This window comes from Neolamprologus brichardi, chromosome 12 (assembly GCF_056152115.1).
Source record: "Neolamprologus brichardi isolate AB-2024 chromosome 12, ASM5615211v1, whole genome shotgun sequence".
NCBI classification, from domain to species: domain Eukaryota; kingdom Metazoa; phylum Chordata; class Actinopteri; order Cichliformes; family Cichlidae; genus Neolamprologus; species Neolamprologus brichardi.
In genome coordinates this window covers 32,365,372-32,509,550 of record NC_142115.1, presented here as the reverse complement: position 1 = coordinate 32,509,550, position 144,179 = coordinate 32,365,372, and the positions used below count along the sequence as shown (strand labels likewise).

At 39.3% G+C, this 144,179-nt stretch overlaps 6 protein-coding genes, 1 long non-coding RNA gene and 2 pseudogenes across 18 annotated transcripts in view; all 9 read left to right on the top strand.

Moving 5' to 3' along the window:
* The window catches only part of LOC148100318 (uncharacterized), a 1,963-nt gene extending 1,161 nt beyond the window's left edge, over positions 1-802 (top strand). Inside the window, exons 2-3 of the long non-coding RNA XR_015719819.1 lie at positions 352-458; positions 576-802. This is a non-coding gene — a long non-coding RNA (uncharacterized LOC148100318). The remainder of the gene's footprint in view (positions 1-351; positions 459-575) is intronic.
* A 1,760-nt stretch (positions 803-2,562) lies between these two features.
* Positions 2,563-4,578, top strand: LOC148100317 (E3 ubiquitin-protein ligase TRIM35-like). The gene has a single exon (XM_087848776.1). The coding sequence runs from the start codon at positions 2,563-2,565 to the stop codon at positions 3,982-3,984; it is 1,422 nt and encodes a 473-aa protein (XP_087704902.1). The 3' UTR covers positions 3,985-4,578.
* An 8,120-nt stretch (positions 4,579-12,698) lies between these two features.
* On the top strand, positions 12,699-15,027 carry LOC118453420 (nuclear factor 7, brain-like; annotated as a pseudogene).
* Positions 15,028-28,744: 13,717 nt separating this feature from the next.
* Positions 28,745-30,575, top strand: LOC102793053 (nuclear factor 7, brain-like). Its single transcript, XM_035916635.2, has one exon. The coding sequence runs from the start codon at positions 28,878-28,880 to the stop codon at positions 30,294-30,296; it is 1,419 nt and encodes a 472-aa protein (XP_035772528.2). The 5' UTR covers positions 28,745-28,877; the 3' UTR covers positions 30,297-30,575.
* Positions 30,576-32,955: 2,380 nt separating this feature from the next.
* Positions 32,956-35,030, top strand: LOC148100316 (zinc-binding protein A33-like; annotated as a pseudogene).
* A 720-nt stretch (positions 35,031-35,750) lies between these two features.
* Positions 35,751-43,599, top strand: LOC102794882 (uncharacterized). The gene is made up of 10 exons (XM_087849638.1): positions 35,751-35,795; positions 36,399-37,098; positions 37,784-37,851; positions 38,101-38,181; positions 38,686-38,775; positions 38,884-38,973; positions 39,242-41,111; positions 41,434-41,517; positions 42,615-42,887; positions 43,382-43,599. The coding sequence occupies exons 2-10, from the start codon at positions 36,462-36,464 to the stop codon at positions 43,597-43,599; spliced, it is 3,411 nt and encodes a 1,136-aa protein (XP_087705764.1). The 5' UTR covers positions 35,751-35,795; positions 36,399-36,461.
* Positions 43,600-43,858: 259 nt separating this feature from the next.
* LOC148100315 (uncharacterized) lies at positions 43,859-45,935 on the top strand. Its single transcript, XM_087848775.1, has 3 exons — positions 43,859-44,190; positions 44,346-44,498; positions 45,267-45,935. The coding sequence occupies exons 1-3, from the start codon at positions 43,875-43,877 to the stop codon at positions 45,563-45,565; spliced, it is 768 nt and encodes a 255-aa protein (XP_087704901.1). The 5' UTR covers positions 43,859-43,874; the 3' UTR covers positions 45,566-45,935.
* A 586-nt stretch (positions 45,936-46,521) lies between these two features.
* si:dkey-13n15.2 (protein transport protein Sec24C) lies at positions 46,522-60,700 on the top strand. 2 transcript variants are annotated; one of them, XM_087849402.1, is made up of 21 exons: positions 46,522-46,743; positions 47,057-47,740; positions 47,834-47,892; positions 48,174-48,227; positions 48,523-48,634; positions 48,777-48,904; positions 49,038-49,173; positions 50,395-50,504; positions 50,613-50,725; positions 50,806-50,994; positions 52,472-52,568; positions 52,687-52,785; positions 52,911-53,078; positions 53,601-53,697; positions 53,777-53,925; positions 54,103-54,241; positions 55,671-55,792; positions 55,913-56,092; positions 57,334-57,531; positions 59,589-59,678; positions 60,187-60,700. In XM_087849402.1, the coding sequence occupies exons 2-21, from the start codon at positions 47,104-47,106 to the stop codon at positions 60,325-60,327; spliced, it is 3,018 nt and encodes a 1,005-aa protein (XP_087705528.1). In that variant the 5' UTR covers positions 46,522-46,743; positions 47,057-47,103; the 3' UTR covers positions 60,328-60,700. The 2 variants fall into 2 exon arrangements, with proteins under 2 accessions (XP_087705528.1, XP_087705527.1); XM_087849401.1 differs by having other exon boundaries at positions 57,334-57,586.
* A 4,735-nt stretch (positions 60,701-65,435) lies between these two features.
* Positions 65,436-142,478, top strand: camk2b1 (calcium/calmodulin-dependent protein kinase (CaM kinase) II beta 1). 11 transcript variants are annotated; one of them, XM_087849400.1, is made up of 25 exons: positions 65,436-65,721; positions 72,560-72,654; positions 82,018-82,077; positions 82,566-82,620; positions 83,054-83,119; positions 97,646-97,718; positions 100,787-100,889; positions 101,298-101,381; positions 101,550-101,644; positions 102,781-102,903; positions 103,111-103,194; positions 105,557-105,599; positions 108,976-109,071; positions 115,833-115,867; positions 118,060-118,092; positions 121,798-121,866; positions 127,046-127,090; positions 129,214-129,262; positions 132,814-132,903; positions 133,546-133,689; positions 134,707-134,895; positions 135,485-135,560; positions 135,650-135,744; positions 136,032-136,265; positions 137,570-142,478. In XM_087849400.1, the coding sequence occupies exons 1-24, from the start codon at positions 65,660-65,662 to the stop codon at positions 136,262-136,264; spliced, it is 2,097 nt and encodes a 698-aa protein (XP_087705526.1). In that variant the 5' UTR covers positions 65,436-65,659; the 3' UTR covers position 136,265; positions 137,570-142,478. The 11 variants fall into 11 exon arrangements, with proteins under 11 accessions (XP_087705526.1, XP_087705516.1, XP_087705518.1 ...); XM_087849390.1 differs by lacking the exons at positions 97,646-97,718; positions 108,976-109,071; positions 118,060-118,092 and adding an exon at positions 91,116-91,188 and having other exon boundaries at positions 115,830-115,867; XM_087849392.1 differs by lacking the exons at positions 97,646-97,718; positions 108,976-109,071; positions 118,060-118,092; positions 121,798-121,866 and adding an exon at positions 91,116-91,188 and having other exon boundaries at positions 115,830-115,867.
* Positions 142,479-144,179: the final 1,701 nt, after the last annotated feature.

Below are 144,179 nucleotides of genomic sequence, written 5' to 3'. Positions count from 1 at the left end.
GTTATTAATAATTAACTAGAAGACCATTACAGCAGGTGAGGGACTGTAAAGTACAAGCTTTAAAGATGTGACATTTGTTGAGTGTAAAAACTTTTCTGAACTGTAATGTCTTCAGAGACATTCAGAGATCCTGTGTCCTTGAGCCCGAACTACTTACAGGATGTCGTCAGTTTACAGTATTATATTTGTCACTTTAATGAAATCTGATCACATGAAATGTACTTGATTTGTATACATTTGGTTTATAACAAGGATATTTTTCTTAATGATTTATTCTATTTTTGTATAAATAAACGTTTGATTTGATATGTTTCAGTTGCATTTTAATCAAATGTATGACCTTTGTTTTAGGGGAGGAGATGAGAGCAGGGATGCTGTGATACTTGAACTTCTGAAACACCACAGCTTCATCTTCTTTGTGTCATTTTTATGTTCTGTTAGCATTAAAAACTCAAAAGGTAAACATTTTTTACATTTTGGCTTTTATGTTTTTCTATTAAGCACAAACTGCAAAACTGTCTGAATGACACTAACAGCGTCCTCTGGTGGACACAAATAACATATTCATCTTTCAGTTTAACAGGTGACTGTTATCCATGAGAATGAAAGTAAATTTTGACACTTCTGAACTGAGCTGAGACGCCATTACAGGGAGTCAGATCTCTGCTGAAAAACACACATTTGGAGGATTTTAACCAGAAAGTTCAAGAGACGCGAATTTGGTGAGTTAAAAATACTTGAAGATCAAATGGCAGAGAGAGCTCTTCTTGAAAATTTCCTGAGCTGCCATGTGTGTTCAGAGACGTTCAGAGATCCTGTGCCTCTGAACTCTAAAGTGATTCTTTATTTTAACTGTGTATGTGATGGGCGGCTTTTTATATTCTTGTTTCTTTTAAAAACATAGTTTCTGAATATTTGATCAGGTCAAAATCTCAATGATTTCTTTGCTTTTCGAAGTTTTTGAGTGTGAACAGTAAATTGTGACACTTATTAACTGACTAAAAGCAAGAGGGGGCGACCTCCAGGCTTCGAGGACCGGTGTCCTGCAGGTTTTAGATATCACCATTGATCAACACACCTGAATCAAATGATTACTTCATTACCAGGCCTCGGTATAACTTCAAAACATGCTGAGGAGGTAACTCCAAAATCAGCTGTGTTGGATCAAGGACACATCTAAAACCTGCAAGACAGGAACAGGACCAACATCCAGTTACTGAGCTGCTAGTTTTAAGTCCTGCTGTAGGTTGGATGTATGGACTTGTGATTTTTTTTTTCCTGCAGAATCTGACTCATGACATGTGACAGTAAATTCTTCTGTGTTGTCAGTTTCAAGTATTTGTGTTGCATTTTCATTCAGTAGAAAGTCCTGACCCTCTACTTGATAACCTACAGAAGATGAACGTTTCACAAACATGACTACAAAGGCACAGTCACACACAAACACTGAAACAAATAATAATTTAGTAATAATATCTTTGTTGTTTAATTGTCTTCATCATCCATCACTGACAATTCAAATACAGCAGAAACACACAACGGTCATTAATGTCATGACATATTAAGTTATATCAACAAGTTTATATCAATTTATTTTTTCATCAGTATTACTAGTTTCTCATTGTTGACTGTCATGTTTTTATTTTTTTATTTATTGGTATTTCTCACACTGGTCAGCTCATCACATTTCAGTTGATGACAGACTTGAAAGTTGGAGTCTAAAGGTCTAAAGTTTTATTCAGGTTTGAGGCCACAGCCCATGTAGTAAAAGCAGATATTGTGTTTGGTTATTATTAATTAACTAGAAGACCATTACAGCAGGTGAGCTCTCTAAAAGAACTTTGCTTTCTTGAGAGACTGTAAGGTACAAGCTGCAAAGACGTTACATTTGTTGAGTGTAGAAACTTTCCTGAACTGTAACGTGTTCACAGACATTCAGGGATCCTGTGTCCTTGAGCTCGAACTACTTACAGGATGTCGTCAGTTTACAGTATTACAATTGTCACTTTAATGAACTCTGATCACATGAAATGTACTTGATTTGTATACATTTGGTTTATAACAAGGATATTCTCCTTAATGATTTATTCTATTTTTGTATAAATAAACGTTTGATTTGATATGTTTCAGTTGCATTTTAATCAAATGTATGATCTTTGTTTTAGGGGAGGAGATGAGAGCAGGGATGCTGTGATACTTGAACTTCTGAAACACCACAGCTTCATCTTCTTTGTGTCATTTTTATGTTCTGTTAGCATTAAAAACTCAAAAGGTAAACATTTTTTACATTTTGGCTTTTATGTTTTTCTATGAAGCACAAACTGCAAAACTGTCTGAATGACACCAACAGCGTCCTCTGGTGGACACAAATAACATATTCATCTTTCAGTTTAACAGGTGACTGTTATCCATGAGAATGAAAGTAAATTTTGACACTTCTGAACTGAGCTGAGACGCCATTACAGGGAGTCAGATCTCTGCTGAAAAACACACGTTTGGAGGATTTTAATCAGAAAATTGAAGAGACACTAATTTGGTGAGTTAATAATACTTGAAGATCAAATGGCTGAGAAACTTAGACATTTTGAAAATTTCCTGAGCTGCCATGTGTGTTCAGAGACGTTCAGAGATCCTGTGTCTCTGAGCTGCAGCCACAGCTTCTGTTCAAGCTGCCTGCAGAAATTCTGGGAACAAACTAAAAACAAAAACTGTCCCATTTGTAAAAGAAAATCTTCAAAGAAATATCGTGATATAAACTTTGCTCTGAAAGAACTTGCTGATTCCTTTGCTGGGAGAAAGAAATCTGGATCATCTGAGACAGAAAAAGGAAAGAAGAAATTAACAGTGGTGTGCAGTAAACATGAGGAAGTGCCTAAACTTTTCTGTGTGGACGAGCAGAAAGCTGTGTGTCCTGTGTGTGACTTTTCTCTCCACCAGAGTCACAAAGTGGTTCCTGTAGAAGAAGCAGTCAGTGACCTGAAGAAGCAGCTGAAATCTGACTTAAAGTCTCTGCAGGACAAGAGGAACAAATACAAACAAGTGGAGGAAACATACAATGAAGTGATTCAACACTCCAAGAAGCAGCTGTTGTCCACAGAGAGGCAGATCAGAGCAGAGTTCAAGAAGCTCCAGCAGTTCTTGAAAGAGGAAGAGGAGTCCAGACTGGCAGCTCTGAGGGAGGAAGAGGAGCAGAAGGGGAGGACTATCAGCAGAGAGATGAAGATGATTGAGGAGCAGATCTCCTCTCTGTCAGACAGCATCTCTGCTGTTGAAGAAGAGCTGCAGAAACACAGCGTGCCATTCCTCAGCAGTTATAAAGACACTCAGAGCAGAGCCAGAGCCCAGAGCTCAGTGTCAGATCCACAGCTGGTCTCAGGAGCACTGATAGATGTGGCCAAACACCTGGGCAACCTGTCCTTCAGAGTGTGGGAGAAGATGAAGGAGAAGGTCCACTTCAGTCCTGTGATTCTGGACCCAAACACTGCAAGTGGGTGGGCTTATCTCGCTGATGATCTGACCAGTGTGAGGATTGGAGACACAAAGCAGCAGCTTCCTGATAATCCAGAGAGAAACACAAAGTATGCCAATGTTTTTGGCTCTGAGTGCTTCAGCTCAGGAAAGCACAGCTGGGAGGTGGAGGTGGGAGACCATCCACGCTGGAATGTGGGTTTAGTTAAAGAGTCAGTTGACAGGAAGGGAGAGTGTTTTGTTTCACCAAAATATGGAATCTGGTGTTTAAAGCGTAAAAATGGAAAATACACTAATGGTGCTGGTCAGACTGTGACAGTGAAGAAGAGTCTCCAGAGTATCAGAGTCCAGCTGGACTATGACAGGGGGGAGGTGTCCTTCTATGACCCTGAAGACATGACTCACATCTGCACTCACAGAGACACTTTCACTGAGAAACTCTTCCCATATTTTCATGTTGGAAATGTTGGAGATGCCAAAACCTCTGATATCAAAATCTGTCAGACTGAGATTTGATTGTAAAGTGATTCTTTATTTTAACTGTTTTTCAGTACAGCAGCAGGGTTCATTTTAGGGAAATTATTAATCACACTGTCTAACTTCATTATCAGGTTTGATTTCATTTTGTTGTTCTAGTGGAACTATTAGCAATTCAATGAATCCAAAGCAACTTTTTCATGTGAAAATCTTGTGACCCACTCAAGTTTCTGTGAGAAACTTTTACAATTTTTTTCTTGTTTCTTTTAAATTAATATTTTCAGACTATTTCTCATGTTGTTCATGTAAATATTTTTGATAGTTTTAAAATCTGAATGATGATTTCTTTGCTTTTCAAAGTTGTTGCGTGTGAACAGCAAACTGTGACACTTCTTAAAAGAAGGATTAATGATTAAACATCAGCAAGAGTCAACTTTACAACTACAAGATTTAAATTTCCTGATTATCAGCATCTTGTTTTCAGTTAAATAACATTTGAAAGTAACACGTCTTCTTTAAAGTTTTCCAAATTCAAAGAAATGACTTCTAAGTTCTGACGCTGTCTCATCAGTGTAACTACACTTGATTGATTTCATTAAAATGTTATTTCTTGTGTTGTTTTTAACCTTAATCAGAAGCTGACATCTCTCACAGTTTGAAAGATTTCTGGATCTTCTCATGTTTTATAATTATAGGTTTTAATTTGATTGTCAAACTTCACTCTCAGTCTCAGTGTTTCAATGAATCACCTACCTTTGATTTGTACTTCAATCTTATTCTTTAACTGCTCTCTTTGATTATTGAGATCACAAAATGTTTCTGTGAAGTGAAATAAATAAATTCAGTGATTCTGTTGTTGTTGTGTTTGACAGTAAATCAGCTTTTCAGACACAGTCATTAGTTCAGATTCATTTAACATGGAAACTCACTTTGATTGTTGTGTTTACATTTAACTGACTCCTTAGAATAAAAGATTATTTGCTTCTATTAGTTTGTAAATATTCTTGTTGTGCTGAAGCTGTTTTATTGAAACAATCAGCAGATTTTATCAAATCAAGAATTTATTTTAAGCAGCTACTTTTTAAATCTTTTTTTCAGACCAACATTCACATTTAACCCCAGACAGAAATCAAATGTGATCATTGATAAACTTTACATTCTCACAGCTAATCTGTATGTTTACAAACTCAGAAAATAGTTTGTATGAACAAAGCTGCAGAGATTTCAGATGAAGGTGCAGCTTTATAATAGTGATGTTTTATTTGTATATTATATTTACAGACAAGATGGAGACAAAGTTCATATTTTCTTCTCTAGTAAAAATGTTTACACTGTAAACATTTACACTAATCCTATTTTTAAATGTAAATCATTAAATGTTAGAAATGACTTCACTTAACAGATAAACAGAACACTAAGACTGAGCCAAGTTCATCTGTAAATATTTTAAATAAACAAATAAAATGTCTAATCACACTTTCACCTCAGGTCAGTGTCAGTCTGATCAGCTCAAATCCAGAATCCTGCTGCGATAAAGCAAATTGTCTCTTTAGGATCAAATCAAACTGCTGCTGCTGATGTGGTCGCTGTAGTGTCTGTAAGTTTGAGTCTTGTGTGTCATCTGCAACACCACACATTCAGAGGGGGAGAGAGGGCAGTACAGGCCTCGACCAACACCCACAAAGCTCTCCTGCAGGGAAAGAATCTGGCCAAAACTCTTCTGGTTAAAATGTCTCTGCTCTCTGGTGTCACTGTAGTGCAGAGGCTTCAGAACTAGAATCCTCTGGTTTAAAGATTTCTTCAACATTAAATAATCCAGTGACATTTGTCTGTATTTCCACCGCTGCACAGCAAACAATAACTGTTAACAATGAATTCAGCAAACTTTATTTTTCAAATTGTAACAAATACAGTTTAAAACAGCATTTCTGTCGCTGCCACAGTTTAACTCACATTAGGACCCCGTCCTCGTTTGGGCTCCGCCTCCAAACTGTTAAAAGTCAATTTACTCGTGTGAGCAGGATTTCTCTCCGAGAGCAGGGAGCTGTCCGCCAGAGCGTGAAACTGTCACAGCGCGTGTAAAGGAGACACTGCTCTGGTCTGTGATCTCTGGTCTCCCACTCAGAGACACAGGTTCCTGAGTGTCTAGCGTTCCTACAGCTATGGGAGGCGCTGAGAACACTCTTCATGTGAGAGAAAATCTCCTCACGGAAATATGTAGAGCCAAATACTGTCAATAGTGCAATGTTCTTAAGACTTGTCAGGTAGTCGAGCTTTTCAGTTCAATCAGCCAGTTAAAGAGAGACACATCCAGCTGCTCATTAAAGCTTTCTGACGTGATCAGAAAAGAAAACATTGGTCCATACACCCGAAAGTCCTGAACATGCATAGTGATTTCTGTCTTGAGTCTTCGGATGTATCCGTGTATTTCCGTGGTGCTGATGCTGCGCTGAGTGGGCAGCACCTGAAGCATGAAGCGCCTCTGTCAGTGCGCCCCAGGGTGGCTGTGGCTACAGTGTAAACATTTTATTTCCACTTTCTCACATTTTTAAATGTAAATCATTAAATGTTAGGAATGACTTAACAGGTAAAAAAGAGCATTAAGACTGAGCCGAGTTCATCTCCAGCAGCACCAGCAGTGATTTTATTCTTTGATAAAAAACATAAAAAGATTTCTTTATTTTCTATGCATGTTGATGTTGTTGTTAAAGTCATGCTGGGAAAGTGTTTCCTGTGGCAGTTGCTGAAAAACAAAAATGTTGTAAAACTGGTTTAGTATCTGTCAGTTGAAATCCTCCTCAGCAGACTAAAACTACTCAGATTTCTCCTTCTTTCTGTCATTTTTATACTTTATTTAAGTAAAAGCAAATCCTGAGAGCTCAACATAGAATTTTCTTCTTTCATTTTCTTTCTGTATGGAAACAAAACTGCCAAGATCTTCTAAGATTGTATTACGACAACACCATCGCCTGGTTGACTTGTTTTTAACAGTCATGAATGAAAACATTTCCACACTGTCAAACAGGCTTTAAATTCCACTGCAAGGTGTGAAATCTCCTGCTGAAAAATACGACTACGAAGAACAGACAATTAAACAAGAATTTGTTGAGTAAGAAGGAAGATCAAATGGCTTATCAGCTTCCTGATAATCCAGAGAGAAACACAAAGTATTACGCTGTTTTTGGCTCAGAGGGCTTCAGCTCAGGGAAACACAGCTGGGAGGTGGAGGTGGGAGACCATCCTGTCTGGCTTGTTGGTTTAGTTAAAGAGTCAGTTGACAGGAAGGGAGAGTGTTTTATTTCACCAAAATATGGAATCTGGTGTTTAGTGTACCGCAGTGGAAAATACACTAATGGTGATGGTCAGACTGACAGTGAAGAAGAGTCTCCAGAGGATCAGAGTCCAGCTGGACTATGACAGGGGGGAGGTGTCCTTCTATGACCCTGAAGACATGACTCACATCTACACTCACAGAGACACTTTCACTGAGAAACTCTTCCCATATTTTTATATTGGAAAGGCAAGAAGTGCCAAAACATCTGAGATCAAAATCTGTCAGACTGAGATTTGATTGTAAAGTGATGTCAGTCTTTAAACAGTGTGTGTGGTATTCTTTTTCTTTAGTCTAAAGGAATAAGATTTCAGCACACGTGATATGTTGGGACAACAGCAGAGTTGATTTGTTGTAAAGGGTCAGAGGAATTAATCAAACTGTCTGAATTCATTATGTGTTTGTTTTGTTTGTTTCTAACATCAGCAGGTTAAAAATGCTTAAACAGATAAAATTCTAACATGTTTACCTCAGCAGTCAGAAATCACTATAACTACATTAGACTGATGGGATTAAAATCATTCTTTCTTTCTTGTGTTATTCTTAACTTTAATCAGCAGTAGACGTATCTTACATTTTTAAAGATTTCTGAAAGTTTTGTAGTCGGGCTTTAATTTTGATTTTTACACCTTACACTGAGAGTCTCAGTGAATCATAAAGGATTCTGCTTCTTGTTTTATTCCAGTGTAATTCTTTAACTGGTTTCTTTGATTATTGAGAATCACAAAATGTCTCTTTGAAGTGAAATAAATCAAATTTGGTGATTCTGTTGTTGTCTGATTGATTTCATTAAAAATGTTATTTCTTGTGTTGTTTTTAACCTTAATCAGAAGCTGACATCTCTCACAGTTTGAAAGATTTCTGGATCTTCTCATGTTTCATAATTAGGTTTTAATTTGATTTTCAAACTTCACTCTCAGTCTCAGTGTTTCAATGAATCACCTACCTTTGATTTGTACTTCAATCTTATTCTTTAACTGCTCTCTTTGATTATTGAGATCACAAAATGTTTCTGTGAAGTGAAATAAATGAATTCAGTGATTCTGTTGTTGTTGTGTTTGACAGTAAATCAGCTTTTCAGACACATTCAGTCATTAGTTCAGATTTATTTAACATGGAAACTCACTTTCATTGTTGTGTTTACATTTAACTGACTCCTTAGAATAAAAGATTATTTGCTTTCCCTTTTCACCTAAATGGCCTCCTCGACTCCCCACTCAAACCTGCATGGATGCTGTAAACAGACCAAACTTCAGTCAGGAGAACAACTGAGATAATCCATCCACAATACGAGGTTAGTCATTAACATACTGCTGCATGGCATGAGCTTTAAAATGAACAGTGGTAATAAAAACCGAGAGAGGCCGACAGTGGTCACTGCCTTTTTTAAGGGCATGTTAAAAACACAACAGCCTTAATAAATGCAGAGTAGTTTGGACCTGGAAGAAGGGTTCATAAGTCATCACATAAAGACCGGTTACCCCGCCTGCTGTGAATGTTTTAATGCAGTACAGTTGTTATTATTATCACTTGTCACATCCTGTTTATGGCAATTAAAATAAATAACATTCATGTAAGAAATAAAATTGTCTTGTGTAAACTGTATATGGCGTTAAATAGGCGTATACTACTGTACTTTAATGTCGGTCATAAAGGTGGTACTTTAAGAGCCAAACCCCCGGCCCCCCCACTGACATGACCGCTGCAGCACTGGGCAAACCTCCACTGAATGCTAAACATGTGAAAATAGATTTAAGACTAACAGGCACTGCTGAATCTTTAATTTATTTATTTTTTTGCTGTATTTTACTTGCATCTATTTCAAAGTGAGTGCAAACACCAAAAATATTTTTTAATATCCTGGAATATGCAGAAAATAGGTTTAAATGTTAAACAAATTTCTTCCAGTCAGAGAATGATGCATATGATTTCATTTTTGCTTGATGCAATGTGTATAAAGTTAAAAGATTAAAGTAAATAAAACAAATTTTAAAAAGATGTCTCTCTGTGTAAGCCCTGCCACAGAAGGGCAATCTGCCCAAGATGTTTCCCACCACTTGTCCTATGAGAGCTGGGATAGGCACCAGAGGATCACATCGCCTCTCTGTCAGACAACCACATCTGCTATTGAGGAAGAGCTGCAGAAACACAATGTGGCCTGTACGCATAAGGACAGAGAAGGGTTTTATATTAAGTTGTCTAGTCACTCTTCAACAGCATGTAAAATAACATCATATTCCCAAGAAGAAAACATTCTGCCAACGTCTTTCAGTGTTATATGATTTTTTTTTAATCTGAGTTATACAAGTACATATTCAGCATGTGATCATCCACAAGATGGAGACATAGTTGGTATTTTTTCAACAGTATTATAACACAATTTATTTTCACTCTGTGACACTTTTTAATATGTTATATGATTTGCTTCAGTGACCTAGGTTGACAAGAAAAATAAACAAAGGTCTAACCTCTGAAGTTACTGCAGATACATTCATTAAAACCTCTTTTCTTCCTTCTATTATCATGTACCGTGTCTGACTACGGCAGCGTGGTGGCAAGGAGCAAGAAGGTCCTGAGTTCAAATCCACCAACTGGCTTTCTGTTTGTGTGGGTTCTCTCCAAGTACTCCCACGGTTAACTGAGGATTTTAAATTGCCCGTGGGTGTGAATGTGGGTGTAAACGGTTGTCTGTCTCCCTGTGTTGGCCCTGCGGCAGACTGGTAGCATGTCTCTCTATGACAGCTGGGATAGGCTCCAGTACCTCTGCAAACATGATTAGAGAACAGATGGATATGTCTAAATAGGTAATATGTTGAGAGAAAACAAAGATCTAAATGTAGTTTGTATTAAAGAAAAAAGATTATTAATCTTGTAAAACATGTATCTGTTTCAAAATTTAGTATCATCTTGATTAAAACATAACTGCTCTATGTAGCATTTTACACTTTCTCTTTTGATTCAGTCTTGATTTGGATTTGATAAAAAACATAAAAAGATTTCTTTATTTTCTATGCACGTTGGTGTTGTTGTTAAAGTCATGCTGGGAAAGTGTTTCCTGTGGCAGTTGCTGAAAAACAAAAATGTTGTAAAACTGGTTTAGTATCTGTCAGTTGAAATCCTCCTCAGCAGACTAAAACTACTCAGATTTCTCCTTCTTTCTGTCATTTTTATACTTTATTTAAGTAAAAGCAAATCCTGAGAGTTCAACATATAATTTTCTTCTTTCATTTTCTTTCTGTATGGAAACAAAACTGCCAAGATCTTCTAAGATTGTATTACGACAACACCATCGCCTGGTTGACTTGTTTTTAACAGTCATGAATGAAAACATTTCCACACTGTCAAACAGACTTTAAATTCCACTGCAAGGTGTGAGATCTCCTGCTGAAAAATACAACTACGAAGAACAGACCTGTTGTTGGTTGGATTCTGAAAATAACTGTTAATATTTTTACACATTTTTTTTACATGCTATGTTAAAATTCACAAAAAAAGATTGTTACTACTGCAATAACATATTCCTTTGTTTCATTTTTAACACATACTTTCTAAGAGTGTACTAGCATCAGCCTAGTGAAAAGACTAATCGAGTACACATTCCTGTAATGCAGTGATCTCTCCAGAATAAAACAAAAACATGTTTTTGAATGTTTTTTATTAATCCTAAATTAGTGCAGTGTTTCATAAATTCATTTATATGAAGAATATGAAATTATTATCATTGGCCTAACACAGTTATATGTGACTCTGTGCATTTACTGTGCAACCTAACATTGATACTGTGGTTTCTTACACATATTAGTCAGTGCATTGTACCGTTATCTCGGCACTCATCTGTTTACACTGACTCTGTTAGTAACAGTAATGTCTTCAGTGCACTGCTGTTTCTTTAAATGAATGATCAAAATATTTGTTGAATGAGTTTTGTGAGCAGACACCTGCTAGACTTCACATCACTAGAGAGAATCTGTAAGTGAAATCTACTGAACGAAACTTGGAGGAGAACCCATTTCTCTTTAATAAACTTCTGTCCAGCTGAATCTTGTTTCACGTGTTCTCCAAACCCTCTGCCTTTTCTTTCAACACATTTTCAGTTCCTTTAACTTCTCGTGTGTTAAGCTCTTCAAAGCATTGCAGTTGTTTCCTATAAATATGTTTGTCTTTAATTTCCTAGCAGTTACTGCACAGGTGTATTTATCTTAAAAACAGTAATTGTATATTAATATTTTTAACAGGGAGTGGTGTCATGTCATGTCTTGTCATGGATTCATTTAATGCATTTATAAGAGGTCTACAGTGTTCTTTTTCATTTAAAAAAGTGGATGTGATTGACAGCTTCAAGGCAGTAGTACCTTAAACATCACTTTGACCAGCAACTGATTTGTGACATTTCTGTGTTGTCACAGTTTAATGTCATATCAACAAGTTTAAATCAGTTTGTTTATTTTCATTTATTATTAGCGTTTCCTGTTTCTTGTTGTCCACTGTTATTCTTGTATTTATTTTCTATTTATTATTTTGGTGACATCTTTAACACTGCTCAGTTCATCACATTTCAGTTCAAGGCAAACTTGAAAGTTGGAGTCTAAAAGTTTAACAGCTTATGCAGGTTTGAGGCCACAGCCCAGGAAGTAAAAGCAGACAGTAGTGTGTTTGGTGTTTATTGATTAACTAGAACACCATGACAACAGGTGAATTCTCTAAAACAACTTTGCTTTCTTGAAGGACTGTAAGGTACAAGCTGTAAAGATGTTACATTTGATGAGTGTAGAAACTTGCCTAAACTGTAACGTGTTCAGAGACATTCAGAGATCCTGTGATCTTGAACTCTGACTACTTACAGGATGTCAGTTTACAATAATAGAGAAATCTTTAATGGAATCTGGTCAAAGGAAATAAACTTCACTGGTATACATTTAGTTTATAAAAAGCATATTTTAATGATGTATTATTTGAAACAATGAACTTTTGATTTCATGTATTTCAGCTGCATTTTACTCAAAATTATTGCTTCATGTTCATGAGGGTCAAGAATTTTTCTTCTTTTTTTTGAGTGTGAGAGCAGGGCTCTGGTAGGTTGACAATATAAACCTTGTGATTAATCTAAGTTTATGTCCTTTTGAACTATAGTTCAAACTGCAGGTAAAAATTCTGAGAACACGTTGACTTGTGCTACATGAACTTCTAAAACACCACAGCTTCATCTTCTTTGTGTCATTTTTATGTTCTGTTTAGCTTTTCTTTTGTTTTTAATTAAGAGGTTAAGACATTAGACATAAGACATTGTGTCGTTTTAAAGAGCACAAACTGGAAACTGTTTAAATGACACAGACAGCGCCCTCTGGCGGAAACGGAAATTCAAAATGAAAATGAAAGTAAATTCCGACACTTTTGAACTGAACTGAGACGCCATTACAGGGAGTCAGATCTCTGCTGCAAAACACACATTTGGAGGATTTCAATCAGAAAGTTCGAGAGACACTAATTTGGTGAGTTAAAAATACTTAAAGCTCAAATGGCTGAGAAACTTAGACATTTTGAAAATTTCCTGAGCTGCTATGTGTGTTCAAAGACTTTCAGAGATCCTGTGTCTCTGAGCTGCAGCCACAGCTTCTGTTCAAGCTGCCTGCAGAAATTCTGGGAAAAAAAATAAAAACAAAAACTGTCCCATTTGTAAAAGAAAATCTTCAAAGGAATATCCATTTGTGAACTTTACACTGAAAGAACTTGCTGATTCATTTGCTGGGAGACAGAAATCTGGATCATCTGAGAAAGAAAAAGGAAAGAAGAAATTAACAGTGGTGTGCAGTAAACATGAGGAAGAGGCTAAACTGTTTTGTGTGGACGAGCAGAGAGCTGTGTGTCCTGTGTGTAAGTTTTCTCTCCACCAGAGTCACAAAGTGGTTCCTGTAGAAGAAGCAGTCAGTGACCTGAAGGAGCAGCTGAAATCTGACTTAAAGTCTCTGCAGGACAAGAGGAACAAATACAAACAAGTGGAGGAAACATACAATGAAATGAGGGAACACATGAAGAAGCAGCTGTTGTCCACAGAGAGGCAGATCAGAGCAGAGTTCAACAAGCTCCAGCAGTTCCTGAAAGAGGAAGAGGAGTCCAGACTGGCAGCTCTGAGGGAGGAAGAGGAGCAGAAGGGGAGGACTATCAGCAGAGAGATGAAGATGATTGAGGAGCAGATCTCCTCTCTGTCAGACAGCATCTCTGCTGTTGAGGAAGAGCTGCAGAAACACAGCGTGCCATTCCTCAGCAGTTATAAAGACACTCAGAGCAGAGCCAGAGCCCAGAGCTCAGTGTCAGATCCACAGCTGGTCTCAGGAGCACTGATAGATGTGGCCAAACACCTGGGCAACCTGTCCTTCAGAGTGTGGGAGAAGATGAAGGAGAAGGTCCACTTCAGTCCTGTCATTCTGGACCCAAACACTGCAAGCCCCATTCTCTATCTGTCTGATGATCTGACCAGTGTGAGACGTGAAGACACAAAACAGCAGCTTCCTGATAATCCAGAGAGAAACACTAAGTATGCTAATGTTTTTGGCTTTGAGGGTTTCAGCTCAGGGAAACACAGCTGGGAGGTGGAGGTGGGAGACCATCCTGTCTGGACTGTGGGTTTAGTTAAAGAGTCAGTTGACAGGAAGGGAGAGTGTTTTGCTTCACCAAAATATGGAATCTGGTGTTTATGGCATTGTAGTGGAAAATACACTAATGGTGTTGGTCGGACTGTGACAGTGAAGAAGAGTCTCCAGAGGATCAGAGTCCAGCTGGACTATGACAGGGGGGAGGTGTCCTTCTATGACCCTGAAGACATGACTCTGATCTACACTCACAGAGACACTTTCACTGAGAAACTCTTCCCATTATTCAGTGTTAATAAGGCAAGAGACGCCAAAACCTCTGATATCAAAATCTGTCAGACTGAGATTTGATTGTAGAGTGATTCTTTATTTTAACTGTTTTTCAGTACAGCAGCAGGGTTCATTTTAGGGAAATTATTAATCACACTGTCTAACTTCATTATCAGGTTTTATTTCATTTTGTTGTTCTAGTTGAACTATTAGCAATTCAATGAAACCAAAGCAACTTTTTCATGTGAAAGTCTTGTGACCCACTCGAGTTTCTGTGAGAAACTTTTACATTTTTTTCTAGTTTCTTTTAAATTAATATTTTCAGAATATTTCTCATGTTGTTCATGTAAATATTTTTGATAGTTTTAAAATCTGAATGATGATTTCTTTGCTTTTCAAAGTTGTTGAGTGTGAACAGCAAACTGTGACACTTCTTAAAAGAAGGATTAATGATTAAACATCAGCAACAGTCAACTTTACAACTACAAGATTTAAATTTCCTGATTATCAGCATCTTGTTTTCAGTTAAATAACATTTGAAAGTAACACGTCTTCTTTAAAGTTTTCCAAATTCAAAGAAATGACTTTAAGTTTTGACGCTGTCTCATCAGTGTAACTACACTTGATTGATTTCATTAAAAATGTTATTTCTTGTGTTGTTTTTAACCTTAATCAGAAGCTGACATCTCTCACAGTTTGAAAGATTTCTGGATCTTCTCATGTTTCATAATTAGGTTTTAATTTGATTTTCAAACTTCACTCTCAGTCTCAGTGTTTCAATGAATCACCTACCTTTGATTTGTACTTCAATCTTATTCTTTAACTGCTCTCTTTGATTATTGAGATCACAAAATGTTTCTGTGAAGTGAAATAAATAAATTCAGTGATTCTGTTGTTGTTGTGTTTGACAGTAAATCAGCTTTTCAGACACAGTCATTAGTTCAGATTCATTTAACATGAAAACTCACTTTGATTGTTGTGTTTACATTTAACTGACTCCTTAGAATAAAAGATTATTTGCTTCTATTAGTTTGTAAATATTCTTGTTGTGCTGAAGCTGTTTTATTCAAACAATCAGCAGATTTTATAAAATCAAGAATTTGTTTTAAGCAGCTACATTTTAAATCTTTTTTTCAGACCAACATTCACATTTAACCCCAGACAGAAATCAAATGTGATCATTGATAAACTTTACATTCTCACAGCTAATCTGTATGTTTACAAACTCAGAAAATAGTTTGTATGAACAAAGCTGCAGAGATTTCAGATGAAGGTGCAGCTTTATAATAGTGATGTTTTATTTGTATATTATATTCACGCACAAGATGGAGACAAAGTTCATATTTTCTTCTCTAGAAAAAATGTTTACACTGTAAACATTTACACTTATCCTATTTTTAAATGTAAATCATTCAATTTTAGAAATGACTTCACTTAAAAGATAAACACTAAGACTGAGCCAAGTTCATTTGTAAACATTTTAAATAAACAAATCAAATGTCTAATCACACTTTCACCTCAGGTCAGTGTCAGTCTGATCAGCTCAAATCCAGAATCCTGCTGCGATAAAGCAAATTGTCTCTTTAGGATCAAATCAAACTGCTGCTGCTGATGTGGTCGCTGTAGTGTCTGTAAGTGTGAGTCTTGTGTGTCATCTGGGGGAGAGAGGGCAGTACAGGCCTCGACCAACACCCACAAAGCTCTCCTGCAGGGAAAGAATCTGGCCAAAACTCCACTGGTTAAAATGTCTCTGCTCTCTGGTGTCACTGTAGTGCAGAGGCTTCAGAACTAGAATCCTCTGGTTTAAAGATTTCTTCAACATTAAATAATCCAGTGACAGTTGTCTGTATTTCCACCGCTGCACGCAAACAATAACTGTTAACAATGAATTCAGCAAACTTTATTTTTCAAATTGTAAACAAATACAGTTTAAAACAGCATTTCTGTCGCTGCCACAGTGTAACTCACATTAGGACCCCGTCCTCGTTTGGGCTCCGCCTCCAAACTGTTAAAAGTCAATTTACTCGAGTGAGCAGGATTTCTATCCGAGCGCAGGGAGCTGTCCGCCAGAGGGTGAAACTGTCACAGTGCGTGTAAAGGAGACACTGCTCTACAAAAAGGTCATAAAAACACACAAAAGTGGCATCAACGCATAACCTAGTGTTTTAACAATTGTCGCTCTGTTGCATCTGTCCAGCCTCCACCCACAAACACTGTTCTGTAACTGATTCGATTCCAATTCAATTCAGTTTTGACTCAGTCAGAAATATAATTATGATCATTTATCAGTATATCCATATTTTTATGTATGTGTATAAGAACAAAGTTGACACGTATGACACTTTATCAGAGGTGTGTAAGCATCACAGCAGATGCCTTTGTGTCAAAGTACACAAGGATAAAACATAGAAAAAAATATAAAGGAGCTTTCCTGACCTGGCTTCTTATAACAGATAACCGCCTTAAAAATATTCTGCAGTAGATCAAAAACAGAAGAAAACCATGAATCAACATATGAACATTACCGGATGCTGCTGAAGTGAAGCAGAGCAAAGTCACAGAGGTTTTATTAGAGACACAGCTAAGTGCAGAAATGAGGCTTTTTTGTCAGGGGTCATTTTTGAAAAACAAAAGCACTGAACACAAATGTAGAGTATAGTGTAATAAACAACAAATAATGCAAAAATAGAGATTTTTGATGATAAACCCGTCTTGAAGCACAGAGAGAGAGAGAGAGACCATCTTCTTTATATTGTTTATTGGCAGTTGGCAAACAGCAAAATTGTGCAGTACCACCACAAACTGTAGAGAGAAAGCTGTGCAGAAAGTGTGATTTTTATCCTGGTGGGGGCAAAACAGCTAAAGTAAGAAGGAAATTCATGACAGTTTTTTAAATGCGAAATGTAGTTTTGATCTTCTTTTGCTGCTGGTTCAGTGATTTTTGGTCAGAGAGTGACGAAACCTGCAGCTGCAGAATCTGTGAGGTGTCGGCTTTCAGCTCCTGACAGCATGTCCACGAACGTGACATCGGATGAAAGAGTCACACTTTGTGTTTAAATCCGTTCACCTGCTGTTATTTCCTGTTTTAGCTGTTTGCTGTGTTGAAATAGTTTTGTGAGCTTTAAGCTGAGATTCTGGCGTGCCGGGCAAATTACATTTCTTTTAAAAATCAATTCAGGATTTAATGAATCGATGTTGTTTTATTCAAACTAAACTGATTTGTGTCAAGAAATACAGTTGTTTTTTTATTAAACCCACCTTAAGATCACACACAGAAACAGAGAGAGAGTCAGAAGCAGGTCCAACTGGCTGGGCAGCTGTCCTTTTGTAATGATCCCTGGCAAGTGATTGACCTCCTGTGCACAGATCAGCCAATAGACACATACCAGTTAACTTTAAATGGGCCAATAGATACAGGCTTTACACTTGAAAGACAAGAGAAACAGAGGAATAACAGTGCCACTTGTCGTGGCATGTAACAATTATACCTCAGACTGCATGTTTGAGGTATAATTTTAATCTCCAAAAAATGTATGAATTTAATACAAATATGTGGGGATAGAAACAAAGCATCAATCCTACCATGGTAGACTTGATCCCATAGCAATACCAGAGTCGGTATCGATACTATCAATACTTGGATCGATCTGCCCACCTCTACTAATTGCATTGTTCTTCAATAAGTAAGATACCAAACACTTCACATTCTTGGTCTCATTTTTTTGCTATATTAAGATAAAGTAAAACATGAGAAGTCAAAATGTTTTTCTTCTTTTCCTTTTTTATTTTTGTTTTGAGGGCAACTACTCACAAAAAGAATATGCGTATCTGAACGACAGCCTAGCAGCACCATCTGGTGAAGACAAATAACATATTGTAGATATCAAGTGGAGGTGGAAAAAAGGCCGGAGAGAACCCACACAAACATGACAAGTCCACACAGAAAGGCCCAGCCCAGGTGGTGGAGATGAACTTGGGGCCTTCTTGCTGTGAGGCAACACTGCTTTTGGACACCTGCTTTTTAGGTGGTCAGACACACTCTGTATTGAAACACTGAGGAGTCTGAGGCTATCATGTGGGTAAACTGTTGGTTTCTGGCTCACTATTTTTGTCATGTATCTCGTTTTATTGTCTTTTAACAAGAGAGTGGAGAGCAGGAGGCAGAAGCTTCAGAGAGGAGGAGACTGCAGCTGAAATTGTGGGAATCATCACTATAACTTCATAGTTTGTGAATGAGCTCTCCACAACCACTTTCAATCCTGCCTTATGTAAAAGTTCTGGTTTGCTCAATGTATAAAGTGATGTTATTCATTTAGACACAGGTCACTGTTACATTAAGGTTCTTCATGAGTTCATTCACACATTCTCATAAACCCGATTAAGAAATGAGCAACATCACGCATTTCTATTTGCAGAATTTGTCAGTACATGAAGTGGTGCATGATGCTTCTGATTTGATTTTGTTAGCCTTCAATTCAATTCAATTCAATTCAATTCAATTTTATTTATATAGCGCCAAATCACAACAAAAGTCACCTCAAGGCGCTTTATATTGTACAGTAGATACAGAGAAAAACCCAACAATCATATGACCCCCTATGAGCAAGCACTTTGGTGACAGTGGGAAGGAAAAACTCCCTTTTAACAGGAAGAAACCTCCAGCGGGACCAAGCTCAGGGAGGGGCGGGGCCATCTGCTGCGACCGGTTGGGGTGAGAGTAGGAAAACAGGATAAAGACATGCTGTGGAAGAGAGACAGAGATTAATAACAGATATGATTCAATGCAGAGAGGTCTATTAACGCATAGTGAGTGAGAAAGGAAAAACTCAATGCATCATGGGAATCCCCCGGCAGCCTACGTCTATTGCAGCATAACTAAGGGAGGATTCAGGGTCACCTGGTCCAGCCCTAACTATATGCTTTATCAAAAAGGAAAGTTTTATGCCTAATCTTAAAAGTAGAGATAGTGTCTGTCTCCCAAATCCAAACTGGAAGCTGGTTCCACAGAAGAGGGGCCTGAAAACTGAAGGCTCTGCCTCCCATTCTACTTTTAAATACTCTAGGAACAACAAGTAGGCCTGCAGTGTGAGAGCAAAGTGCTCTAATAGGGTGATATGGTACTACAAGGTCATTAAGATAAGATGGGGCCTGATTATTTAAGACCTTGTATGTGAGGAGCAGGATTTTGAATTCAATTCTGGATTTAACAGGAACCCAATGAAGGGAAGCCAAAACAGGAGAAATATGCTCTCTCTTTCTAGTCCCTGTCAGTACTCTTGCTGCAGCATTTTGGATTAACTGAAGGCTTTTCAGGGAGTTTTTAGGACATCCTGATAATAATGAATTACAGTAGTCCAGCTTGGAAGTAATAAAGGCATGAACTAGTTTTTCAGCGTCACTAAGAGACAGGATATTTCTAACTTTAGAGATGTTGCGCAAATGGAAGAACGCAGTCTTACATATTTGTTTAACCCTTTAAGACCTACCATAGAACCAAGTCCGCCAGAGCTTATATCATATTTTTACATGCTGTGGAGCCATTTTTGGGAGCATTTCAAATTGCTATACAACAATACAACCATTACAGCCCAGATTTTAATAATATGTCTGCATTAAGTCCATAGTAACTACACTAATTGCAAAAAAGTGCAATAAACTACAAAAGATTTGAAAATCGTTTTTGTTTTTTTTACATATATTTCTACTTGGAGAAATTTAAGAGGCTTATCCCTCAAAACTGTAAATACAAAAAAGTTGCACAAAATAGTTTCCCACCACAGGAAATTTATTTTGAGTGTCTTCATAGTTTTATTTTTGAGATACAACAATTTTTATACACTGCAGGAAAAACGAAAAACAATCCTGTGATGCAAATTTGCAAAAAAACAGCATATGCATCAAAATAAACTATTTCCAGCAGTGCAATATGAGTCCTAAGCATCCCAGAAACGACACAGAAAGTCATAAAGTCAAACATGACTTATAAAAACACCAGTATAGGCTTTCGAGGCCTACAAGTAAAAAACTACATTTTCCGCGAAAATGATGTCACTTCCGGTTTCGGGCAGGAAATGGCGGACACGCGATCGTTCGCGCTGGCGTCTGTTTCAATGTAGGAAGTGTTACAAACAGCTGATCGGATCGGCAAAGCGTGTTTCTGGAATATTATGTTTTTGTTGCTGCAAGTGCTTTTTATGCAGTTTTTGCAAAGCTATATGTGGAAGGAAACTGTGACCGAGGACAAGCTGATGGCACAAGATGTAAGTACAACTCCTCCGGTTTCATATGCAAAAAAAATTATTGCGCTAGCTTACGTGGTTGCAGAGCTACCGGGATTTAAAAATAGTTACGCAAAACAGAGCGTGCTCGCTCCGACCGGCTTTAAAGGGTTAATATGTGCATTGAAGGACATGTCCTGGTCAAAAATGACTCCAAGGTTCCTCACAGCATTACTGGACGCCAAGGTAATGCCATCCAGAGTAAGAATCTGGTTAGATACCATATTGCTAAGATTTTCAGGGCCGAGTAAAATAACCTCAGTTTTATCTGAATTAAGAAGCAGAAAGTTAGAGGTCATCCAGATCTTTATGTCTTTAAGACATTCCTGCAGTTTAACTAATTGGTGTGTGTTATCTGGCTTCATGGACAGATAGAGCTGGGTGTCATCTGCATAGCAGTGAAAATGTATGCTATGTCTTCTAATGATGCTGCCTAAGGGAAGCATGTATAATGTAAACAGAATTGGTCCTAGCACTGAACCCTATGGAACACCATAATTAACCTTAGTGGGTGAAGAGGACTCTCCATTTACATGCACAAATTGGAGTCTATTAGATAGATATGATACAAACCACTGCTGCGCAGTACCTGTAATACCTACAGCATGTTCTAATCGCTCTAATAGGATATTATGGTCGACAGTATCGAATGCTGCACTAAGGTCAAGAAGGACAAGCACAGAGATGAGTCCACTGTCAGAGGCCATAAGAAGATCATTTGTAACCTTCACTAAAGTTGTTTCTGTGCTGTGATGAACTCTGAAACCTGACTGAAACTCTTCAAATAAGCCTCTGCAGATGATCTGTTAGCTGTTTGACAACTACTCTTTCAAGGATTTTTGATATAAAAGGAAGGTTGGAGATTGACCTATAATTAGCTAAGACTGCTGGGTCTAGAGATGGCTTTTTGAGTAAAGGTTTAACTACAGCCAGCTTGAAGGCCTGTGGTACATAGCCAATTATTAGAGATAGGTTGATCATATTTAATATTGAAGCATTAATTAATGGCAGGACTTCTTTGAGCAGTTTTGTAGAAAATGGGGTCTAAAACATACTTTGATGGTTTAGACAGTAATCAACACAGTAATCATACGCTCATTTTTTTTGGCACAGGGAGTGATGCAATTGCCTTGATGAGAGAATTCATCATTGCTGTTTGAATCCTGTTTGAGTCAACAACCTGACTGGATTCCTCCATCCTAGTGACTGCTGGTGTGGTGAACTGCTGTAGATAATGGACCCAGACCATCCTCTGCACCTCTTACTGGACCTGCAGATAAACACTTCCTTCAACAACAGTTTCAGCTTCACTGACACGAGGATACAGAAAATCTACACCTCACACTCACACCCTGTACCCAGTTAAGATGTAAGCTCCTTATTGTGTCATATTAACTGTTGGTCCAGTGAGCTCATCACTTCTTTGTATTTTCTGTTCCATTGGCTGCTGGACTCATTGTGTCATGGAAATTTCTCTATTTTATGTATTTCTATTCCATTTTCATTCAGTAGAAAGTCCTGACCCTTCACTTGGGAACCTACTGAAGATGAACATTTTACAAACATGACCAACAAAGGCACAGTGGCACACAAACAAATAATTTTTGAATAATATATTTGTTGTTTAACTGTCTTCATCAAATGCAGCAGAAACCCACAACTATCATTGATGTTCTGTCATGTCATATTAACACTTCCTTCAACAACATTTTCAGCATCACTGGCACAAAAAAAAAATACCGAAAATCTATACCTCACACCACAATCCTTGTACTCAGTTTAGATGCAAGCGCCTTATTGTGTCATATTAGATTTTGATTGATTGAGCTTTTCAAATTTTTTGTATTTTCTGTTTCATTGGCTACTGTAACACAGTAATTTGTTGTCTATTCGTGGATTCATTTAATGCATTTATGAGAGTTCTTCACTATTTTTCTCTTTTTAAGTCTTTTTCATAAAAAGGGGACTCTGACTGGCAACTTCAAAAGCAGTAGTACTTTAAACATCATACCTTATTAAAGGTTGTCAGATGACAGTAAAATATATTTAGATATGATATCAACCAGTATTGAAGTCTGATGATTTCAATTTCTTATTATATGGAAAAGAAAGTATGGGCTTGTGATTATTTTTATAATCACCAGAATCTGATTTATGACATGTGACAGTAAATGTTTCTATGTTGTCAGTTTCAAGTGTTTCTATTCCATTTTCATTCAGTAGAAAGTCCTGACCCTCTACTTGGGAACCTACAGAAGATGAACATTTCACAAACATGACTACAAAGGCACAGTCACACACTAACACTGGAACAAATAATAATTTAGTAATAATATCTTTGTTATTTAATTGTATTGATCGTCCATCACTGAACATTCAAATGCAGCAGAAACACACAACTACAATTAATTTTCTATCATGTCATATTAAGTTATATCAACATGTTTATATCAATTTATTTTTCATTAGTATTCCTAGTTTGTCATTGTCCACTGTCATGTTTTTATTTATTTTATTTTATTTTAATGTATTTCTTGGTAATAGATAGACTTGTGGTACTTGAACATCTGAAACACCATAGCTTCATCTTTGTTGTGTCATTGATATATTCTGTTTAGCATTAAAAAGCTGAAGAGTTGAACTTTTTTTTTTTTTACATTTTGGCTTTTGTTTTTGTATGACACACAAACTGGAACACCATCTGAATGACACCAACAGCGTCCTCTGGTGGACACAAATAATACGTTCGTCTTTCAGTTTATCACGTGACTGTGATCCAAATTAAATTCTGACACTGCTAAACTGAGCTGAGACGCCATTACATGTCATATTAAGTTATATCAACGAGTTTATATCAGTTTGGTTGTTTGTTTGTTTGTTTGTTTAATTATTAGAATTTCTGGTTTCTCTGTGTCTACTGTGATTCTTTTATTTATTTATTGGTATTTCTCACACTGGTCAGTTCATCACATTTCAGTTCATGACAAACTTGTAACTTGGAAGTCTAGAGATCTAAAATCTTATGCAGGTTTGAGGCCACAGCCCAGGTAGTAAAAGCAGATATTGTGTTTGGTGATTATTAATTAAGTAGAACACTATTACAACAGGTGAGCTCTCTAAAAGAACTTTGCTTTCTTGAAGGACTGTAACGTACAAGCTGCAAAGACGTGACATTTGTTGAGTGTAGAAACTTTCCTGAACTGTAATGTGTTCACAGACATTCAGGGATCCTGTGTCCTTGAGCTCGAACTACTTACAGTAATACAGTCATCTTTGATTGAATCTGGTCAAAGGAAATTAACTTCACTTTATTTAGTTTATAACAAGCATATTTTAATTATGTATTATTTGAAAAAATAAACTTTTGATTTTATGTATTTCAGCTTTCAAATTGTGATGAATCCAAATTTATGTCTTTGGCTGCAACAACAACTTTAGTTCAAACTGAAGATAAAAGCTCTGAGAACATGCTGACTTGTCCTACTTGAACTTCTGAAACACCACAGCTTCACCTTCTTTGTGTAATTTTTATGTTCTGTTTAGCTTTTGTTTTTTTAAATGGAGAGGTCATGATTTTCTACATTTTCGCTTTTGTGTCGTTTTAAGGAGCACAAACTGAAAACTATCTGAATGACACAGACAGCGCCCTCTGGCGGACACAAATGTTATGTGCGTCTTAAGAGCGCTGCTGCTTCTTTAAGTGAATGATCAAAATACTTGTTAAATGTATTTTGTAACGTGTTCAGATACATTCAGAGATCCTGTGTCCCTGAACTCAAACTACTTACAGGACGTACTCAGTTTACAGTAATACTAATGGAATCTGGTCAGATAAAATTTACTTTCTGCTTTTTACTTTTTTACTAGGGGGCATGTGTTTAACACATCGCAATGGAAAATACACTAATGTTGTTGGTCAGACTGTGACAGTGAAGAAGAGTCTCCAGAAGATCAGAGTCCAGCTGGACTATGACTGGGGGGAGGTGTCCTTCTATGACTCTGAAGACATGACTCACATCTACACTCACAGAGACACTTTCACTGAGAAACTCTTCCCATATTTCAGTTTTGTAAATGCAGGAGACGCTAAAACCTCTGATATCAAAATCTGTGAGATTGAGATTTGACTGCGAGTCTTTGTTTTCACTGGGTTTTTTTTTGTTTTGTTTCTATGTTTGCTTTTTAAGTCCAGCAGCAGCTTAATTTTAGTGAAATTATTAATCAAATTGTTTAACTTCATTATCAGGTTTTATTTTATTTGTTGAATTAATGAAACTATTAGCAATTCATTGAAAACCAAAGAAACTTTTTCAAGTGAAAATCTTGTGAGCCACTCGAGTTTCTGTAAAAAAAAAACACTTTTGCTTTTTATATTCTTGTTTCTTTTAAATTAATATTTTCAGACTATTTCTGATGTTGTTTATGTAAATATTTTTGATAATTTTAAAATCTGAATGATGATTTCTTTGCTTTTCAAAGTTGTTGAGTGTGAACAGTAAACTGTGACACTTCTTAAAAGAAGGATTAATGATTAAACTTGTGTCACATCAGCAAGAGTCAACTTTACAACTACAAGATCTTAATTTTCCTGATTGTCAGCATCTTGTTGTCAGTAAAATAACATTTTATAGTAACACATCTACTTTAAAGTGTTCCAAATTCAAAGAAATGACTTCTAAGTTCTGAAACTGTCTCATCAGCAGGTTAAAAATGTTTAAACAGATAAAATTACAATATGTTTACTTCAGCAGCATCTTCATTTCAGCCATTTCAGTTGATTATTGAAAATCACAAAATGTCTTTGTGAAGTGAAATAAATCAAATTCAGTGATTCTGTTGTTGTTGTGTTTGACTGAAAATCAGCTTTTCAGACACATTTAGTCATTGGTTTCGTTTTATTTAACATGGAAACTCACTTTCATTGTTCTTTTTATATTTAACTGACTCCTTAGAATAAAAGATTATTTGCTTCTGTTGGTTTGTAAATATTCTTGTTGTGCTGAAGCTGTTTTCTTGAAATAATCATAATCAGATTTGATAAAATCCAGAATTTATTTTAAGCAACTACTTATTCTTATTTTCAGACAAACATTCACATTTAACCTCAACTCTCTTAAACTGCATATCAGAGAAGACTTGTGCAGTTTGTTTTGATGGAGTCACTGATTCTCACTTTGGTCTGATCCTCAGTGTGAAACATTACCAGGCAGAAATCAAATGTAATCATGGATAAAGTTTACATTCTCACACCTCATCTGCATCTTTATAAACTCTAACTTATGTTGTTTAACAGTAAATTTAATATTCACACTGACAGAGCAGAGCTGGAAATAGTTTGTATGAAAACGTATTGATGCATCCTGATGGTCTTTCCCTTTTTACGTAAAGTGGTGCTGGTTTCAGTCATTATGCAAATGTACTGTTTATAAGATTGGGGAAACCTGCAGTCAGCTGAGACTGAACATGTCACTTGGGTGAGTGACAAAATGTTTCTCCCACTGAAAACGCTTCGTCCAGATGAACAGAATCAATTCTTGGAGCTGCAGAGATGTCAGATGAAGGTCCAACTTTATAATATTGGTGTTTTTTTGTATATTCTATTTACTCCCAAGTTGGAGACAAAATTCATATTATCAAAGGTTTTTTAAACATTTTATTTCCAGTTTCTCAAAATTTTAAAGTTAAATAATTAAATGCTTTCACTTAACAGGTAAAACAGAACATTAAGACTGAACCAAGTTCATCTGTAAATATTTTAAATAGACAAATAAAACATCTTTTTCTTGTATTTCCATAAACTCTGGGTCTAAATAAATAATTTGTCAGGAGTTATTAAGAAATGTTGAGTTACTATAATTGTCAGAGAAAAATGATGAGTGATTAATTCAAACCAATAAAACTTAATTTATTCTTTTTGCCAATTTAATCTTTTTTTAAACCTGCTGCCAAAACTTGATATTAAGTCAGACTGAGATTTCATTATAAGGTGAACATTTTCTCATGAGGGAAAGTTGCAGTTGCAAAGCTTTATTGTAAAACTTTTGCTTTTTAAATTTTCTTATTATTGGCAAACATATTGTCTATGGCTGATTAATATTTTACTCATCAGCACCAGCAGTGAAGTTTTTTGTTTTATTGTTGTAGTTATTTTTCCTGAAAATCAGCTCTCAGACATTTAACCCAGCATTTAGTGTTATTTAATTCAAGCACATTGATCACAGAAATTATAATATTGGTGCTTTATTCATATATTATATTTACTCATAAGATGGAGACAAAGGTTCATATTTTTTTTATGGAAAAATGTTTTTTAAACATTTTATTTCCAGTTTCTCACATTTTTAAATGTAAATCACAAATGTTAGAAATAACTTCACTTAACAGGTAAAACAGAACATTAAGACAGAGTAAGACTGAGTTCATCTATAGTTCAATGCGAGTTTAAACACATTTATCACAGAAATTTCTACCTTTATTGTTGTTTTTAAATTAAATTGATTTCTTAGAATAAAAGAACATTTGATTCTTGGGTTTTCTTCAATACTCTCGTTGTGCTGAAACTGTTTTCTTGAATCAGTTGTTGCACTGATGTCACTGTAAAACAGATTTATAAGATAATGGACCTGTTCTGGGTTCACAGGAGTGATGGAGCAAAGCACAGTGAAGAAACCTTGAAATAAAAGCTGCCATCTTTAATAAAACAGGAACACATAAACACAATCAGTCGATGTTAAGTAGGTCACACTTATCCTTCCTTTTGTTCCAAATCCCACACCTCGGTTGTTGATTTAAACTTTAGTTTTTGATTTAAGAATCAGAAACCTTCAGTTTCAGAATTTACTTCTTTAAGAGACTTTAAAAGAATTAAAGAGCAGTCTGTTCTGTGCAGGTGTGTGTGTGTGTGTGTGTGTGTGTGTGGTATGTTGGTTTTTGTTGCCACACCAGGCCTGGAGAGTCTCCCGCCTTTGAGCCAGCCACACCTGGGATTAAAAACTCACCTGCTGCCGATCTGCCTATGAATGAGCCCTACTTAAGAGAGCAGTGGAGCGGCAGTTGGCGTGGGATTGTTATACTAGGAACACAGTTAGTTGGCCAGCTCATATGATCGTTGTTTCTGTTTTCTCCTGTGAACTGGTTTAAGTGTTTTTGTCAGCTGGTGGATAAGACTGTACTCACTGTGATATCTCTCGTTTCTAGGTCAAATGCAGAAACATGTGGAGGGAGCAGTACACTGTGTACAAAGGCACCAAGGAGGACAAAACTTCACCACATATCAAGGAGAGGAATCACAGCCTGGAAAATGGGAACACACTGTGGACTGTTGGCACTGTTTCATAGCTTTTTGTAAATAAACACACTTTCTCCATTCAGAATGTTCCACATCTGGGTCCTCAACCAACCCTGACAGTGACAGTGAAGAAGAGTCTCCAGAGGATCAGAGTCCAGCTGGACTATGACAGGGGGGAGGTGTCCTTCTATGACCCTGAAGACATGACTCACATCTGCACTCACAGAGACACTTTCACTGAGAAGCTCTTCCCATATTTCAGTATTGGAGAGGCAGGAGATGCAAAACATCTGATATCAAAATCTGATGAATTTTAAAGTGATTGTTTATTTTAACTGTATGTGATGGGCGGCTTTTTATATTCTTGTTTCTTTTAAAAACATAGTTTCTGAATATTTCTCGTGTTTCTCATGTAAATATTTGATCAGGTCAAAATCTGACTGATTTCTTTGCTTTTTTGGGGGTTTTTTTGAGTGTGAACAGTAAACTGTGACACTTATTAACTGACTAAAAGCAAGGGGGGGGGGGGGGATCTGATCAAATGAAATGTACTTGACTTGTATACATTTGGTTTATAACAAGCATATTTCCCTTAATGATTTATTCTATTTTTGTATAAATAAGCATTTGGTTTGATATGTTTCAGTTGCATTTTAATCAAACCTATTATGTCTTTTTAGGGGAGGGGATGAGAGCAGGGATCTGGCAGGTTGTCAATCTCAATGTTGAATCCAAATTTATGACCTTGGCTTCAACCACAACTTCTGTTCAAGCTGCAAACAAAAGTTCTGAAAACAAGCTGACTTGTGATACTTGAGCTTCTGAAACACCACAGCTTCATTTTCTTTGTGTCATTTTTATGTTCTGTTAGCATAAAAAACTCAAAAGGTAAACATTTTTTACATTTTGGCTTTTATGTTTTTCTATGAAGCACAAACTGCAAAACTGTCTGAATGACACTAACAGCGTCCTCTGGTGGACACAAATAACATATTCGTCTTTCAGTTTAACACGTGACCGTGATTCATGAAAGTGAAAGTAAATTTCGACACTTTTGAACTGAGCTGAGACGCCATTACAGGGAGTCAGATCTCTGCTGCAAAACACACGTTTGGAGGATTTTAATCAGAAAGTTGAAGAGACACTAATTTGGTGAGTTAAAAATACTTAAAGATCAAATGGCTGAGAGACCTCTTCTTGAAAATTTCCTGAGCTGCCATGTGTGTTCAGAGACTTTCAGAGATCCTGTGTCTCTGAGCTGCAACCACAGCTTCTGTTCAAGCTGCCTGCAGAAATTCTGGGAACAAACTACAAACAAAAACTGTCCCATTTGTAAAAGAAAATCTTCAAAGGATCATCCTGATATAAACTTTACACTGAAAGAACTTGCTGACACTTTTGCTCAAAGACAGGAAGACAAATCATCAGAGACAGTAAAAAAGAAGAGGAAACGAGATGTATTTTGTAATGATCATCAGAAAAAGCCAAAATTGTTCTGTGTGGACGAGCAGAGAGCTGTGTGTCCTGTGTGTGAGTTTTCTCTCCACCAGAGTCACAAAGTGGTTCCTGTAGAAGAAGCAGTCAGTGACCTGAAGGAGCAGCTGAAATCTGACTTAAAGCCTCTGCAGGACAAGAGGAACAAATACAAACAAGTGGAGGAAACATACAATGAAATGATTCAACACTCCAAGAAGCAGCTGTTGTCCACAGAGAGGCAGATCAGAGCAGAGTTCAACAAGCTCCAGCAGTTCCTGAAAGAGGAAGAGGAGTCCAGACTGGCAGCTCTGAGGGAGGAAGAGGAGCAGAAGGGGAGGACTATCAGCAGAGAGATGAAGATGATTGAGGAGCAGATCTCCTCTCTGTCAGACAGCATCTCTGCTGTTGAAGAAGAGCTGCAGAAACAGAGCGTGCCATTCCTCAGAAGTTATAAAGACACTCAGAGCAGAGCCAGAGCCCAGAGCTCAGTGTCAGATCCACAGCTGGTCTCAGGAGCACTGATAGATGTGGCCAAACACCTGGGCAACCTGTCCTTCAGAGTGTGGGAGAAGATGAAGGAGAAGGTCCACTTCAGTCCTGTCATTCTGGACCCAAACACTGCAAGTGACTGTCTCTATCTGTCTGATGATCTGACCAGTGTGAGGAATGGAGACACATGGCAGCAGCTTCCTGATAATCCAGAGAGAAACAGTAAATATTCCACTGTTTTTGGCTCTGAGGGTTTCAGCTCAGGGAAACACAGCTGGGAGGTGGAGGTGGGAGACCATCCTGACTGGGCTATGGGTTTAGTTAAAGAGTCAGTTGACAGAAAGGGAAAGTGTTTTGCTTCACCACAAGATGGAATCTGGTGTTTATGGCATAAAAGTGGAAAATACATTAATGTTGTTGGTCAGACTGTGACAGTGAAGAAGAGTCTCCAGAGGATCAGAGTCCAGCTGGACTATGACAGGGGGGAGGTGTCCTTCTATGACCCTGAAGACATGACTCACATCTGCACTCACAGAGACACTTTCACTGAGAAACTCTTCCCATTTTTCAGTATTGTAAATGCAAAAGACGCCAAAACCTCTGATATCAAAATTTGTGAGATTGAGATTTGATTGTAAAGTGATTCTTTATTTTAACTGTTTTTTCAGCACAGCAGCAGGGTTCATTTTAGGGAAATTATTAATCACACTGTCAGCCATCTCTGCTAGTTTGATCTTCTGATGTTTTATAATAAGGCTTTAATTTTATTTTTTACACTTCACTCTGAGTTTCAGTGTTTCAGTGAATCAAAAGTTATTATAACTCTCGTTTCTATTTTATTTTTAGCTGACATGTTAGAATATTGATCACAAAACTGTTCAGCAAGTTGCCTCTGTAACGTGAAACAAAAATCATTTCAACCAGAAAGAGTGAGTGAATTCCCAGTATGCCAATAGAATCAAAACATTTCAGAGAATAAAACTATGAATCACTAAGTAAAACAATATATCAGTACAGAAACAATAAAACATTACAATATCTAAAACAACTAATAATAAGTCCAACATTTTGTTGGTCACTTCAAACTACATGAGGAACCCAGCACAGTCAAAGGAAATGGCTACAGGTAGTTTTCACCTATTTATCCACTTGTGCTCTACTTGGTTATTCTTCTGTCTGGAGTGGCTTTGCTACAATCTGGCCCATGACTTCCCAGGCACTATGAAACACTGGGAGGGAGTATGACTTGATTTATGCAGGGGACAGTGGATCTGAAGTGGTGATTTTCTGTTTTCCTTTAATAACATTGCCCACCCTGCTAGGCCTTTCCCGGCATGTTGTGAGGTGATTCCAAAATTCCAAAAATTAAAAAAAAAATAAAAAAATAAAAATCTGAAACTGAGATTTCTCTTTAATGTTCAAAAAAATTGTTAATAGTGCTTAATAATGATCTCATCCTGCCAATGGACAGCACAACCTTCATGCACACTACTTATAATTTCACCAAACACTGACTCCTGATGTACTGCAATAAAACCTGATCATGTGGACGCAACTGTGAACAGTTTTGTTCCTGCAAAAACCACAAGATGGAGACAAAGTTGATATTTTCTCAACAGAATCAGAATTGTTTTTATTGGCCAAGCATATGCTCAAACACATACAAGGAATTTGTTTCCCGTAGAAATGGTGTCTCTCAAGCACAGTAATGTAAATCACAACAATATGTAAATAACACAATACACAAAGGTGTGTAAACCAACCATATAACACCAATCTAAATCTTATATACAGAAAATATACAGGATTGCAGAAATGAAATGAATACCACAGAATGTACATAAGGTGCAGTTGCAGTCTAGCAGTGTGAAGCAATGTGAGACTTAGGAGGGAGATGGTGAGGGGAAAGAATATGTTCCTGTGTCAGGTGGTCCTGGTCTGCAGGCTTCTATACCGTCTACCAGAGGGCAGCAGGTCAAAAAGTCTGTGTCCAGGGTGTGAGGGGTCTGTGATGATTTTCCCTGCGTGTTTCCTGGTTCTTGAGAGGTGCAGGTCCTGGGTGGAGGGCAGGGGGCGCCGATGATCTTTTCTGCTGCCCGTACAGTCCGCTGCAGTCTGCACCTCTCCTGTTTAGTGGCTGCACCATACCAGACTGTGATGGAAGAGCACAGGACAGACTCAATGACTGCAGTGTAGAACTGGATCAGCAGCTCATGTGGAAGACTGTACTTCCCCACTTGTCTCAGCAAGTACATCCTTTGCTGGGTCTTTTTAAGATGTTGGTCTCCCACTTCACCTCCTGGGAGATGGTGGTACCCAGGAACTTAAAAAACAGTATTATAACACAATTTATTTTCACTCTGTGACACTTTTTAATATGTAATATGATTTGCTTCAGTAACCTTACTTCACAAGTAAGACAAAAAAATCAAGACTGATTTCTGAAAATATTGCAGATACATTCATTAAAACCTTGTACTGTGTCTGAATATGGTAGCGTGGTGGCAAGAAGCAAGAAAGTCCTGAGTTCGAATCCACAAACTGGCTTTCTGTTTGCCTGGGTTTCCACCAACTACTCCCACAGTTAACTGATGATTTCAAATTGCCCGTGGGTGTGAATGTGGATGAAAACAGTCATTTATCTCCTTGTGTTGGCCCTGGGGCAGACTAGACTGTCTTGATATGACAGCTGGGATAGGCATTTTGTAACAATGTGTCTGTTTATGACTTTTGTATCATCTTGATTAAAACATGACTGCTCTTTTTTTTTTTTTTTAGCATTTTACACTTTTTCTTTTGGTTCGGTCTTGATCTGGATTTGATAAAAAAATGTGAAAAGATTTCTTTATTTTCTATGCATGTTGATGTTGTTGTTAAAGTCATGCTGGGAAAGTGTTTCCTGTGGCAGTTGCTGAAAAACAAAAATGTTGTAAAACTGGTTTAGTATCTGTCAGTTGAAATCCTCCTCAGCAGACTAAAACAACTCAGATTTCTCCTTCTTTCTGTCATTTTTATACTTTATTTAAGTAAAAGCAAATCCTGAGAGCTCAACATATAATTTTCTTCTTTCATTTTCTTTCTGTATGGAAACAAAACTGCCAAGATCTTCTAAGATTGTATTACGACAACACCATCGCCTGGTTGACTTGTTTTTAACAGTCATGAATGAAAACATTTCCACACTGTCAAACAGACTTTAAATTCCACTGCAAGGTGTGAGATCTCCTGCTGAAAAATACAACTACGAAAAATAGACAATTCAACAAGAATTTGGTGAAGAGGGAAGATCAAATGGATGAAAAAGTTCTTGAAAATTACCTGAGCTGCCATGTGTGTTCAGAGAATTTTAGAGATCCTGTGTCTCTGAGCTGCAACCACAGCTCCTGTTGAAGCTGCCTGCAGAAATTCTGGGAACAAACTAAAAACAAAAACTGTCCCATTTGTAAAAGAAAATCTTCAAAAGATGTTCTATTTGTCAACTTTGCAGTGAAACAACTTGCTGACTCCTTTGCAGGGAGACAGAAATCTGAATCATATCTGACAGAAAAAGAAAAAGACATGGTGGTGGTTTGCAACATACATCAAAAAGGACCAAAACTGTTCTGTGTGGACGAGCAGAGAGCTGTGTGTCCTGTGTGTGAGTTTTCTCACCACCAGAGTCTGTCACGGTTCTGGGTCAGTTTCGACCCAGTATTTTGAGTTTTGGATTGTTAGTTTATTTTTGGATAATTGTCATGGTTTTGGGCACTATGAGGTTTATTATTATTATTATTATTATTATTATTATTAGAATTCTGTTTCTGTTTATTCATGTTAAGGATTTGTTCTCGGTTGTATCTCACGTTTAGTTTAGTTCAGGTTCCATGTGTCATTCTCCGTCTGTCTCTCAGTGTCAGGTCTGCGTCTTCCTGTAGTGTTCTCATTTCCTGTTTTATTGTGAAGGTTTGAGTCTCATGTGAGTGTGTTCAGTTTTCCCTCTGTCTCGTCTTGTTGATTATTCCCAGCTGTGTCCACCACCTGTGTGTAATTCCCGTGTTTCTCTGTGTGTATTTAAGTCGTGTCCTCTGTCATTGTAGTTGCTGGTCCGTCTGCGTTCCCACCATGTTTCATCTGTGTGTTCCCTGCTGTCAATCCGTTTCTGCTCGCTCTCGTTCATGTTCAGGTTCGTGTTCTGTATTCAGTTTGTTCCCAGTATAGTTTAGTCTTTGTTCGGTTCGCCTTTTGTCCATTTTTAGTTTGTGTTTAATAAACCACCATCACACCTTTACAAGTGCCTGCATTTGGATCCTCCTTTATTTTCCACACGGCTCATCTCACTCGCCGTGACAGAGTCACAAAATGGTTCCTGTAGAAGAAGCAGTCAGTGACCTGAAGGAGCAGCTGAAATCTGACTTAAAGTCTCTGCAGGACAAGAGGAACAAATAAAAAAAGGTGGAGGAAACATACAATGAAATGATTCAACACTCCAAGAAGCAGCTGTTGTCCACAGAGAGGCAGATCAGAGCAGAGTTCAACAAGCTCCAGCAGTTCCTGGAAGAGGAAGAGGAGTCCAGACTGGCAGCTCTGAGGGAGGAAGAGGAGCAGAAGGGGAGGACTATCAGCAGAGAGATGAAGATGATTGAGGAGCAGATCTCCTCTCTGTCAGACAGCATCTCTGCTGTTGAAGAAGAGCTGCAGAAACACAGCGTGCCATTCTTCAGAAGTTATAAAGACACTCAGAGCAGAGCCCAGAGCTCAGTGTCAGATCCACAGCTGGTCTCAGGAGCACTGATAGATGTGGCCAAACACCTGGGCAACCTGTCCTTCAGAGTGTGGGAGAAGATGAAGGAGAAGGTCCACTTCAGTCCTGTCATTCTGGACCCAAATACTGCACACCCAGTTCTCTGTCTGTCTGACGATCTGACCAGTGTGAGACACAAAGCAGCAGCTTCCCAACAATCCAGAGAAAAACACTCAGTATTTTAATGTTTTTGGCTCTGAGGTTTTCAGCTCAGGGAAACATGGCTGGGATGTGGAGGTGGGCGACCATCCTTGCTGGAATATTGGTTTGACTAAAGAGTCATCTAACTGGAAGGGAGAGCATTCTGCTTCACCTGAATTTGGAGCCTGGTGTTTGCTATATGGCAGTGGAAAATGCTGTAATGGTTTTGGTTAAGCTATGACAGTGAAGAAGTGTCTCCAAAGAATAAGAATCCAGCTTGACTATGACACAGGATGATGATGTTGATTGCATGGCTCACATATACACCTACAATGACACTTTCACTGAGAAACACTTTCCATATTTGCATATTGGAGAGCCTGGTAGCATAAAAGTCTGTCAGACTGATATTTCCCCCATAGTGAGAAAGATTTTTGTAGTATAGTCAGTGTATCATGCGTCTGTGTACTGTATGCACTCATGACAAGTGTACTTAACTGTATGTTTATACACTACATGGACTGCATTAAACACATTTTAAGATGATTTGTGACTTTTTTTATATTGAAAATAGTCCGTGACTGATTATATTTTCTTTCATCCCACAAAAGAAATGATTTGTTGCTTTGATTGCTTTTACCTGAAATACTTGAGAAATTAGATATATTTTTGTTTTTAAAAAAAATATGTTAATGACAATGATAATAACTGTAAACAAAAGGAATTTTTCTGTTTTTGAAATGTACTGAATGTATTTTGATGAGATTTATCACCAGTAGGGGGCTGTATATGGGGAAATTGTCAGCCAACAAACTGATCTTAGGTTGATAAGTTGGAACAGCACATATCAGATGCTGTCATGGCTGCATGATGAGAAAGAACCAGTCTGGGTATCTCTTGCTTCTCTTCCAACAGATTTAACGCCACTTACGGCTGATGAGTGTGACATCGTAAGGAAGGATGCAGTAACATTAATTTAAAAAATGACCTTTGTTTGCTCATTATTGAGCTTTTACAGCGTGGCAGAAATTATTTTTAAATAAATACAATTTTTTCCACCTTTGGCTCATTAAATTTTTTTTAAGTGAAAGTCCAATTTATTTTATAATTGTAGAACTGTATCTTATTTTGGAAAAAATAGACGGAAGTTTTACTTTCTCAGTGACGCTGTGATGTAAACAACGACCATTACTTCCGGTTATGGCCGCAGGTATGGTTTTTCCTGATTTCTAAAGCGGTTTGCGGGAAAATAAATTGATTTTTGCACACTCTGTTTATTTCATATCACTAATTTTAGAACTAGTATCAGTTTTACGGATATTTTTATGGTTTTTGATGCTGAGCGCGCTAACAGCTAACAGCTAGTTAAAAAAACTGACTTGATAGCACATTGTTAAGCTAGTTACGTTTTTCTCGTTTCGACCGTATTTGCAGCAGTTTAAACGCAACTGTCCATTTCTCGCTGCAAACATCAATGCCCAGTAAGTATTAATTTTTTTTAAATATCCTGCAGAGACTGATATGTTATTTGGTGCGGTGCAGCTTCAAGGGTCGGTGACTCACTCAGCTAAAACACATTTTGGTGTCAAGCTGACCTTTTTTTCGTAAAGGGAAAGGCTGATTTCAGTTACTACATTTTCCCTTCTCGCATGTTCTTACGTGTGCGTTTTCTAAATGTTTTGGTATTGATTCATTATATTATGATTTTTCTGTTGTCTTCTGCCCATTTTCAGCTTTGAAAACCTGAATTAAAATTTCAAAACACACCACAGAAAAGTAATGAAATTCTGGTATTATGTTCTATTTCTGTTAGGACCTCTACTCAAGGAAGTAAAGGAGACTTTCAAGCAGTGAACTTTGATGGTAATGGAGAGTGATGGATAACCCGACAGCAAATAAGAGCCACATTCCCTGTCCGTCTTGGATGGCCCAGAATGGCTGGTCAGCAGCTTCATCTCAGAACCCACTCGTCAACCTTCTCCCCACCTCCTATGAGCACATGCATGCACCCAATCAGAGTTGTACTAACAACTTGAACACTGTATCTTCCAGAAACAACCCTCACGCTGACATGTATAAAACCTCTCATATTGGCAGCATTCCATCATCCAGCTCGCTGTTTGCCACAGATATCCCAAATCTCTCTCAAGGTATTTCTTTTAGTCAGCAAAGCTCTAACCTTTCATCGATCATGGTATCAGCGAACCAAGGAAAAAATGTTACCCCACCAGCTCTTCGACAGTCAAACCAAGGACTTCAGCTTTGTGGGCCCCAGGATTTATCTGTTCTCTCATCCCACAATGCCTTCAAGACATTTCAAAATCCAGTATCCAGTCAGGGTTTGTCAAGTGGGATTCAAGGTCTACCCTCCCGCCTGCCGTCATGCAGACAACATCAAGCAGCTTTTGAAGGAGAAAATGTGGAGTCCGCTCAGGGTGCAGGAAACACTCAAAGCTACACCTCATCCACCTCTCAGGAGCAGCGTGAGTGGTTACCTTCATCACATTGCAGAGGTAAGCTGTAGCTGTATTACAATGTATTTTTTCATATCATATTAATGTAGGTATGCATGCAAGGTTGGATTTAAACTCGGTCCAAAGCAGTGTTTAGTATTTTAGTTGGTGCATTAGTTAAGTGGCTTACATAAATGCAAATAGTTGATTAAGTGTTAGGGTTTTGAGGGGTGTTGAATCATATTCTAGCTATCACAGGACAAAAGAACAACACTGTATGACAAAGCTAACAAATTAAATTCTTGAATATCTGATATTTAAGGAAAGCATGAAATTCAGAGATTAGGATTAAAATTTAAAGAGTTCAGTTTTGACTAAATCCTCAATTAATTTTTAGGTTTCATATATATATATATATATATATATATATATATATATATATATATATATATATATATATATCGCAGTTGGCTCTAATAGATCCACCTGTTTTTTTGGGGGTTTTTTTGTTTTTTGGAAGTGTAGATATTTTTTAAAGTCTTTTAGCTCTTCCTCACACAGTCTTTAAAAATGTAGCCAAAATGTAGATTATGTTACGTTAGACTGATCTAATTTGTCTGTTGTGGATTGTTATACTTAAAAAAATGTCAACTAAAAAGTTGACCTTGTTTCGCCTGTCTAAACAAGTGTTTGCAGAACTGTTTAACACTTTGTGTGTTTGTTTTTAACTTTACTGTCTTCTCAGCTGGACCTGTGAATGACCCCGTCCCAAAAGCAGCTGTTCAAAGCAAAAACGCAAATAGATCTACTACGGTGAGGAAAATAACAGCAAATGCAGATGAAACTTCTGCTGTTTGATGGATGATTTGAAGATATTTGCATTTTTCCACACCTTTTTGCTTTTATAGCGGTTTATATTTTAAATCACTTTTAACTGTAGCACTGCAGTATGAATCTTGCCTTTTAACCGACATCATGTTAAAGAGCCTTGGAGATTTTAGATGATTACTACTATAACTATAATATTTTGTCCTGTAAAGGTTTTATTATGTCTGCTTTCAGGCCAGCAGTGAAAAGCGGCGTTCAGATGTTTTACAGCAGCGTGCTGAGCTGCTTAAACAACTGGCAGAGATGGATAAACTTGTAAGTGTGTTAGGGCATTTTTTTAAATAAAAAGGTAATTGATGCTTTTAAATCGTTCTCAACAAACATAGTTGAAAGCCTGATAGCGCATCTCTGGTCAAAATTGTGCGCAGTACAACAACGAAAACAGAACTGTGAAGTGGTGGACACACCGATTAATTTGTTAACTAAGTAGTCGTAAACAGATGGGAACACGTTTTCTCCATGTATAATAAGTAGAATTACGAGAGTCTGTTATTGCTATTTGTGTTAACATACATCAATTTTGTCTCATATGTTGCAATATGAACTTAAGTTAGTTCCCCCTGCCCATAATGTCGACGTCTCCCAGACTGAAAGACGTGGTGTTTAATTTTCTTTCTTGCTAGAAAGTGTAATGATGAAGTTGATGTTTTCTCAAAGTCAAAATGTTTGCTGGGTTGTTATCTAGTATTAATACTTTAAAATACTTAAAGAAAATTCTACACCGTTGCTCCCTGCTTACTTCACTTTCCTCCTGTTAAGCTGAAAGCACTGCCATCAGATAACAGCAGCGATGGGCAGTTGTCAGATGATGAGCCACCTCAGTGTGAACAGATTGCTGCAAATTCAAAGGTAACTGCACAATAAATTATGCCTGCACATTCTTTGGGCTTTTCATATGCTGTGGGATTGTCAAGGTTGTTATCACATCATATCACCTTTTAATTATTTCTATTACAGTCGCGTAATTCAGCAAATGGTTCTTCGCCTTCATACTATGACGAAGAAAATGATGCTTGTGATACGCCAGAGTCACCTGCAGAATCGCTGGTATTTACTTGCATTTTTTACTTTGTTTGTGATATTAAATTTTGCATGCTGATTATAGTATGTTGGATTTTATCATTGTATTACATTATGAATTGTAAATTATCATTAATAATAAAAAGTGACCCTAACCCCATGTTTTGGGGAAACCGGAAAGGACTTTTTTGAAGGGAAAAATGTTAGAGATTTTTAATTTGTTTATCTATGTTTTTGTTGTTGTTTTTGTTTAATCTTAAGTCAAGAAAAAAAAGATTTCTTTTATTTCTTTCAGAAAAAGGAAGTTGTTTCAGACATGTCAGGGGAGGACGATGATCAGGATTACTCACCAGGGAGTGATGAAGAGTTCAAAGAAGGTTCTTCAGAATCCAGTCATAGCGATCCAGACTCCCCCGTGAGTGAAGAACCGCACCAAGAAGAGCAGAACTCAATATCAGAAAATTCTTCTGGAAATGATAAAGGAGTCACTCCTGTAAAGAGGAAACCTATGATTAGTCAGGCAGAAGCGTCACAAACGCCAGTGTTGCCAGCTGTAAAACGACCAAATTCAAAAGCTCGATTTTATGACAAGAAGAATTACTGCTTGTTTTGCTCCAAGCCGGTGTTAAAACTGTCACGGCATTTTGAGTCAATTCACAGTGACAAACCAGAGGTTGCAGCTGCATTCCAGTATCCCAAACAGTCCAAAGAAAGACAAAATATATGGAAAAAATTAACAAATGAAGGAAACTTTGCACATAATAAAAATGTTTTGAAAACAGGAGAGGGAACTCTTGTCGTACGACAAAGACCGAAAGTGCTTGGACAGGCCCGTGACTTTCTTCCTTGTCTTCACTGTCATGGTCTTTTTGTGAAGAGAAACCTATTCAAACACATGAGGACGTGCCCAGCAAAAAGCAAGATTGAAAAGGATTCAGGTATTGGGAAAAAGCGCATTGCATCAATGTGTGTGCTAGCAACTGTGGACTGTGAAGACCGTGGCATAAGTGATGTCGCTAGGAGCATTCTGAATGAAATGATATACGATGATGTGACGCGAGCTGTCATGGATGACAGGATTCTCTTGCAGTTTGGGGAATACATGTACAATCATTATGGCCGTGATGCAAAAAAGCACCCATATATAAGACAAAACCTTCGTCAGATAGCAAGACTTGTGCTTGAGGCTCAAAAAACGACCCCAATGAAGAAGCTGGAGGACTTCTTTCACCCTTCAAACTTCCAGCGTGTGGTGTCTGCAGTGAACGTCCTGGCAGGCTATGATTCAGAAACCAAAATTTACGCCGCTCCTTCCGTTGCAATCAAGCTTGGTCACAGCCTGCAGAAGACCTGCAGTATTGTTAAGGATAACGCGGTAAAGTCCGGTGATACAAAACAAGCAGAGGCTGCTAAAAACTTCCTCTCTGTGTACCAAAAGAAGTGGACTAAGCTTGTTTCTTCGGCCGCATTAAAAAGTCTCAGAGAAATTAAATCAAAACGAGCAAAGCAGATACCACTTGTTCAAGATACGAAGCGCTTGCATTTCCACTTGGAGAAGGTTCATACTACAGCTGAGAAGAATCTACGAGACAGTCTTTCTACAGAAAACTTTGTCGCTCTGGCCAGAGTCATGCTTGCCCGGATAATCCTCTTCAACAAGAGAAAGCCTCGAGAGGTTGCAACGATTCAGCTGACGGAATTCATGTCACGAACAAAGTCAGATCCGACTGATGACTTGGACCCGTCTGTCACAGAGTTGGAAAAAACCATGTGCAGGTTCTTCACCAGAGTTGACGTACGTGGGGACTGCGGGAGAAAAGTCCCTGTTTTACTGAAGCCCTCATTTGAGTCGGCTCTGGAGCTTCTAGTGGATTCTCGTGAGGCATGTGGGATCACCAGTAAGAATCCCTTCGTCTTTGCCCGACCAAATGCTCTGTCTAACTACAGGGGGACAGATTGCCTTCAAGGATTTATCAAAGAATGTGGAGCTCAAAACTCTGAAGGTCTGACATCAAAAAATGTCCGCAAGCATTTTGCAAAAATGCTACAACTGATGAACCTGGATGAAAATGAAGCCAACCAAATTTTTGGGCCGAATAACAAAATCCAGATCCTGCGGCAGTGCAATGACTCCACACTGGATGATATTGAAATGGATTCTGAAGGTAATAAGGCTTATAAAAAGTAGGCCTACACTACATTAGACTAATTGGCACTGGTTCCTGACTCCCATCACTAGCTAGAAAGAAAGCTAGAAGAAAAAAGTAAGAAAGTTGGATATTTTTAACTGGTTAAAAACAACGTACGCCATGAGCTACTCAGTTGTGATTGTTTGCAGAAGGCAACATGCTGAGTGAATTTATAAAGCTGGAGTCACTCAGTTAAGTTAAAAAAACAAGTGTGTGTAAATCCTGCAATTTATTTGAAGAAATGTGTGTATACGTGCGGGGATTTCTGAGAGAAAACATCTTTTTGTCTTTAATCCAGCTGACTCGTGGGATCAAAGTGAAGGCAGACCAGCATCTCTTAATCAACAAAAACATGGGGGTAAAAGCAACAAATCTATCAGAGGTAATCATGGTGAACTTTAACAGACTTTCTCACGTTTCTTTTTCATTTTCAGTCAAAAAAAAAAACAGGACAGAAAAAAAAAAAAAATGGCAGTTAAGTCATTAAAAAAATAGCAAGTCATGAAACAGTAAAAGAAGCAAAACATTTGTTAAGCTGTTGTGTTCAGAATGTTCCAAAAGAGGTGCGCTCGTTGGCTTTTTTGCTGTTGATAAACCTGAACCTAAAAAAACATTCTCACTGTCATCATCTGTCAGATGAGTCTGTCCTCGATTATGCTCTCTGCATCCGTGAGTGCGCTTGGGTCCAAGTGACTTAATATTCATGATAAGTTAAAAGTGTCTGTGCAGACGTCCGTGTGCTTTGTGTTTTGTGACTGTGTAGACTCGTCCACAGGGAATTTTCATTATAGTGCAACAGTAACTTGACACAGAAAAAATCCAGATTACAACAAGCGAAAGTGAAAATGCACAAAACACAGTTTATGTTTGGATGTTTTAAATTTTCAGTGGAAAACATGTTCTCAGGCTCTAAATGTTAATTCGAATCATTTTACTACTGTATTTAAATGTGCAAACATATTTCAACACATGGCTGAAATATGTTGGAGGTCACGAGAAAGATTTTAACGTGAAATGCATCCAGAAAAAGATTGTCTTACAGGGAATTGCAAACCTTTCTGAAACCTTACACCGTAACCTGATGTCCGCCTCCCTTGAAATGTAACTGTAGTCTGGGTCAGTGCAGCCCACAACTCTTCTGATTGGCCAGCTCAGTACTGTTGATTCTTTCTATGCATTTACTGCTTAATATCTAAGCACGTTTGTAAATATGTAAATCTGTGCAAATTGCTCCAATATGAGATTTGGCATCGACTGTATCAATAAATAAGGGAGAACTGAGTGATGGTGGAGGTGTAGCAGGAGAGGATGAGATTCAGAGAGAATCTGTGGAAGAAAACCTGCCACCAAGCAGGTTGATTTCAGTCTGTTACCCCAGTAATTGTCAGAGAGTTTAACTTGGTTTTGTTTCTAGAACAGAAACTCCAGACATTTCCTCTTCTCAGGGTCAATGTGAGTTCTCTTTTTTTATTCTCTCAGGCTCCAAATGTACACCCAAACACGTATGGGGGGATGCTGAGGTTCGTGCTGTAGAAAAACACATGATGCGCTTCATTCAGGAGCACAAAGTGCCCCAGAAGGACGACTGCGTCAAGTGTCTTGAAGCTGAGGCAAAAGCACTGAGGAACCGCACGTGGAAAGGTCTAAAGAACTACGTCCGAAACAGGATCACAACTCTGAAAAGACAAAATGACTCTTCGCAGGATTCTCCGACCAGCTGCAAAAGGCCCAGAGAAGCAGAACCACAGAAAAGTACTGCACATTACCTACAGCTATAGATGTGATACGTTGCTGAAGGCCAAACCTGTTTTTTTTGTTTTTTGTAAATGTCTTCAACAACCCTTTTTCCTTATTCTTTGCTATTCTTCCTTTGCTTATTCTTTACCTCCTTCTCTCACTCTTCGATCTCTCTGTTCAGCTTTTTTTTTTTTTGGGTATCTGTCTCTTTCACAAAGTCATGAGTGTCTTTTTCTATTAGAATGGCCAACGAAAGCTAATAATTGCACACCACTTTAACAATACCAGTCTGTTCTTTTTATGAGCACAGCAGTTTTCATCGTGGTGTTGTTTCAAATAATCCAGCTGATTTTTTGAATACTCACAGTTTTATGCTGTACCCTTAAATGCTGTTTTAGGATACAGATTAGAATCATAGTTGTTGTAAATGTTGTATTTGCATGTCTGTGTATATGTGCTGGGATTTCTAAGGTGAACATAGACTTACTTACTTACTTATTTATTTATAGCGAGACAGCCTACGAGTGGACGACAAGCTGACTCACAGGATCACGATGAAGGCTCTACTGCAGACAATGGAGAGGCACCTTTTAATCATCAAAACGCACATGGAGAAACAAGAAGCTCCAGCAAGACTACACATCCCAAATCTGTCAAATCAGGTGGACATGGTAATAATGTCTTTAAGACTGACACGGTATTTTTAGGTAATATCATGTCATGCTAGCTACTACCTGCTGCAGAGATGTTTTCATTACCAGACTGTCAGACTTAATTTTACTTACAGTTCAGTACATTAGTAGAATTCATTTGATCTTTTAGACCTCCATGGCTCTTACTCTGTCATTGCGTGGCTAGCATTTTTGCCCAGGTTTTAGGGATATCTGCTTTTTATCAGTGCAAATTAAATAATTAGATTTTATTTTTGGTTCTGAGCTTGCACAAAAATCACAAGGAAGTTCTCAGAAAAATATTTCTATACTCTGCCCAAGATGAATTTTAATGTCAGGATCATTGATTTCTTTTCTTTTCTTCCTGACAGGTTCCCTTCATAAAACTAAACACACGTGGGAGGACGCAGAGGTCCACGCTGTAGAAAGACACATGATGAGTTTCATTCAAGGCCACAAGGTGCCTCAGAAAGACGACTGCATAAAGTGTCTTGATGCTGAGCCAAGAGCGCTGAGAAACCGCACGTGGAAAGGTGTGAAGGACTACGTCAGAAACAGGATCACAACCCTACAAAGACAAAGCGGCTTCTCCCTGGATTCGCCGAAAAGCAGGAAAAGGCCCAGAAAATCAGCAGAGCCACAGCAGAGTACTGCACATTACTAACCGCTGTAGATTTGACATGATGTTGTTTTCTTCAACATTCCTTCTTAATTGACTTATCTCTCCCCATTAAGATTCCCAGTAAAAAGTAATAAAATAATAATTTTCCTTATACGTATATATTTTTTGTCTTCAATACAGTGAGACAGTCTGCAGGTGGAGAACAAGCCAGTTCACGGGATCACAATGACTCCTATGCAGGTGGTGGAACAGAAATGTTTTATGATCAACAAGAACATGAAGAAACAACAAGCTCCAGCAAAACGAGCAGATCTGTCAAATCCAGTGAGAAAGGTAATAATGGTCACCTTTAATATACTTCCTGTCTATTCATTTCTGTTTGCCTTTGGTTTAGATTGCCTTCATCACAATAATGGGACCGTCACACAAACTTATAATAAATTAATAAAAATACAAGAGTCAAATTAGTAGGCAACCACCTTTTATGTGTTGCTGGTCCTGAACCTTACATCTTTCTTCATCTGCCTCGTTCATCTTTGCCAATTTTTGGAATGTTAGCTTTTTACCACGATGAATGAAATAATCACATATTTTGTCAAATAATATTCAAGCTATTTCACAAGTAAACCCACCAGCCTCTAGCAGCACAGTATATTAACACAATCTAGACATGGTGGTCCTACATGCAGCATTTTAGGTGAAAAGAGCTCATGGAAAATAAACAAATGTAAACAAATAGTATCCGAAATGGAACAAAGTCTGTGTGTGGAGCATTTCACTTATAGCCCTTCCAGTTCAATATTATATATTTCATAAAAAGTAAAGTAGTCATTTATATTTAACATCTAAAAATAAACGGAATAGGTGTACCCACTTCTTTGTTGGGCATGATGGATGCACTTTCTCGACAAGCAGTCATTAGCATCCGAATGAAACAGTAATTTGGTATTATCTGTAAAAACAAGGTGGGCACAAATACAGCAAATAATACATTCAGTTGCATGATAGAAGCATCTACAGATGGCCCCTGACAAAATCATAAAAAGAAATAACCATGAAAAAATAATATATTGTTATATATATATTTTTTCATCCTCATAGGTTTCCACCATAAAACTAAACACACGTGGGAGGAGGCAGAGGTCCACGCTGTAGAAAGACACATGATGAGTTTCATTCGAGGCCACAAGGTGCCTCAGAAAGACGACTGCATCAGGTGTCTTGATGCTGAGCCAAGAGCACTGAGAAACCGCACGTGGAAAGGTGTGAAGGACTACGTCAGAAACAGGATCACAACCCTGCAAAGACAAAGTGACTGTTTCCAAGATTCACCAAAAAGCAGGAAAAGGCCCAGAAAATCAGCGGGACAGCAGAGTACTGCACATTACCAACAGCTGTAGATTTGATATGATGTTAATACTCAAACCTGCATCATTTCACATCCTTCAGCTGACTTATTGTTCTTTAATCTTTCTGTCCATTTGTATATCAGATATGAGAATATCTTTCCATTATAGTTCTCAGTTTTTGTTTTCATGTTTTTTTATGTTTTATTTTATGAAGTTTGTTTAACAGAGACTGTTCATGAATACTGAAAGATTACTGTTTTATTCACATTTAGATAAAAGTTTTTTTTTATGGTGTTCCTGGGTACTGTGACCAATTTTGAATACAGTATCTGGTTACATTGGTTGGTATACTGGCACATGATGCTTTGTTAAAATAAATGTTCAACAGTAAAGTCTCAAAAATAATATTGTAGCTTTTTTTTTTTTTTTTTTGGTCAGGGGGGCAAAACCTTGTATCTTGATGACACATTATTGTACACCGAGAGTGTACAGGAGTGGTAGGAAAATTAGTCATTCAGAATGTTTGAATTTGATCAAATATACATATAAAATGTTCATCAAAACAGTATCTTAATTTCTCAAAAAGAAAGTACTTGGTGACAGAACTGCACTGTTCATTCTTAACAGTAGCAGAGGGAGGCATGGTCAGTCTGACACTCAGCACTCTGATATTAATATTATATTGCAACATTTAAAAAAGTAATGAAGCATTTAAGCACGTGTTTAGTATTGTAGCTTCTTGTTGGCTGACCTTGTTTCATTTACCATATATGTATTTAGTTAGTTTTCAGGTTTTCTGGGCATCTTCAGCTGGAAAGAATTAGCAGCTATTTTTAAATTATTTAAATAAATGTGCAATAATCTGAAATTCAGCACAGATGATATAGTATAGAAAACATTTTCATCTAGTCCCATTGTATAACTCCAAATTAGTAACCGAATTAAATATGTACGTTTTGGAGGCTTTTACTGTGAAAGAACATACGGAAACGTGAGACTTTCCAGCGTGATGACGCTTCCATTCCAGTGAGGCTCAGGTGTATAACGAGAACCGGGGATGCTGGAGCTACTAACAAACGCTTACAAAACTACTATTATCGCATTCGTGCATTTTTCTACATTTTAATATAACGTAAAGCATTTCGCTTCCGGTGTAGGTGAGGCGAAAATGAGGACGCAAATGTTCAAGTGCTGCATGCGGAGCCCGCCGTTTCCTTTGATGTCCGAGGGTATTAAGTCTTTTATAACCGAATATCAATTTGTTTCTTGAGTCATTGGTGTTTTATCTCATCATGTTTGCTTATGTGTACTGTTACTGATCTGTTTCATGATCATGTAGATCCGGTGCTATCCGAAGGACAGCTAGCGGTTATGTAGACTCGACAGTTTCTGCTAAAATTTGCTTAAAAATCATAGAAACTGAACTTATAGCGAAAAATCTGTTTTTGAAAATGCAACATATTCCAAAATGTAGCATGTGTCAGTGGAGAGCGCAGGATCACATTACAACCCTCCTGATATATTTTACTGTTTTCTCTTTAGGTAACGCCTCCAAAGAGAAATACACCTATCAGTGATGGTTATGGAGCATGATGGACGTCCCCTCAGCCAATCAGAGCCAGACACCCTGCCAGCCGTGGGCGGGTCAGAAGGACTGGTCCACAGCTTCACCTCCAAGACACCTCTTTAACCCTCTGCCCAGCTTTCAGCATCTCAACCTGATGTCTCCTTCTGATTACACTCCCTGCTACAACCACCTCCAGATGTCCAGCTCCAGCTTCCAGAGAGACTTCACTGCATTTTCACCCAATAACAACAATCCTCATAGCAGCTTGTTACATGTTAATAACACCAACCACAGTGTGCAGCCAGTCATTCCTGATGTTTCAGCCACGATTCCAGCTGCAAGCCGAGGAAGTAACATGAATGAAGACATTCATCCTTGTGACACCCAATGGACATCACTTCATTCCCCTCACAACCCTTACCAAGCTGTAGCTCAACATTTCCAGCATCCCTACACACAGCAGGATTTAGTAAATGGACCTCAGTCACCACATCAAAATCATTTGCCCATTAGGCCTCCATTATATGGAAACGAGAGTCCACAGTGTATACCTCAGCCTGGATTTGAGGGAGCATCTGCAGTATGTACTCACAATCATGCCTCGCCCACCTCTCCCATCCAACAGCAGCCTCAGTGGACACTTCCAGCACACTCTGGAGGTGAGTTCATTAATATTAATCAGATGTCACGTGCTGTAGTGTGAATAAAAATAGACCACTTATTACTATTCTGGATCTCCCCTTTCTCCCCAGAAAACATAAACCAGTTTGTTCCCACTGCAGCTGCACAGGTCAAAAGCTTCACACCTCAGGTGAGGAAACATCTAATATTAAATATGCATATATATAATTCTAATAATTTAAAGCGAAATAATCTCTTAGTCTTTAGAACCCCATAAATTTAAGGAAGTTGTTTATAAGTTTCTAACATTATAAGCTAACTTCTTCATGTGTGTTTACTCTGCTGTAAAACTGAGGAACCTTTATTCTTTCAGAATCAGAAAATAGGTTGAACATCAGCTCGTGTTGACTCTGTTATCACCTGTGTGTCATCTTAGCTGTGAGAATGAGCTTTTACGTTTCCTCTCTGCAGTCTCCTAACTCTGAATCTCGTTATGGTCTGGACCCAGAGCTCCTGCCTAGCGCTGTAAGTTCTTTTATCCTCTTACCTTTCTGTCTTTTCCTAACTAACTCCTGTCTGCTCCTTTAAAGTGAAGAACAATTTTCTCTTCAACTTCTCTCAGGCTTTTAGTCTGAAGGACGATGCATGTTCTCTCTAATATGTCTAATGTCCATTAATGTAAAGTATCGTTAACTATTTCTGCTTTTTTCTTTTGCAGCTTAGTATTTATCCTTAATTCCATGCATTTACACGTATATGTCTTTCCTCTGAAATGTTAACATATTCTTGCTTCCACCTCTTGTTTCTCTCTTGGCTTTAGGTGAAGGTGATGATGGAAGACAAGGCTGAGTGGGAGGGGAAGGTTTTTACCTCTGAGCCTTTTTCCAGTCTTCCTCCATTGGCAACTACTTCCTGTATCGTAGAGGACAGAGGTGAACACACACAAAACTGTCTGTATTCCTAAATTTATTTTATCCAGCACTCTGGTTGCAGATGGCATATTCACCAGTGCATCACCATTACTTAAAACCTGCATCCCATCTGTGATCCTCTGTGTGTTTATCTCTGTTGTAGGTAATGCAAGTCCTTTTGCCATCCGCTCCACTTCGTACTGTGTGCCCTGTGAGGGTCAGGCTGCTCTGCTTAGCCGTCTGCCGCTGGGCGCTCTGATCACCCCTCTGGTAAAACAAAGTGCTGAAGAGGTTAGTTTCTCGCTGCTCAGTTTGCTTCATATTCTGTTAAAAATGGAGATGAAACTACAATACCGTTGCTACAATTAACTAATATGACATTTAGATATTAGATGCATTAAATGTGTTTGTTTGTTGCCTCTAGAAGCCTCTCCCACTGTGCAAAGAGACAGAGTGTGTTGTGGGCTGTGGCGGGTGTGGAGCTTCCATGTGTCCAGCGATGGGCTGGCAGGATTGTGGTCAAAGGTTTTACTGCCCCTTCTGTGGCAAACTCAGTGAAGGTAAGATTTAACAGAGAGAAGGTAAACTCACAAATACCAAAAATACAAAAAAAACCCTAATTTGATTCAATATAAATACAGTAAACTTCATCTATGCAGTAGTTATGTGGTCTAGGGCTGTTCGATTATCGGATGACGATATAAAAACGTCTATCGTTTGATTTTACGCTATCGTTTGTTTTGTGGTGTCGCAAAATAAACTGTTTACGACAATATTTTTTCATGTTTTGATGGTCACTGTAGTGGATATATTCATTTCTTAAAGTTCTCTCTTATATTTAATATAACCACTACTGACGGACAAGCGCCTGTTTTTATGCGTTGTGGTTAGCAACAAGGATGGTAACACCATCGTGTGTCTGCTTGTTTATGTTCCACATAAACCTTTCACAATAAAGTTCAAGATCCTGTTGAGACTTTTCAAAATAAACTGAATCACGTGAAAGAGCAGATTATTTACGGATGTAAATTTTTTACAGAAGTAAAAAAGAGCCGCCAGGTGCTAAAAAATAAACCTTAGACTCAAACGTTAGAACAGGCTTTTTCCCGCAGCACGCCGTGTAATAAATACTCACAAAGAAAACGGCGGGCGTTACAACTTATGTCTAAAAATGTATCGTTTCATGCATCGGTTAAAACACTCGACTCCAGGTACACGACGCCCAGCTGGAAACACTTCCCGCAAGTCGAGCTGCCCGAGATTCACAGAATTTACAGAAAATGTTACATTTTTGTAATTTATATCGTTATTGGGATGATAGAATTCTTATATCGGGATATGAGATTTTGGTCATATCGCACAGCCCTAATGTGGTCTGTACAAACACTGAGGTCAGTCGTGTATTCCAGGGGTCGAGCTCAATAATAAAGGAGGCAGAACATTTGTAGTCATTGTCCCAAGGCTCTGGCCCTTTAACTCCTTCCTTTACTTTAAATTAAATTAAATTTGTACTGTCATTTGTTTTCTTTAATAGTTTGTTTTTTAGCAACTTTTTCTACACTGTACTGTTTATTAACAGAAAAATATTTTGTGTCTTTTTGACCTGAAGACTTTATGGATTTATGGAACGTACTTGTTTGAGTGAAAATACTTAAAATATTGGTGGAATGAAGACAAGTAAGAAGTTTAAAAGCCATTTCAGTGTATTGAACTGCTGTGGACAAACTGAGTGTAGTTTGTTGTATTTTGCTGCAGTTTGTCTGTCTTCTCTTGTGTTTCAGTACCATGGCAGCACTACCAGCCTACCAATGGTGTGAACGGGGTTCGGGTCGATAAGGAGAAGAGGCCTGAACTCAGCACGGGGTCATATGAAATCCTCAATTCTCAGAAGGTTACCCATTTACAGTTTTGTTTGCACGTTGATGATCATTAGCTGCTCTTGAAAACAGGCTTTGTGAAATTTAAGTACAACTGTGACACGCTTGTCATATTGTTTCAGGGGGAAGCTGCTGCACTCCTTCTAGCCATAGATGTGTCTGTCTCAGCACTGAGAGGAGGACACTTGGAATTTGTAACACAACAAATACAAATGCTGCTTAACTCTATGAACAGGTAAAACAGTGTTCAGTAATATTCCTGTGCAATTTTGATAAATCCTGGTTTGTCTTTAAGGTTTCATCCGGTGTGTTTAGGGAGGATGGTGATGCTTTAGATGTCCGTGTTGGTTTGATGACGTATGACAGCAGGATCCACCTCTACGACCTCAGTCCTGAACTGTCCCGCCCACACATGCTGGTCATCACAGAGACAGAAGACCTGCAGCTTCCTGTGAGGGAGGGACTTCTGGTGCCCCTCAAAGACTGTATCAGCAGCATCGACAGGTAACAGAGATGATGACAGTTTTTTCAGATGTATTTTGCAGAGTCTGTATGACGAACTGATGCAGTGGTACTACTTTGTTCATATCAGTGTTTCATGTTTCACTCTTTCAAGTAATATTCTATCTTTTATTGGTAGCAAAGCAGGCAATCTGCACAGGCAACCACAACGTTTGAGGTCCATGTTGATAAAGAGCTGTGGAATTTGGCACATTTGTCACAGTTACTCCCCTGATCTCATTCAGTGGCCTTGACCACTGTGGTGCCACAAATGCTGCAGTCACTATAGTGAAAACACTGGCTGGAGACTATAGAATAGGCAAAATAATGTATGCAATGAACCTGCAATCGTGTTGCCTTTGAAATGATTGCTTCAAACACAGGTACCAGGTCTGCGACCATGTGGGGTCAAGCTGGCATTTACATGCAGGCTGTTTCTGATAATGCAGCAATTAACTTGACCCATCACAAACAGGCGAACTCTGTCTTATTTCCATTTTATTTCTCACCTTTCCTCGTTTACAAAAATTAAACTCATGAGCTGTTTTTATGGCTTAATAAGGTAGATAATAGCCCTATTACCCTAATAACCCTAACCCATGGTAGTTAGGGGTGGGGGAAAAAATCGATACTGTGTAGTATTGTGATATTTTGTTTGCTAATAATGTATCGATACAGGGACAGCAGAAATCGATATTTTGTTACAAAAAAGGTTTTTGTGCTCTGACTTCAGAGCATGTTGATCCTTTTTCTGAGCAAGAATCCTGACATTCCTTCACTGTCCAAATGTGTTTAACTTTTTTTTTGGCAGCAATAAACATGACAGTTTACTTATTTTCATTTAAGACATGTTTTATTTTAATTAAGTTTAAACTTTTTTATTTAATGTAAAATTATATTTTGTTTTAATTTACTTTCAAATTCTTCAGTTGCTGAAGGGGCTGCATAGTTTTCATAAACTGCATAGTTCAGAATAGCTATAATTGTACCAGATGGTTGCGTTCAAGTTGGACTAGACTGTAATACAAACCGTTCAGTTTGTCAACAATAAAACTGAAATGAGAGAAAGACTGAGTGTGAGACTTTGATATTAGATAAAATGAATATTGATAAAGTTTACCTTTATGTACAGAATCTGAATATCGCAAAATATTTTTTAAAAATTGCAATAATATCGTATCGTGCGTTAAGTATTGTGATAATATCGTATCGTGGGATGTATGGTGATTCCCACCTCTAATGGTAGTCATGTTTTTAGGAAAACAATGCTAGTATGCTAATTGCCACAAAACCCTGGCAGGCAGGCGGTTAGGTGTCATTTACATTCAAGTTTGTTAATGCACTTACTTAGAAAGTCACCCAGGAATTTCAAATTGATACCATAAGTGCATCTACTCGGAGGCTGATTGGTAGTAAGTATAGTCTTGTCTTGATGTCTTTTATGAGTTTCACAATCTGTTTGTCTCTGTTCTTCATGCAGCGTGTTACAACTTGTTCCTCAGTTCAACACAGAAGGAACTGACTCCGGTGGAGTTCCCATGGAGCTGCCTGTCAAAGCTGGACTTGCTGTACTACAGGTTTGGCATAACTGCACTAAACTTCATTAGGCTAAATGTCACAATTAAAGGTTTTTCTTTGTGCGATGTGGCTGCATTAAATATTGATAAAATCATAATTGACTGTATTACAAACTAGGGTCTGGGTTGTCCTGGCAAGCTGCTGATCTTCCATACTACCTCTCTGATAGAGACTGGACACACAAGCTCAGGCTTCTTTGGCACCAACAAACCAAAGGTAGACTATCTCAGTGCTATACGGTGTAAACACCTGTGGGTACCAGGGTCGCAATGTAACCGTTGAACTCATCCTTTGGCGAATGACCACTCTCCGTATGTTTCTTTCTCCTCCCCCTCCCACAGTCCATCTTTCAGCCATCAGAACAGGCCGTGTCAGTGGTCAAGGAGTGCGTCGGTCAGGGATGTGGTGTTCATCTGTTTGTCCTCTCTCACCAAGATGTGGGTGGGGCTTGGCCAGGCGACATTCCATATTTGACAGGTGGAGCTCTGCACACTTACAGCCACCTCCAGGTAAATCAGCAGCTTTTCCTACTGTTTCACTGAGAATTCCACAAATGAAATGGTTAAAATCCTGGATGTTGAATAATACTGAATTAAGTGATGGTTGTAAACACAGCAACATCAAACATGGCATATTTATAACCATGAAGGTTGTCACATGGGAGATACAGTAACAAAAAATGACACTACACTCCAGTCCAGCTCAATTTGAAGCCTGCAGCCTGCAGTTAGTTATCCTAATGGGGCGACAAATTACATTCTGCTTCACTCTTACAAATCTTGTTTAAAATGTGTGTAAATACATGTGACAAATTGTGCTTTTTAAACCAAGAATAAAAACAGGAAGTCTAGATTCTTACATCAGCAGACAAGCAGATGGAGCTAGAAAAAAGTCATTCGGAGAAAATTAAAGAGGCCATCAGATTTATCAGCACTGCACGAGGTCTTTTATCTGTATCTGTATAATGACGATTTGGAAAATGTTTTGTGAGGTCTGGTTGTAAACTGGTATCTTTTTTATATGCTCCACAGGGAGAATTGGACAGAGAGCGTTTCAGCACTGATCTAAAGAGGACTGTAGAGACGCACACAGGCTACAAGGCTGAGCTCAGGATATTTGTCAGCAAAGGTGAGATTTATTTCTTAGTTAAGATTTTGCAGGGAGTGCTCTGCAGAAATGCTTCCATCACTTGTACGCGTCTCACTAGATTTACGCGTGTCCGGCTGTTACGGGCTGTTTGTTCCTGGTTCTAACCCTGGACGTGTCACCTTGGCCACCCTCGACACGTGGACCACACTGGCTGTGGAGCTCGCACACACCAGAGCTCTGGATGAGACGAGGGGCGTAGCCATACAGGTGCGTCTGTCATTTAAATCCATTATAGTGACAATTTTAAAGCTTTTTTGCTGATGTAGTTTACAAATAAGGTGATATCGATGTATCGATGAAACGGTAACTGCTCATACTGGGAACCAGTTTACATGTTAGCTGTACACTAAACCTGTTTTTTTTTCCTTTTGTCCTGTGTGTCAGGTTGTTTTATCTTACACCCTCCAGACAGGAGACCGGAGGACCAGGGTTCACACTCTGACCCTGCGGTGCTCGCGTCAGCTGCAGGACACCTTTCGTCACTACCAGGCCCAAACACTACTCACCTTCTACTGCAAGAAGAGTAAGGAGTTTGCACTGTTCACGGGTAGACTGTTAGAGCTGTCTTTGATCTTTTCTAACTTTATAACAATATAAATTATATTGCGTGACAAAATCTGCCTACACACAAGTTAAAGGAAGGAGTCCTGCTGGGATTTCAGCTCTACTTTCATGTAATATGAAGACTCAGAGAGCTGCCGCCTTCTGACACTCGATAGAGGTGGGAATCACCATACATCCCACGATACGATATTATCACAATACTTAACGCACGATACGATATTATTGATTTTTATAAATATTTTGCGATATTCAGATTCTGTACATAAAGGTAAACTTTATCAATATTCATTTTATCTAATATCAAAGTCTCACACTCAGTCTTTCTCTCATTTCAGTTTTATTGTTGACAAACTGAACGGTTTGTATTACAGTCTAGTCCAACTTAACTGAATGCAACTATCTGGTACAATTATAGCTATTCTGAACTATGCAATTTATGAAAACTATGCAGCCCCTTCAGCAACTGAAGAATTTTAAAGTAAATTAAAACAAAATATAATTTTACATTAAATAAAAAAGTTTAAACTTAATTAAAATAAAACATGTCTTAAATGAAAATAAGTAAACTGTCATGTTTATTGCTGCCAAAAAAAAAGTTAAACACATTTGGACAGTGAAGGAATGTCAGGATTCTTGCTCAGAAAAAGGATCAACATGCTCTGAAGTCAGAGCACAAAAACCTTTTTTGTAACAAAATATCGATTTCTGCTGTCCCTGTATCGATACATTATTAGCAAACAAAATATCACCATACTACACAGTATCGATTTTTTTCCCCACCCCTATCACTCGGTAAACAGAACAGGAGCAGAGCAGAGAGCAACACCAAGGAAACGAAAGTCAGCTTTTAAACAGCTTTCTGCTTTTTAAGATGAATAAATAACTAAATCCTTAAAGTGAACAAATATTCAAATACTAAAATATTTAGGTAAATATTTAGGTGAGTCAATCCTAAACATAATGAAAATTGCATGAAAACCTGAAATTAATCAATATACAATTAACTGCGCTCAATAATCTGTAATATTTTTTTATATTATTATTATTAATAAAAATATGACGTCATTAAAACCACCTATCTCGTGCTATTAATCATCTGTTTGCCAGTTTTATTTGGGGGTTTTTGTAAGTCTGTGCAATAGTAAGTTTATCTCTTTAAAAGCTTATTGGTTATTACAGTCTCTCATGTGGCCCCTTGGTAAAATTATTTACTCGCCCCTGTAAACTGACGGCATTTACACTGAGGTCTGAATGAAGCTTGATGTAAAGATTCTGAGGTATTGATGTTGTCTTCTCTTCTTTTAATAAAAGCATCAACATCCCCATAAATATTGACATCTGAAGCTACCAAATGATATTCAAATGATGCCTTCGTTCTGTCTGGTCAGTGTACTGTGCAGTACAGGAGCGCCCCCTGCAGGAGCTGAGGGAGGAGCTGCAGACGGAGGTTACGGAAGCGCTGGCGTCCTATCGAAAACACTGCTGCTCTGCTTCAGTGTCCGCGGGGCAGGTGAGAACATTGCGCACACATGTACGTTAATGCCGCTGTTTATGGTTTTATTATATTGCACGTAGTTGAATTGTTTTGAATCTTGCTGACCATCCGTACTGCACTGTGTGCGTCCTGTAGCTGGTTCTTCCTCAGTATCTGCGAGCTCTTCCTGTTTACATCAACAGCCTGAGGAAGAGTGAAGTGCTGCTGCCAGGCTTGAGGAGCTCCATCCATCAGCGCCTGCAGCGGCGTTGCCAGGTGCTGCGCATGGACACCTGCAGCACTGCCACACACTTCTACCCTCTGCTGCTGCCTCTGGTCAGTGCCATCAACACATGGGAGTTTGTCTTACATGTCTTTATTCTGTTAAATAAGGGTGTTGTTGATCAGAGTGACACTAATATGTCAGGATAAAGTTGCGATGAAGTAACTTCAAAATAGTGTCAGATGCTCATTCTGATGAAGCAGAGAGAAATGGTTAGAATTTATGCTCACATGTCGTGATGAGATATTCTAAAAGCAAGAAGAATTTATTCTTATGGTACAATAAGCATCACTAGCTGTATTAAAAATTACTTTATTTATTTTTAATTGTATCATTACAGTGATTTTTAAATATATATTTAAATGCAGTGAGGTTTCAGCAGAAAAACTGGCTGCACAGTTTAGGCTATGCAGATTTTTCTATGCGTTTGCACCTTTCGTCCACACGTAAACGGCGTTTTTGGTCAATGAAAACGGAGATTTTAAAAACTCCAGCCAGGGTGGATATTTTTGAAAACATTTACGTGTGGACGAGAAAAACGGAGAAAACACAGCGTCAAAAGTGTGCGCAGTTTTTGACGTCACAGTGTGCGCCACGTTATTGTTTCGGTGAAATGAATTTCTACAATACTGTTACTGTTAATTGTACTCTCTGCAGTGTTTAAATGCTTACATATACACACACAGTTACTGTCCCTCCACACATACGACTCGGTTCTGCTTCTATGCCCCAGCTTTGTTTACTTTTTCCCACCGAGGCTTCTAGACTTCTGATTGGCCAACATTTCTGCACGGTTAGGAATATATCGCCACCTGTTGCTTTGGCATGTTCCTAGCAGCGTGTGGACGGGATTATTTTTTAAAACGAAAAACGGAAAATCTCAGTTTTCAAAAATACCCGTGTACATGTGGACATAGCCTTAAATTCTCATTCATAAAACGAAAGGAGAAAGAGAAAGGATTGATTTCCTGTTACATGTAGCAAACTATTGTCTATTTTAAGAACAGAGTGCAGTTACAGCCCGGCAGCACAGGCCACGGTGCTGATGAGTCATTGACAAACTAGTATTTCTCTAGCCCTGCATTAGTGGTGAACTTTGACCTCTTTTTCCATTGAACAAGTCAGCATAGAGATTGCGCTTAAAATAGCAACGCTATGTATTTAGTAAGTGATTGCTCCCTTTAAATAGTCGCCATTAGCTTAGCCTTTGCACCATTGGACAGTTCCACTTGTGCCATTTTGAGCTTTGAAGACTTTTACTAAATTCAGCTTTTCATTCCTCCGTCACCTGCAGCCTTTATCAACTGACGGCTCCAACCCTCCGAAACCAGAGGAGGCACTGCGCTGCTCTGCAGCTAGCCTGGAGCCCAGAGGTCTTTATTTGGTTCATACACCCCTCACGCTGCTGCTATGGGTGGGCACCCAAGTCCCAGCATGCACACTGGTTGAGCTCTTCAACACCAGCTGTTTTTCATCCCTGCCCTCTGGAGAGGTGAGGATTGAGGAAAGATATGGATGCATGGAAGAGATCATGTCAGATTTTAGTGGTATTTAAATTTTCTTTCTTTATGATGATAAATATATTTATTCCTTTACTGTAAATAAACTGTGATCACTATAATAACTGATTTACAGAGCAGAGCTTTGTTATTTTGATGGAAAGGGTCACAGAAGTCTAATCTAGTGTAATTTATGCTTTCATTTTTGATGTACTCATTAAAATGAGTCATATTTAATAACATTACATTTTCAAAAACAACTTAATTACAATAACATATACACAGAAAACACTATGCATTTATGAGGGCATGGAGATAAAAGAGAAGAGATACACCGTACGGTCGCTTCCCACGTCAACACCACATGAATCGGATGAATGATTTATTTTCTGCAGTTACAGCAGAGACTAAAGCGCTGCCTCGTCGTGCCTAAACAGGCAAACATGAACTAAAGGCACTGAAGCTGGCTGCTTATTTGAGTGAAATTAAATGTATCAAGGGAGGTTGCTGCAGAGGCAATGTTTTTTCAGTTTTACATCTTCACTGTTTTATTTCATTCTGACCGCTGAACCCTCGCTGAACCCCCTGCCCTCCTGGACACTAAAATTGCCGTCAACATTTCAGCTAATTTTATAGTTGGGCAATATTTCTCCCATGGAGGTGATCACAAGTCAAAAACCTCTGAGCGTGCAGCTTTCTAATCCTGCAACCACCTCACAGAGAGTGAAGAATGGGGTATCTGTTATAAGAGCACAGAGAAGATGAATAGAGATGCACACCGTGTGGTCACTTCCCGGTGGAGCAGCACATAAAGCAGAGATTTTTTAGCCCATTGTGACCGTGGAGGCCATTAAAGCAAAGCAGCCACCGTGTTAAAAAATAAACTAAATGCACTTAAACTGGAAGCTCGTCTGATCATCAGAGATTACTCCAGAAACAAATGCCATTCAGTGTAACATGAATGCTTGTCTAACCAGAGCTCACAGCATAATCATCTGGGTTGGGATGCACGCTCAATAATCCGAGTAAAACCCAGGAAAGTTGATTCTGTTTATCTGCATCGCTTTCACTCATCCGAGTGACTTCTTCAGTCTCAACTGACTGCAGGTTTCACGGCCTTTTAAACAGTACAGCTGCATAACAACCGAGACTATCACCACTGACTAACAATGAGCCGTGAGCTCAGTCTCTTTAAACGTATACTTTCTCGTCAATTCAGAGTTATTGAATCACATGACAGAGAAAACAAGTCGAAAAACTCCACACAGAAGGGCCCAGCTGTAACTTTAAATGTATGATTTAGTGTCTTTTCTGATAATTGAACTTGTCTGGACTCCACTAAAGAACCACCTAAGTTTCCTGATGAAATCCTGAAAAATGAGTGTCGTCCACACCAGGGTGCAGCTGCTTCACTCTATAAAACTTAGTGGCCACAGATGCACTCCAGGACCTTGAGGGAGGATTCAGCAGTGTCGTGTTGGATGTTAGGAGTAAGATAGACCACTGATGCTGCGAGCACTGTTTCTGACAGTCCTGCTTGTTTATTTAAAGGTGCAGTAGCTCACCATCAGTGTTAGTGAGCCTTTAGGTCATATTTCAAAATTCAGCCAGTGGTGGAAAATATCCAGTTTGCATGACTGAATTAACAAACAGTAAGGTCATCATCCTGTAATCATTTTAATATGTGTGTGTGGGGGAGGGAGTTTAACTGTCCTACTGTTGAGTCAGTAGATTGCAGTAAACTGCACAATGACAATAAAAAGCTCTAAGTCTCTCTAGATGTTAGTCAAAAGTGGCCAGAGTAAAAAGAAAAAACACAAAATCCCATAAAATTGTTAAATCTCAGCTCTTTTAGTAGAAAAAAGAAGGTAAAAAAAAAAGATTTTAAGTACATAAAGTGATGATTACTTTTGTTTGTAACAAAGTGCTATAAAAACACACCTATGAAAATGTCATCCACAAAGCAGTTTATGTGGAATGAGAAGTTCTTTTTTAAAAAAAATCTTTTTCAGGTGTTTCTTTTTAATTTTTGTTCCGTTTTTTCCTCCAGACCAAGCTGCCAGTTCTGGAAAACCATCTGTCCATCGGTATTCGATCCCTGATCAACACACTGAACTCAGGGACATCGTGCACCCGCAAGGTGAGCGGCTGTGTCAACTGCAGCCAAAGGCTGAGTTTATTTGTTTAGACAGCATCACCCCAGTATGATGACCTTATGTTACACATCTGCTGTCATCTCAGCGAGTTCAGTCCACATCTGTTCCCAGCTCTCATTTGAGCTATAAACCTGCACGCTGAGATACACTGCTTCTTTCAGGAATGGTGATGCCGTTTTGTACAGAATCAATCAGTAGGCAACAGTTTTGTAGGGTCTTATTTATTATCTGGAACATAAACTCCTCTGGAGAAGGTGAGTTATGTATCAGCTGCGAGCTGAAATCTTGCAAGAAAGTTTCCCTGCAGAGCCCGATGCCTTATTCACAGTAGCACCCTGTGATTTCAGGTCATAGACAGAGACGGGGTTAGCTGCAGAAACTCGTGTTTTGAGTCTTGGTGTGTATATGTAATTCAGCTGTGTACAGATTAGCACGACTTAAGACCGAAGACGCTTTCGAAAGCGTAACCTCCTGCGTATCGTTCTTTTTCAGCTGTGGGTGGTAAAGCAGGGCGACAGTTGCGAGGAGGCCCTGCAGCGCCACCTCGTGGAAGACAAGAGCCCCAATGGAGGCGCGTCCTACGCAGACTTCCTCTACCATCTCCACGTCAACTCTGTCCGCCTGCTGCAGTGACACACACACATATTTTCAGATGTGGATACAATGTCTTTAACACAAGACGAAACCACAGAGTATCCACCTCAAACACCAATCACAGGAGGAACAAAGCTCTCATACAGTAATGTAATCGAGTAATGAGGAAAGTCTATAGTCAGATATATAAGGAATACATGGAGACATTTCAAATGATGCAATATTTGATCTGTTCAAGGACTGCTGTGATATTATTTATGTTTGTGTGACTGTTCATTTATTCCTCTATCGTGGAAAGTCTCTAATCTTCGCCTGAGATTTTTGTGTACGTGTGTCTCAGTGTGTGTGCGATGCCCAGAATGTGTTTCTGTGCGAGAAATATGTTCAGTAAATAAATGAACTCAGTCAAGAAGGGAAGTTTCAGGTGTCATCTTGCAGCAGCAGATTCATTTGTGACTCAGGAAGCCAACGGGGCAACTGTCTAATGAGTCCACGTGGCTGATAACATTAATTCGCAGCAATTATGTTGCTACAAGCAACACTCAAGCATGTTGCTGAAGCATGGGTGACGGGCTGCGGGGGGCACGTGTAGTTTGACTCAAGTGCATTGGACCAACAAAGTATGGTGGTGTTACTGCAAAGAATACGAGAACAACAGAGTTTTCTCAAAAAACAGCAAATATAAACCTTGTGATTTGGGTGAAACTACACAGTGTCATAGAATTACTGAAGATATTGTCTTCGTATATTTTGGGAACTGTAAATTTACCTCGTCCACGAGTCATTCTTTGAAATATCTGAGATTACTTATTTCAGACCAATACCTCTTGTAATCTCTTCTTGTGAGGAAAGGTTTTATTGACAGTGCTTAAGTAGAAAGAGGTGCTTATTTTAAAATAACCTATGAAGATTTGATCTCATAACGACAGATTTTAAAAGGTCAGTGCTGTAATATTATTTGTCCTGCAGCGAATGGTTTCTTTCAGAGGTAATCTGATTACCAACAGCCATCTGGGCCTGCATCAAACTCTGTCTCATTCTTAGTCCTCGTGTCTCTGATCTCACAGCTTTTATTTTTAGATCTTGTTACCTTCTTATCCTCCCAGATTCTCACGATTAATCACAGTTATTTTTTTGTGTGCATTTCTCTGAAGAGTATTTGTTTCTGTTCTAGCCCATTTCAGGCTTTGCCGGCCAATTTCACAATGTCCTCTGTCCAGGTCTTGAGTCCAGCTCATTAAGAAAAAGAAAAGACGCAGATAGAACATTCAACATTCATTATTAGTCAGCGTGTCCTTCCAAGAAATCTGCTAACTGCTGAGTTGATGTCTGTAGTTTTTATTGGCAGTGTGCAGGCTTTTCACGCATTTTTGGGTAGAGCTCAGATTAGTGAAACCATTTTCACTAAAGAGGATGTGGACCTCAGGAGTAGAGGTTAAACTGCAACCAGTCATTGTCCAACACTATCTGAAAGGAAACTTGACTTGTTGGGAGAGTCCAGACGGTGATGAGGGACAAAAGCTGTGGATAATCTGAATCCTCACAAATAAGTAACAAAATTTAAAATAAAAACAAGGTGGTAAAGAAGGTATTCAGATCCTTTACCTAAGTTAAAGTGCCAAAACTGCGCTTTAGAAACAAGCCATGAAATATATACTGAGGTAGAACACTTTAGTAAAAGTACTTTTACATATGCTTAACATTAAAGTAACCAGTACTAAATGCAGTTTTGCACTTTTTCATAGTTAATGAGTTTTTTATTGTATTTCCTGCACAGCTGTGTCCATTACTTGACACATATTTGTTGTTTTGTGGAAGTCACGACGATGCTGATGTCACTCTTCCTCAAACTTAAAGAGAAAACTTATATTTACTGCACACATAGCGGCACGTTTTGACAGCAGAAACAAGCTCTCTCATATTTGCCCCTATTTGGAAATACGCACCAAGCTGGCGGGAGGTGTGTTCGATTACGTTGTCGCGCTTGCCGTTGGACTGTTTGTCCACCAGAGAGCGACAAAGAGTCGAAACTCCGCTGCCGCTCAGGAAGCCGTAAACCAACTCAAGCTGACTGCGTCAATTTAGCCGAGTTGATCAGCACGAGACCGGAAATTCATTATTGCTGTTTTCAAAATAGAATCCAACATAGTTTCTTATACGAAAATAAAGACGGATGCACTCATTTGGATAAGATAGGTGAACTATGACATTTAATTACTAATCTTCACAAAGGTGCATGAATAAAATTATTAGATTTAAGGATAAATTATATGCTACCCAGCTCTGTTTTCTGTCAACTTGCATGTAGCTAAAAAATAGTCCTGATGTGGTGGCATGACCAAAGCGATGGTGAGAGGAGTGGTTTATGCACACACGTGGATACAGACTATACTGAGCACCCCCAAATATTAATGAATGACAATACAAAATAATACCAAATACAAAATTTCTAACTTTTTTTTTTTTAGATAAAGAATGAGGAAATGTAGGCTGTGCGTCATGTTCAAGTATTTCAAAGATTGAACATCACATATTCAAATTGCTCCAAATACACACTTAAATGCATGCAGAGAGAATATAGCTGTATTGCTGATTTTAACCACCAGGAGCATTACAACCCCAAAATAATCTTTGCTGTCAGGACTTAGTATCAAAATATATAGTCAGTACTCTTTTCTGATTTTCAGTAAAATGGAAACAGTGACGATAACGTTACGGTATTACAACTTTTATCATATTATAATGGTATTATTTTCCAAAGGCAAATTTGCATTTTCTCTTATTTTCTCACTATAATGCACGTTTTTTCAAAGAGCTTCTAAATTATTTTTTGTAAGTGATGAATTTCTGATCAGTTCTTCCTGCTGGAAAAGGGTCCATCTGGTTATATAGCCTAGCCCTTAGCCAGGCTTATCCCACTTTTCAGGTGAGCTTTAATATTTTAGGTGAACCAGTCAATAGTCAGTAGCAATGTTTAAAAATCAAATAACTCTGGGCACTCTTCTTTTTCAAATAGCTAAAATGCTTTTATTCTCATAAGACTGTAAAATAACATGAAAAAAAAAATTAATTTCAGCATACAACCCATTTCATGGAAACAATGGCTGTTTGCTAGTGATATTTTCCATTTGTGCTTTTCCAACGACTGGAATCTTCCACTTGTGGTAATATACCAATAGGAATCATCAGCTTGGAAAATGTGTAGGAATCAAAAAATATGTTAACTTCTAAAAAGCTTTTAGCTGATTGAAAATGCTGCTGAAAGAGTGCTAACGAACACTGGAAAGAGAAGTCATGTTTCTCCCATATTAACTTCTCTTCATTTTCTCCCTTTTAAATCCTTCCTTTCACATCGTGCCAATTTATCCCAACAGTGCTCTTTGCTCTTGCACTGCAGACTTACACGTGGCTCCTAGAGTTTCCAAAAATAGAACAGAAGACAGAGCCTTCACCTCTCCTCTGGATCAAGCTCCCAGTTTGGGCTCGGGAAAAAGACAGACCTTCTCTACTTTTAAGATTAGACCTTTTTTTCTATTTAAGCTTATTAGAGGTGAATAAGGTTGGTGTAAAACATTCTTTAATTTTTCTTTCCTGTCTCTTTGCTATTCTACTTTATATTCTTTTTCCCCTCGCCCTCAGCTGGTTACATATATGGGTGCTGAACACGGTTCTCTGTTGGCATTATATTGACAGGCAGCTAAGGATAGTTTGATTGCCTGCAGAGAGCATTTGTTGCCAGATGGAGGCTGTGTCCAAAGTATATGGTACAACTGGTCTTGCTGTCTCTCTTGTTCTGTTGTTGGTCCATCAGCCACAGAAACTGATTGTTAAAACAATGGATTACTGTATTTTTTTTTTTTTTTTTGTGTATCTTTGATGTTTTTTCATGTTTCTTCCAATCACGGAGGACTCTGGAATGGGGAAAGCCTGATTCCTCTCCCTCCTCTGGTTCCACCTTTCAACAAATAAGTATTCAGACTACAAACAGCACTACACACTGTTGTGTTTTCAGAGAACTGCACGGGAGTATGTTGGAAAAATACCTACTCAAACAGACACAACCACAAAACGATACCCCCTTCCTGACTCTTCGGTCCATCTGAAGGAGTCTTCCTGTTAAAAGGGAGTTCTTCCTGCACACCAGGAAGACCTATAGTATTTTAGGGTCTTCATAAATAGCATTATGAACAGCATTAACATAAACAGTTTAATTGTTTCTGTGGTACTGGTGACATAACCACCTGAGCCCTATGGTCCTGTTTGGGATGCATGGGATGCAACAGGTCTATGCAGAGCAGAATGGTGAGGTGTATAAGGTGCAGAAAACCCAAATGTAATGTTCTCCTCTGAGGGTGAAGGGACACAGGAAGTAGCAGTAGAGCATTTTTTCCCTTTATAGACAGGTTAGCAGTGAAGACTAGACAGGGAACAGAGTGCAGGGGAAGAGACACAGCAAAGAACTGGGGGTCAAACTTCAACCTTGTTTTAACTATAGGAGATATGAGTACCTGCTCAACCAGTGAGCTAAACTGGTGCCCAAATATGGGACATTTAAAATCTCTGCCAGACTGCTTCCAAACAGCAGCAGAGACAAAAAACAAAACAAAAAAAAAACACTGTGACACTGTAGCCAAAGTGCTTGCTCACAGGGAGTCATATGATTGTTGGGTTTCTCTCTGTATGTATTATTGTAGGGTCTACCTTACAATATAAAGCTCCTTGAGGGTATTGTTGTTGTGATTTGGCGCTGTATAAATAAAACTGAATTGAACTGAATTGAATCCTGGAAACATTCTTTCTCAAATAATTTTTAATAGAAATATAGCTGAGTATAATATCATTTAACTCGTGCAAATACTCCAGTCAGTTTGTTCTTATTGCATAAACTGGCATCTTGTTTTAAAAAATGTATATAAAACCAACTTTATGCACTTAGTTGGCTGGTCAGGGGGAAAATGCTAAGGCAGTGCTTAGGCTAAATAAATGGCCGTTTAATAGAAAACCAAAGGTTGCAACTTTTTCTTTTTTGAACGTAGACAATGTCAAAGCTTTTATTGTGAAAATCGCAAAAGGAAGTGGCTTGTCGTAGCTCAACTGGCTTGTTTATAGGACCGCAGAGCGCGGTAGCTGTCAGATAGTGCAGAGAGAGGGAGGGAGAGAGAAAGAGAGATAGAGTGAACACCCACCCAGGCTTCCTCGGCTCTTTATATCAAACCCTCCGTCACTCGGCGCCTCCTAAAAGGCACTTCTCCGCTCCACCGGCCGTCTCGCTGTTGGGCGGACCTGCACTTTTTTTACGCACATTCAGCCCGAACTAACCGCGAATCTTCGGAGTTCATTAACAAGAAGAAGCGAGAGACAGGGGAGAGACATGGCCACGACAACCTGTACGCGATTCACAGATGAATATCAGCTGTACGAGGAGCTGGGGAAGTGAGTATCTGTCGCTTTTTCTCTGTCAAAATTCACGTATTTATTATTTAGTTGTGCATGTTTGCGGTACAGCTGTCTGCTAGAAAGTGTAGTGTAGTTGAAATGTAGGAGGAGGGCAGGTTTCCAGGCAGTGCAGAGCTGAGCGAGTCTGCAGGCCAGCAGTGTTGAGCGTGTGCGCGCTCTGATGGTGCGCGTGTGTGTGCGCCTTTTCGGGGATGACAGCTCTCAAAGTACCCCCCCCCCCCCCCCCCCCCCCCCCCCCTCTCTGTTTAAGCTCACCAAGTGTTTTGTTTGTTTCCTGATCATCACGAGAAACGGACGTCAGAGGCAACAATATTTGCAAAAACGTTGCCGATGTTTTTGACGGGTTCGCTCGTTTCACGGTGAAACACGGAGGAACGTGGGGTGTCAGCAGAGTCCTGTGGTGTAACCATTTGAACCACAGTTGAAAAGAAGACATCTGCGGTTTATGGAAAGTGCAGTTGCACGCTTTTTTTTCTTTTTTGAAGACGGAGAGTCAAAGTTTACAGAGAAAAACTAAGGGTTTCACATATGACAGTTGCGGGTATGACCAAATATCAAATTCCTGTCTTCTGCAAAGCTATGCAATAAATATCCGATCAAAAAACCCTTTAAGAATGCATCTCGATTGACCATTTTGTCCTGTTTTATTGCATTGGTTGGAAGTGTGTGTGCTTTACTAACCTTTATATGAACAAACAGCCTTTTTTCCCTAGAAGACATTTTTTTGCAGCACTATGGTGGCAGATTACACCAGATAAGATATTCTGCAGTGCAGCAGCAAGCAAAAAAAAAAAAAAAAAAAAAAAAAAATCCATCCGATAAAAGCCGATCTGTCAAAACCATAGGAATCATACTTTATCATACTGTAGGAAAAAACAATCATATGGCAGTACATATGCAAAATATATTCTAGGTACTATTGTTGTGGAAAGTTGTGATACCATAGGGAATTAAAAGTAGTAAATACGGAAACAGAACTCATATTGTTTCATTATTTGTGTGACTAAATACTTCTGTGTATAATAACAGATGGAGGGAAGGGAATAGGTATGTAATATGTCTGAACCTAATATTTGAACATGACACACGGTGTGTAGTGTGTAGCCCTTAAAAGGGCTGGGCAGTTCATTAAATGTTATTTTAAGTTATGGTTGTGGTGTCCCGTAATTATAAAAAAAAACAAATTATTTGTGATTTAAAAAAAAAATACAAATTAATTCTTTTGCATCTCATTTTCTAGTCATTTAATAATCCAACACACCTTTTCCTGTCCAGCAGTGGCTGTTGCGTCTTCCCAGAAGCATGTTTAGTTTAGTTGTTATGTATAAATTTTGTTATATTTTCGTATTTAATTGGAATTCTACACAGCAGCCACTTTGTTAGGTACACTTGTTCACCTGCTTGTTAACCCAAATGTTTAATCAGCCAATCACATGGCAGCTACTTGAATTACGCTTGAAGTTGAAACTGGGCAAAGTCACCTCTAGGGTTTACAGAAGATGGTCCGAATAAGAGAAAATATCTAGTGAACGTGATTCCTCTGGATGAAAATGCTTTGTTGATGCCTGAGGTCAGAAGAGAATGAACAAGTGCCTTTGAGTTGACAGAAAGGCTACAGCAACTCAAATGACCGCTTGTTACAACTTCTGAACCTTGGAACGCACAGACACAGAGTTCCAGTCTAACCAGCTAAGAAGAGGAAACTGGGGCTACAGTTCACAACCTCACCAAAATTGGCCAACAGAGGACTGGAAAACTTCTGGCTGGTCTGATGAGTTTCAGTTTCTCTTGCAACATTCAGATGTTAGGTTTAGAATTTGGTGTAAACAACATGGAAGCATGGATCCATCCCGACTCATATTAACAGTTCAGTAATTGTGTAATGGAGCAGGGGCATATTTTCTTGGCATACTCTGGGCGCCTTAGTACCATCTGAGCATCCTTTAAATGTCACAGGCTATCTGAGTATTGTTGCTGACCACTTCCACCACTCTGGGACCACAGTGTACCCATCTTCTGACAGCTGCTTCCAGCAGGATGGTGCACCATGTCAGTGCAGCTCAGATAATTTCAAACTGCTTTCTTGAATGTGACGATGAGCTGAGTCTGATCAAATGACCTCCACAGCCACCAGATCAGAATCCAAGATAGCTCCATTGGGATGTGGTGGAGCGGGGGATTTGCATCATTGATGTCCAACTGTGATGCCACCGTGACCAAAATCTCTGAGGACCGTTTCCACCACCTTGTCTAATCTATGCCACCAAGAATTAAGGCAGTTCTGAAGGCTGAAGGGATTCAATTAGGTGCTAATAAGGTGTACCTAATGAGGTGGCCAGCATATCGTTTCAGGGATTCCAGAGTTCAGTAAATGCATGATTATTAGTTAATCAGTACTCATTTTAAATAATCACAATTTGATCACGATGATTATGAGAGATAAAAAAAATAATATAGAGACAAACAAAACTTTTGGTATTTCATTACAGTAGGTGATCTACACTTGGCACAGGGCAAAGGAGTAAAGGGGACAATTTCAAATCAACCTTCTGTGTATTGTTTACTTTGTTGCTGCAGCCCATCATGCGTCTTGTACTGGCATTATTTGATTATCATTCATATCACTCGTTATGTACTGCTAGCTTGATTTGCCTAATGCTGTTTATTCAGCCACCACAGTGATGACAACTTCAATGAGAACACAGAAACAGCCAAGTTATCTGGAGTGAAGTGCAGTTAATGTTGTGTTAGCTTTGTGGCTCTGACAGAATAGAGACTGAACTATGCTGTCATTGAGGAACACTGGAAAAGACCCTAGTGCAGGGCTGTCAAACATAAGCCCTGGGGACCAGAATTGGTCGGACAAAGACTTTAATTTTTTTTTTTTTTACAATAGATCCACAGTTTAAAAAAAAAACTGCATTTCTTTCATTTAAGTGGTGCTGACAGATTTATTTAATTTACTACAGCAGCATTTCTTTATCATGTTGAAAAATTGAGATGTGCTGTTGAAATTGCACTTCGTTTTCTTATGTTAAGATCTCTCAGTGAATAAATGTTTAGTTAATCTTCTTTACACAGAGAGAAAGGGGAGTTTGACTGGTCTGGCCCACTTACGATCAAAGTGGGCTGTATGTGGCCCTCGATGTAAAATGAGTTTGACGTCCCTGCTCTAATGTAATCCACCTCCGTGTTCCAAAGATTATATAATGACAAATATTTTTCTTTAAGTTTTATTAGCTGTTGCATGATGATGTATAAACATGGAAATCGTGTTTTTCTTGGACTTTGTTGGCTTGAATCTTTAATCTATTTAAAAACAATGGAAAACGAGCCATGTTAAAGTATTCTTTTAATCTATTAAGTGTTGTCCTAGATTTATATTATTTACAGGCCTGTGGAAAGATAGCAGGATTATTCATAGGTGCTGAGAGACTTTTTAAACATGACGGCATAGTACTATTTTGTACATTTGGAGTGTTAACAGGTGTTTGTGACAGCTCATTTGATGTCTCTCTTCAAAGGCTGGTAAAATACGCACCTAATATGCAAATATGTCAAGAAAAAGTCGAGATTCATTGAAGGATTAATAAAAGGAACTGAAAAGATGCCTCACTAGAAGCCTTTGATTTTTAATATTTACATTCACTCCTTGCTAACTTAAAACTGTCTCAAAAAGATGGCAGTTATCTGTGATTGATAATGAGAAACAGAAAGTTAGATAAAAAGCATATCTGGTATTTAACCATATCGTGGTGATGACGGGTTTTACAAAGCACACTTAATGCAGGGACTTGTAGCAGAGAGGTAAATTAGTAATTAGTTTATATGAATATTTTTAAGTCATGAATCTAGGTCGCCATTTCAATTTCATGCACTGCAACTGCTGTGAAGCTAATCTAGCCACGGCTGCCATCCATAGTGAAGTGCAATCTATGAATTCTTCAGAGTCTTCACTTACAGGAGGGGAGTGTATATACTCAAGTCCCGTTTCCTTGGTGGGTTATTGTTATTGAGCGAGCATAAATAGACAGAGTCATCGTCTATGTGACTGACTGCTGCAGAAGACACGGGGATCAGACTAATTTACGACACTGCATCCCTCCCATTCTCTTTTCATCCCATAAGTAATAAATACTGTTCGCAGGGATCATTATGCCAGCGTAGCTCCAATGCCTCCTGAACCCTATGAGATTTCATTCTATGGTGCCGGCTGTTGATTTGGAAAAAAAAAAGACATTATAAAGACTGTAACTTATCAAATGCATTTGCTTCGCTGTGTTGAGATAAATCTCAACTTCTACCAGAAACTACCGGCTTTGAAGCTCTGGGTGCATGAGGGACTAAGCTGCACCCATGCAAAAACCTTTTTCTGTAGGCCCATCTTATTATTCACCCAGGCACATAAAGCTTGGAGGAAGGAGTGCAGGTGTGAGTGGCTTGGCATCCTTACGGTAACACTCTCTGGAACTTTGTAATACTAATCCAACATCTGAGGAGAGCTAATGATTGTGTGCTCGCTCTCTGCTGGTGTCACTTTCTTAGCAGGACTTGTGACATTTAAGCTCGCTCCTTTTGCTTTAGTGTGCTTAGCCCGTTTGTTACAAATATTGCCAGGCTTGTTTTACTAGAAACACCACAGCACCGATTGAGGTGTGCTGAACACTGGCTCCTGGTTAGATAATGCTTCGGTGTTTGTTCTTGCACAGAAGTAATGCACATCATTGCTTAAATTGGTCAAATTGATCTCAATTAGAACACAGATAACAAGCTAAACAGCTTGAAGAACAATAACGTGAACAATGGCAGAGGCTTGAGTGTAGCTTGTGTTTGTCCTTCTGCTGCACAGCTGCTAAAAAGAAGTAACAGCACAAAGACTTTTGAAAGACTTCTGAAGACTTTTTAAACACATTTTTTGTTGTTTGTCTCAGTTAGGCTTGAAACCTAAGAGTATAGATTTACACACCACACAGCATTTAATTCTTCCACATCAGAGGGAGACTGTAACAGAATACCAGAAGCTCAGACTTCTCCAGTTACAAAACCCTTCACTTCTGAAGGCACCAGTGTTTTTCCCTCAAAAATAGTTTTAGGCATGTTTAAATCTCTCCATGTCAACTTTCTGGATGTCAGACCACAGTCGTGATTCATGACCTGTTACCCCATTTAACCGTCTACGTGTGTTAAAGCATATTTAGTCCAGACGTTAGATACTTACCTCATGGTGTATGAACTTTCCAAGCACAGCTGTGGAGTTTGGTGTCAGTAGCATATGTGTTTGTTTGTGTGTGTGGGACTAGTGAGTTTTTTGCTTCAGGCGAGTTGATTCTTTATCAGAATTCTGATTGGACAGTAATGACCTTGACGTTGGGGCATTAAATGCACTTCAGCTTGTTGTTGAAAAAGTGATGAAATGCCCTTTGTATTCTACAGAGTTTGTGCCTTTATATAGAAGTTTACCCCAGTGTCAGGTCAGCTGGCCTTCACCTTTGGCACTGACCTTGTTGGCTGTCTGTAACTATCCCAGTGTGAAGGCAGACTAGTGGCACCATTCAACATCAGACTGTTTCACACCCAACTAAATCAAAACCAAGGCTGGACAGGACTATGTAGTCTTGTCCAGCCTTGGTTTGTATAAGTATATTCAAACATTTGTTTTTGGTTGAGCGTTTATTGAAATTAATGGTTATATTTTGCAGAAATGCATAGCTGTAATAGCAAAATTTGGCTTTGGACACTAAAACGAAGGTTTAGATGAGTTGGCAGTAATTTAGTTTTCATACAGTTTAATTTGATTTATATAACGCCAAATCACAACAACAGTTGCCTAAAGTCACTTTATATTATAAGGTAAAGACCCTTCAATAACACAGTACAGTACGGTATTATGCTTTGATTTTGTGTTTGACTAAACGTACCTAAACAATACTGAACTTTTGAATCTGGTATGTCAAATATATATTGTGTGTTAAGTTATACTGGTGGATCTAAAGGAAAAAAAATTCTAAACATCTGTGACGGCGCAGTGCAAAACATTCAGGTATTGGGGCGACATATGCTGTCCTACAGATGGTTGTTCTCATTTTTGCTCTCTCTCATTTTTAAAATGTATTATCATTAGTTTTGGGGGGGATATTCTGCTTATTTACTTTTTGCTATTTATTTATTTATTTTGGATTAAAGTAAGACCGACAGTATTTGAACAAAGGTACAAAACATAAGGTTCAAAGACATCAGGCTTAAATGTCACAATAGGAGACCTGTCCATAGTCCAGACTTGTCACCCACTGAAAACATTTGGTACATTACAAAACAAGGAAATAAAACGTATAACGCAGGAATAAGAACACCAACTACACCAGCAGGTCTCTATGGGTTCCAGGTACAAGACAGTGGGAAACACGGTTGTAAGTGATACAAATTTTATCTAATGTGTTTGAGAGCCCAGTTTAGCTCTTACATTTTACCAATTTACCTTTTGACATCTGACGTGTTCACATTACTTGTATCCTAACTGGAGATCTCACGAGATCTTATTAACTAAGCAGCAAAGTGTTTAATGTATCCACGGTGAACATGAGAAGTGTTATCAGTTCTGTTATGTTCTGAGTCTGAAAAATGCTCATTCTGCAAAGTTGTTCACTCAGCAAATAACCACTCAAGAATTTGCATGAGAACAATGGTCCTAACTTGTTAATTTATGATAAAGAAATGAAGTGTTGTTTCAGCTGGTAGTTATTTTTCCTGATAGAGTTGTCCTATGATAACCATGCATGAAATGTTAGTCAATGGGGTTTTTTTCTGTGTTTTCCAGGGGAGCATTTTCAGTGGTGCGCAGATGTGTTAAGCTGTGCACAGGACAGGAGTATGCTGCTAAAATAATCAACACCAAAAAGTTATCTGCAAGAGGTAAGCACAACTTATTTCAGTGTTATATCACATATGCATCCAGTTCTATTGAATCACAGCTTCCATGGGAGCCAAAGTGTGATCTCAAACAACACCACTGTTTCGATATTTATCTGTTAATTCATGAGCTAAAAGTACAATTTGCAACCATTCAAAAATGACTAAGTTGTTCATAGCTTCTCTGTCCCAGTGGTCACCACCCCCACCTGTAGTGTAGACAGTTATATAAGTAAAATGTAGCAGCAAAATTTGGTTTCCTTCTCAGATGCCACTTCATAGGACAAACTTTTAATTACATTCATGTCTATTTATAAGAAATAGAGGAAGCTGGAAAAGCCCTAGCAGCAGTAAAAACAACACTGGTATGGTGATGTGACAGTCATACAGTAGGTTTGCTCAACACTGGTTCACCTTTTACACTACCCTGTTTCTGAGATGTGTTGAGGAACCCCTGGAGAACAAATTATATGGTATTGTTTGTGTGCCCTATATATGACTGCAGGAAAGATCGTAGCAGTAATTGTCTTTAAATCAAGTCCAAAGAGTTCAACGTAAATCAGTCAGGACCATTAAAGTCGAAGCTATTTTCAGCTGCAGTAATTTCTATTTAGCTGTATGCTCTATTCTGGGATCGTCCTGCCCTTCTACATGCATACATGCAAATGTGAAAAGCAAAAGTGGGCAGAAGAGAAGTAAAACTCAGCACAGCAGAGAACAGAGCAGGCATCACTGATAACCAACCCTATACACACTACTTATCTTGAATAGGGATGGGTACCGGTATCCGGTGCTATGATGGCACTGCTGTAGCAGTGCTACAGATTAAAAATGCCCAAGGCCAAGCGGTCAAAAGTCTGGGTGTACTTCACAGCAAAAGATGCAAACTCAGCAGCCTGCAACAAGTGCTTTAAGGTGATACTGTGCAAAGGAGGTAACACCTCGAATCTGATGAAACACCTGGCGACGCATAGCGTTTTTTCAAAAGCCGAGAAATGCACCGTATTTGATAGCTTGCCGCGAGACCTCACACCGAGCAAATCTACTGCGGGTGTGGTGCCTGTTATCGGACCCGGAGTTAGCAACATCCCCCAAAAACCCGAAGAGTAGAGTCCTGGCCCCTAGCCCTGCCAGTGTACCAGAAATGATGACGGATGATGATGGCAGCAGCAGCCGTTCTGCTCTGGGTCAGTCGCTTAATGTTGTTCGTGTGTAATTTACATTGAGTAGGCTAACCACGTTATTACATTAATGCATGTAAGGTGAACTAGCAAACACCGTCGTAGTTACATGTGGCTGTCTTCTTGTTTGATGGCAGATCCTCCCTTCACCCTGGCCAAAAAGGCTAAAATGACCAAAGAAAAAGTGGAAAACAGCTAAACATGAGAGGTTTTTGGACAAAGTTTGTGTTCTTCATTCTTTAAGCACCGGTTCGAGCACCGTTTAAGCACCGGCACAGTTTCAAAAGTACTGGTATTGGATAAAACCTAAACGATCCCTAATCTTGAAATCATCTTGTTTAGTTGTTTAGCTGCAATTCATATTCTGCTGCATGTGTTGCAGGATAATATGGGCGTACCAATAAATCAGTCAGTCTTCAAATACTGGCTTGTATAATAATGTAAAGTGAGAAGGTTTTTCTATATATTGGGATTTTGTTTCTTCTGAATAACATAGACTCTGTAACCACCGTAATTAGTGTCACATGCTACTCAGCCAGTAATGACTTAAGCCAAAGCCAAGGCTAAATGCCTTTGCCACCAAAGCCAGTCGAGCACCACTGTGGTCGCCGTGGCAATTTACACCACCACTTGCCCAGTGTAAATCTCCTGCTGCCCTTGCAGCCTCGTAACTGGAGACCCACTGCCGTGGCCCTGCCAGGTGGCACCACACTGTCACTTGACTGTTACCCTGCCTTGACATAAGCTCACAAATGGATTGTGTGTTAAAATGTTGAGTGTGGTAGAAAAGGCATTTTAACAGGCATGTAGCAGAGGGCTTGATCCTGAAATGTCTGTCCTTATCTGCCTTCTCTCTCAAATGTTACCCTCAGTTCGGCTTGTCAGTTTGTAGGTATTAATTTTCTTACCAAACCATTGTTAAAATATCAGTGCCGTGTGCAGACAATTTAAAAAAAATTATGCTTTGTGTGTTCACGATTATGTGAGCTTCTTAAAGGTCAGGCTCCTGGGTATAAAATTCAATAATAATGTTTGAAAATATTAGACTTGAATGTTTATATAGTCAGGTTATGTGTGTTCAACTCCTTTACTATGCAGACACTTGGAAACAGTGCAGTGTAATAAATAAATGAGATGATGTTGTAATGCACTTTTAGCATTGTATTTCAGCATACTATTTCCAGCTCCAGCAGGCATCAGACACAAATGAGCATTGCTACTGTCACTCATAACTCATCACATTTTGTGCAGTGAAATTACAAATGTGTTTCTGATTTCAAACATTACGAGGGTGGTAGAGGGTATATGATCTGAGCGTCTGTATTGATCTTTCTTACTAAGCCGTAACGAAAATATAGTCTAATATTAAACTTTGCAGACAAGCTTTTTATAAAAAATTAAGTTTCTATAAAAAATAGAAGAAGTCGACTGCAACAAACATTTTTCTAATTGTGGTGTCACATTATTCTTGACATCAATTGTATCTCATTTTTTGCCTGCATTTTATTGCATTGTGCAGCATTTAATGAGATTAAACCCATCCTAGATTATCCGGCCTCTATTACTGCAAGAGGCTAGCAGTTAATTCTAGAGTCTGGTTTAATGAGACTTAAAGTTACACATACACAGACACACAGAGTATAAATACACTTCCTATAGGTTATGCTATCATTCTGCATAATTTCACTCCAGCTGCTTTATCGGGCAGTGCAGCTGCTTTCCACCATTTTTCGGAGGCACAGTGTAATCTCTCTGCTTCAACATTTGATAGGGTGACTGATCTGACCTGACTGAGCGGTGCGCGAGGCCCGTGCTGCGCTCCTTACTAATGGATGAGCCATGTTCTGTGAAATAGCAGGGCTATGCTAGAGCCAACAGAGCTGCTGCATACTACTTCTACTCAAAGTCCTTTTTATAGCTCCATGACCTTTGTGACATGGGCTGCTGCTGCATTCACGCTTTATGGCAGCCCTGATGGCTTGCTGCTCTACTTTAGAAGTGGGATTTGGTTTAGGCCTTTTTTTATGTTGTAATATTTCTCAGGCAGCAGGTAGGGTCGGTGAGTTTACAGCCCTGGTTTCACCAACTTAAGAGGACCGTTTGTTTAGGATCAGCAGATGGAGATGGTAGCTGAGGGGAGGGTGGGGTCATCAGAGCAAAGGCACCCCAGGCATTTGGCAGCTGAGGGCCATGCGCCTGTACGCCTACATGCCTTTAGCACGGGATACTCATCTGACTCTCCCTCTCTTTCTCTCAGACACACACGGGCAGATATTCAGACAGCCACAGCAGAGAAGCAGTGTCTGTGATGCAGGCAGTCAACTGGACAGTGAACTCTATCAAGAAACTAGTAGTTACAACCAAAAAGTGTCACAATTTGTTGGTTGTTGTAGTCATAACACTTGGTTCACATACTAAACATTCAAATTTATGAATAGAGTAGTAGTCGGGCTTCTCATTACATCTTCCCACCACCCCACCCTGCCGTTCCCTTTTCCAGCCGACAAACGGTTAATGCCAATCCAACACATGTCAACAGGAAATATAGGGCAGGTCTGCTGGGCAAGGCTTCCAGCCAATCATAGGACTTGTTTATTGGCAATAAAGTGGATGCCAGAGGTTCCTGTATGGCCATGTAATTATATCATGATAGAGTAGAGCTTGTGTGTCTGTGTGGGAGTGTGTGTGTCTATATACAGGTGTGCCTCTGTATATATGTGTGTGTGTGTGTGGGGGGGGTTAATGTTCACCTGCAATGCAGTAGAAGTGATCTGACCTGGTTTTGGCCAGTGAGCTTTGTGTCAATGTCACATAACCAGGACAGATATAGTCAACTAAAGTGATGAGACTTTAACCCGAGTGTGAAATCAAATCACTGTGGCTGCAATTACAAATGTAAATAATTCAAGATGTGTTGGTACTTTTTCTGTCAATTCACACTCTGTTTATATGGAAGTATTTCACCCATTATGTAATTATGTAATGTCATGTAATGAGATTACAAGTTCAGGTGTGTCACTGGAAAAATGATGCTTTCTTAATCATATTACTCTCAGGAATCCACTTAGATTTCTATATACATGCAGCCCCTCTGCACCACCACTGTCATGCTTCACCTTAAACTCAGAGGCTGCTTTTTATGCTGTGCGTCTGTAGGATCTGTAGGATATAGGAAACTTTTCAATCCGCACTCCACATTTCCCTGCTGGTAGGGCTCACGCTGTTACGAGTCAAGTGTTCCGAACAGTGGTTATATCTGGCTGTCTTTGTGGCTGTCTTTTTACATCTCCTCCCTCTCTAGAGACTTAAGTCCTCACTGGTGATGATTAACCCAAATATATTCCTCTGCTCTGCTCTCTTCTCCTTCAGCATGAAGATTCCCACTGATTTCACTGAATGTTGTCCTTGGGTTATCTCACTCTGTGCATGTGTTCTTGTCCTTGCCTTTCTTCCTTACCCCACTCCCTGGTCTCATTTCTTATTTACCCTGCTGGTTCTGACTGACCGGCACTTTAAAAGACTCATTAAATGAATATTTTAAGCAGCCTTCACTAAAAGAGCCACATGGCCGCAGTTGCTGACAGTAAGGTAATTACAGTGAGAACCACACAAATAAGTTCTCATTTGATCTTGTTTGTGTGTCATGTTTTTACAAAAGAGTACTTTTTTTTAAACCCCAGAGCGAATGCATTTTGGACCACCTTTTATGTTTTCAGCACATAACTGCATAAACTGCAGTAATTAATTAAAGTGTGTTTTAAATGAGTGCCTTTATGCTCATGTCCTGCTCCCTGTTTTTATTCTGACTCTACTGGAGTAGCTATGCACAACTCAGATTTCACAGTAATCTTCATTTATCTTATAATTGGTTGAGACAACTCGTTTCAGATAAAGAAACAAATCTTTCGTCCGTTCCTTTTGGTTAACTTTCTTTGAAAACTCGCCACACGTATTTACATCACCAACAGCCTAAACCCTGTTAATAAAAGGCAGCATTGTTCTGTTCTTTTATCTTATTTATGCCAGATTATGATCCTATTATCTAAATGACAGAGCAGGGCTAGTCTGAAGGCCAGGCAACGTTTTTCCAATATTTTATTGTTTAGTTTTGGCCATCCAATCGAACTGTAGCATCAGTGTCCTATTCTTAGCTGACAGGAGTGGTGTCTAATGTGGATTTCTGCTGCTTTAGGCTGTATGCTTCTGTTATAACTTGTTGTGCATTCAGAGAAACCCTACAGGTGGTATTGCGGGAAAAATCCCAGAAGATCATCAGATTCTGAAATGAGACCAGTCTGTCTGGCACCATTTGAACAATGACATGTTAAAAGTCACTTAAATCACCTCTCTTACCCATTGTAATGCTCGGTTTGGTCTTCTTCACCAAGCTTGTCTGAGTGCGTTTGAGTTTCGGCCATTTGATTGGCTCATTTGCATTAATGAGAAGTTGAGAAAAAGATCAAATTAGGAGTGAAAATATATTAAACTTGTAACTAGATAACAAAAATGCACATGATAATCTTATAATATGACATCAGCTGTCCCTACTTAGAATACTTTCTACCTAGCTAAATACGTAAACACAACTATGAAAACAAATGGAGCTCTTGGCCTTACAGTAAATCTATTTAAGTAAATGTTTAGTGTTGCAGTAGCTCTGGCAAATCTCCCACCGTTTATACATGAGAGAAGGTACCTTTTATAAACCGGGTTTTTAACTGTCAGTTACATATCAGTTTTATCCTGATACACTACATGCAATACATAAATAAAATTACATTAATCTCCATAGTTCTTGTTAAACTACGCTGACCCCTCATATGCAGTACTAAAAATACTGTCGTACAGTTGAACCTGATAGCTGACTTCTTCCTTGGTATACACACACACACACACGCGTGCACACACACACACGCGTGCACACACACACACGCGTGCACACACACACACGCGTGCACACACACACACACACACACACACACACACACACTGCAGACTGTATAGACAGTTATCAGTTGTGTCCTCTTTTATGCAGGGCAGTTGAGAAGAGCATCTGTTATGAGTGTTCTGCCATGGGAAGGTCATCCGTCATACACAATTTTTTGCTGTAGTGTTATCTCCCGGTCTGATAAAGCTCTGATAGAAGACCTGATAAAAGACCATGTTCATTTCAGGGGAGGTTGTGTATCGCATCCTCAGTTATCCTCCATCTGTAAATCCTATGATGAGTTTTTTTATTACCTCACCTCACAATGCCAAATGAGTTTTAAGCAGAAGCAAGGCAAGAAAAAAAGCCCAGTAATGACATATGTGTTATATTTCAATAGATCTTTCAATACTTGATATCACAATATTAATAATAAAACTGTCCCACGTAGATGATGGATTGATAACAAAGGCACAGATGGTAGACGATAGATGATGCACCACAGCAGCTACTGTGAGCCAATTCTGTACTTGCAGAGTAATATTAGCAGATGCCACTGATAGAATGAAATGCGATGCGAGTGCCCATGACAAGTTTTCCAACACTTGACATTAGTATGACAGATAACATCTGGGAGTGCTAAACACAAGCTGAGAGTTGGTAGTTTTTAAGAGTCAGTCAGATACAGTTCAACTGGAGTGAAAGCTTGCACGATCACGCAGTAACGTGATCGCGCAGGAATGATAGCCTTATTTAAAGTGCTAATTTGCAATAGGTCTCTCCCAGTAAATCACAAACATTGTAATCGGTGTGTTTCTGAGTAGGTCAGATGTGAATCCATGTTTTGAAAAGATGAAATTCAGTCCCATTAAAATGCAGTTTGTTACACATGGACAAACAAATAAATGGGGAAAAAATATTCAGTGAGCTCATAGCCTCAAACAAAAACCAAATGTGAAGAATAAATGACTAGAGTTAAAAAGAAAAAAAAAAAGAAGTAGCAGGCAGTGATTAGCGGTGTCTTATTGTTTCACCAGAAAGACAGCAACCAGGCTTTGTGCATATTAAACGTCCTTGTATTTTTTCTCTCCTTCCTTTTTACTCCTCCTCTCCTGTCCCCCTTCAACACTCCTCCACTCCTTTCTCCGCCTCACTCCTCTCATCTTCTGAGACTATAATCACCACGCTTACACTTCACTGTCACTCCACAGTGCCAGTGTGAATGTGTGCACTTGAGTTTTGCCAGTCTGTGTTCTCTTAAACTCGTACAGATTGTACGCGTGTGGGTGCAACCTATGCATATGTACGTTTGTGCTGACAGTCACGCTTCGTGGATCCGGTGATCCACCCCCTGTGTGTATGTGTGTCTGTATGTGTGTGTGCTTTATATGCCGGCTGTGTCTTGCACAATAACCCTGTAATGCATGTTGGTTAGCATCAGTAATCTGTTGTGTAAAGGGACATGCTGATGTAAATATTTTAGTGCATACATACATACATAGTGTGCCTTGAAGTATATATGCTCATATATTTGTACTTCCACTCACCGTAAATTACACCCACCGATAACTTCGTTAGTTGCACCTTGCTATGACCGGATTGGATCCTCTTTTGTCTTTGGCTTAGAGTCAGGGATTTTGGTCTGTGTTGACATGTCAGCATCACACATTTCCAGCAGATATTTTCATCTGAGCATCCACGATTGAACTCTGCTGTTCCACCCATCGGCGTAACTTTGTACTGAACATAGGAGGGGTCAAGATCTCTGTCTAAATAAATAAATAAATGAATCTGGGTAAATTCCCAGATGATTAAACATGCAACTATTTTGCTGGTAGTACCTGAAAAGAGTAAAGAAAACCAAGAGCCTATTTATGCAAGATCATTCATAATTTTATTGGGGGAGTTATATTGGTTGGGTCTGATTATTAGGGGGTCATAACCCTCTAACCCCCCTGGAAATTACGCCCCTGGTTCCACCACAACCCAAAGATGCACTATTGGATTGATTCAGGTCAGGTGAAGGAGACCACCAGAGTATTTTATCCTTAAAGTAGCTCTGGTGTCAAAATGCTGCTCAGCTAGTACTGAAGCCCAGAAAATATCCCTATAAAATAATTCCCACATCATTGCTTTATTGATATAACACATCCACTGTGGAACCACTGTTTCATGCTGTTTGCACCAAATGTTGCACAGACAGACCAGGCAACACATTTTAGTCTCAAAGTAGTTTTCTTTGCAAACAGGAATGGCAGGCAGTGTGGTCTTCTGCTCCTTCCTGCATTCAGAGATGCTCTTCTGCATATCTTGGTTGTAATATGTGGTTATTTGAATTACTATTCTCTTCCTTCTGGGCGGAAGAATTATGGCTATGCTCCTTTGAAGTCTGGGAGTAACAAAGTATCTTCTCCTAGTGAACCGCTGCTCATTTTCTCTTTACGGAACCAGTCTTTGTAAACCCCAGAGTTGGTTGTGTGGGAAAATCCCAGTAGATCACGAGTTTCTGAAATACTCAAAGTTCAAAGCCACTTAAACATAATATATTCAATTTATGTTGCTTCATATATTTCTTATATTTTCTGCATTATGGAGAAAAATGTAACACGCACACAAAAATTCAGCAACATTATTTAAATTCAGTTTGGTGTTTTATAATTTGAACAACTTGCTGTATTTTTGCTAAATATTCATGCTCTGTTTTTACATAGACTCTTGAATTCATGGACACGAATAATGCAGGTCTCAAAATGCTTTGTATGGATGGATATTTATTTGATCTTTTTGACCTTTTTTTTCATTACGTCTTCATTTTTATTTATTTTTTTTAGTGCACTTTTATGTTTAAGGAAATGCTGCTCTGACTAGATAACAGTTATGTTGTCAGTCACCAATACTGAAACTTGCTGAATCTTGTGGGCCTTAGTGAACATCACCCATTAAACTATGGAGTAAATCAAGAATGTGTTTGTTTTTTTAAATTATCGTATGTAGCACTGGAATCCACCTTGAGCCTTCTTAGTTTAAAACTTGGAAGAACAACACGCCTTATTATGTTTCACTTTTTCCATATTTTACACCCACTGGGTTCCTCTGCGTTCTCTTCGTCCTTTGTGACATGAAACCATTTTCTAATCTGTTTTTGACACATTTAACCTCGTCGTCCTAAAAAGCCTTCTACAATATAGAGATAACATATTTATAACCTAAGTTTAACAATAACTCTGACATACCTCTCTCTCTTTTGTTGCGCCTCAGATCACCAGAAGCTGGAGCGAGAGGCTCGTATTTGTCGTCTGTTGAAACACCCCAACATCGGTGAGGACATTCTTTTCTTATTTTCAACCCACTGAAAATAATTTATTTAAATGAGTAAAGACCAGTTTAGATTTGATTAACAGTCTTTTATTCCTGATACAGAACAATTTCTTTTTTTTGCCAAAGCCAAAACACACACTTAACAATTTTTATTAAAAGATCCAATAGAAGTATATAGTTTTATTCATTTGTTGTTTAAACCGAGCCCTGTATTGCCAGAAGCTCCTACCCTATTGTAAACACATATGACGTAAGACTCAATTATTTCGACTCCCTGTGGTTTCTACCCCACGCGCACTCTCACTATCTCTTTATCTCACCTTTTTCCTTTTTAAAAAAAACAACCAAAAACTTGTGCTTGTAATGCAGCAGTCATCCCCAGTGTTTTTCAGAAACTCTTTGAATAACCATCATAGCTTAAATGCTCCAGCTACGCAGAGCCCAGGTATCACTTTATCTCTCTCAATCTCTCTTTTTTTCTCTCGCAGTTCGTCTTCATGACAGTATATCAGAGGAGGGCTTCCACTACCTCCTGTTTGACTTGTAAGTCATCGTCATCGTCGTCATCCTCTCCTCTCTGCTCCTCCTCATCCCTTTTCATCTTCTGCCCCCCTTTTCTTTTAGCTCCTGCCTCTCAGTTTTCCCAGCTCTTCCATATACATATACAATTGCATAACTCTCTCTTATATTTGCCCCACCACCACCACTGCCACTATCACCACCCACGCTATCCACATCTATCTCTCAGCAATTCCCTCTAGTTTCCATGGTAACGGTGTGGGAAGGGGGGATGAAGTGAAGGAGGATTGGGGGGAAGGGGGGAGCTGTAGAAAATAAGAACTGAAGTAGGAATCCTTGATTTGAAGCATTTATAACCACACACCACCATCACTACCTCCTCCTCCCACTCCAACCAGTCCAGCTTTCCTAAATAAACGTGTGTGTGTGTGTGTCTGTGTGTTGTCTGCTTTTACAGGGTGACCGGAGGTGAACTATTTGAAGACATCGTAGCCAGAGAGTATTACAGTGAGGCCGATGCCAGGTAGGAGCGCAGCCTTCACTCCTGTATGTTGGGCTTCTCTTTGCCCTTAAATGGTCTTTGTCCTCTGTTGTCTTCTCGTCTGTTTTTTTTTCTTTGATTGTACATGTTCTTCCTCTTCTTTTGTGACTCTGCTCTACTCTTCCTTCCCCTCTTCGTCTCACTGTCCTCTCCTCTTACTACTTGCTCTGTGTTGTCTTATCTTGTCCCCTGTTTTCTGCCCCTTACATCCTTTGTCTGCATGTGTTGCTGTTCACTTCTGTTCTTTCTCTGTATTTTACTGTCTTCTTTTGTATCTTCTTGCCTTTTCTATTCTGTTAGTGGTATTCCTTCTACTTCCTGTTTTCATTGCTATACTACTACCACCCCCACTTTCTTTGTTCTTTTCATCTTTATCCCCCCTTTGTTTGTTATATTTCTCCTCTGTCCTTTGCCTCTTCCTTTACATCAGAGTACTCTCACACTGACACAGGACATAGGTTTTCAGTACCAAATCACAGTAAATTGTGGTGACTAAGATACTTGTATTTTTGTAACCTGTGGTTAGGGTCGAAGTTGCAAACACATGTATAACACAAGAGATGTGTTTATATAACTACAAAATATCTGAGCAATAACAATAACTGTTGTTGTATTGATATAACATCCTTAAAAACACAGTTTACCAAGTTTTTGGATGAAAAGGCAGTACATTCTTTTGTTTTCTTTTTTTCTTTCTTCTGTGAACTTGTTATTATGGAGCTGATTTTTCTGCGAAGTGGCTTATAGTCGGACCCAGACGTGCTCAGCAAAATCTTAAATCAGTACTAAAACATACAGAGAGCAGGTGGACACAAACCAGCTATGGTTTAGACACTTGCCACAGGACGGTTAAACCGTGATGTCGTTTGTATTGGAGTTCTGTCTCTGTTTAGTTACAGCTGTTAGTTGCAGCCATACATTAAACTCCAGCTGACAACACAGCCATCAAACATGACATGATGCAGTCAGAAGCTGTTTGACGTCAAAGTTTAGAAAAACATTTCCTTTGCCTTTTAAAGGTGATCAGTCGGCACAGAATAGAGAAGTGGCTTGATTTGGGACTCATTCGAAGTCATCTTTAGCCTATTCAGGTCTATACAAACAAAATCTAGGTAGTTTTTTATTACATTTCGTATTATTTTAACATAAATGTATAAATCTTAATGTCTTTCAAAACATTTTCTTAAATTAAATCAAAAGCCGTCTGTGTGAGTAACCTCTCAAAATGCACCCTCGAGTCTTATAAGGAAAACAGGAAAAAACATGAAGCCAGAAAAAAGTGGTGTTTGTTGTAAACCTACAAATGGGCTGCAAAGCGTAAAACGTGTCACAGAAGAAGCTCTCGGCACAAGTGTTTTGATGAATACATCGTTCGATTTTTTTGTTCTCAAAAAGAAAATAAATAATTTCACTTGAAGTGCAGCGTGTGGTGCTAAAATAGCCTCAAAAGCAGTAATTTTTTTCTGGCACAGGAAAATCGAAACCCCAAGATAATGACAGCCTTTGCTACAAAGAACAAAAAACTGCATTGTATCTCTCACATGATAGGTTGCTGGTGTTTGTAACTGTGTGTAGAACTCTAATCGGTCAAACCTCAGGTATGTTACTTTCAATGATTCAAATAGCTTAGCTGGTGTGGAAGTTCAGGGTCCACCTTTACACTGTTATGTTGCTCATTCATGTTCCTCACATGCTTTTCCTTTAAACACTGAGAAATATGAAAACAAGAATATAAGCATGACCTTGTCTACCTCGTGCGTGTGCGCGTCCTACCTACTTTCTTGCTTTTCTCTTTCTTTCTCTTTTGCTTCCGTCCTCCACTTTACTTTCTTTTTCACCCCCCTCCCCCTTCCCCCACAGCCACCCATGCCGTTTTATATCTCACACCCACCACTCATGCTGACTCATCGACACACATACACACAGTTTGCTTTTTAACCAATGGCGGAAGAGGAAATGGAGTGGGGGGGTGGACAGACAATAGGCTGAGAGAAGAGTGAGAGAGATGCTTGAAACTGACAGTTGTGATGTGGGTGTTAGTCCATTCAGCAACATTAAAAGCAGAACTGAATAGTCTGCTGTTGTAGAAAATCACACCAGTTTGGCACAGTAAATGGCCAATTTCAGCCCAAGTCTCCACTCAGAGTTTGACTTAGTTTGTTTAAAGTGCTTTTACTCTTTAACATCGACTGTGTAACTGATGGAAAAGGCTAACTTTTATTTTCTGAGGTTTCTTCGAGTTAACGAGGATGGTGAGGGTTCAGGTAATCATGAAACTTTGTTTCTTTGATGTCCTTGGGTAAAACATCCCCGACCAGTGAGCTGTTTACACACTTTACTGTCATTGTTTGATTTGTAAGTCAGGAATCATCATCATCAAGTTCAGTAACTCTTGTTAATATTTTCCATTAAAGTAAGATGTTCTTCCCTGACACCATATATCTCAATCAATATGTCAGTTAAACCACAGTAATCGTGTTATTTTTAATCACACTATGCTCCATCAACAGGTAAATCAATCTTGATATGGCCTGGTCCTTACGGTCATTAATTTTAGCACTGGGTCCAAGATTAGCTCATAAGATGGACTGGATATACATTGTCATCTTTGTGGGTGAATTGTTTTGTTTTTCAGGAAAACATTCATATAGATGTCAGCTGCTAATGTCAGCAGTTACAGCAGGTGGCTAAGAGGCACTTATATCACTCACAGCAGAAAGGTCATAACCCACAGTGCTCTGTAATTTGTTCACTTTAATGCAAATATACCCACTCACAAGTCTAAAATATAAGAGATTTTTTTAAATCTTTATCTCAAGAAACGATTTATGCTTCCAACAAACGTAAATGTGGTTTTGCTGTTTCAAATGCATTTAAGATTCTCTGCTTTTCAGAAACTTAAAGTACGATAGAAATTGTATGAAAAGGCAAACACCTTACTTACTTTCATTACCATGGTCATATATATAAAGCAATATAGATATCCTATAAATATCCATGCAGGCACTTCCTGACTCTTTTTTGTTGGTGCTTATCAAATAAAATTGATAAAGGGGATGGAAACAGTATTTGCAGTGAAATAGAAGGAACACACAAGACTGCAAATCCAAGAACTAATTTGTTAAGCTGGCATATTGAATTATTATCAGATAATAACGATAACATACATACTCATGCGGATTACAAGTGAATTAAAAGTATACATAATTACTGCCTTGTGCCTTTTTAGTGGTTTTCTTTACTCAGTTACACAGAATTTGTGATGAATATCTTGTCTCATCCCAGAATCATTTTATATCGCGATACCACTCAAACTGTAAGAGTATCATCTTGTGAGATTTTCTGATTCCCACGCATACTATAATTTATGTAATGAGGGTGACAGCATATCCGAGACATACAGAGACATCTGCTATATATAAATCTGACTTTCATTCACTAAATTACCATTTTGATGGTGTCAGAGAAAAGAATGATGAGATTCTAGATGTACCTCTGTCGTGATGGTTCTTCTAAATTAAACAGTGATTTTATTTTTTCATTCTGGATTAAATGTTGTCTTTCTACTGGGCATTTTCTATCAGAGGCTTCTGTCTCATTTATTGCATACTGGCATCTCACTGCGTGTGTGATGCTTTTAAACTAATAAAACAAAATGCACTTTATTTATTTTAGTGGCCAGGTAAAGGCAGCTGAACTATACTTCCATAACAGGATATAAAGAAATGTTCTTGTATATCTTTCTGAATTTGTAATCTGTTTTGACAGCAGCGAGGCAGTGGTTTACTCTTTATGTGTAGGCCGCCAGGCACCTGCTTTATCCTACAGTACACATAAACCCTACAGCATTTGCCACCCACCTTGTAACCCTTGAAATGTTCATCCCTTGCTCATACACACATACACACACACGGACTCACTTTCCTTTCCCCTCCTTTCTGAATGTCACTCATTCAGGCCAGTACCCCCCTCCACACCTCCACCTACCACCCCCACCCCAGTCCTCCCCCCTCGCTCCCTTGGAGACCAGCAAGAAGTGGGACTTTAATTAGCTACGATAATTAGTCTCACTCGCACACAGACCCCAAACTGTGTAGCATAACACCTTGTCGCCCCCCGTCAGAACCGAGTTTCTCTTAAGCAGCGTTTGATTGGATCGAGGCCATCGTGCTTTATTTGATTGCAAATAAAGCTGCATTCAGGAATATTTAGGGAGCAAACATTGTTGATTTATTTAGTTGTTTTACGGTTAAGGTTAGCAAACCATTAGCAAACACTTTCTGAAACATCTTAAAAGTAAAAAATACATAAGGTGTGGGTCATGGATTAATATATTTCCAGATGACAGTGCCAGGATTCTTTGGTCTTAGGTTGTGAGTGGTTTACAGAGCATGAGGCATCATTTTTATACATGGATTGGCCACCAAAGAGCCCAGACCTTAACTTCTATTGAATCTTCTGGATGTGCTGAAGTAGATTTTAGGGGCTTAGTAAAAAATAACACAACTCTGCATGGAAATCAATATTAAAAAAGCTTAAAAGTAGTGCAGTGAAATGTAATTTTTTTCTTTTGACCAGGCAGATTATGTGAGCTTTTTATACCAGCCAGCAGTTTAGTGAAACTCTCTGTGGAGTGAAATCTGATGCACATGCTCAGACTGCAGCCTGAGATTAAAAGAGATTCAGTTTAGTGTTTAATCTAGATTTGTTCTTGTCATAAGAAGGTAAGTTTAGTCCTGATTTGTAGATCAGCGTTGGACTACGCATCCTCACACCACCCCACAGCATTAGACATTAAATATATTGTGAACTTTGATTCTGTCTTGTGTGTTTAATATGCAAAACATTGCTCTGAGAATTTACTTTCTGCTTGGCTACAGTGATGCACTGCCACGAATGGTTTGTGCTTTAGTTTCCATGGTGAAGCATTTTGAAAGATTGTTTTGTTTATTCTTACTTGTTTTTTTTTTCATCTTCATCTTTATGTAGCACAAAAAACATGGCAGCCAATCTATTTTTTTCTTTGATCCTCTTTTAAAAAAAACTTTAACCATGCTCACAAGAGAAAACGCGGTGTAGTTTGAAAGCATACACAGGCATATGAGAGGTACCGAAGGTGCCCCACGCTTGACACATTCACTGAGGCTGTATTTGATTTTCCTCCGAGTGTCACTTCAGTTTCCTGCAGAGAACAGTGGGACGTTATAGCTGAAAGTGCTGAGCAAGTCACATTTTTTTTAGCCAGTAAGATGAGCGTTGCACTTTTTTCCCCCTCTTTGCCCCGCCAGGACTCCATAAACAATCACTCAGAATGACAAAATGGTTTTGGACAGTGAGATATTAGAGGCATGCACAAATGGATAAACAAAGGAGCAGCATGGAGACGCTCCCCTATTTCTAAATGCCATACTCGGTGGGTTTCTGTCAGGCCAAACACTGTGTCCACGCAGGCATGCAGTAAACTTTCAAATCACTGTCACTTTATATTAGCTGACAGCCCAAACAGCAGCATCAGGAAGTGTGAAAAAGCAAATATAGAGCAGGTTATATTGAAGAGAAGAAGCCAGACAGTGTGGTGCTCTGTGCAGGATTTCACCTCTTATCTGAGTAAGTCACAGGCATGTCCTTCCTGAAACAGTCAAACACAAATAGTTATCATAACCACTTAATGATAACTGTTAACTCTGTGACTCATAAAACATCTTTATCTGTGCTGTACACCCACCTATGATTTTATGCGGTGCTGCTGTTAAGTCCTTACTCTAGGGTGGATTTACTACATGTAGCGCCCTTTCTTTTTCTTGTTTTGTCAACCATTCAGCTATCATGTATAGAATCTGGAAAACCTTTAAAACATTTTTTTTAACATTAAATGGAAAACCAATACATGTTTTTAATAGATTATAATTATAAAAATATAATATTTTAAAATGTTTTTTTTTTAAATTTCCTTTGATTGTCATTAAAATTACACTAACTGCTACTGCAAAGTAACTTTCCTTGATTGTTATGAATAAATATTATATGTTTACTTTGTTTACTTTTACTGTCTGACTCTTTGTCAGATGGGTTGTTCACAAGTTAAAGTACACTAACAAAAATATAACTGATTATTTTTCAACAGACTTTGGCTGCATTATGCTCACTATATTCAACATCTTTTTGTCTTATCTAATTGGAGATCAAGTATCAGAATTTCAGGAGTGGGACCACACCTCCAAACACGCACCTTCTGGTTCTTATCTTAACTTCTTCACTTCTATTTAGTACATGGGGACCGGCCAGGCCCGGGAGCTCCCCTTCGAGGCCTTCCCCAAACTGCGGCCAAACCATTCACCTTTACCTACTAAAATGCTGTCAAACCTAAAATGAGGACGTGGGCCCAACTAGTGAAATGCCTACACAATGTTTTTATTCCACTGATTTTATTTTTAAGGAAAATACATTTTAAGTAAATATTAATGTGTAAATCTGCAGGGTACCATCTAGCTTTTCTATATTTAATATATCATAACACCCAACTCTTGATGTTGGGTGGCTCCAGGTGCCACACGAATGGAGTTTGGAAACCACTGACCTCCCGTTTAGTATGCTGTGGGTTAGAAATCATTTAACACAAGAGCTCAGGTCAGGAACTTGTGACTAGGGTTAAATTTTAAACAGTGCTGCAACGGTGCAATGCTGAGCTTGCAGCTTTTTTTTAAGTTACTCTTTAAGATTAGAAAAAAGCATTATATTACATCTTCTAAATGCCTTTACTTTACATACTCAGGTTTCTTTTTTGAAACGCATTAAATTTAATGGTAGGATTACCATGTGGCTGCAGATTGCTTCCAGGATCAGGAAATTAGTGCAGTCAGTAGGATTTACTATAACAGAAATATGCCTTTTGGTGTTGACGAGTATCAAATCATAAGCTAGCCATGTTTTGTTTTTTGGTTTTTTTTCTGTGTGTGTGTGTGTGTGTGTGTGTGTGTGTGTGTGTGTGTGTGTGTGTGTGTGTGTGTGTGTGTGTGTGTGTGTGTGTGTGTGTGTGTGTGTGTGTGTGTGTGTGTGTGTGTGTGTGTGTCTGAGCAAGCATGCACATACGTACTGTATATCTCTCTGATTCTCTCTCTCAGGCCTCCCACTCATTAGACACTGTGTGGGTGTGGATCCTGCAGGCTGCCTGTCTCCTTGCGCCTGCTATTAGTCACATATTCTGCACATTAAACTCTCTCATTGCACTAAGCCTACATGCACACACATTAAAATACAAACGCATACACATCATAGCGAGTTAGTTTCATGTGTCTTTCTGCAGTGCACACACATGGTGATGTGTTTTCCTTTTAGTGATGGAAAAATAGCCTGACAACAGCCCACCAGTCTTCTATGATTCAGTTTCATCCTATACATAAGTGTTCCGTTTCTCTTATGTATTATTATCATTTTCTTTCTCCTCTGCAGAACATTTTTATCTTCACTTTCAAAATCTGTCATCTTTTTTCACTTCCTCCTCTCCTCTCCTCTCCTCTCCTCTCCTCTCCTCTCCTCTCCTCTCCTCTCCTCTCCTCTCCTCTCCTCTGTCAGTGTTTGATGTGTTTTTTGTCTGCCAGGTTGTTCTGCTGTGGCTGCCCCTGTCTCTCATCATGTTTAAAGAAGCAAAACGAAACGTTTTTGTCTCCTCCACCTGCATTCACTCACCCATCCCTCTCCTTCCACCTCTGTCTGCATCAATCTCTCTTGCCTTCTCCTTTCTCCCTCCCACCTGTTACATGACCTCTCTTCCTCCTCCTAACCTGCCCTGTTCTCATTTTCATTTTGTCTTTTCGCTGTCACCCATTTGGCATCCCTCTTTCTTCTCCTCTACTCCTTCTCTATCATTTCTCCACCTTCACCCCTCTCTATACATTCCTACGGTCCATCCATCTCCATCCATCCTTTCACTCCCCTCTCCACTCCCACCGTCCCTCCTCTCTCTGTTTTGTCTTCACAGTCACTGTATCCATCAGATTCTAGAAAGTGTCCATCACATTCACCAACATGACATAGTGCACAGGGACCTGAAGGTTAGTAAAAGTAGAGAAGCATCTGCATCCCTCACCCTCCTAACGTCCCCTTCCCCCCATCCTTTTGCTTGCTTCCTTCGTTTCTTTTCTCCTTCCTTCCTCCTCAATCTCGTCAGTTCGTGGTGTCGTTCCTGTCAGTTATTGGTCTGATGTCCGCCTGTCCGACTTGTCTCTTGGTATGCTGTTTACGTTTTGCTGTCTTATTGTGTCGTGTTTTAAATTTTAATTGGAGGACCCTGGCCTACCTCACTCACCCTCCCTGATCCATCTGCCCCCCCCCCTTTCTTTTCAACCTTTTTTTTTTCTTTTTACAGCGCCCACATAACAAAAGCTCCTGTTGCACTGACTGACAGCCAGATCTATTAATGAATGCACTTCAACAAATGTACACACAGTCACCTGCAGCAAGCACACAACTTTCTGCAGGTGCAATAAATATCCAGGCCACGAAACCATCAATTTCTCCCACCAGGCTCGTTAGGAAAAATCTACAGCTATATTTATTGTGTTCTTCATTGATTTTTTTTTTCTTTTTCTTCCTTCTTTATTTTCTCTTCCTTTAAAATGCCAACTTCTCTTGTATTGATCCCTGAATTTTCAGGACAGCCTCATTTAACACCTTTATGGAGGTGTTACGGGATCTTAGGCTCGAAGACAGACACAGCAAAATAGGAGCCGAGATTATAAAACAAAGAATATTTTCCTTAATATTTTTGATTTTCTTATTAGATATTCAATCTGTCTCTTCTTAACATCACCGTAGTCAGACTCAAAGTAGCTCTAATATAATAAAATGAAACCTTAGGATGCTGCTATAATATTACTCATATGATAATATTAAAACATCAGAGATATCACAAATTAAACCCACTTAAGCAAATTCATTTTAAACACAATTTCATTCTGATATGAAGTCTTAAAGGTGATTTCATAAACAAGTGTAGTCCCTTAAAAAAAAGCTTTTATTCTAGACCTTCAGCCGTACAGTACGATGCAGGAGTTATTATTATTAATATTACCGCTCATTCAATCTCAGGTAATAGATATCAGTGCAGTATACTATGATATTTAGTCTAACAAGACATACATCGCTGTAGAATGACACACTGAATTCATTGTATTTTAAAATGAGGATTTATGGTTATGCATCCGTGTCCATTTGCATAGTTCTCAGGCTATGCTGAGAGAAGGATTATGGGAATTCAAGAGTGTAAAGGCTCTGGAGACAGACTTGTATGGTCCTTCAGTAAGCCAACAGTGTGCCAAAGGTGTGCAATTCACTGCGTGGGTTGAATGGTGATTATTTGAAAATCTAAAGGAGGAATACTGAAGAGCTGACAAAGGCACGGTATGAACAAGAATAGTCCCATTACACTGCCTCTAAGTGGCTGTGAAAAACCTACAACTTGTAGATGGTGATCTATGAATCTCTGCAGGAAAAGACCAACAATCAGTGCAACAGTGCAGTGAGATCTCCACACGGTTGAGTCTACTTGTGGATATAAAAACAAAAAGGAAGAAAAGATGTTTTCTTTGCTCTTTCCCTTGGACACCTGTTAGAGTCGCTGTCAAACATTACCTTTTTTGGGGAGAGTTAGAGATTAGACTTTAAAAATTTAAACACTGCAACATTGAATATTGATGTTAAATGATAATATGTTAAGGAATTATACATTATATATATTAGCATTAGTGATGTTAAAGTAGTAGTGGCAGTGGCAATGGCAATGTGTATTGCTGCCTATAGACTGGAGCATTTAGGGTATCTGATTGCTGTTTTGAGCTCATGTTTCTCAGGCTTAGACAACAGAAGGCATTTGTCTGTATACTGCACCTTTAATTCAAGGCACAGAAGCAAAAATAATTCTGACCAGCTTATAATTTATCAAACGCCTGCTTGAAAATGTACAATTTAAACCACAAGTGAAACATTGTTTTTGTTGTCACATACTGTCATAGTAATGTTTTCTATCTAGAACCACAACACAAAAAAAACAAGCACAAATTATTCCTGTCCTGTGGTGCATCTGCTGCTGTGATCTGTCGACCTAATTATTCACTTCCTCTTTGAAGAATATTGTAAATTGGACTAACTTGTTAGTTTGCAGCAGAACTACAAGCAAATGTGGGTTGTTAGAGCAGATTGCATTGCTTATACACAAAGTGTACAGAAAGCCATATGTGTTGTCTTACAGTTAAACGAAGTTTGGCTGTGTTTGTTTCTGAATTCAGGATAATACTATATGCAAAAACTCCAACTTTATATTGATGTTAAATACAAATGCGTACACATATATTCTGTTTGATGCAAAAGGATGGCTTGACGAAAGAAGACCTGTTCTCAATTCCAAGTTGTAACATACTAACACTTTATCATATTATAGCATGCTGGTTACTTGCGTACGGTCATTTTACAAAGTGCAGGGCAGTGCTATTGAGCCAGTAGTCTGTAGTGCTCTGCTTCTGTTATCACTGCGAGTAACATAAAAACAAAAGACATGCAAATGGGAGAAGTTTGCTTTAAAACACGTACTTAACACTATGAAAGGGTGTATTTTTACCCAGTAAAATACCCAATAAACACTTGTGATTTGTACCATCTGGCACACCACCTACCTTTTAAAGCGAACTTTTGTAGTTTTTATTGTTGCTTCACTCTAAAAATTACGCTAAAGGGGTTTCCCTTGTAGTAGGAGTCTGTATATGATGTTTCAATGACCTGAAATAAATGCTGCAGAATGCCTGCAAAAATTGGGGAATGACTTGCATGACATGACCACTCCTAACAATACCCAATTTTTGCTTACTGGACGCTCAAACACACATACAGACAAGTAAGAGAGCTCAACAGCTGACAAAAGTGTCGAAGGAAGCTTGAAATGTGCATATGCACACAGTCTCTCATTTGAATTGCTTACATACCAACATATTTATCCATGAACATGAATACAAAAGAGCACAGACACATTTCATGGAGAGAAGTTGTTTTAGCCTTGACCGCATGTTTACAGCCACATGCTGGTGTGACCTGCCTAGTATTTATTCACTGGGAGACCTTTAGAAACAAGACACAGGATTCTAATTTATAGCCCTGAACTTTACAGTCTTGCCAGTCCATCGCTCTCTCTTTCTCTCTCTGTTTCTGTCTCTCCCTGTCTCTTATTTCTCTCATGTTATAATATTTCACAGACTGGACCGACTCGTGCTTTATGCACTCTATGGCTGTAATTCAGCCTTCGAGGTTTAACATGACTGCAATATCAAAACATCTCCCTCATTACAGCTCAGTTTCTGATAGTTAGAATCTTCAGCTGCTGCTATACTGATTTTTTTTCTTTCATTGTTTATTTGCAAGAACTTACTGAAAATTAAATTTGCCTACCTGTGCAAGTACGCTTTCACAATGTTGCATTGTTTACAGCATCTGGGATTGAATAAAACATCAGATAGCATTTTAAAAAATACTTGACTTGGTTGCGACTTCTCTTACACATATCTGGTTTCCATGATTTTAACCGTATAAATAATGGAGACTTAAAGGCTGCACGCAAGAAATAATCCATCCGGCTGTGGTTACTAAAGGAGTTTGTGTAACGGAAAATCCCACAAACACGATAATGATGATGCTTGTGGTCTTCAGTTCAGTTTTTTTTTTTTAATGCAACTGACTTCAAAATAAATGCCATCTGTAAGCTATTTTTTAAAGGTTTGGTACATCTCGCACCAGTCAAAATTAATTCTTGAGGATGACCTTGAGAGCAGTAGAGAGAAAAATCCAGGATGTGTGACAAATTATTTGTTGATTAACTGCCAAGCCATTAGAACATACTGTCCTCAAACTAACGAAATAAAAAATGTTTAGAAAGAAAAATGAGGCCAGCTAATTTCTGTCTGACTTTTCAACAAACATCATTTCTTAACCCTTGGCAAGTAAATTCCCTTTGTGAAGCTTTGAGCTTCTCTGTGCTGAGAAGTTAATAATTCATGCTTTTTCCGACTTTTGAATGCTTTGAAATATAGGAAAGGTATTTTCTTCTCATAATGTATTTATTACTCTGTATTATCGACAAGGATCAAGTGTTTTTTTTTCCAATGAAGGGAGTTCATTTTCACCTTCTGACTGGCTGTGCAGTGGTTAAAAAAAGGTGCAAAAGCATTTTCATAGTCGCTTTAACGATGCCACAGAAAATATGCTTTAGTTTCATTTCCCAAGTATTAGTGGTGAGAACAAGTGAGCCCAACTTTTCAATATTTCCACTGCCTTCAGACTGAAAACAAGCCTGGTTTCAAATGTAAGCAGCTGCTTAGTAGGACGTGACACAGGTGAGGTGGTGAAATATAACTCAGGATTAAATGAATCAGTGACAGTGACATGCCATACTGCTTTGGAAAGATATCTCTGTCTTACTTGTTTTTCTTTTGTCTCATTTTGCAAGAACTGTCAGACAATAGAAATGAAACTTTCTTATTAGAAAATAATCCCCCCGCTAGTTTTAACGCTTTTCAATAATGACTCAATTTTTTTCATTTTGAATGAGAAATCAGGGTTATTATTAGAGAAAAAAATCCTTTCCCTTTGCACCCTCAAATACTGGTAACTGAATCTAGTAGATGTTGCATTACATTTCTAATAATACCATTTTTTTTTTAATAGTAAACCTGGAATTTTTTTTTCTCTCCTCAAAAGAATTTCTGTTTAAAAATAAATAAATAAAAGGTGGAAAAACGTTGTCAGTGCACAGGAAGCATATATGCACGGTCACAGCAAAACATTTCCAACAGTACATTTGTGAGTGTGTATTACTGCGGCTCTGCATTAATTCACACCTCACCCTGCTGAGGAATATCATCTAATTTCTGCATACACTCACACCTCGATCGCCCCTCAGCGTCCCTTGTACAGTTTTTGGCTTTATTTTTAGTGTCTGGAGGCTTGCTGACATCAGAATGACTACTCTTGTCAGCATAGGCCAGCTAGACTGGCAGTAGACATGGCATTGATCCCAGACACATCTTGTTATTAATTGCACAATGACTCACTCCTTCCCTTACCTCCTTCATCAACGCTTTCTGTAGCCCCCCTTGGCCAGCCATTTCCTCACACCCCTCTTTCATCACTCAAAGCCTGCTGGCGAGTTCATGGAGGGAGGTGGGGTATTGAGAATCCGCCCTTAGCCAACAGTAAATGTGTTTCATAGATTGGGTTGTCATCTACCAAGAATAGACCACCTAAGACAAAGATCATAGGCTGTATCCATTGGTTATTTGCAGATTAAATTGACTCAAAGGAGTCTTCTGTTGCATACCTCTGACCTTGCAGTTCACAGAGTCAAACTCATGGCTACAGCCAGCCCCCAAAAACTTCACTAATGAAGGTCAATGATGACGTCTGATATGCTGGAAGGTGTTTGTTTCACAGCCACAGTCGCCACCTAAAACTTAGGTCACCTTTTAAGTGAGGAGCTATCCATTGAGCAATCCATTTTTTAGTCTTGCAGTCTAAGAAATGAATGTTATAGTAGGTATTATGCCGGGTTCAGCCTATATGATATCAGCCTAGTTATGGCCACAGCACAGGGGCGTCAGTTTGGGTAAAGCGTGAAAAGGGTTGATTATTCAGCAGGACCTGACTGATAGTCGGTCATTTTATCTTGTGTAGTGTGTCATAATGGACAAAAAACATTCTTGCATCTGGACACTAGGTTGGTATATGTGTTATGATTGGACATGATGTGATCATGTGACCAGCAACATGTAATTTAAGATGCTGTTATTGTCTAATGAAGAGCAGGAGTGGTAGATATCATCAGACATTAAAAAAGACTAAATTGGAGTCTTGCAGCATGCATGCTGTTTTTATGGGCACTTCATGATGTCCACTTTTAACTTCTGTGATGTTGACCAAAAGTAGCACAGAGAGGTCCACCAGCCATTGAACCATTTATTTATTTTTTCCCAGCTGTGTGTACACCTGTAAACATCACAAAATGAAAGAGGAAGTGGAATAATGCCAGCTGGCCAGTATCACATACACTGTGGCAGTGGTTGCCATTGTCGGTTTACATTCTTTGCTTGGAAATAGCCAGCTCCTCCTTCCTGATGACATCATGCACAATTTGTACGAGAGCCAGCATGATTGATAGTGGAGCAGTCTACGGTGTCTCTCGGTCAAACAGATGCAAGACTTTATGACTCTATAATCACCTCGAACAATCACAAATATTGTTTAGTCTGAGCTCGGCATCACATTTGGATCCAGTGGAAATTTGTAGAACTGAACCCTGATTGGCCAGTAAAAGGTCAAAGCAACAGAAGAGCCCTTTCTACCTCTTTTCTAACCCTCTTACCTTCCATAACACCCCCACTCCTCACCTCACCCCCTACTCCCCTGGCCTGTGCACGCGAGTGAAGCGCTGCTGAGACTAACATGAGCCCCCTCCTTGGTGTTTGCATGCAGTCATTGCATCCAGCAGATCCTGGAGGCGGTGCTTCACTGCCATCAAATGGGCGTGGTGCACCGGGACCTGAAGGTGAGTAATTAGGATCACCTTGCTGTCCCTTGGGTTATATATTCATGTCGGGGGGGTTGTGGGTGTGTTATTTGTCTGGTCTGGTTTGTCTATGACAGACTGTCTGTATTATTTGTTGATGTAATGTCGCTCGCAAAGCCTCCTGCTTTCTTATCTAACTGTAAAACATATAGTATTTACTTAGATTTAGGTAAAAGCTTTTGCCCCCAGTCAGCGCTCTAACAGCCCCTTTAGGCTTTGTGGTGATGACTGAGGGACTGTTAAATGCTTTTTCCAGCTTTTGTCTGGCTCTCTTCTGTCGTACGCAGCCTCCAGCTCTCTGCAGTCACCTTCTTGTTGTATAAACATGACTTTCCCTGGTGTAAGAGGAATTTAGACATGCACGCAGGTCACTCCACCTGACCTGCGCCTTCTCTCTGTAACCTTTTTGGAGCAGGAATTTGTCATTTACACAGCTGTCCCATTTTTATCGATGGATCCATCTAAGTTCTACCAAGAGGATACTTAATCTGATCTCTGGTTCATTTACCAGATAGAGATGGATGTGAACTATTGATTATCAGGCACCCTGTGAGGTTTAGATTGACTTAAACGTGGCAGCTCATTTTTTGTAAAGGCCCGTTAATTAACTTGTAGTGTTCTGAAGTTTGCCTGTGTTAGCTGACTGCCAGCTAGTTCAGTCCATTTTAGAGCTGGAAACAGTTAATGCATTTTCACATTGTTCTCACTGCTCTCAGGGATTTTTTTTTTCTTTTCTCAAGATGCCTTTTAGTTTTCCAAAGCAACACCTTAAATATAAACCATGTGTGAATAAGCATCAGAATAGAAACAAGTCTTTTACCTGTTTGTGTTTTGCATTTGCATGCCTTCATGTTGCATCTTGTTTTACGTGATGCACCTCTACTGTCCAGTAGACCTTTATGCAAATGTCAGGCATTTCAGTAAAGGCGTGTTGTGTTTATCAGAACTGTTGTGGCTCATGTCTTTATTTAGCTGACACACCTATCTGGTTTCACACCCGAGCGTTGGAGAGTGTTTCATGCAGTAGGTCATAGTGTGATGGCTGAGGACAGTCTGAGTCACAAGAACCCTCAAATTAGAAAATGGGATACAGAAAATGAGATGACAACACACTGTGTACTTTCACGTGTGTGCTCAAAAACCCATATCTATGTACAGACTGTAAAGCAGATGCTATATAGTGTTTTTGACATCTCAGAAATTAAATGTGTACTGATTCCAAGGCTGTATGTCTGTTGCTGGAAACCTCAGCAACAAAAGTAATGAAGGTAACAGGTCTTATAAGACGCATTAATTAAACTGTATCAAACTTAATTACTTGGGTATATAAGACATAACCTTGTTATTTTAGTCTTGGATGACTGTTTTTTATGCTGCTAGTTTTTAAACCATCTATAAGATAACGGTTTGTGTGTCTAGTGCAAAAAGAATCCGTACATATTAATCTCTTTAAGCATTTATGTCACTGTAAAATGAAATGGGAGCAATTTTCCTTCCACACCAGGGCAACATATTTGAAATGGTGAGCCTTCTTATTAGAGGTCTACATCCATGCTGCTTTATCTAATGGCAGGAATGCCACAGCATCTCCAGATCCTCTACAGGCAAAGAAATAAAAGGGAGAAGAGAAAGCTGGGAATCATACCATTTAAAACACCCACTCATGGCCTGCTCTTCAATACAGATTTTTCTGTCAGCTGTATTCTGTCCTTTTCTGCCCTCCTCAACCAAACCAGTTGCTAGTCATCTGTGTGCTGAGCTGTGTGTAGATGTCCAAGTGTATGTGTGTGCTGAAGAGATGGAAAAGGAAGCTGTGCTTCTGCCAAATGCTGATGGTGATTGCTGTTGTTATGTCTGAACATTTGGCCTGCGTGTTTTGCATCACATTTATGCACCTTTTTTGATGGAAGCGGATGCTTCATCGTGAATTCCGCCCACATCCGTTTTCACGGATTATCTTAGTGCTGCAGTGTTGGCAAGTTCTAACTCCCCATTTACAAAAGAGTAAAGCCTAACGAAGTGGTAGAGCCGGGAGAATGTGATGACACAAGGTAGGCTCAGGGCCTTCGGATTACTGCTTCACTCACTCAGTCGCTCTCTTATACTTATGGCCTCAAAACTGTGAAAGAACACTTTCAACAATCTGTGCTTCAAATACACAGTATGCCTCTAAACATATTAGGAGAGGGAACAGATAGAGGAAGGCAGAGGATGCGAAAACGCATGCTGCTGCATTGCAGGGGAGTCAGTGACAAAAAATGCAGTCTAAATATATTGTCCTCATTCTCACAAAGTTTAGATTAGTGTTGCTGTCTACTATTTAAGGGAACAACTACAGCGACTAATTGGACGAGCAGATTGACTTAACGGGTGGAGTTAAACGAACAGAGGGAAGGACTGTTTCTGTTTCAGATTCAGTGTACAGGTTGGTGCGCAAAGCCTAGTATTATCAAGCCTCTGGTTATCGTCTGAAAAAACACAGTATGTCTATGGACGTCAATGGAAAAGTTACTGTATTTCCCACCAGAGTGCTTTATTTGACATTCAAGATTGTCAGTTGCTTTTACGTAGGCACTGATTAAGTGAGATTGAGAGAGATGTAGTGAGTGAAAGTGAAAAAGAACAGGGACCAGTGGGGATTGCAGCCCATTATTAGAGCCCTCCTCTGACAGAGAATAATGAGGCTGACTGTATTATCTGGGCCACAGAGATGGAGACTACAGGGCCACAGCTCATCACATGAGCCTGGGACTAAAAAACACTGCAAACCAACAGAGTCTCTGCAGAAATGCGGACTAACCTTTATTGTATAATTTCCATGCATGTTGTTGAAATAACATCTGTTTCTATCTGTATGTGCGTGTGTGTGTGGGTGTGCACGCACTGGAAAAAAGTGAGAAACTGCCCAAACTTTTGCATGCATGCCTAGCTATTTGCCTGCAACTCTTTCTCCCTACTAGGACAGTTTATTTGTTTTGTACCCAATCCTCCATTTCAAAATCTTAATGCCAGTGTTGTTGTTTTTTTTGTCCTCTTTCCCTCTTCAGCCAGAGAACCTGCTCCTGGCAAGCAAGTGTAAGAATGCTGCAGTGAAACTGGCCGACTTTGGCCTCGCCATTGAGGTGCAGGGGGATCAGCAGGCCTGGTTCGGTGGGTACAGTCACATCTGCATTTTAACCCATAAGCTATTGATGGGCTCACAGTGACCGCGGTGATAGAAACGTAGACTGGTAATGAAAGATAAATGTAGCTTCCAGTTCTGAAAAAGCCACTGAACAGAGGCATTTGCACAAGTCAGTCTGGCAATATCAAGATTAGTAGTGCTGATACACCCGTACTGATCAGTGAGTGTGTCTGTGGCATTTCTCAAGGAAGAGATTAGCCAGTGCTTCACAATCAACTCATCTTAAATCCTCAAGATTTCAGTCCTGTTTGGACCAATAGGTCATATCTTACTGAAGATTATGTTGCTTCCTATATAAGCTGATCCACAGATAGCACCAACACAGTCTATTGCCTTGAGCATGTCAATCAATTGTTTGGGGTTTTTTTTTGCAGGATTTGCTGGCACACCGGGGTATCTGTCCCCTGAGGTTTTGAGGAAGGAGGCATATGGCAAACCTGTGGACATCTGGGCCTGTGGTGAGTTGTTCAGAGAAATATACACAAGGCACATATGGTATTTCCTAGATGATAAAAACTGAGAAACAGAAACTGTCTGAAATCCAGTTTCTAACAAAATGTGCATTTTGTGTGTTTGTGTGTGTGTCTGTGTACTTGTTTGTCCATGTGTTTTTGTGTGTGTCTCAGGGGTGATCCTCTACATCCTGCTGGTGGGCTACCCTCCTTTCTGGGACGAGGACCAGCACAAGCTGTACCAGCAGATCAAGGCTGGGGCTTATGATGTGAGTCTCCTCTCCCGCTCTCTCATTTCTCCCTTCCTGCTGTAATGCCCTCCCCTCCCCTCCCACTGCCCTCTTTCCTTTTTGGCTGCTATTACATAACTCAGTCACCTCATTCATATTTCAGGGGGTGCAAGGAAATGAGCCTCACCTTAGAACACATGGCATGGAGATCAGATTGAGCTCCATGTCAGACAGAGATAGTGAGAGAGAGAGAGAGTGAGTCTTCCTGAGTCTGGCAGTGATTCTGGGCTCATAGGACACAGTGTTTATGCCTAAACACAACGGGACCTGATGGGTTGAGAATTTCTTAACAAATTGCTTGGGGCTGTGTTGGACTGGCCTTTTGGTATCGTTAAACAACACATCCTCAGGGAGCCACAGTGGCTGTAATGTTGGATGGACATCTACTGGCAACATCCTGAGGTCATGTGTGGTTAGGGAGCTGGGTTGTTTGTTAGTCCCTCTGTGTTTCTCTGCTCTGCAGATTTCCAACAAAGACATGTAAGCTCTAAGTAAAGCTGCTATTTTAACACATCGGGGTGTGTTACATACAAAGTTGCATTTCAGAATTGTAATATATTCTAGATGCACTGCAAGGAGGGAAAGCCACAGAAGTTTCATTGCTGAACAGTCTGGATGTTCACAGTGCTGTGTTGAAGCATTTTAGTGGGAGGTTGACTGGAACAGAAATGAGAAGGTAGTCAGAACCACTAAATGTTTAAAGAAGATGAGCCTGAGCTGAGGAGAGCAGCAGCATAGAACAGAGCAGGCATCAATAACGGCACTTATTAAGACAGAAACGGGAAGAAAAGAAGGAGCTGGGGTAGAGGTGGGTTGCAAAGCAGCCTACAGTGCTAAGGATATGGTAACTTAGAGAGCCAATTGGATAAATAGAGATAAACACAGATATGTGTTAATTTTCAGATGGTGGTTATGAAGAACAATTTTGAACATATTTTTTATAATCTTAGAAATGACCATGAAAATTGTTTAAATTGCTCCCCTTATGTGAGGCGTTTAGATGAAGATAGGCAGCAGGTCTAATATGAAAATATGTTTTAATCCATTTAAAGACTATCTAAGGACATTCTATATCCTCTCTGTGAATGTGAGCGTTATGTTTTCTCTGCCTCTAGTTCCCATCCCCAGAGTGGGACACAGTCACCCCAGAGGCCAAAAACCTGATCAACCAGATGCTGACGATCAACCCAGCCAAGAGGATCACTGCTCAAGAGGCCCTCAAGCACCCATGGGTCTGCGTAAGTGTCCTCTGCTTGATAGACAAGCAGACAAAAGTTATTTATACACATCTGGAGTACACTACTTAGTGCCTTAAATGCAAATCTAAAGAAGGCAGACAATGTTCTTTTTATCTTTTTCTTCTCCCTAAATATAATTCTGTATTTGTCACCCTCTTCCTCTACCCACCCCACTCCTCTTCTTCTGTCTCTTCTTCCTTTTCTCAGCAACGATCCACAGTGGCATCTATGATGCACAGACAGGAGACCGTGGAGTGCCTGAAGAAATTCAATGCCAGGAGGAAACTCAAGGTCTGTTTGCATACTCACCCTATTACACTTTTTCCCCTTCTGCTCTAATAAGCTCTCAGTCCTTCTGCTGCTGTCCTCACTCACTTTTATTACCTCATTACTTTAGCGTTTACCAAAGTGATTCAAGAAAACATAAGTGGGTTTAATTGGCCTGCAGTATAAAATATAGCATTTGCTTCATCTATATGATATTTACATATGCAAAGACATTTCAAATTTTGATTCAGCGTTATGCATGGTTTCCCTTTTACACTGATTTATTGCTTAGATTTTGTGTGGACGTAACAGCTTAGCCATTGGAGCATGACACTGTTACCCTGCTGCTTTTGGCCACTCTTGGCATGGCTTAAATACCAGCACATGGCAAGCCGAAGTGCAGGTGGCTGCAGGCAAATGTTGCACCATTCAACTAACATGCCAACAGCATCAAACAATTGTCTCAGGCTTTTCACATTTAAAGTCAAGTGGCAAGGTTAGATGTTTTGCTACATAGTGAACAGAAACTGCAAAACACAACAAAAAATATAAGAAAATCAAAGCATGCACAGTATGAAAAGAGGACAAAATGTACAGACAATCAATCTGTGATTTAGTGCATTTAAATAAAAATGAACCCAATAACAAATTTTAATTGAATAAATCCAATTCCAGGTTTATGCTCAAATTTAGCATACTATGAATAACTTATGGTCTTCTGGATAGTTCCTAAAGCAGGGCCATGTTTTATGTGTTAGTGGTCAATAGAAAAAAATCTACAATAACCTTTCTGCACACTTAATTTATAAGTTTTTAGCTTTTAGAAACTCTAGTCCATGACAGAAGGCCAATCGCAAAGAGGTGATATCCAGATTTAACACAGGAAATAAGAAGGGAGGCCCAAAGCTGATGCATTTCAAGCTGAGAGAGTGGGTTTTAAATTGTGCGTCGAGCCAAAATTCAAAATTGACTTCTTTTTAGTGTGCATTGTCTGGTGAGGGGCTAAAAAACTGAGAGTGAGAGAGTGGAGAGCATCAAGAGGAGGGCTGTTTATTTCCAAGCTTTTTTGTGTACTTTGTTTTTTTAAGTCTTTTTTTCTAGATTTTACTCTAGTGTAGCTTTAATTTTTTGTAATATGTTGCATAAAATCATTTAGAGATGCAAAAATCTCCTAGACATTTACTGCCTGTTCTTTTCTCTTTAATTCTGAATTTGAGCTGGATATTTCAGATGTGGGCTTCATATTTATTTCTGTTTCTATTTTCCTTTTAGACATTTGTTACTGCCACTCTATTCGCTCTGATTATGTGTGTTATGTGTTATCTGTTCTGATATTAGGCATATCATCATCCCATCGTCTTTTTGAAATTCAAAACCATTTTTGAAAAGTTTTCGCCTCCAGTTTGAGATGATTTCTCCAGAGAAAAAAAAGTGCTAAGACGAGCTGCTTTCTCCATTGTTCTTTGTTTGTTCTCTCTCTTCTGTTTTTTTGCTTGTCCTTTGTCTCCTGTCTTTGTATCTCACACATTTTTGTTTGACTAGGACAATACTGCAGAACATTTTCGTGTGCCAGGCTATTATACGGACTCACTTTGCAGTCATGCTGCATTTTATCAAGTAGTCTTTTTGCTGTTGATTTTCATAGCTGGCCTTGTTGTCAGCGCTTTAGATGCGAGTAGGTCTGAGTGGGTTACATGTGCAGCTTGGTATTCTTTGTAATTGTGGAGGAAAGTTTTTGTTTTTTCTCTCTATAATTTGAATCTTAATTTGGGGTTATATCTTTATTGGTGATGAATTACTGTGTGTATTTTACGCTCCACATTTAAGAAATCATTTATAAATCAAACACGAATAGTGGCATCTTTCAATTGACTTTTACCCCTCAGCTGTAAAAGACTAATGGGGTATTATTGTCACCCTGCTGGGCGGGTGGTGTAGACACCTAATTTTGAGAGAAACTTGAGAATACAGTGATGTAGGAGCTGCGAATTGATGCTATAAGTGTGTCTACTAAAATTTGGCGTTCAAATCTCAGTGACGTCGACCTAAAGGTCAAAGGTCAGAGGCCAACTTTTCTGAAAATCGTAAATGTGATAACTTCAGAACAAGGCGACATAGGCTTTTGATACCATAGATATGTCTACTCGGAGGCTGAGGGGTAGCACTGGAAGCTTCCAGTGTGACTTTCACCTGCTGCAAATCAGGATTGTTCCAAATGAAGACAGTTTTATTGATTCAAGCGGCAAATAAAACACTTTAATCACCTGAATGTTGGTTAAATGATGGCTGTGGCAAGTCAATTGCTAGCAGAAGAGGGAAAAATGGGTTTTAATTTCCATAAAAATACCAAAATCATTAAGTTTATGTCCTTTTGTTTTCTTCTCAGGGGGCCATTCTTACTACCATGCTGGTTTCTCGGAATTTCTCCGGTAAGTGCTTCTTGAATGCTCCATTTTTGTAAACCTACCATTCATATCTGTGAACCAACACCTGCCGGTATTAAAATTTCTAGAGGCAATTTTAAATGCAAACTTGTTATAGTCTGTTTGGGACATGCCACTATGTTGGAGGACTCATTCTTTAAAAAAAATACTCCACCTAAGAACTTGACTTATCCTGTGTATTTACTATTGATCTCTGGTGCTTTCCACACATCTTTTTAAGCCACAAACAAATTACTGTGTCTCCCACAGAATTACATTCTGTCTGTGAAAATATAGCCAGAGGACGGGGTGGGGGATCTGGTTAGGGTATGTAAGTAAACGTAGGCTGTCCTAAAGTCTCTGTTTCAGATGCAAAGCTATCGTAGTACAGCCTAGGAAGAAAATGAATTGGCAAAAATACCCTCTGTAAATTATGCTCTATATACAGTTTGTGACAATTAAATAAAGGACCAATAATTGGCTCGGTCTCCAATAAATCACTCATTAAGTAGACTAACTCCACCTTAAACTGTATTTGGCGAGCGTAGCTGTAGTTTTGCTCTGCAGCACTGATGAACTGCAATGTAGTGGCACGTGAACTACTCTACTCACTTTGGGTTCTGGTTAGAGTGACCCTACATTAACAGCATTTCCCTGGAGAGGATATATGTCGGTGGAGTTGGAGTCTGTTTCCAGGAGAAAAACCTCTGAAGAGGTAGCTTAACAATATGAAGGGCTGCCACATCAGTGACCTGGTGAGGCTGCCGGTATGGAAATATGAGACAGACTAAAGCCATTAGTATTTGGTTAGCAATGACAAAACTTTTAAACTGTGAAAGGAAGTGTGAAAAGATTGTCCACTAGTAAATTGGTAGCTGGTGTCATTCTCCCGGACAGGTGAAAAAGAAAACACATTGCTAGTTGTTATTTTATGTCAGTGCAGCCCACTGGAGTAAGGTATTTCTGTGGGAAACTCAGTTTTTATTTCTTACAGTGAGAAAAGCAAAGCAGGTAAAATGAGGCTTTTGATGTTTAAAAAAATGGTGGCATGCACCTTGTAAGCACAGGCGAATGTAAATATTTAATGACAGACTCATTTGTCTCTTTTTCAAGAGTTATATTTTACATAAAGATTAAAGAGCATGCTTTCAGATTCACATTTCCATTTCATTTCGATGCAGCTTCAGTGTTTCCCTTGGTTTTCTTGTGTATGTGGCTGTTAACATGTAATGCAGGATGTTTTTGTGAAAAGAGCTGTTTTTATGTGATATTTTTCCAATAATTTCACATTTTAAAACCACATTTAGTCTAATAAAAACAGCTGCACATTGTTTCGTCACTGCTCTCACGTCCTGATGTCCTGAGAATATTTTCACACTCTATAAATATGAGGTACAACACCTAAGACAACAACCTGACATTACATTAACACTTAATGACAGTTTTTCAGCTACAGGAAGTGAATCACCCACAGCAGAATCTTAAAGTACAGCAACATTAGTTGGAAAATGATTCAGTCATTCTGTGTGTGTCTTTTGCACCACGCTGAACTGGAACAACAAAATGTGGGGAAACACTGAATTGATCCGCAAGCTGTTGATGTCTGTGTACTTGTCTTTGTATTTGTGTATATCTCTGTAATAATAACTTTATTGAAGTTTTACATGATCTTGAATCTGCGCTTTAATTCAAGCAACATGGTGTACTCCAGCACTCCCTCTTCCCTTCCCAAACTTTGGGAAATTAATTTTTCAAACTGAGAATTTCTTTTTTTTACCTATGATGTATTAAATACAGTAGATGGTTAAATAGGAACTTACTAGGTTGATTTTTATTGGCACTGTTGTGGTCTATGAAACGGGAGCTCATCTACTGTACAATGACAAAATATTTTGTCATTTACTGCAGCGATCCCCAACCCCCGGGCCTCGGACCGGTACCGGTCCGTGAGTCGTTTGGTACCGGGCCACAAGAGTTGAGGCTCAGATGTGAAATGTATGATTTTCAGGGTTTTTATCGGTTTTCAGCGTTATTTTGTTATCGTTTTTATCATTAACTCGGTTTTCCTTGGTCTTTTCACGTGTGTTATGAATAAATCTTCTTTTTTTCGGTACCGGTACTAGTTTTATTTTGTTGTATTTATCCGCGACACCTTAAAGGCCAGTCCGTGAAAATATTGTCGGGCAGAAACCGGTCCGTGGCGCAAAAAAGGTTGGGGACCGCTGATTTACTGTGTATGGAAGAACGTTATAGTGCTTTTATGCATTCAGGGTAATCGCTTTGGAAGAATTATACCCACTGAGTCTTCATTCTTGTACAAATGTGTATTTTGCATATATAAATGTGTGTATAAGTCTGTCTATAAGCATGCTGCTTTAGTAAACATGACTCACAGCAGCTGATTTAACACTGCAAGCATCGGCATGGGAAGCAGTCTGAATATCCACTAAACAATCAGTCGATTCTTAAATCCCCCCACACATACACACATTGACCCAGGTGTGTGGCCTGCCTGTGCGACCGCTCTCAAAGACCTTTTTTCCTACCATTTTTCCTCTTGTGTGAAAGCAGTACTCAAATATAAGAGTGAGGTCAGCAGGTGAATGAGTCAGAGAGAAAATGAGACAGAGTTAAAAAAAGTAAAAAGTGAGAGATAGGCTTTCAGAGAACGATAGCTGTGGCACATTACATCATGGCAGGATCCTACGTCAGTGCTTTATGCAATGGCTTGCTGTATTTTCAGCATATATTATGAATCATGTGTTACACAAATCAGTTTCAGTGTCTGTGCTGGTACAGAGGTGGTTCTATTTCTCATCACATTTCAATGTGTAACGTACTAAATAAAGATGCTGTCAGGAAAAGATGATGTTTTTTAGTTTAGTTTTAAAAGCACAGACGCTACAAATCTAACACATACTAACTGCGGCTTGATTCTGCATCATCATTGCCATCATCATCCTAACATTAACACTCTTCTCAGGTGTTCTTTGAGACAAATGGCAAGATTTAAAGTGTCCCACATGGAAGTAACGATTTGTGTCACTGCCTGATGTTTTTCTGTGGATTCTTCTGTCAAAGCAGCGACTCCATTTATAAAAATGCTTTCAGTGGTCTGTGTATATAAATTAATCCTCCTTCTAAACTAATGAGCCCCGTGTGTCTCCGCCCCTTTTGTTCCTCACCTGTTATTTCCTTCCCCCACCCTACCTGCCTACCTCCTGTTGTATCCGACTCCTCGTCAATCACCTTCTTACTAAATATCACTCCACCCTTTCTCCATCTTGACCCTTTGTTCCTCTTTCACCCTTTTCTCACATCCCTTTCCTCCTGGCTTTGTAACTCTTTCTTCACGTGTGACTGGGTATTTGACTCTTAACAGTGGGCAGCAGGCAGACCACCGCTCCAGCCTCTGTCACTGCAGCTGCAGCAGCTGTGGCTGCAGCCGCCGGCACCACAGCAGGGCTGGTGGAACAAGGTATCACGGTGGCTCACCCAGGGCATGCCACCCCTCCCACCCTGCCCCTTGTCTGCACCTGTCTTTGACTCTTTGAACTTCTTCTTCTTCTGTTTTCCCTTTACTCAATCTTCTCTGCTACCCCTCCCTCCTTTCCGAGCATGGGAGTTCAGAGCATGATGGCTGACAACATTGCTAACTACACCTCCCCTCATCTCAACAGCTGCAGTATTAGCTATGCTTCCAGCTAAGTATTACCATGTTTTACATACGATAAATGAAAGAAATTTAAGCTTTTTCCTTTTCACATCTATTATGTTAATAATTTTTAATGTGAAAGAGTTTTGCTTCTAAAACATGTGTTTAAAATACTCATTTAGTTTCTTTTTGATAACCTGTTATTGGACATTTATACAAATTAGTGACTATTTAATGGATTTTTAATTACAGATACAATATTTGCATAATCTATTTTCAAAAGATTGCAGTACATTTAAAAAATCCTGTCACTTTAAAAATAAGCTGAAGAAGCTGTATAGCAATAATGACATATTTTTACACATAACAATATATTCTTATAAAAATTATTGGAATTTTACAAACTTTAGTAGCACTGACACACACCAAATGTTTCCATATGACACCAAACGTGACATTTTTAAAACCAATTTACAGTCAATGTGCACTATATCCTTTTTCCCCCAATGTAAAAGAAAGATACCCAACTTTTAATTTACTTACATACAATGTTAAGATTTTTAGTTATAAAATTTTAATTGGCGAGCGCTTGAGATGCCCCATATCCTTTTCTAGAGGATCCTCAAACACATAACATAGAATCATTTTAATACATATTTAAAAATATAATTAAAAATGCACTGACACAAGAACAACTAGCAGAGTAACATTAAAACAAACACATACGTTCTCTCCCACTATACAAACCCACACCTTCTGCGTCTGCTGGTAGTGAAAACACATAAGAAATAAAATAAATAGTCCAACATTATGACTAACTCTGTCTACTCCAAGTATGTTAAAAAGAATGGGATCAGTGCCGCAGAATTGATATATAAGGCCTATTTAATGTTTTAATGTAAGTTTCTTTTAATGTAACTGGGAAGTATTAATGGTGATCTGATCTATTGGTTTATACATATCACCGGTGGAGTCTCTTCTTGATGTTAAAAACACCACTAACTTCAAATTTAATTTGGTAAGAAAGACTGAAAACATTTTTGTTTAACGAGAAAACCAGAAATTAATTTCCGCAAGATAACTAAATATTACAGCTTCCGTCTTTTTCAATCTATGTTTAGGCTTTTAAATTTGAAAAGGACCTAAAGAGCGGAAGCCCAGCTACTGCTGTCATTTACTATGTCAGCACATCTCTCATCTCCTGTCTGGGATTTGATAGTTGCTTCAGAGCCCATCACTGCTCTGTCATTACCACACACCCCTGTTCATCTTATTATCTTCATCTCTGCACAGAGTCACCGAGCATGGCCCAAACGCACTGCTGTCCTGTCTCTCAGTTTCTCTTTTTTTCTCCACTCTTTTCCTGCCATCTCAGTTGTGCCATCTCTGTCATCACTCAGTTTTACCTCATTCCCTTTTTCTGTATTCTGGCATTTTTACTTCTCTGGACATTGTTGATTCTCAAGTCATCCAATACTTTTCCACAACTTCACCAGTTTCACTCCCACTTTTCCTGTTTCCTCAAATGTCACATCTTACCTTTCCCCTCACTCCTCACTCCTCTGTCCCTTTCTCTTCTTTTCTCTGTCTGACAATGACACTGGAAAGTTCACCCCTGTAACTTTAAGGATGGAACTGCCTGAGAGCTGTCGGTGAATGCTGCATGGGGCACTGGACTGGTGCATGCGCTGCAACACAAGGGGACTCTGGTGCATGATGAACACTGTAAATGATGCAAGGCTGGGCTTGTTTTCATGAAGTCGAAACCTTTTAAAGTTGTTTTTTTTAAGACAAGTCCCTTATTAGTACTTATTCAGTAATTGTGCTGTGAACTGAGCTGTTGGCTTTACAGTCCAGTTTCGTATGTAGCTGTATTGCTGTAACATGTAGTCATTGGTCGTTGGACCAATGTTTTAATTGTAAATGTTGGAGCCTTGTTGTTTTACTTTTCAGACTGAATGTAAGACTTTGTTTTAGACAACCAGATCTAATTAAAGTCTGTTAATTAAGCTTAATTTTTCAGTGGTGAAACTGAAAAGTGCTTTCCAAAAAAATGTCTATTTGTAGTCCTGTAAACTAACCAATCACATTTGAGCAATACTTAGTTGCCTGTACACAATAGTCCACGCTGAGAGCAAGAAGTATTTTCCAGAACCCAAAAACAGGAAATCTTGAACCATCTACATCTGGCTTATCCAGGTATCCTGACTAAGAAAAACTCCCAAAACTTTATAAAGCTAAGTTCACGGGTTCCCAGATTGCAGTTGGCTCATGCATTTCTGGATAGTTTAGGCCAGATAGCAATAATTGTTTGGCCCAACCTTGGCACATGCTTCCATGATGCTTAGGTCTACATGTGGCCTTGACTCAGGCATTAACTTGTGGCTCCTTTAACTCAGTCATAACTCAACCATATATTGGTTTGTTCTCAGGTGTGCTGTGGTATTTTTTTTCCCCCACATCAGACCACAGAACACTCACCATAATCTATTTCAAGCCCACTATGTGGGGAATCAACACAGTGGTCATGTTTGAAGAAGTTATGCAAGGCAAGAAAAAAACTAACTTCATCTTCTGTCTGAACACATTAAGACAAAAAAATTATAAAACTCTGCAATGGCTATATCAAGTGGTTCAGGTTGACCTCGCTGCCAAACAGCTGCACATCCAGCTGACGCACAACAGCCTAAGCAACTCCTATGAGTTTTATATCTTCCCTCCTGACAAATGTAACTTAGCTTGTAGCTTCAGCAACCACTTCAAGACAAATGTCTATCTTACTTCCTCTTTTATTTAAAAGATGTTAAGTCTGTTAAATTGAAATGTAAGCTTAAAAGCCTCCCTTCACAGACCAACGGATCATCTAAATTTTTTACCGTACTGTTCCTTGATGCCATTGTGCATCGGGGAATGCTCATAAGCCACTTATCACTGTATATTTCCTTAGTAGGGTGACCGTTTGTGAACAACAAAGAACTTCATGTGACAATCTAGCATTGAGCTAAGGAGACAGAAACAGTGGCTGTGTCCTTGTTTCTATAATCTACTGGGACACCACCGTCCTCTCTGTGTCCCTCAGCCTCCACGAGACTCCGATCAAATATTTATAGTGGACTGCCTCCCCATATCAGCCTCACTTTGCCTCACTGGATTACTAGAGGCCTTGTTCTTTTACACGTATTCATACATTAAAAGTACAAGTAAAATCTACTCAAACTCACTCCAACATCCTGCAGGACAGCAGCGGACAGTCTTTTAATCTGTTCTGGACTGTGTTATATGAAGAAGATATTGAGGGGCTCTTGATTATAGCCATATCTCTCCATTATGTGGGACTTCATGTGAATCAATGCCCATCCCTGCTTTGTTCTTGCAGTGGTCCATCTTGCATGATTTTAATAGAAATTTATTAGTGATGCCTTTGATTTAATCTCTTCCTCCTCTCTCTTCTTGCTTCATGTGTAATTTGTGGCAAGGTAAGGAGCACCCCTTGCTTCTAAACCTTTGGGTTGAACTAAGCTAATGTTGGCTCTTTTCAGATTTCCACAGCTATGCCTGGAACTTAAAGACATTTTTGGAAGATCCAGTTTGACTGAAAAATGTCACTTTGGAAAGCACAGTTGAATACCTTCACTTCTACTCATGTTCTCCTTACTCTTCCTCTCTGCTCTCATATCCTCTCATTCTCTGTGAAGCCATCAGAGAATACGAGAGAATGAACTTGACACTATTTCTGACCCCATTTCTTCTCCTCAGTAACAACCAGCCTTTGGAAGGAGACTGAGGAAGAACAGCACAACAATTAAACATGCACATTCATGCCATCCTCACATCCTTTCAGATTACAAAGTGCTTATTTATCACTTCCTATTGCTCCCTTTTTGGCTGCTGAATATGCAAACCTCCCTTCAAGCACAATATACTGAATCACTGAGGCAGAAAAGAAAAAAAAAAGATGTAGTGTGCACACCCTATCTTCCATGTATTTTTCTCTCTTGATCTTTATCTTAATGGCTATTTCAAATGTGCTCTTATAAGGATACAGTTTAAATTTGGCATGGCCTGCAGTGGTCTTTGAAGTAACCGCTCTCTGTTTGGACTTCTGCTCCCCCAAAAAAATCAGCACATAGTCCGAATTCTCATCGACTTGAAGCTTCTGTTCACTCAGTGTAGCTGCTTTGGTACATGTTTTGAAATGGAAGTGGGGAAATCAAACAGGAGGTTGATGTTCAGAGAAAGAGGAATGAGGGAGAGAGGGAAGGAAAGAGGAAAAAGAAAAGAAAAAACAGCCAGACTGCCATAAATAGTGTTTTATGTAACATGGCTGGATACTGATGTGATTGCATCTGATTAGACTTGAAGCTGCACTCAGGCTCTTAGCAAAAAGTCACAGAAAGCATCTATGGAAGTAACACTGAGAGGAATCTGGCATTTTAACTCCCAGGTGATCACAGCTAGATTATTTATTATAAGATAGGCACACTATGGCATTGATAATGTAAACATCTTTGTACAAGGTAATCTGTATGAGATCTATGTATAGCACTGACATCTATACTAAAGCAAAACAATATTTTTGAGAATCTTTTTTTCCAAAAACAATGCAATTTAAGCATGTTTAAATATATTTTATTTGCCTTTTGAGAAGGTAGATTTGTGCCTTCTATATCATGCTCTAGCTATTGTCTTCAGAAGTAATTGAGTAATTAAATTAACTGAGTTAAGTGTTCACTTTGGTAAATTAAGACATCACAGACAGAAAATATTGTTCCTATTGTAAAATAATATTGATGATCAAAATAGGAACTCTAAAAGTCATAACTATGCTCTCCTGAAGTCACTTTTCTATCCTTGTGTTGGTGTTTACAGCTGCAAAATACCAACAAGCAAGAAAGTGCATTTTGGTACCAACTTTAAAGCTGTAGAATTGCACTAATTTGCACATCCAATCTCATCATCTGGTGTCGTGTTAGTGTTAATCCTCTGTCCACATCCCCACAGATGCAGCCACAGGCTCCACTGACCAGAAAGCCGGAGTCTGGCTCTTACTTTGGAGCCCTCTGGGTGAACATGTAGCTATCTAATGCAATCAGACCACCTTACTTTCTGGGCATTAGCAGTGCAGTCACAGTAAATGCCCTGCAGACTGTCTTCTGTTGACTACACGCACTTTCCACTGTTGTAAAGGATTATGGGTATTATGCTCATCAGTGGACTTTTTCTTTAGTATCGTTCTTTCTTTCCTGCTTTCCTCCCTCACCCCCTCGTTCATTACCCCTCATTAGAGAGCAGACTGAACACTAATCCTCCTTTAGGCCTCTGTGGAGTTCTTTAAGGCAGGGCTTATTGTTGGGTTTATGGCTGCCGTGTGAGGCAGCCATCTTTACTTTGACTTCCTCATGGCTTCAGGGAGACTTTAGCCTGAGAATTCATGTAAAACAATGCAAATGGGGAATATTTTTATTTCACTGACAGCAGCGTCTTTGTGCCAACTATCCTTAAGACAAATTGATGTGAAAATTCCATATTTGGAAAATTTCTAGTCTGTCTGCTTGGAGCCTGTTTGAGTGGCTCGGGGACTAGAGTGGGCTGGCTTATGATTGAAAGGTTGGTGGTTCAATTCCCCAGCTCCTCCGCTTTATATGCCGACGTCTCTTTGGGAGCAATACTGTTCCCAAGGAGATTTAAATGCATAGAACTACAGCTACAGCCGCCTGGTTCAACTCAGCTGTTCATCGAAGCGGTCACACCCCAACCCTGAAGCCTTAACAAATGAACGAGTAAAAACAAAACCCAAAAACCTCCCATCAAACAGTTGCTGTCAAGGGGGAAACTATACATAAAGACCCAAACTGTTTTTTTACCAGGCTGTAAGCACATTGTTGACTAATATAACGGTGGGCATTTAACATAAGAGTCAATGGGGATTGACTGGTATTTAAAGCCAGCCTCAATGACCATCTTTAAGTACTGTTTTTTTCTGCATTGGCTTAACTTTTCACCTTGCCACTTTGCAGTTTGACTACCTTGACATTAGTATTAAACATCTTTGAGTTGTTGTGCATTTGTAGTTCTATGTAAGTCTTATTAAGAAAGGTTGGTTTTAACATTTAGATGTGAAAACTAGTGTCTTAGAAGGGACTTTACTTTTCAGGCAGTCAAAGAATTCAGTTTTACAGGTACATCCTGTTTTGAAATTGGGGGAAAAAAAGATCAAGGCGAGTTGTTTGACTAATAGATGAATCAATATACTCATACTGTATCCATCCGTAGACTCTAGTAAATTCAGGAGGTTGTAGTTGTTTAGCTTAGAGTCATTTTGTAAAAACACTTTTAAGTTCAGTGTGCAAAAGGTTCCCTTTCTCTTTCAGCCTCAGGCAGCCTTTACTTATCATTACTCAGAAAAAGACTTTTACTACTAAGGTCAGTAAAGAACATTATTTCAGTCAAATCCAGATTATCTCTAAAGGCTTCAATGTAGGTTAAGGTTGTAGCTCATACCAAGACTCGCTGAGAAACATGGAGTTGCTATTGCTCAGCTACACCTTTAACTGGTTGTTTTTCCCTGTTTGTCATTGCAGCAGCCAAGACTTTGCTCAACAAAAAGGCAGATGTCAAGGTAAGGGGCACACTCTTACTTCTCTACCTATCTCCTTCCTTGACTTTTCCTCCTTCCTCACATTTTCTGGGCTAGAAACTCTGCTTCTTCTTCCTCTTCCCCATTTTTTCTGCTTGATTGTTCATTTCTTCTTAATCTTGCTAGTCTCACTTTTGCCTACAATGTCTTTCTTGTCATGTATGTTCTGTCATTGGATGTTTGTCTAGTGTTACATGTAAAAGTTGTGTTTTTTGGCTTGAGATGTTGTGTATCAGAATGAGAGCTGCTGGATTTTTAAGTTATTATCTAATTATTTTATTAAAGTGAGTGGCCCATTCTGAATACACATCTGGATGTGTGTCTACATGTATGCGAGTCTGCGTGTGCTATGCGTATCAGCCTTCATGCCACTTGCCAGTGCACAAGCCTCGAGTAGCGCATCCTCCTGAAAGGACCTCTTATTTTGATTTAGCATTATTTAGCTCATTGCCACCTCTCCATCTCCATTATTAAATCTAACCATCTGTCAGCCCTTCACATTTTGTTTTTTCATCACTTCCTCTCTCTCATCCCTCCATTTCTGCCTTTTGCTCCTCTTTCAATGCTTCTTTTTCCTCCTCACCCCATCTGGTCTTTAACCCCACATTCCTGTTCATCCATTTAATGAAGATCTCTCACATCCCACGCTCTCACATGCACACGCTGCAGTAGCACATCCCACACACAGCTATCATGAATGTGTCTGTGTGCGCCACGTACATGCAACGTGCTATTCATGCTTCTCAGCATTATACGTTATATTAGGCAAAGGTTTGGGCACATGCACGTGGACATGGAGGTATGTGTGTGTTTGTAAGACTGTGTGTGTGTGTCTGTGTGAAAACATCCCATTTGTTTATCAGCTTGAAAAGAGACTGAACGTGCAAACGGGGCCGTGAGCATGCCTGCACACAAGTGTGCGTAAGCGTGGGTGTCCATGCGTGTGTTACACTCATGTGCAGCATCGAGTGTCCATGCGTGTGTGTATGTATGGATTTGGTGTGAGTGTGTGTGCGTGAATGTGTCCCCCCCCTCCCGTTCCTCCCTGCGCAGTCGGTTCAGCAGGGAATGTGACTCCGGTTCCAGGAATAGCTGCCAGTCTGGACCCTGGAAACTCAGACGACAGAAATAGACGCTTACTTCCACTGCGGCGCACTCATTGCCTAGCAACAGGCTCCCCACACACTCGCCCCAAACCATTTCTAAAGGCGTCTTCTTCATTTGCTGCCGTCCCTGCTTGCCTCCTTTTTCTCCCTCTTCTCTTGTTTCTTCTTATAATCTCCAAATGTCCTTTTGTTCCTTTTGAAACTCTGAGCTCCTCTCATCGTCTTCTCCTCTTCCTGCTTTTTCTCCCGCTGGCTCATTAATGCCTAATGACACCTGACGCTTTTCAGTTGTAGCACCTGTCCAGTGCAAGCAAGCGGTCTCTCTCTGGCACTGGTTGTCCACCACCTTTCACCTCCTTCGATGCCAGCTACTGCTCAAAGGAACCCACATATCCTGCATTTTAAACAGTGTTGTTATATGACACACTGTTTATCCTTATTAAGTTTACACTAGTTATTATATACACAATGTGCAGATTTCTTTAGATTAAAAGCTGCGAAACAGTTTTAGAAGAATGTAAAATAACAACATTGAGAACATTTATTTTGGTCTCCATTGTTGTGCCGATAAATTATTGATGCATTAATGCAACAAAATTCAAGCCAGTTGTGATTTTAAATTTAAGATGAAGTCTGGGAAAACGCTTTCATAATAAATCTTGCAGTTCCTTGTCATGCTATTTTCTTACAGTGCCGTCTTCCCTTTCACTGTCCCCGAAGCAATAGGTTGAATTTTTGCCTTCTGACTCTTCCATGAGCTGACTCCTCCTAATTTTCTCTCTCTGATGGCCTTCGCTTCAACCACTGCTCCTTTCACTTCTTTGAAGGAGCTGCTCCTCCTTCTTTTCTAAGCTGTATAGGAACTTCTCTTCACTTGCCCTCAAAGTGTACAGCTTTTGGTTTATGCTGACAAGTTCTATTTTGCTCTTTGTTTTTTAATTTCTTTTTTTTTTTTGACAGTACACTCACTTGTTGTTTTTTTGGTTACTTCATTTTCCTCCCCATCCCTCCTTCTTCTACCATCTGCTCATCCATCAATAAATCCATCCATCAATTGCCTGAGGACAGAAACGCAAGTCCAGCTCTACTGTCCAGTATATGGTGAGCATGCTATTTATGCATTTTGCCCTGTCACTTCTTTTTTGGTCCATCCCTTATGGTCTCCTTTCTTCCTTCGGTGTAATAGATTTGAGACTCCCTTCCTTCACTAACTTTTTATTCACAGTGGGTGCCGATTCATAAATCATTTTTATTCAACAGCAGTCAGGTGTCGTGTAGGCACTTCTTGTTAAAAATGCTCTGGTGTACACGAGGTAATGCATTTTACATGACGGCAACAGCAGCACCTTGTTAGGAGCTACAGAGGCTGAGTAGCTTCTGAGCAGCAACAGCTGCCATGTCACATAAAGAAAATGACAGCGTATACAGAAAGTTATATTTCATTGACAGAAAAAGCCAGGCACAAGTCACAGCAATGGTGTCACTCGCTTGATTGACAGGCCGGGATGATCCTTGCGAAGTACGGCGTCACGAGAATACTCTGAAAACGTAATGGAAGCAGGGTGTTTTAGTTCCATCAGAGTTACTCCAGGGATGTTGCTCCAGATCTGTCAGGCACACACTTTTAGAACGGAGCCAGTACTTGTAGTTTTGAGACAGAGCCCTTGAGTTTAACAAGGTGCATACTTCAAACAAGAGTAAAAGTATAATTATTTAATCCTCCACCTCTAAGAACGCTGTAGTTTTCACCTACTACACTGAATCTGTAACCTATGCTGACCATTCACAGAGAAGATGCTGCAGCAGCCGGGCAGCATATGAAATTCCATACAAAACATGTTGAATATTAAATATTGTTTAATAAGGGTTTCATCCAGTGTGTTACAAGCCCAGCAGCCCACCTGGCCTAAGGTGACTCCCCAACGAGGCTCCGGAGTTAAGTTAGCTCAGGACTCTTATTAATCCTACTGTTCCTGTTAGCTATACTTCATCTATTCAAAAACAACTTAGGGAAAAAAACTATAATAAGATTACAAATGAACAAAGAACCAGGCAAATATCAGAACCTAATACTGTTCAGCTGATATTCATGCACTAATGTCCAGTAATTACTGATTACAGTAGGCTAGGTCATTGATTGCTGTGGCTCGGTTCTCTCTCGCTGTTACAGGCTGTAAACGGGAAATCAACTCCTCACTTGACTCGTTACCCCCGGTGTTTGCAGAGGCCAACATGCATGTGCATCAGAATTGGCCATTACAGCGGATCAGCCTACTTTACTGTAGATAAACATGTGTGCATTTTTTCCAGTGTACTACTCACAGTGTATCAATGTATTTACTGCCACATTAACCTGTGAACATTGCTGTATGAGGTTTAAGAGCAGAATATACAGTATGTGGTTCACATATGCTACTGAGTTCTCCTCTGCAAATGTAAAAATAGACCAGTCTTTTACTTTTAAGCAAGGCGCGCATGTTCCTTTTACACAGAAATGGGTCAAAAAGTGTTCCAGTTTTTAAATTAAGCTTCTGGTATACTGGAAATGACTCCAGCATGTGCACTTATTTTGTCAGTACCAGCTTGACTTTACACAGTCTTAGGTAGCGTTTAGATGTTTACTTATTTGTTTTAAACAAACTTGGGAGAAAAAAGCCGGTTTATAGCACAGTACTGCATCCAAACGCTGAAGACACGATCACAAAACAACAGCCTGGCTTTGCCTGACTAAACACAACATGCAGTACAAAAGTCTCATGTAGGGCACATACACTCTGTGAATGGTCCACGTACCCTACATGTTCAGTGTCATACTTGGAAGATTTAAAATAAAACAGGAATTTGCATAAGAATATTAAACCACACAGAATTACTAGTTTCAGTTCACTTATTTCTGACCCCTAACTTCTTGCCCTGCCGTTACGCAGAAGGAACCTTTTTTTCCTCTCTGATCTTCTGATCTGGCTCATTCTTTTTTTTTTTTTAATCTACCACACTTGTCATCTCTTCTGCACCTTTCCCTCCTTTGTTCTTCCTGTACCCATCCTGGAAACCTCGTGTGGATACTTTAACCCCCTTTTAACCCTCATCTATGGTTATAATTGTCTGTGATCACTCCTGATGTCCGATGTTCTGTTTCATAATTTAGAAATGATCTAATGGACATTTTCCTTTCAAGATGACAATGATTGGCAGTTGTCTCCACAACTGGCATCATTCCTTCTTTTTTTTTTCCTCAATGCCTCCCTGAAGTGTTAGCAGTTTTCTCTCCACAAACACACATGACGTAAATGCTAAGGCCCCGAGTTGATACTGCAAACACGCTCTGACTAAGACGGCTCACGATGGTATCGTTGCTTTGAGGAATGCATTTCATCGTCACAAAGGCAGCGGAGTGACAGCCACTTTGTTTGGTGTAATTTGTGTGTGAGTGTGGAGATTTGTTTGGGAGTGGCTGTGTGTGGATTACCGTATGGGTGCTTAAAATTTCTATATGTCAGCTTATTGTCAGCTTACACCAGCTTTTACTTGCTGTTTAGTGCGTGCTTGCATTATGTGGTGTTTTCGCACCATATGTGTGCTGGCATCCTCTCCTCTTCTCTCTCCTCTCCTCTCCTATACTCCTCTCCTCTCGTCTCGCCTCCTCTGAGTAAGCCCAGTGGCTTAAAAAATTCATATTATGGTAAACATACACACCCACAACCACACACACATCAGTCTTCATCTTTCCATCTTGAAAGTCAGTGTTAAAGAGTCACCATTACAGTCACTGTGATTCAGCACTGCTGCAGCACCAAGATTACCAAACATTTTGTTTTATTGAATCTTCTGGGCTTGTTTAAAATGTGCACTTTTAAATTCTCATATTTTGGGGAATTGTGCTTATCTAATTAATGTTAGGTGGAATCATTCACTAGCTTGGCAGCACACCAACATCATGCCATATCTTAGCCAAGTCTTAATAGGAGATTAGGTAATCCTCCTGATTACTTAAGACCTCTTGAAATTTCACTTACAAGCAAGATTGCTTGCATTTTATTGTATCAACTCACATAATTACCATTGACGTAATTGTAGCTTATTCACTGTCACACCCAGGGCTTGATCCTTTGTAGGGTTTAAACTGGATATTCCCCCCCCCCCAGCAGGATTACAAATGTAATGTAGATTCAATGCAAAAATAATTTAGATCAATCTACGCTCCAAAGAGCCGGCCGCTCTTTGATGTTTGATCTTCAAAAGAGCATTTCATCCAGGCTTCTAAAGGTGATTCACTACGGCCAAACGGCACAATTGAATCGTCTTGATGTGGAATCCCAAGCAGGGGAAGTCACTTGTGACATCACGATGATGTCAGAGTACCCCTCAGCCCATGGTGTCACCTGAGAATTACAAATCAGTCTTGAGAGTGAACGTTTTAGGATCATCCCTTCACAGTTGCTGCGTCTGCCTGCCACCTTCAGGCCTCACTGGGATGCACACCTACATGTATCCTACTACTTTGCTCTGATCCGCACGGTACAAATTAAATAAATGTAACACAAAACAGCAGATAAATTCTGAATATCAAAATGTTGCGTTGAGTTTTTTCTGAATGAAAAGACAAATCCTAACTCTTTACCTTACGTGAGAGCTACTAAGGTGAGACCCTCAAAGTTGATTCTGTCAAAGAGACATATATGTGCTAATTCCAAAAACACACGAGCACAAGCATGGACACACACTCACAAGCCCACCTCTTGCTGTTGTTAACACTCTTGTTGTGTCTCCTCCTTTTCCTTACCTTTCCTTTCCTTTCCTGCACAGCCCCAGACAAACAGCACCAAAAACAGCATAGTCACCAGCCCCAAAGGAAACATCCCTTCACCCGCTCTGGTATTTATCTCCTAACCCGCCCTTCACCTGTGTGTTTGTGTGTGCCCGACTTCCCGCCGCCCTTATGTCCTTTAAGACCCTTACCTTCACCCTATCCCACACCTTTTCCTTCACCTTTGTGTGTTTTTCTTTCTGTCCATTCTTGTTGGTTTTGTTTGGTCTTTATCGAGCCACTGAGATGGCCAAAGCAGTCGGGTAGGTCGTAAACCAGCAGTCGTGTCAGGAAGCATTTTCCCACGGCAGTTGGGAATGCTTTGTGACTTGGACTCGGGTTGATCGTCTACCGCCATGTTGTTTTCTCTGTCAGTGTAAGTTTGCCAAAGACAAATAGACAACCAGTGCCTGCAGGGACTGTCACTGCGATTTACCCCCTTCCTTCTGTATTGAAGCTGTCCCCCACCGTGTCAGTCCAAAGGTCTGCAGATTGTCCTTCCAGCGAAAAAAAATTACACCTGTGGATTTTAGAGAATTCCTCTGATATTTTGGAATAAAGACCTGTAAGCTAAAAAGGCCCACAGTACACTGTCTTGTTTGTCAGCTTGTTAGAAAAAACATGTTTGAACTAAATCCAGCTACTCTCTTGCCTATGGATTTGTCTTTTATGTCAAAAAATGATGTGAAGTCCATTGTCAAATAGTTGGGAAAATTCAGCGATATTGCGAGTGAGGTTTTCTTATGGAACAGAAATGGGGAGTTCTAGTTTCCCTTTGGGACTCTTTATTGTTCTGATTACTATATATACACAGGGCAGCAGTTTGGCTTTATGTTCTAGAGGGCACACTAGTAATCTCACCAAAGTAGATACAGTGGGAAGTTTGGGCAACCTTGTTAATAGTCATTATTTTCCTGTATAAATTGTTGGTTGTTACAATAAAAAATGTCAGTTAAATATATCATATAGGAGACACACACAGTGATATTTGAGAAGTGAAATGAAGTTTATTGGATTTACAGAAAGTGTGCAATAATTGTTTAAACAAAATCAGGCAGGTGCATAAATTTGGGCACCACAAAAAAAGAAATGAAATCAATATTTAGTAGATCCGCCTTTTGCAGAAATTACAGCCTCTAAACTAGGGCTGTGCGATATGACCAAAATCTCATATCCCGATATAAGAATTCTATCGTCCCGATAACGATATAAATCACAAAAATTTAACATTTTTTGTAAATTCTGTGAATCTCGTGCAGCTCGACTTGCGTGAAGTGTTTCCAGCTGCGCGTCATGTAGCTGGAGTTGAGTGTTTTAACCAATGCATGAAACTATACATTTTTAGACATAAGTTGTAACGGCCGCCGTTTTCTTTGTGAGTATTTATTACACGGCGTGCTGCGGGGAAAAGCCTGTTCTAACGTTTGAGTCTAAGGTTTATTTTTTAGCACCTGGCGGCTCTTTTTTACTTCTCATCCATAAATAATCTGCTCTTTCACGTGATTCAGTTTATTTTGAAGTCTCAACAGGATCTTGAGCTTTATTGTGAAAGGTTTATGTGGAACATAAACAAGCGGACACCTGATGGTTTTACCGTCGTTGTTGCTAACCACAACGCATAAAAACAGGCGCTTGTCTGTCTGTAGTGTGGTTATAATAAATATAAGAGAAAGAGAGAACTTTAAGAAATGAATATAGCCACTACAGTGACCATCAAAACGATGAAAAAATATTGCCGTAAAGAGTTTAGTTTGCGACACCACAAAACAAACGATAGCATAAAATGAAACGATAGATGTTTTTATATCGTCATCCGATATATATCGTTATATGGAACAGCCCTACTCTAAACGCTTCCTGTAGCTTCCAATGAGAGTCTGCATGAATGCCTTAGTGGATTTTGAGCAGTTTTTCGGGTCGTGGTCTTGTTGAAAGATCCAGCCCCGGCGCAGCTTCAGCTTTGTCACTGATTCCTGGACATTGGTCTCCAGAATCTGCTGATACTGAGTGGAATCCATGTGTCCCTCAACTTTGACAAGATTCCCAGTCCCTGCACTGGCCACACAGCCCCACAGCAGGATGGAGCCACCACCATATTCTACTGTAGGTAGCAGGTGTTTTTCTTGGAATGCTGTGTTCTTTTTCCTCCATGCATAACACCCCTTGTTATGCCCAAATAACTCAGTTTTAGTTTCATCAGTCCACGGCGCCTTATTCCAGAATGAAGAGTTGTTTTGAGACCCCCATGTTGCTACTCTTCAGAGAAAATTAAAAGAGGAGGGAAACTTACTTCTCATTATTGGATTCACCTGTGTATGTAGGTCAGGGGTCACTGAGCTTACCAAGCCAATTTTAGGTCCAATAATTAGTTCTAAAGGTTTTAGAATCAATAAAATGACGACAGTGCCCAAATTTATGCACCTGCCTGATTTTGTTTAAACAATTATTGCACACTTTCTGTAAATCCAATAAACTTCATTTCACGTCACGTGTTTCAAAGTCTTTGCGGTAGTGTGGGTTCAAGCATGGAGGACAGGTGTTTATTGCTGATCCTTGAAGGGAATAGAGAGTAGGAGGGCGGCTGCAATAATCGCACTGTTACCAGGGACTTCATCTAGTTTGTGTTCAGCCATTTGGTGCATTATCTCCTTAATTACAGCAGGGGACTGACATTCTTCCCACCTGGAAGCAGTAGGCAGGTGGTGGTAAATCCACATGAATATATGTTTATATATATGAATACATTAGTGCTTCGTTTAAATGAATTCCATCTAGAGTGAAAAAAGGGAAATCATTTAATTAGCTGCACAGCAAAAGCATCCCTAGTAAAGCATCAGTGTTAATGTGGGGTCAACAGGGACGTGTCACCATCGAACCCTTCCCCCATCTGATGATGCCATCAGCACTTGCCCCCCCCCCCCCCAATCTGCAAACCCCAGGTACTTTGTTCTCACTCATCGTCTTGTCCCACGTTGCCACCGGTGTCTGTTGCCCTAGGAGATGGTTGCCTTGACAACACCACCATCATCACCAGGGAGACAGCTGATGATTGGTCATCACAGAGGTGTCACTTCCTGGCGGGGGGGCTACGCAGGATATTCTACATCGAGTGACAGCTCCTAGTAGAGGGAGAAAATATCTGTCTCCAGTCTGAGTCATCAGCAATCAGTGGCTACTGTGTGAACTTGAGAGGAGGCAAGCCTTTGAGGGTTTCAAGACAAAGGTCAAGTACTGGTGTAAATGTGGTAAAACTATAACTGTTATAGCAGAAAGTGGCAAAGAAAGAGTACAGCTTTGTACCTTATGTGGTGATTTGCAAGCTGCAGTACAAGTGCTAAAGGAGATATTTCTGCAGTATCGAGGTGGTACGTGGACAGAATTGCACAGTGAATATGAAAAACACAACAACATTGCAATGTTGTTGGGTTTTTTGTTTTTGGGTGGATTTGAACAGCTTTTATCAGAAGATAGCATTGATAAACAGCAGAAAGTGAGACTCTAGATAAAAGCACTTTCATGGATTCAAATAAAGTAATCGTGAATTTTATTAATTACCAGATGAAATAATAGAAAATAGTCCAGATAAATTACTGAAATTGCAAATTAGAAAATGGAAAAATATATAGTAATGAATGATTGTTTATAAGGAAACTGTATGGCAAGCAGTTAAACTTAATTCTATATAGAGTATGTAGAAATATACTGAACTAGTTAGCTGAAATGATTGATAAAAAGTTGCAATTTATTAGCTAGATGTAACTACAAGCAAAATAGTTAAAATAGCCAAAAGTATAAATTAATAAGTAAAATTGCTAGATTAAAAGTATAAATTGAAATTGTTAGCTAAAATAAGCGATTGGAAGTGGTCCCTGCACATAATGAGTAGTGTTTAAATGGAGACTATACCTATACCTAAATGGTCATCATTCAGAAATGGTAAGCTAAATGCTTTGAGTAACTGGTGAGGTGAGAGTGGTTTGGGTCTGCCTGACAGGGTTTGGGGGTATGTTAGATAAAAGATAAAAGTTGGAAACCACTACCTTGCTGTACTTTAAGAGACAGCTTAGTTTCAGCATGAAGTTTAGTGTTGGTAGCAGCAAAATTAGCATGACAAATTGTTATATGGCTAATTCTGTTCAGTGATTGAGCCATATCTTTGCACATAGTCCTGAACAACAATAGCTGTTTCTGATTAAATTCCATTTTAAAAAGGACCCTGAAATGATGCCAGCGTCTGCCCGGCAGTGATCGCCGTTTCTGTTGAGACGAGTGTGAAAGAACAGAATGACCCGTTTTTCATCATGTGGGGCATCTGAGTCTTTCTGCTGGGTATGCCAATGTTTTGCAAGATGTTGAGGCTATTTTTTTTTAAAATCTGTCACATTATATTTTATGCATATTGTATGAGCTGGCTGATTTTTGTCATTATGCCTTTGTCCCTTTCGATTTGCTATTTCTGTGATTTGGCATGCATTTCCATCTTTTCAGGCATAGAAAGCAGTTTGAAATTATGCATGCACAGCAGGGTGGTGCAGAAATAAGGAGTACCCATGTAAACAAAAGCCTAGAAAAGTTAAGGTTCAAAAAGATGTCACAGCTTTGAGTGCAACTTTATGCCATCTCTTCCCTTAGGCTGTGTACTTGCTCTGTGTATGTGTGTATTTCGACTTGTATTACTTATGTTGTGGGGACATATGTAGAGCTGTTTATATTACAGGGACTCGCCTCAGTTTTGAGATTTTAAAAAACAGGTCATTAGATTTTAGTGTAAGGATGTAGGATAAAATGATGGTCGCAGTAGTTGGGGCGCAGTTTGGGTCAAGTCTTTAGGAAAAGAAGAAAAGTCAGTGTAGTGTCCTCTGAAGTATGCAAAAAAACACTGTGTGTGTGTGAAATTGTATGAGCACTGATGTGCTCATTGCAGATTAATTTGTGTGTGTGTGTGTGTGTGTGTGTGTGTGTGTACAGGCAACAGAACTGACTCCAAATTACAGTTTTCAGTTCATCCACCCACTCTATGACTTTGGAGGATTCTCCCCCTCTCTTTTCTGCCATCCTTAACAAGCACTTTCTCTTCATACAACATTCATGTCACTCTTTCTGGTACACTTGGTTCATTTATATTTACGTTTATGTCAAATTGCTCTCTTCCTTTCCCTCCCTCTCTTTCTCTTCCACTTTTTCTTTACTTGCTCTCTTTTATTTCATCTTCCTTCATCTCCCCTCCTCATCTTCCTCTTCCTCCAGGAACCTCAGACAACTGTCATCCATAATCCGGTGGACGGGACAAAGGTATACGTCATTCCCCAGTCCAGACCTCTTCTTTCTCCTGCTCTGTCATTCTCCTCCTCTTCCTTATCTTCTCCTCTCCTTTGATATTTCTTTTCATGCTGCATCTGTGCGAGTGCAACACGGCTTTGTGCACTTGTCTATGTGTGTAACTAAATATTAATCTCAGATAAAAGTCTGTCTGAAGGGAACAGGTGCTAGGTAGCGAATGTTGTTTACCCCAACAACCAAACTTGTGTTAGTCTGCCACCAAGGGGGACCTCAACACATGCATGTATTAGGATTAAGGGGATTCTAACTATACTTAATGTCTATTCAAGTGAGAATAGTGGCAGTCCTTATAAGCTTAGATGTCATGTTTGAGCTCAGATGTTATATTTTAGCAGAGACTGGTGTCTTTGGATCTTTAAGACTGTTATATTCAGCATTCAGCATTGGAATTTATTTATTATTCATATATATGATATAGGTAAAGCTTTTTATTTGCATTATACTGACTGATGGTGTTTTGTTGTACCTTCTCTTACTGTCTTATAATCTCTTAAAAGCTGCTGGTGTAATCAGTGTGAATGTGTATGTGTTTATAGCTTGTGCATGAACATGCATGCCTTTGCAGTAAGATCACTTCCTCATAGGCATGACTGAGGTGTTTTTCCCGAGTTGTTATACCCAAAGTGAGAAGTAGCAGAACTTTGTTTGAAAGAGATATTCATGTTTTTTAATAAAGCGCAGTGATCTTTTGATCGTGGGTCAGTTATATGTGTGAAATACAGTACATGACTTTGAATTCTCACTCTCCAAGCTCAAACAGAGGCTATGCAGGAAGGCGATGAAAGTATCTGGAAGATTAGTCTTCAGTGCAGTTTATGTTTTCACACCCGCCTGGTTTAAAGAAGCACACTTGACCTCTTTAGCACTTACTCACTCAGCTCTGTCCATCTGGTAAGTTAAGTTTGATAGATTCTGGACTTTGTGAGCCAACAATAAAGAGGAGTCGAGATCAAATAAATGTGAGGCTTCAATATGTGACCCGAGAAATGAATGTCGCATAAAAGAACAAAGAAAATAAATTCACCATATTTACACAATGAATAGTTTTCAAAGGGTCAAACAAAACGAATAAGATGCAGAATGTCACAGGAAACATCTCAATGATTCAAACCAAAGAAAACAAACTGTAGGCGTAATCACACTTTTAATTATATTTCAAATAGTTGACAATCCTTTCCACACTTCTGTCCTTCGCGTTCACATGAAAACAGTTTTTCTTTTCGCTCTTCCTCTCCGGTCAGGCCACCAGCTGCTCTTTAAAAGGCTATGTATGAAACCACTTTGGTGCTTTGTGCTCGTGATGCTGTTAGCACACGTGCGTGCTTCTAATGAGGTCACAGAGTCTCTCAACTCTTCATGCAGGGGAATTTAGGCCCATTTAATCTTCTAATTGGAAATGAGAAACTCCTCCTCTGGCAAAAGCCTAAGAAGAGGGAGACAGCCAGCCAGGCAGGCAAGCAGGCAGACGGGTAGATGATTAGATTTGAGGGATGCAGCCCCTGATTAAGATGACAACATATCGCCCTGTGAGAATCTGTTCTGTCTACTAGCGTTATTGAAATGGAAAGCAGTTTCCATTAAGTTTCTGTCAGTTTCAGCATGATATAAGTGCTCCCACTGAAGCAAAGGCATCATTTGTCCACTTGGTGCAGTACACACATAGGACGAAGCTGCAGGAGCTTTGGCTTGAGTAGAAGAAAAGAGGTTTGAGGGTAAAAAGGTTAAATATAGACTGAGACTTTTAAGTTTTTGAATTGTTAATGCAAAAATAAGTAAACAAATAATAGTTACAAAGGCTGGATGATAGTAACTAACGTATTTGCAGTTTGATTTTGTGTTTTGCTTATGAACTAAATCCACAGTAAGTAACTGGTCTTGGTGTATTTTATGCTGTCTGTTTTGGGTTTGTAAAGACATGACATGGCAACATAGGGTGCCCCCTGCTGGCCAGTCTTGTGTCTGTGTAAATCAAGTCTCATTGCCCTTCTTGTGACGTCCCTCTTCATGTGCATTCAGCGCGAACGTGTGCCCTATCATGGCCGAACCTTAGCTAACTGTTTATCTCTGATCTCCAGGAATCGTCGGACAGCAGCAACACCACTGTGGAGGACGAAGATGTGAAAGGTAAGACTGCAAATAAAAGCAGAAGCTGTTTGCTCCGAATGAAAAGTCACAACACTCCATCTTGACCAGTTTTGGATCATCACTTGACATTTCCAGGCTTTTGTTTGTCACTGCAGTCAGTCAGTGAACAACTTGTGCGACAGCTGAACTTAATGTGCATCTAGTAATCAAAAATTTCAGGAGCCAGAAATGTAATTTTTTTAAACAACAGAAGTCGATGACAATCGTGTGACAGCGCACTTTAATGGAATATGTTGGAGATTTGGCTGATTGCCTTTCAGTTGTTAAGTTCTCAGCTTTATAATGGTGGATTTTGACAGGCTCTGTTATTGCTCTTTAGTTGCTGGGAAAATGGATTCTCCTTGCGGTGAAAGCTGCTCTTTGTTACTGACATAATTGTACCTGAATGAATGCCTCTTTATGAAATTGCTACAGTTTTTAAAAGCTTAAAAATTACAGTCAAATGTACTGAGGGTCTAGGGAGGCTCTTAATACTTACATGCTCTGCTTTGCATGAGCTTCTCTTGTTTATTAGACTGTATTATCACGAGCCTCGGGGCAGAAATGTTTTTTTGATGCCAACTGCTGACAAACTCTCATGCGACCGGCTTTGTGTTCATAGTGGCTTCGAGTGGAATGAAGAGCGTAATGACTGGATTTATTTAAAATGCTGTTGCTTTGCAAAAGGCTGAGCAGCACATGCTATATGTACTAAAAGGTTTATTGTTTAAAAAGAGTCCTACATGCACATCATGTGTGGTGCACATGCAGTAGATGAGCTCTAATTTAGTCATCTGGCTCACGTCTAACCTCTTACTGATTCCTCACGGAGCTCTATAATGAAGACATGTATGGTTATGATTTTGTGTGTTTGAGATGTGAGACGAGGGCTGTGAAATGTAAGAGGCCTTGTAATGCTGTTGTGGTTTGGCTCAATAGAGTTTGGCTGAAATCTTAATACTGAGGAGCACACACCCATTAAATACCAACATGCCTGTGTGGGGTGTCAGCTTTTGGAGCCGTGTAGTTGTGGCTGTGTGTGCGTGTGTCACTTGGCTAGAGTTGCGAGAGAGGAAAAAAACACTCTTTCAAAGGCGTATCACACATATCAGCAAATAACTCCAAAGTGTTTTTGTGTTTAGCCTTTTGTGTCCACTCGGTGTGTGTTTTTCTCTTGTGTTACTGTGAAAGCATAATTTCAGCTTATCTATACCAACACACTCAAACACCCCTGTTCTCCACATCTCAGCTGCGTACAATGCATCTAAATCGGGTCATGAATGTCTCATTTTGGTGCCAAGCATACAGAACAGGATGTGCGCTTCCATCTCCTCCTCCTCACCGTCCTCCTCCTCCTCCCTATAGAGGTTTTGCTGCTATGTCACAAATTCCCTAGCAACCGCAGAAGAGCCATCATGTAGGTCTCGTAGAAAAAAAATGTTGGAAACAGTACTCCAAATGCTTTTATTATAGTTGCTTATTACCTCTGCCAAGGAAGCGATGTGATCAGTACAGGGCGTTTGCCAGCACAAAACTTGCTCCAACTTGCTGGATTTGAATTAAAATTTTAGCACCAAGTTGGGAGTGATTAGTGTTTCGAGTTAATGCATCCTAAAAGTTTTTCAAAAGAAGATTTAACCTTTTCTTCATATATTCAAAAATACCTATTAAGTTGAAATAAGAAAAGTTGGGAGACATTATCTCGATGTTCTCGAGAAAATATCAATAATTGATCCTGATCCAGATATCCTCCTGGAGTCAGGAGATCGGTTCATACAGAGGTGTGCAGTTTAGGATTCATGTTACTTTGATGGCTCTGAAGTCAATTAATGTGTTGTACTAAATGTTACATGAAACTAATTTATGATTGAGACTATAAAATCAGTAGAAATGTGTTTATTGAAGTCATAAATCAAGTGAGAAGTAATTTTATCATACATTTCTCCAGTCACCCTTTTTATAAACAGAGGTGTAGCACCCTGCTGGCTGTCAAGAAGGGTGTAGGTTTAGTGTCTATAAATAGCATTTTTTCTTTTTAATCCATCAGTTTTTAAAAAAAAATTTATGCAGTTCCAGTAAATTTGGTCTTTTGGCGCTTTGATTCATTTGTCTGAAATCTTTCAGCGAACTGATTGGAAGTATTTCTGTACTGCACCTTAGTCAAATCCAATCCAATGTCAAATGATGTGCCTAAACGTTAGCGTTAAAACAAAGTTATGAAGGTAGGGCATCTTGACAGAACATTGTATCGCCTGGAAAAACTTTATGCACAAAGGAAGTACTGTATACTACTGTACTTTTCCTGCATCATTCCCCTACTCTAAATTGGAGCGCCACCACCCCACCCCTCTGGCAGAAGTGGAGGGGGCTAGGACACCTTTGGATGGGAGTCTGGGCTAAAGGGAGAGCTGTCTAAACTTAGCACCAGTGGCAGGAAACCGAGACGGAGCTCCCGGAGAGGTGTTAAAGACGAACCGCTCGGCTAGCGCCACCCTTGGATAGCAATAGTTCGAGGGCTCTTAGGGAGCTAACACTCAGATTGCTCAGAGACAACTACAAGAACCAGGTGAGTGTGGCGTGTTTGGTTGGAGTAGTTTGTCTCTCGCTTGGCTTTATAGGATCTTCTTGTGAGGTCAGTGCTCGACAGCTGGCTTGTAACCCAACACCTGCACTGGCCTTCAGAGCATCTGAGTACATATCTGTTCTGTTAGCCTCAATAAGTCTGTAGAAGAGAATATGTTGCATGAGGGCTGATTGCTGTTTTCAGTCATTAATTTACATGTTTTTGTGTTAGAATTTGAAGGGTTATTGGGTGTTAATTTATTAGTCCCAGTATTCTTCTTATTTGACATCTGTTGAATTAACTGTCCATCGCTGGAATATTTATGCTCTGCACTTCCGAGATATCGCTTGTCAGTCACCCACTGTTGGTTGCACACTGACAAATTTACTGTTGCAGAAGGTGTGGATTGTTTAATAGGTGGTCTGTGAATTTCATGTAATTGTGTTTGAGTGGGTGTACTTCCAGTGGCAGCAAATTCCTTGTTTCCCTGCAGGGGCCTTTTCTTTCCCTCTATTTGTCAATGAGTTGTTCGCGTGCCAGCTGATTAAACAGACAAGCGATAATGAGTAACATCCAACTCTCTCTCATTATCATCATGGCCATCACTGTTGTCATCATCCGTCCTCTGCTTACTGGCAAGACTCCCATTAAAGTCTCAGTAAAACCTCTCATGCAGCGGCAGCCGCAGTTGTAAATCCTGCCAAAATGGAGTCATTAACTGAGATAACGAGAAAAAAGCTTCTTCTTTTTTTCTCTCTTGCTCAATCTATCGACAGACGGCTGTGCCAAATAGTAGCAGTAATTTTTCTGAAAAAGTAAAGACAGACTGCGCTCATCACATTCATCTGCCCCCTTCATGCCAGCTCATATGTAGTTCCAACCGTTCCTCACTGGGACATTTCTGTTTTTGTGTGCAAAGTATGAATATGGCTCTCATCTCTCTTGTGATTGGTGTCACTCTATATATATGTGTGTGTGTGTGTGTTAGGGAAGAGCTTAGACAACAGCTCGCTTAAGGCGCAGTCCAGCACAAGCTCCCAACCTGATAGCTCTCAGAGCTCCTCAGCTGCTGTGCACTGTAAGTCAGCATGGCCGCCAAATGCCTATAACGCATTCGAAAAGTTGACTAAATAACTTTCTGCGTGTTTTGCTTGTATTAAAAACAGTCCTCGCTTATATTAAAAGCATGCATCTGCTGCTGTGTAGAGCCACTAAATCCCTGCAACGCCTTGACTTAGAAAGCCTTGTCTCTATTTCTGCATCAGTCTGAAATTAACAACTTAAATACAGAAAAGGGAAAAGTTCTATAAACCAGCAGAGTGCTCTGTAGCATATCGCTCCTCTACCGTCCCTTCCTCCCACCTTGTGCCACCTACACCACATGGGATTAGGACAACTCTTTGTCTCCCTCAATTGGATGTTCATGGAATAACAACACAATGCGACTGCTTTCCAGTTCTTGGCATGAACCCTGTCTTATGTTTCTTTCACTGTCTTTGTTTGAGTTTAACTTTGTCTTGAAGAGCTCTGATAATGTAGTCAGCACCTTAGCGCTACATCAAATGATGTGTCATTTGATATATTCATGTAAATAAATATAGACAATTTTTTTCACATTAGTCTGAGAGGACTGCTTGTCTTAGTGCTCTCCTAGACAAACTTTCATTCATGCGGTTACATTTAAGTGTCATTCCTCATGTCCATTCGTTCCTAAATTCAGCTGCCGCAAAGTTCGCTGACCTGCTGGGCTCAGTGCGTAGGGGATCAGGGCCCGTAGCTGACGGAGAAGGGAGAGCCAACACTCCACCTCCCTCTGCCCTCTCTGCCCCCTCCCCTCCACACACCCCGGTAGTCCCCATGCAGAGTAAGTAGAAAAGAGCAACAACAGACAGAGAGAACTAAATGAGAAATATATGTATAAGTTAGCATCTTCCTCTTGCTCTCATTTATTGCCAAGATGATGCATGAAAAGATGCACTGATACTGATCTGATTTTCATGTGCTATTTTGGGAAAGATGAGGAGGAATTTTAAAACTGCTGTTTTTTCACAGCTGTTTTCTGGATATTTCTGCAGTCCCTTTAACAGTTTTTAAAATAACCTTTATAGTTGCAGGAGAGATATAAATAAAGCTTATCCGTCTAAAGCAGGGGTCCCCAATTCCAGTCCAAGGGGGCCGGTGTCCCTGCAGGTTCTAGATGTGTCCTTGATTGATCACAGCTGATATAAATGGATAAATTACCTTTTCAACATGTCTTGAAGTTCTCCAGAGACCTGGTAATGAACTAATCATGTGATTCAGGTGTGTTGACCCAGGGTGAGCTCTAAAACCTGCAGGGACACCGGCCCTCATGGACTGGGATTGGGGACCCCTGGTCTAAAGCTACCTCAAAATGCAGTCTCAAAATATATGTAGTGCAAATAGGGTTTTTTAATTTAAAAATGTCAATATTTATTGCATAATCATCACATAGTATTACTTTTGTATCCTGACATGTTTTTAGTTCAGTGTTACATTCTTTTAAATTTGAGCTTTCTTACATTTCACACATTTAATTAATTGTTTAAATAAATGTGCACTTTAACATGTCAGACTGATGATAAATTATTCTTAAGACTTTATATGTAATCTTGCCGTACAAAGGCAGCTAAACCTTGCAGATCTATGATGGTCTATCTATGATTACCTGTAAAATTACTCTGCATAATTTAAGTTCACTGTACTGTTATAGTGAACTATAGTTCCTGAAGGGATTTCCTTGTTTATTCATTCCTCTCTTCTCCTTGTCTCTACCACGTTCTGACAATGTTTTTAATCTGTTTCTATGCGTTCCTCCATCACCCATCCACCCATCCATCCATCTTGCCTGGACTGCACTCAGTGTCTCGACTCACAGACCTGGTAAGCAGCGTTCGCAGGGCGCCGGCAGCGCCGGCAGCGCCGGCGGCCCCTGCGCCCGAAGTCGATGCTGCGCCGGTACCTAGTGCCAGGCCTACACCTCCACATGCACACACCACTTCCCCACCTCCCCCTCACTCCCCCTCCAGCCCTCCCCTGTCTTCCTCCCAGAGTGAGTACTGAGTGAGCCAAACCCCAAGCCTGTGCATGGTATCCAGTCAGGAGCCCTTATCAAATGACGTGTTAGGATTTCACAGGGCGCCTGTTTGGTAGTTTGTGTTCTGATTGTGCGAACAGGTGTATATGGAGTGAAGTACTTTGTGTTTAATGTGATGCACTTTACTTCTGAGCCTTATTAACCTCCTGTGTGCTGCGCCACAGAGAGCACCGCTAACAGCACAGGGAATCTGTGTGTGTTGACTCACTGTTATGCCCTTAAATATATAGGTGACACGGTTTGTGGTGATATAAAGAGAAGCCTGGTGTGTGCTCATATTAAGGTGTCCAGGATCACATGATCACACGGCCTCTTGTATGTGTCTCTGTGGCGTGTATGAATTAACCTGCTGCTGCTACACTTTGCTCATTTATTTATTTTCTCAGTTTTTCTAGCGTAGCTGCTGCGCTAACTGCCTTTGCCTGAGCATCTGTTTGGTGCAAATGAGTTAAAACTGTGTTTAAATGAACTGAAGTTAAATGAGCTAACATTGATGGCTCTTGTGTTTGCCTCTGAATAACTTTTGCGTACATGTTCACTGCAGCACGCAAGCAAGAAATTATCAAGATAACCGAACAGCTGATAGAGGCCATCAACAACGGAGACTTTGAGGCATACGCGTGAGTCTCTTTTTGTATGTACTATGTAGTTTCTGTGGTTTAAAGTTAGTGTTTGGCATCTTTAAAATGCACTCATGTGTGCTCTTCAGTAAGATCTGCGACCCTGGACTGACTTCATTTGAGCCGGAGGCCCTGGGCAACCTGGTAGAGGGAATGGATTTTCACAGATTCTACTTTGAGAACCGTAAGATTAATAGATACATTTGATGAAAAGCATATTTGCCTAAATCACAAACCGAGATTAATACAGACGAATACTCCACGGCAGCGCTTACATTTACACTTGGATAAGTGTTTACTGGTAACACAATATATGCTTCTGTATGTTTACCTACTTTTTTCCTGTTTCCTGGTATTGTGAATTAATTTCCATTGATATAACTAAATTGAATCATCAGTAGTAACACTGGTCCTGTCATTATTGTAGTTGTGCCATCGTATTTGATGACGTTGTCCTCATCATCCTTTCAGTTTTGGCTAAGAACAGCAAGCCGATCCACACCACCATCCTGAACCCCCATGTGCACCTGATCGGCGAGGATGCAGCCTGCATCGCCTACATCCGCCTGACTCAGTTTGTTGACGGCCAGGGTCGGCCGCGGTCCAGCCAGTCAGAGGAGACTCGTGTCTGGCATCGCAGAGACAGCAAGTGGCAGAACATCCACTTCCACTGCTCAGGCGCACCAGCTGCGCCACTCCAGTAAGGTATGGACTGAGTAAGCTGAAAGCAGAAGGATCTGTTCCAGTTCCATGTGTGTTTTCTTGGACCTTACCGGTGTACCTTTACATGATTGATAGTTTAAGTTAAAAAAGGTTTATTTTTTTTAAACTTGGTGCACCTCCTGTGCTCTGGATCAAGCTGTTTCTCTTACTCTAATCCAAATTCCTTGTGATTGACTGCCCCTCATAAACTTAAAGTTTAAACAGTAGATGCTCACGGCTCTCATTGACACTCTCTTTGAAATAATGCAGAGCCAAGAGCAGAAGAAAAGTATTGAGTACTCAAAGGATTCCTGAGCTTTTTGCTCACCTGTTATATGCTGAACCTGTTATGCCAAAGTGAATTGATATCAGCACCCACCTCTGTATATTTTCAACTGGAAATAAAGAAAAAGCCTCTTAATCAATTTGCTATGAACAGCTCTTTATATAACCAGACTGATTTTTTTTAATCCTTGGGTGTATTTTGGTTTGTTCTCTTTGATTGTTTATACTGTTTAATAGTAGAAAGGGTAAACAGCTTGGCTATTCTAAGCATAATCAGCTGCTTTTATAGTCTGTACGTTATATCTGAGAGCTGTCTCTCTGTACTAGGTCGTTTTGACACATACAATCCAGCCGTGATGTTTTCCAGGACTTAGTCAAGAGAGGTGCATGTGAGAATCCACATCATGTCAGGTTTACCGATGTGCAAACTAAGTGCAGTGGCGTGATGTGTGCTGCTTTCTGCACGCTCTGTCCTGGCAGCTCCCTCTCTGGAGTGTTTTCATTAGTGTGAACACATCTGAAGCAGGCTAATTCCTGCTGTGGGCTACACATTATGTGAGAAAGGACAGCAGAGGAAAAATATTCCAACCTGATTCTCCTAAAATTTATAAACATTCTTGTGTCGAAACTGCAAGATGTGCATGCTTGTTAGTCGCCTTTCAACCGCACAGCTTCCTGGAACAAAGTGTGATGTTCGATTGGATCAACGTGGCAATAGTAGTAACAGGCTGGTGCATTCACTGATAGCACGTGGGCATCGTGTGTGCTGCCTTCTGCGTGTTATATCCATATATTATTCAGGGCAGATGCATCAGAAGTGGCTATTTCCTGTTGTGTGCTACATGTGAGAAACAGCTGAGGAAAATATTCCAGCTCGATTCAACTAACAGTTGTTATGAATCCACTAAACCCATTTACCAGTGTTTTAAAGCCATTTTTTAAATTATGTATGTGTGTGACACTTTGATTTGTGTAATTATTTAATGTTCAGGGTTTTTTTTTTTGTTGTTTTTCCTTCTCAGGCTTAAGTGCTGTAGTTTCGTCTGTCAGGAGTGCTCTGCTGGAGAGAGGAGGAGGCAGAGGAGGAGGATGAGGAAGGGGTGAAAGAACACGTCCAGTAGTGCTCTGGGAGCTCTTTGTCCTCCAACAACAAACTGGACGCCCGGCCTCAACCCCCTCCCAGCATGCGTCTCTTCTTTTACTACTACTGCCCCCTGTTTGTCACCTGTCCTACCGCACCTTCTGACAACCGTCGAACAGCAGCAGCGTCCTTCATCCCCCACGACTTCCTCTTCTTCCCTCCGGCACGCTGGGTGTTTGATGGGGGTGGGGGTGTTTTTCAGCACTGGGTGTGATTCCTTCCTGTGGTCTTTTGTGACACCGACCCTCTTGTCCTCCTGTGAATCCACACTTGTGTGACATAAACACTGCACTGGAAATACAGTATGTAAAGTTTTAAGTAAAATCTATTATCATTACTATATTATTATGATTATTATTATAATTATTATTACACATTTGCAATTGTATATGTAATTTGTATAATTCAGAATTCTTGATGCCAGTGGTTTTTAGAGTTAAAGAAAATCCTTTTTTTCTCTCTTTTTAAGGAAGCATGTCCCCCTGCCCCATATTTACAGTGGCTGTTTTTTATTGTGGCTATTAAGTGGAAAATGATATTGGCAGTTTTTGTAATTTGCTTCTTGTATGTTAGCTATAACAGTGTGCCCAAACTCATGGTTAACATGTTTTTGATTGTGCGTTTGCAGTTTTTTTTTTCTTTTAATTTTCTTTTAATTGTATTTTCTTTTTTGTTCTTTTTTTTTTTTTTTTTTTTTTTTGGAAGGGGTGCGTCTGATGGGCGTCCATGTAGAGATCGAGCCCTGAAGTGTGTGTATGGGTGTGCTGAGTAAGTGCATGTTAGTCCAGTAACGATAAGTCGGTACAGTTGGAGGAACTTGTCGTTTCTCCCTTGCTGCAAAGTAAAAGACAGGAGAACAGGTTTGCTTAACTGGGCTTCAAATCAAAGCAAACAGCATGCAGCAGGAGTGCTACTTTCCAACACCGGTGACGCCCTGATCTCTGACTGTCCGAGCTGAAGGGTATAAAACGAAGCAGTCACAAGAACATGCATATGAAGAGGGGAATACGTTTGTCTCCGTGACCAGGATGCTTGATTCTAGAGTAATGTATCAAGCTGTTGTAAGAAAAATGTGTCACGGTGAAACCTCTGCTCCAATGAAGAATCTTCATTGCTGGTATTTGAAAAAACACAGATGATTAGGAATGGTTATAAAGTAACTGAAGCTGAGTACATCATAGTGCCTGTTGCCTCTTAGGTTGTTATAAATAATTTCTTTTGATGGGATAATTTGGCTTCTTTCAGGTGAATTATATGAGGCATTTATTCACATTCAGTATATTACTTACACTAGACCGAGGTCAGCAGGCGGCTAGCTTGGTGAAGCAGGGGGGAGTACTTTTATAGAGGCTGTATTGTACTGGGCTCGATTAACAGCAAAACCCAGTTAAAAGAAATTAAAGTTTCTATTATAATTTAGAATATTTTCAAACCTTTTCCAAGCTTGAACCTTACATGTCAGACAGCTCCATCAAATACAAAACCACAGGACTCGCTTGACAAAAACAGCTATTTTTAACTTGTGAAAGCTAGAAGTAACTGATGAAAGACAGACTATGGAAATACCACCACACGACTCCTATTGAAACAAACTAAACTGTTTAAATGAGGCCAGATGCTTGTCCCAAAAGCTCCAAAATCAAAAAAATATTAATTGCTGCACGACAAATAAGAATAATGTTCCTGCGACTGAAACTTTACAGCGTTGAAGAAACGCTTGTAGAGTTTCAGGAGATTAACTCACGCCAAGCAACTCAATGTGAATTGGAACAAAGTGCTGTACTAAATTAAATTATTAATGGATTTCAAGACTTTCAAACAGGTTAGAAAGGACCACAATTTATTAAACAATATCAGATATATGTATTTCATCTTATAGTGACCATCTTGTGAAGGTGAATGTGTTTTGTTATAACCAATAATGAATCAGATATGCAGAATATTATTATAGCGTACAGATAATTTTTTCTGAAATAGTCTGGTCAGAGTTGCTTTGACGTGCTGTTTCCTAAACCTTGCTTCTCTCACGAATCTCTGTGAATGCTGGTTCAGCCTTCACCCCACCTGGAGATGGTTTTATTTACTGGTCAGTAGTGCAAAAAAGGTGTTTGGCGTAGCGATGGGATGTTGGGCGAGTCCTGCTGTTTGCTAGGCGACAGCTGAATACCAGAGCTCTGTGGTCTTTTCTGAACGTGTGAGGTATTTTTAAGTTCCAAAAATCTCAGTGGAAAAACAGCCGGTCCCTTTTTCCCCCACTCAAAATGACAAAAGCAGTCAGAACATTGAAGAAAGGATCTCGGTAGATGTTTGAGCTTTCTCACTTCCGGAGCCACAGCACAGCAAGCTGGTGCTGCAGCTTCGTCTAAACGAAGCACACGCAGATTACAGGCGCGTTACGCCCATATCAGCGATGAAGAATGAAGGCTGCGTTTGGCTGGGCGTGTGCATTTTGCTAGTCTTTTGCCACAGGTGCAATATTTATGTGAGTGTGTCTGCACGCATGTACATTGGTTGCTTTCAGTGTGTATTCTTTACAAGCCTGGGAGGATATTTCGGAAGTGTGTGCAGTGTGGACGATGAAATGAGAAGGCTTTATTTTTCGGAGGACACATCAGTCCCCTGCCTTCAGCCCAGGACTCTGTTTTCATCTGCTTTCTTTCATGTGTTTTTCTTTTTTTTCATGCTTTTACTCTGTTATTTTGGTTTTTGTGTTACAGTAAAGTGTTATCAGCTTTTTATGATATAAAGTGCTTGTGCCAGAGGTGGCAGGACTGAACGGATGGACTTTGCAGCACTGAAAACTGATTTTGTGGAGGTTTGACTTTTCATCAGCTCCACTTTACTTTGCTCATCCACCATTGGCTGCCTTCACATTTGTCTCGCCCCTATTGGTCAGACCAAGATAGATAAAGACCGCTCAGTCGTCTTGGTGAACAGTCCTCAGGTTTTAATTTATTTTGAATATTTATTTATTTATTGTAGTCGACATTTTTACTGTGCTTTTTTTTTCTTTTCCTATTGTACAAATCATGCACTTGTGCAAGTGCTGTCTGCAGTTGTTTAAAGAGACGATGCTTCATGTATAAACATGACTGCTTTTAAATGGATAGTACACCCAATCTGCATTCTGCATGTGTTTTTGTGTAACGACCAACATGGTGGAAATGACTTTTGCTTTTTCTGCTGTTTTTCTTCTGCAGATTTACATTTTTTTTGCTGTTTTATGTTGTCCATTTTTTCCTTCTACTTAATGTCATTACCACTTTTACAGAGTGGGATACATGTTTGCTTTGAAATTCATATGATACAGGACTGTATTTTGTGTGAACTGTCCCACCCAACACTTCGCCTTTTTGATAAGTCAGATTTGTCAGATTAATGTTTTTTTTTTTTCTTGCAGTGAACAACAGAGATGTTGTATCATACTTGTCTCATCTAGTAATGATGTTCATGTCTAGTTCAGCCTGTTCTAATACTCAAAGGTCAAAGGTTACCTTTGACCACACATATGTGCGTGACCGTGCTAACATAACCCCCCCTCCAGAAAAAGAAGAAAAAGCAGCATGTACAGTACAAAGGTGTCGTTCTTCTGTTCTTCTTTGTGTGTTTCTAAACTTTAAAATCATGATGAGATTCACATATTTAAAATGAGGGAGTTCACAGTATTACACAACTGCAACTAACAAGCAGAGTAGCTGGCCTTTTTTTCTTTGCATGACAGTCAACAGGAAACTTGTTTTTACTTGGTTTTTGGTGTTTTTCTTTTTATTTGGGTTCATTTTCTACTGAATGCTGGTATACTCGACCTTTCTCTCTCTATTTTCTCAGCTTTTTAAGTGCATATAACTATTTTTGTCTCGAGATGATATAATGAAGATGATTATAATGATAAGGAATATTATATATAGATTATAGCACTGAGGATGACTATGAGGAAGTTGACAGTTATGTTGATGATGATGTGATGATGATTATTTGGCATGCTTCTCTATGGGGCTCTGTGTTGCCAGTGCAGACTGGCTGCCTTTTGTACATAGCTGAGTGACCGTCAGCACCAAGAGTCACTGCTGCTTCAAAGAGTAAAGATGCTCCAGCAGGGGGCGCTGTCACACAAAATAAAGCACAAACACACTGACGGCAGCTTGATGCTTCTAATGTAGCTGCAGTAACTTTAGATCAAGCAGACAATCCAGTCAGAGACATCAGCAGTTCATCAGTGTAGAAGAAGAACCAGCTTCCATTCAGATTATTGATCAGAGCTGCACAGTTAGGACTAAAATGACACTGATGCCTCTAATAAATCATCATCTGTATGAATTATCAAAGGTGAAATAAGGAACAGTGATTCATTGTGCAGCCCTGCATATAAACTACATGAAGTGTCCTCCTCTTGAGGCCAGTGTGAGCTCTGCTGCCTTCCTGTTATTTAGTCAGATGAAGCATCACTGAGATGAGCTGGAGCCACTCTGAACTCCTGCCATCTTCTTTTTACAGTCACTGACTGAGCTGCACTGACAACACTGAGCCGGCTTCTCTTCATAGGGTGTCTTTCACTCTTTCCCCACTCTCTCTGTTTCCAACCTTGTTCCATCATTTCTCTGCAGTTGGCTCTTTCTACTTTCCCTTTGTCTCTTTTTGTCACTTTGGGTTTCTTCTGTATAATAATATTAATCCTCTAGTTCTCTGATTCTTCTGATTATTGCTCTGTTCTCTTACGTGCTTCACGTGTTTCTCTAACTTCAATAAAATGTGTTAAGGTGTTATCAATAAAATGACAGTTTAAATAGAAAGTTCAGCGTCCTTCTGTGTTTACAGACACATCAGACTGCAGCCAGGCTTTGATATATTTAACTGACAGAAAAAAACAGGAGATTAATGAACTTGTTTTTCTGATATTTTCACAATTTTGTTCATCAGGAGAAAAACTTGAACTCCACAGTTAATAAGACTAATTAGTATCAAATAAAAATACAGATGAAATGTTCTCAGCTTCAGTATTTGTATCAAGACTTGCCTGATGAGGTTTTCATTGAGACTCAAAATGTTCAGTGTTTTCATTATAACATCTTCAGTGAGTTTTGTAAATCCTCCATGCAACAATAATAATTAAAAAGACTGAAATTGCTGTCAAATACAGCAGGTGTCCAAAAAAAGGAGAAAAAAAACATTATTTTTAGTGTTTCAGCCACAGAAACAACCAAAAGATGAACTAGTCAAATTGTTATTTAAATGGTTTTTCATCAGTTTTAGTCGCTCCAAATCACAGTGACTAACAGAAAAGTTTCAGGCTTCTCAGATTTCTGCCTGCAGGCCTGTAGTGACGGCTCTTGACCTTAAATGACAAGAAATGAACACATGACTGTTCTGTGCTTCAGTCATCAGCAGTTCATGTTGTACATTTCATTTACTCCAAGAGATATTTTAGTGTTTTCTCACATAGAAAGAAGTTGATGGAGTTGATCAAAGATTGAAAGATGAAACAAATACATTCACAATAATTTACACAAAAATGTAAAATAAACCAAATGAAAGAAATTCACTGAGATCTCACTGAACTACAATGAAAAGCTCTTAAAGTCTAAAACATGTTATTATCAGTTGTTTTGGCATCTCCTGCTTTTCCAATATTACACGTATCTCAGTGAAAGTGTCTCTGTGAGTGCAGATGTGAGTCATGTCTTCACATGATTAAATAATAAACACAGGTTTTTTGTGCAGCCCTACACATAAACTACATGAAGTTTCCTCCTCTTACTTTGTCTCTTATTGCTACTTTGGATTTCTTCTGTATAATAATATTAATCCTTAAATTCTCTGATTCTTCAGATTTTTGCTTTATTCTCTTAGGTGATGCACGTGTTTCTCTAACTTCAACAAGATGTGTTAATGTGTTACCAATAAAAGGACAGTTTGAATACCGTAAGAATTAAACAATAAAAATTAAGAGATCAAATTTCATTCGATGTTTATACACAAATCAAAACGCAGCCAGACTTTGATATTTTTATTGACAGAAAATAATCCAGGAAATCAGTGAACTCGTGTTTCCGACATTTTCATCATATTTGTTCAGCAGGTGACAAAGACAATGAGACCAAATCCTGAATGTGCTGATGTGATCTGGAATATGAAGTGGGAGTTCACAGAAACACACTGGAACAAACAGCAGCTCCAACTGTACAAATGTTCAACAATTATGAAATAAATGTTTCGGGTCAGTCAGTAGCAAAGAAAACAGTGTCTGTATCTGACAAAGCAATTTACACAGAACTTAGGAACAATCTAAAAACAAAGAATGAACTTTAGTTTGTATGAATACAACTGAATAAATGTCAGACAGTCAACATTATTCTGCAATGACACATTTTAAAGAAAAACATGGCTGAATTATTATGACAACCTACACAGTTTGGTTTATTTTGCAACATAATGGAGAACATGCTATAAGAAACACATTTAAATGAAACAAATCACTTAAATGATTCACTGAC

Coding starts and splice junctions, on each gene's coding strand:
- LOC102793053 (XM_035916635.2), top strand. CDS start 28,878: ATGGCTGAGAGACCTCTTCTTGAAAATTTCCTGAGCTGCCATGTGTGT.
- LOC148100317 (XM_087848776.1), top strand. CDS start 2,563: ATGGCTGAGAAACTTAGACATTTTGAAAATTTCCTGAGCTGCCATGTG.
- LOC148100315 (XM_087848775.1), top strand. CDS start 43,875: ATGTCAGGATCATTGATTTCTTTTCTTTTCTTCCTGACAGGTTCCCTT. Junction 44,191..44,345: donor ATCAGCAGAGCCACAGCAGA/GTACTGCACATT, acceptor TCTTCAATACAG/TGAGACAGTCTGCAGGTGGA. Junction 44,499..45,266: donor TGTCAAATCCAGTGAGAAAG/GTAATAATGGTC, acceptor TCATCCTCATAG/GTTTCCACCATAAAACTAAA.
- camk2b1 (XM_087849400.1), top strand. CDS start 65,660: ATGGCCACGACAACCTGTACGCGATTCACAGATGAATATCAGCTGTAC. Junction 134,896..135,484: donor TCCCCTGTCTTCCTCCCAGA/GTGAGTACTGAG, acceptor TGTTCACTGCAG/CACGCAAGCAAGAAATTATC. Junction 135,561..135,649: donor GGAGACTTTGAGGCATACGC/GTGAGTCTCTTT, acceptor TGTGCTCTTCAG/TAAGATCTGCGACCCTGGAC.
- si:dkey-13n15.2 (XM_087849401.1), top strand. CDS start 47,104: ATGATGGACGTCCCCTCAGCCAATCAGAGCCAGACACCCTGCCAGCCG. Junction 50,995..52,471: donor TGTATCAGCAGCATCGACAG/GTAACAGAGATG, acceptor TTCTTCATGCAG/CGTGTTACAACTTGTTCCTC. Junction 52,786..52,910: donor TTGGCACCAACAAACCAAAG/GTAGACTATCTC, acceptor CCCCTCCCACAG/TCCATCTTTCAGCCATCAGA.
- LOC102794882 (XM_087849638.1), top strand. CDS start 36,462: ATGGATAACCCGACAGCAAATAAGAGCCACATTCCCTGTCCGTCTTGG. Junction 37,852..38,100: donor ACGCAAATAGATCTACTACG/GTGAGGAAAATA, acceptor GTCTGCTTTCAG/GCCAGCAGTGAAAAGCGGCG. Junction 42,888..43,381: donor AGAAGCAGAACCACAGAAAA/GTACTGCACATT, acceptor ATTTATTTATAG/CGAGACAGCCTACGAGTGGA.